The 124740-nt window shown below is 42.6% G+C and overlaps 9 protein-coding genes and 4 non-coding genes across 20 annotated transcripts in view; 5 read left to right on the top strand and 8 right to left on the bottom strand.

Moving 5' to 3' along the window:
- Nucleotides 1-6757: 6757 nt before the first annotated feature.
- On the bottom strand, nt 6758-10979 carry kncn (kinocilin). The gene is made up of 5 exons (XM_041948993.1): nt 10832-10979; nt 8726-8857; nt 8545-8616; nt 7710-7803; nt 6758-6857 (listed from the first exon to the last, which is right to left on the bottom strand). Exons 1-5 carry the CDS (start codon nt 10977-10979, stop codon nt 6782-6784), a joined length of 522 nt encoding a protein of 173 aa, XP_041804927.1. The 3' UTR covers nt 6758-6781.
- Nucleotides 10980-12542: 1563 nt separating this feature from the next.
- Nucleotides 12543-12614, bottom strand: trnag-ucc. The gene has a single exon. It is a non-coding gene; the product is annotated as a tRNA-Gly (tRNA).
- Nucleotides 12615-12750: 136 nt separating this feature from the next.
- On the bottom strand, nt 12751-12824 carry trnai-aau. Its single transcript has one exon. It is a non-coding gene; the product is annotated as a tRNA-Ile (tRNA).
- A 197-nt stretch (nt 12825-13021) lies between these two features.
- Nucleotides 13022-13093, top strand: trnaw-cca. The gene has a single exon. It is a non-coding gene; the product is annotated as a tRNA-Trp (tRNA).
- Nucleotides 13094-13725: 632 nt separating this feature from the next.
- trnap-agg lies at nt 13726-13797 on the bottom strand. The gene has a single exon. It is a non-coding gene; the product is annotated as a tRNA-Pro (tRNA).
- A 1664-nt stretch (nt 13798-15461) lies between these two features.
- Nucleotides 15462-34538, top strand: gigyf2 (GRB10 interacting GYF protein 2). Of its 2 annotated transcripts, none has more exons than XM_041949510.1 (29): nt 15462-15541; nt 18141-18192; nt 18375-18531; nt 18712-18807; nt 19000-19108; nt 20191-20296; nt 20409-20449; nt 20545-20580; nt 20767-20868; nt 21832-22043; nt 22178-22325; nt 23037-23288; nt 23389-23561; nt 24904-25060; nt 25174-25340; nt 26100-26194; nt 26499-26627; nt 26781-26911; nt 27034-27134; nt 28848-28988; nt 29103-29261; nt 29351-29602; nt 29696-29818; nt 30011-30250; nt 30946-31148; nt 31294-31445; nt 31552-31745; nt 33505-33646; nt 33755-34538. In XM_041949510.1, the coding sequence occupies exons 2-29, from the start codon at nt 18155-18157 to the stop codon at nt 33820-33822; spliced, it is 3924 nt and encodes a 1307-aa protein (XP_041805444.1). In that variant the 5' UTR covers nt 15462-15541; nt 18141-18154; the 3' UTR covers nt 33823-34538. The 2 variants fall into 2 exon arrangements, with proteins under 2 accessions (XP_041805444.1, XP_041805443.1); XM_041949509.1 differs by having other exon boundaries at nt 20767-20943.
- A 3154-nt stretch (nt 34539-37692) lies between these two features.
- snorc (secondary ossification center associated regulator of chondrocyte maturation) lies at nt 37693-43080 on the top strand. Its single transcript, XM_041949893.1, has 3 exons — nt 37693-37872; nt 42066-42233; nt 42334-43080. Exons 1-3 carry the CDS (start codon nt 37797-37799, stop codon nt 42441-42443), a joined length of 354 nt encoding a protein of 117 aa, XP_041805827.1. The 5' UTR covers nt 37693-37796; the 3' UTR covers nt 42444-43080.
- A 2437-nt stretch (nt 43081-45517) lies between these two features.
- Nucleotides 45518-50481, top strand: LOC121615161 (G-protein coupled receptor 55). Of its 3 annotated transcripts, none has more exons than XM_041949388.1 (3): nt 45518-45578; nt 46663-47246; nt 48253-50481. In XM_041949388.1, exons 2-3 carry the CDS (start codon nt 46677-46679, stop codon nt 48457-48459), a joined length of 777 nt encoding a protein of 258 aa, XP_041805322.1. In that variant the 5' UTR covers nt 45518-45578; nt 46663-46676; the 3' UTR covers nt 48460-50481. The 3 variants fall into 3 exon arrangements, with proteins under 3 accessions (XP_041805322.1, XP_041805320.1, XP_041805319.1); XM_041949386.1 differs by having other exon boundaries at nt 45519-45578; nt 46502-47246; XM_041949385.1 differs by having other exon boundaries at nt 45519-45578; nt 46499-47246.
- A 342-nt stretch (nt 50482-50823) lies between these two features.
- itm2cb (integral membrane protein 2Cb) lies at nt 50824-56345 on the bottom strand. 2 transcript variants are annotated; one of them, XM_041948830.1, is made up of 6 exons: nt 56044-56345; nt 53584-53721; nt 53257-53445; nt 53039-53149; nt 52714-52864; nt 50824-52026 (listed from the first exon to the last, which is right to left on the bottom strand). In XM_041948830.1, exons 1-6 carry the CDS (start codon nt 56128-56130, stop codon nt 51935-51937), a joined length of 768 nt encoding a protein of 255 aa, XP_041804764.1. In that variant the 5' UTR covers nt 56131-56345; the 3' UTR covers nt 50824-51934. The 2 variants fall into 2 exon arrangements, with proteins under 2 accessions (XP_041804764.1, XP_041804763.1); XM_041948829.1 differs by having other exon boundaries at nt 53257-53448; nt 56044-56341.
- A 1625-nt stretch (nt 56346-57970) lies between these two features.
- hes6 (hes family bHLH transcription factor 6) lies at nt 57971-59941 on the top strand. Its single transcript, XM_041949716.1, has 4 exons — nt 57971-58292; nt 58391-58477; nt 58614-58695; nt 59013-59941. The coding sequence occupies exons 1-4, from the start codon at nt 58218-58220 to the stop codon at nt 59432-59434; spliced, it is 666 nt and encodes a 221-aa protein (XP_041805650.1). The 5' UTR covers nt 57971-58217; the 3' UTR covers nt 59435-59941.
- A 2065-nt stretch (nt 59942-62006) lies between these two features.
- Nucleotides 62007-89295, bottom strand: per2 (period circadian clock 2). 4 transcript variants are annotated; one of them, XM_041950002.1, is made up of 24 exons: nt 89151-89295; nt 82387-82952; nt 76466-76558; nt 76142-76296; nt 75448-75569; nt 75096-75297; nt 74305-74356; nt 73643-73785; nt 73248-73326; nt 73032-73138; nt 72777-72930; nt 72519-72633; nt 72045-72194; nt 71620-71710; nt 71360-71540; nt 70830-70954; nt 70462-70668; nt 68881-69147; nt 67341-68233; nt 66806-66922; nt 65745-65982; nt 65399-65606; nt 64143-64293; nt 62007-63947 (listed from the first exon to the last, which is right to left on the bottom strand). In XM_041950002.1, the coding sequence occupies exons 2-24, from the start codon at nt 82833-82835 to the stop codon at nt 63747-63749; spliced, it is 4500 nt and encodes a 1499-aa protein (XP_041805936.1). In that variant the 5' UTR covers nt 82836-82952; nt 89151-89295; the 3' UTR covers nt 62007-63746. The 4 variants fall into 4 exon arrangements, with proteins under 4 accessions (XP_041805936.1, XP_041805938.1, XP_041805937.1 ...); XM_041950004.1 differs by having other exon boundaries at nt 65480-65606; XM_041950003.1 differs by having other exon boundaries at nt 71360-71537.
- Nucleotides 89296-113347: 24052 nt separating this feature from the next.
- LOC121615353 (solute carrier family 12 member 9-like) lies at nt 113348-122105 on the bottom strand. Its single transcript, XM_041949682.1, has 14 exons — nt 121907-122105; nt 120907-121041; nt 120467-120622; nt 120294-120379; nt 119549-119750; nt 118998-119105; nt 118205-118316; nt 117891-118048; nt 117247-117329; nt 115618-115742; nt 115331-115523; nt 115042-115216; nt 114414-114560; nt 113348-114291 (listed from the first exon to the last, which is right to left on the bottom strand). The coding sequence occupies exons 1-14, from the start codon at nt 122103-122105 to the stop codon at nt 113348-113350; spliced, it is 2823 nt and encodes a 940-aa protein (XP_041805616.1).
- A 1598-nt stretch (nt 122106-123703) lies between these two features.
- thpo (thrombopoietin) overlaps nt 123704-124740 on the bottom strand; it is a 2436-nt gene continuing 1399 nt past the window's right edge. The window contains exon 5 of the mRNA XM_041948988.1: nt 123704-123850. Coding sequence (XP_041804922.1) covers nt 123704-123850 — 147 coding nt within the window. The remainder of the gene's footprint in view (nt 123851-124740) is intronic.

The raw sequence follows: 124740 nt of genomic DNA, 5'->3' as shown, positions 1-124740 counted from the left end.
CTGAACAATAGCCAAGGGGCTTGTTATGATCTACTGACATCTATTGGCTTAATATGAAACGCCACATTTTATGTAACCTCTCTGGAACATATAGATGGGGCTCTGGCGCCCTCCTGTGGCAACAACTTTAAACACACATGAGCATGTTGGGGTCTGAACTCAAGGCCGTCGTGATGTGATGTGTTAAAGGATGGGAGAGCATTTCTTAAATTAACAGAAAATTAATTAGTAACGATATTGATTGATGATTTTTGTAAAGCAAAACTGCAGAAACTCTGCTGGTTCTGGTTGACATGAGAGGATTTTGTGCTTCTTTTTCTGTTTTATGCTGATGCAAATTGAATCTATGGCTTCTGGATTGTTTTCTAGCGTTTTATAAATCAAAGGATGATCAATTATTTGAGAGAATTCAGCAGATCAATCAATAATTAGTTGTATGAATAGATGTAGCCGTGGAAGGAGCCTTGCCTCAGGTGTACAGGAGGCTGGTTTAGCATGGACAAATATACTGAAGCATAAAGTCAACAGCTGTTTTCAGGTTACACCTTCTTCCTGACACACCTGTGGGGAAACAGTTATGCTTTGCTGTTTTAAAAGTTTCTTTACAGACTTCCTATAGGAATAAACAATGCTTGTGAAGATGGTCAAGAAATGACTGTCATCCTTCAAGATCACACTGAACTTATTTGACATTTTAATATGTGACAAATCCAGTTGGCCATATTTATTAATTTCACTTCACAATGACACAAAATGCAATGAAGCAAGAACATGGTGTCACACAATGAGCAAGCTCACCATCTACTGAAAGAACCTTTTTATTCATATCTTTTGAAGGATTCACATCAGAATCAGTTGCCTTTAAAATAAATAAATTATAATCTTCACAAAAATATTCTATCTTTTTTCAGATTTTCAAGTGCTGCACAAATTAAAATACACAGATAACACCGATACTTCACAACAGGGTGTTTGCATTTCCATGAGTCAGCACTCTGAACATGCATAAATTAGCTCTGCACTCTGATTTGGCACAGGAGAGAGAGAGAGCTCTGACAGAAAAACTGGTCCCTTTGAGGAGCTGTATCACAAATAACAAAGGTTAACACTGTATAAGGGAATGTTCTGCTCACCAGACTGTGTGTGACTGAGTCCACTCTCCTGCCACACCTTAAAAACTTCTGAGAAGAAACATTTAAGCAATTTGCATGCATTTGTTACATCCACAAATAAACAAGGTCACACCTTATATCGAGGTTCGCATATTCAACATTAAGCAGCTTATTTGCATGCATATTAGTAGCATGTTGGCTGTTTATTACTAATTATAAAACACTTGTTGATGCATTATTACGGGGGTTAGGGTTATTAAGGGTTAAGTTATTAAGATGATTTGTTGAAAACTTCCTTACTCACGGTCAATAAGCCGTAATTAGGTGGTTATTGAAGGACAACTCTTTAGTTAATGGTCCAGTAGTAGCACAATACTGTCATGCAGAATAGGGCATTAATAAGTCCTTTACAGTGACTAGTAAAGAGCCAATATGTGACTAATATGCATGCAAATAAGCTGCTAGTTAACGGTGAATATGTGCAAAGCATTACCAAAAACTTGGTGAAGCTTTCCTAACAATATGGACAAAAAAAATCCAGAGCCAAACAAAGGCTTTCTGAGGAAAAATGCTATTGTGCACTTCTGTTTTAGCCCTCATTAGTTTGATCCTGATATCTCAGTCTAAGGCAACTTTCCTTTCAAAGGAAATCGGGGTTCGAATGTCTCGTTCAACCAGTCAAGTTCATAACTGACAAGAAGACATCACAGTGATGGGGAACGGACAGGTTTTATGCAATCTGAATGTCCAAACTCTGTCAGACTTCTTGGCTTGTCTGTATTTGTGTATGCTGGGTCCAGCGGAGGTTAACTTCTGCTGAATATGAAGTTAAGCTTTGTCACATCATTCAAAAACGAGAATTCAATACTGTGAATTCACATTTGCAAAACATTAAATCAGATTCAATAAATTTCGAGATGACAAAATCATCATTAGGAAACATTTTTACTGCTTATAGTGAGGTAAGTCTCTGTTCCACCTGGATCATGACCTAAACTGCATTACACTGTACATAAATCACTGAACGTGATCTCAAAACTGTGACTTGCGTTGCAACTACAGTATTTTCAGCAAATGTGGTGAGAAACATAATATTCACAGTGTTAATGTTGGTGTGATGAAAAAGTTTGCCAAACTACACTAATAATGCTTCCACAATCAAACACTTTTCACAGTTGCATGTAAACGTACTGTAACACACTGTTCTATATGCACCGTTGTTCAGAGGAAATGTATTGGCTGTAGACAAGTAAAGTGGAATCACTTACTTGTGAAAAGAACTACAAATGCCAAGAACTGGACCTCAGGTGAGAGAATATTGCTTCGGGACCCCTGTGACATATAATATTTTATGCCCCCAAAACAAGTTCAGCACTGAGAATGGCACGCAAAATGCCAAATGTCACTACAAATGCACCTGTACAGCTCACTAACGACCTCTCACATCTAATCTTTAGGTTTTCAGAACAAATCAACAATCACATTCTTTAGGCGAGCCCTCTCGAATCACTGCTACTGGCTCAGGTTTCCACAAACCCGAGGAACAGTGAAAGATAAATCCACGTGGTTTGAGACACTTTGTACACGAACACTCGTCATAATGCCCTACGTTAAGAATGGAGAACTATAGAAAAACAGCACGAGAGAGGTAGGAATTTGAATTCCAAACCTATGATCCACAAATACTTGGATGTTTCATCAACTTTGCATGCTAACTACCAGTTGGCTGCACGGCGAGAAAATCAAAAGCATATTGTCGACGACTTGTCACAACCAGAAATATGGCACTACAAAAACTAGAGGACACGATCACGCTCGGCAAGCCCTCAGCCCAAAAGGATATTTACACTGCTAGCAGTCCGGCCTTGAGACAGTCTCTGCGCTGCTAGGTGACCACCTCTTCACGTGGCAGGGTGAGCTTAACCTCCCCTCCTGCTGCTGTGGAGGCTGAGTAGACTGCGGTGGCGGAGACAGAAGAGGGGCCGTTGCTCTCCATGGTGAAGAGCTTGCAGGGCCCCGGCAGGGCCACATCGGGAGCCTCCTTTTCAGGGCTGGATGCCTGGGATGATCCGGGGGAGGATGTGGGGCTGAGCTGCACGGCTGTGGTATCCTGCAGCGTGTGCTCGCTGGTCTCTATCTCGAACGTAGCCCCGCCGGCCAGCCCGCCGTGTCCCATCAGCCCCGCGCCCCTGCCGCCCACCTTAGACCTCCGAGAGCTGTGGGGAGGGGGGAGGCGGCTGCACACGCAACAGGCCCCAAAAAAGGAAAAGGCCACCAGCAGGAGGATAGGTCCAATGATGATCGGGGGGTTGGCAGAAGGCACCAGTGTGCTGAAGGCGAACGCCCCCACCAGGGTGATGTTAAGTCCAGCCAGCATGATGCATAGGCCACAGGCACAGCAGAGTGCCGGAGAGGGCAGGCCGTGAGGGCGGGACTTCCTCCTCGTCTTCTTCTGCGCATCCTTTTTAGGCAAAGAGGTGCCGGTGTTTCTATCAGTGATGACCATGACCACTTCACCTCTGGGCTCTCTCTTCCACTGTGTTATCAAATCCCCCTGTGTCTCAGCCCAGACTCTTCGCCATGGCAACGGTCAGATAAATTCACAGCCAGCAAACTTCTTTGTCTGTAAATGACAAAACATGACAGTTGTAAAAGTTTTGATCATAGAGACAGACAGTCAAGGAAAATAAACTCTGCCTCTCTCAAGTGCATTCATTCAAATGTCCTCCCTGAGACGCTCTGTGTAATCCATCACCGGGCTCTGAGCATTCATCATTCTGCCTCGCTGCTCCTATAAATTACAAATATCCGGAGAGGTTGTGGACTAACATATTATGATAAACATCTGATAACCTACAAGTAGAACAGGCTGAGCAACAGTGCATCCAGAAGCTTGTTCCACATGTGTGGAAGGAATAGAATCCTGTCCAAGTGTTTTTTGTATATATAGATTGTGCTTGATTTGCTCAAAATGGAACACTGAACACAAGATCTAACTCAGGTAGATAGAAACTATTTCAAAAAATAAAGATTGAAGAAAATACTGGAATAAACAATATGAGTGCAACAGTTGAGAGGTATTTGCTGCACCATTAATGGGGAATTTGACTGTTCAGTTACATGATAACTAAGCCTCAGTGCAGATCAGATGCATGCACCCTGTGACTCCTGCATCGCCATTCCTCCTAAGCTGCTACTTCATCAGAATCGCAGTTTTTGTTATATATTGTTTTGTGAATTAAAATGTGTGCAATCGCACTGCAGCTGCTTCATCCTTGCCAGCTAGGCCACTGGGGGGGAAAAGCATTTAAAGTGTTTAGTTGCAATAAAATGAGTCAAGAGTCAAGAGCACACGGCGCAGACGAGGAGAGGGGAAATGATCTTTTTCTTGTAAATGTGCACATCGGGAAATCTGAGCCTGAACATGCATGCAGCAGCACGTTTAAGCATTAAGCAGGCTTTGCTAAGAGCGCATCTAAATGCACGCTGGCTGCAGTGATGTGCTGCATCCGTGTGAAACTAAAACAATCTCACCCTTGATGTCGAAACACTGTAGGTCCTTCCATTGTTTCATCAGCAGATTCCCACCGTGTGTCCCTGTCTAATTACCGGTTGCAGCTACTGAGAGGTTGAAAGGACGCGTCAACGCCGAACGAGGGGTTTTCATCCTGTCGCGGGCAGCCGCACGTTCCTGAGGGCACAAGTCATGACAGCCGCTCAATCACGGAGCAAAGGCGATCCGGTCCGCTGAGGACCATCAGAATTGCGGGGAGAGGGAAGATCACTTCGGTGAGATGGCATTTCCTCCGAGTTGACACGCGGACGCGACACCGCGCGCCGCTCCTGATGTGGACCGAGACGCGCGCGCGGCACCTGAGAGGTCGTCCTGCGACGGAAGCGGAGGGAAACCGCTAACATACGCGGTGCACCTCCCCGGTAGTCGCCGTGGAGTTGTCATATCTCATGTCTGATCCGGCGGGCTGAGCCTCGTCCCTCCTCTGTGGACCCCTGGATGCGACTGTCCTGCGTCCTCCTCACCGGTCCGTCCTGTGCCAGCGTTCAGCCTGGCGTGTGTGTGTGAGTGTGTGTTGCACCTTGCCTTAGCGGCTCACCTTTACTTACTTGTTGCTGAATTTTCAAGAGGATGGCTGCAAGCTCACTTAAGTTTCCTCTTTATCAGCCCTTAAATATCATGTATAAAACAGTCTTTATAAAAGGCTCATGATTTGTAACTAATGGCTTAATTAATGGTTAATAAATCAATTATAAGTCATTAATTAGCGGTTATACAAACCCTCTCCGGTTGTTGAGGCATTCATAACTCATTAATGAACGGTCAAGAGTCATCAAATGAGCCAACAGCAGAAGTTAGTCTGTAACTAAATATTAATCAATCAAGGTCAGAGGTCAAACAGTCTTTTAAAGGGGTGTTTCTGGTGATTTAAAGTCAGTAAATGTCCTGCTGCAGGACAATAAACACCATCGGCAACTCAGCAGCTGATTTAGGGCTGATAACTTTTTATAAAGCATCAGTAAATGATGTGTTAGCCATTAATAAGATAAGATTAGTTAAACTGATAAATCTTTTAGCTGTAGGCGCTGATACTGAGAGAAAAAGATGATTCTTCACTTTGGAAATAGCTGAAAAAATAATTGTAGCTCAAGGTCCACTTAACTCTCTCACTCTGTAAGACCATAAACATCTGTGGCAACATCCCAACTATTATTTCTGGGCATATTTAAGAGTATGTTTTCCCCACTTACCGCCACTGGTATCTTGGCTATTTATTCGACAGAGTTTAGATCCAAAGAAAGTCTGCAGATTATCCAGAGTGAGCAGGAAAGATACAGGAAAATCTCTTAAATTCTGGTTTTTAAGATGAGGTCCAGGGTCTCTCACTGCCTTTTGACAAATGCATGCTGGCATAGGTGGTGAGGGCTGTACCTTTTCTGAGCGTCCATTGTTGCCCTCCATGCGTACACAGAGGGATTGTGGGATTGTGGCATTGTGATTTGAGGCCTGACAATCAAACTGCTCGGGCTCCTGTCGCCTGTACTGTTCATCCTCACAGCACGTCACAGGTTCTGTCAGAGCACAGCGTTCTTCCCCATGCAGCAGCCATCCTGCCCGCGCTGTCCTGAATATCAATGTATTATGTTTCACTGCGGGGGTGCCGCTCACTGTATGCAGGCAAAGGAAGTAGCTATTTGTCTGTGTGCGTGTGCGTGTTTCTGTACACATGCATGTATTCCAATTTGTTTCGCTCATGACAAATACAGGCAGGGGAACTTGAGCCGAACAGCGCACGAGCCCCTTCATCACGTAACGACCGTAATAATTTCTTAATTGCCGGCTGAGAACATTGTGCGATGATGAGATGAGCTGCACACAAGTGGGACTACTGGGTTTAATTTGTTTTACTCGGGGAGAGGAGGTATGAAAATATTGTACCTACAATCACAAATGCATCTTCGGAGACCTTTATTAGACCACATAACTACACCATCACGAAGCAATCTCAACAAGCAGGACACGTTCAGCAGGTTCAACAATTACACTGAAGAAATAATGAATCAAAGATTCAAATCAGCATCTTTTGTCCCGCATTTGAAAGAAACCTAATGAAGATTGGTTGAATGATTTTGGTCAGTTAGGTCATGTGACGACGTCATGGCAGGTCTTGATCGGAGGGCGACTGCTTAAGTTTCCGTCGAGATAAGACGTCCGGCATGTCTGAAGACGTCCTGCAACACACCACAGCATGAGTCATGCAAGCAAAGGATGTAGTATTGTGTCTGTTGGTCTGATAAAGCTGAACTAAAACATCTGGAGGAAAAAAATAATAATTTAGAAAATAGCTTGGAGGCATCTGTTTATAATGCCTTTCTTCCATTTGTGACAACCTATACTACTTTATTCCCCTACGTCATCCAAATTTAAAATAGAGCAAAACATACAATAGAGAAACTGATGCATAATTAATGTATTTGTATTTGTTTAATGCTTTAAAATGAAGCTCAGTGCACGAATGCATGATTTGTTCTTTATTATTTAAACAGTGAGGTCAACAATGGACTTTTCCAGTATTCCTCAATTAACCTGCTATTTTCCTCAAAAGACAGAAATCAGTCCTAAATACTCAGAAAAGCCTTTTACATGATGGTCCCATCAAATTTGACCTTAAATAAAAGAATATCAAGCACAAAAAAAAAAAATTCACATCTCGCTCACAGATTTGTAAAAAAAAAAAAAAAAAAAGCTTAGTTTTAAAGGACGTTGCATTTATGTATATTCTTGGTGTCACACACAGGCAAATGATCTCATCTGACATAACTGAAATATAATGAACAGCAGTCTCCTCTTACGTTACGTCTGCCTGCGCCCCTGACAGACAACACTCACATTTAACATGGTCGCCAGAGGGTAAACATTAAACAAACGGGATGTGAGGTCTCTGGTGTTGAGGTCAGTTCCACATCCTGCTCATCCTTACATTCCACGAACATCACACCACTTCTTGCTCTAGTGTGTAAATCACTAATCTACATTAAACACACATGAAGGACAATTGGCAGGATATAATACTGGTCTCATACCCCTCATCTGGGTTGGTCTCAGCCATTGGTCCGCCCTCCACAAAGGTTCCCATTCGACTCTTAGAACGTTCCAGGTTTAGTTGACTCTGAGTCCCTGCGAAGGGCACAAGAGAGCAGATAAACACACTGCAGCGTTCAGCATTGAGTAGTCACCTGCATTCACCTACCGTCTACCACTTTAAACTAGATAAAAAAGTCACGTTGCTAGCTGCATGCATAAGCAACTTCACCTTTTAAAAGAGTGTATGGGTGCAGTTCAATAACCGTAACAGAGGGAACTGACTATCTCAGCCACAGTCACGTCTCTCAATTATCTAACTCTAAATGAGAGGAGAAATTGCCATCTCATAGTGCTGCTTGCTGCTTTAATACTAACACAATAGCTTAAAGGCATTCCTGGTGTCATGGTAATATATACATATATATATATGCCATGGATTTTTTGATGAACTAAAATTTACAGTATATGAAAATGCTTACATGTTTACGTCACTTTATCTGATTCTCTCAGCACAGTGTCTCTTTTCTCTCTTACATCTTTCCTTGATCTCATGATGTTTTCCATCTTGGCAAGAAAACAGCGTTCCATTTTTTACTATTCAACCGCACCTGTGAGGTATTAAAGAGATGAACAACCACCTAGACACAACACCTCTCTCACTGGTGTTAACTATGAGCTCTCCAGGTGTCACATTTGATTTGAACAAATAACAGACATGGACTTGATGGCTCAATATCAAGTAGCAAACCGAACACGTTATCTCTGAGTGTTACATGACAGCTGCTTGGCTGCCATCCTGTCGAAACATAAAGGACAGCTCACACACTCGCTCACCTTCTCTTCTTGGGGCATCTGCGGGTTGATCAGGAGCGGGATTGGCAGGTGTGGGGTGCACTCTGAAGTTTCCTGGGACATTTTCACCGTGGTACCATGTGATGAAACAACATGATTTTAAAGCGTAGTTAAATTCAAATGCAATTTTCTAATAATGAATAAAAACTATTGAACCACTTACCGAAGGATGGAAGAATATGGTTGATGTTCAGCCAGGCTTTTATAAAGGGGTAGATCGATATGAGCAGGCCTGAAAGGCAGATAGCATAATGACTTTGATGAAGGATATAAAAACACTGCTTTAAATAATGCCCTAATCACTATTGGTTGAATGGATAAGATGTAATAATAGATTAATTGCAGTGTCAGTGTGAATATTTGTCACAGGGTTCAAAAGAAATGAATGAAGGAAAGCGAGTAGAAGAGGAAAATACTGCGTACAGCAGAGAGAAAAAGAGAAAAATCTCATTATGAAGTCAAATCAAATTTCACTTTGGTATAGAAGCATAAATCTAATCACTTGCATATTCTCATTCATTGCAATCTGCTAATTTCATTTGCTCACAGTGACACAGACTGCCAGAGCAGCAGCAGCAGGTGGAAAAACTCTTCTTCACAGAAGTTCCCGTACTTGCAGACATCACGACAAACAATTGTATCGGACTGTTTGATGGAATCGCCTTCAGATTATTTCTAATATACCAGATACAGTGTGATGTTTTTCCTTTTTTCGAGTCGAGGTATAAAGTAATATCTGAGCCGCGGGGCTTGTGTGCCTCTCAGTGGCACTCTGCTCCAATTCAACACAGTTATTGATTTCCCTTACAAGCCACAAGAGCTGGCATTAAGCCCTGGCAGGTCCTGGGGGTGGCTGTGATGCATGTATGTGCTTAAAATGTCATGAAACTGCAGAAGGAGTGAAAGGAATCTGCCAAGAACGCTCTGTTCATACTCATTAGTCAGCCGATGTGTTGGTGGAGGCATTAAGGCGCACAAGCCCCAAAACTCATAATTAGATGCTGCTTAGCTGCACAAGTGCTGCCAGAGTGAGTGTCCCTGTCAAGCTGCTGTACACAGTTTTGATTTGCCAAATTCCCGTGTACGTTCGGAAGGCAAATTAATTATTGAAAGCTGATCAAATCATCGGTGAGAATATGTTTCACATTAACGATGCACTGGCCTTTGCTCTTTCTCTCCAGGAAAGCGGTTTATCGCGGCGGTGCAACTCGTCAGGCTGCCGGCTGGTTCCAGTTACACCGTTGTATCATATGATCACATGGTGTGTTTTTCAAGCACGATGGGTGGAAAATGTCACAGGCCGCAGATCTTCTAAGGTCCATCTCCTTGTGTGCAAAGCCCTTAATAGGCTAGGACCAAAACACATTGCTAAATCCCTTGTTCACTATGTGCCTTTAAGAGCACTGTGATCATCTGCTGCTGGTCTATAGGAGGCTTCCGACAACAGAAAATTGGGGATTCAGGCTTTGTCAATTACCCAAAGCTCTGGAACACACTGCCTGTAGATATCAGGGAAGCAGCTCACTAAATCTTTAAGAGAAATATAAAAACATATCTTTTCACTTTAGCCTTTAACTAGCAACGACTTCCTGATACAGGTCTGAAACTTCTGTGCTTTGTGTTGCGCTTATGCACTGCTGTACTTCTTTTAAAATGTTGAATATCACTTGATTTCACTTTATTTTATTGCTAGTATTCAATGGGTTTTCTGTCTGTCGAGTATCTCTGTCTGTCCTCCTCAAACCAGACAAAGCTCTTTCAACCCTTGTGTTTTGCTGACATAAGCTTTATTTTCTCATCGTTTGGGGTCTCAGATGATCCCCAAGAAGGTCTCCCTTAAAACAGAAACTCAGCTGTACTAATTTCGGAGTGCTAGTGCAGCATACTTGCAACACCAATCACAGGTCTAGAGCATACAAAAATCCTGCATTTAACCACGAAAAGTGATGTGACATTTTCTGCAGCAGCCTCCAGGAAGATCACTGGGTCAAAATCATGATAACAATCAATTCTCGCAAAATTAGGAGAAGACGTCAAGAATCGAGGTAATAAAACAATGGTAAGTGTGTTTTTTAAGATGTTACAGAGGAACAGGCCTCCAGACAGAAAATCCACATTTACAGTAATTAATCTTCCATCAATACTCATTGACACTACAAAAATAGACTGATGTGAGGGTTTAGGGGCCCAACTAATTGCTTTTGACAATTACTAAAAATCTTTACTACAACTAAGTCAGCAGTTCCCAAAAAGTTTCACACACACTCACCGAGGCCCCCCGCTCCCAGGAAGATACCACCTACAGCATCAGCATCACACTCCCTGGACACCCCAATGATGATGCAGCCCGCCACAATGCTGAGCAGGGCTGAGCCCACCCGTAGCCCATGGTACTCCCCGACACTGACGGGGTTCATTCAGCAGGTGGAGGCCCCCCACCTGCCCTTCACATACACAGCCTCCTGACACCGTACTATGTTCCCACCAGGGCCTTCACTGCCACTGGCAACTTCCCTGTCATCTGCACGAGCGTTGCCCCTCCCTTTCTTTCACTCTCTCTGACACAGAAACACTTTCTCTGGCAGAGCCTCCGTCTCTGTTCTCCATTGCTCAAGACATCTCATGCATCTTTAAAGATGGAGCTCTGGTTTCCATTGCCAAGGAAAATTAGAAAGCTTGGGGCACTGACTCTTATGACAGCGATACGCTGTACAAATCTGATCACGGTGCTCGTCCAAGCAGCACTGGCATCTTGCGTACAGTATAATTTAAGAAAACTGTACACTAGGACGACAAAGGGCTGTGTCGCTGTCTTGGACACATGCAGTCTATCAGTGACTTAAAAGTGAGACACAGCAGTATGACTACAGGGGCAGAGCAGCACACTGAGACAAAGAGAGAAAGGGCGGCAGTTAGAGAGACAGAGGTGGAGTATGTGCAACTTGTGTGATATGTCTGTGAGCTTGAAGGGAATGTGAAATGAAAGGTTCACAGAGTCCTCTATGGTGGGGGCCCGAGGCCATCCATAAAGGCCTGCAGTTGCCATAGGAATAGCATATCCATGGCAACAGAGGGAAAAGGAGGGTAAGCAGGATAAACACCAGTGAATAGGATAACAAATGAACTTACCGGATCGAGATGAAACAGTGACACATTTCCTGTTCAGCAGGTAAACTTCTTCTATCTCTCTCTAGAGACACATGTCTGCATCTATTATTAATCAGTGCAGGTGATAGGGAGCTCGCGCACATGTGTGTATGTGTTTATGTGACTTATGCAGCGCATACCTGTTGAGTTATTGTAATCTTTGTGGTTTCAAAACAAGGCATAGTCTCTAGTGTTCACATAATGGTTGGTTTCCTTCAAGCACCACACCATGAGCTCTCAGAATAGGATGCTGAGCAGAACTCATTACATGTGAAGCAAGAAACACATCTAACTCATCTATCCAACATCTCTGAGGTCATTAGCACTGTGCTGATGTGGTCTCGGGGTATTTTTCATTGCTCAACAACAAATGACTTAGATAATCAAATAACTTTTGAGTGTAATTACTTATTTCTATTTCACTCTATTCTTATTTTTCACATTTTTAACCATTTAATTTCTGTAACCTTCTCAGTTTATCTGTACTTATTCTGTCTTTGTGCTGCTCAACCACCCAAATTTCCCCTCTGTTTTTATTTTATCTCATATTCATTAAATCACAGACATGACGACATTGCTGCATAATTTTACCCCCATTGATGCAATCTCTGTGTAATACTTTAATTAAATTAAAGTCTCACATGTCTCCCCACATTTAATTGTTCTTGCATAAAGAAAAACATTGATTAATTTGAAAGATTGAAAACAGACAACAACAATGTGTACTACCAAATATTAAATTGTGTAAAAAATAAAAGAGAATTCTGTCATTTACTAGTGCATTATAATGTATGCACACCAGACGTGCAGCTGTAACGAACACAAAAATATATTGCGTTGGCCGGGAATCGAACCCGGGTCAACTGCTTGGAAGGCAGCTATGCTAACCACTATACCACCAACGCCATGTGTTTCTGCCCCTGAAAGATACCTGACAGTCCATATTGAGTGTTACGGATAATAGCAGTTACGTAACTGCAGTACAGCACTTTAACAAGAAAATATAGAATATACTTAAGGAGTGAATGACCCAAAAGCAATTGGCCCGTACGGGGATCGAACCCGCGACCTTGGCGTTATTAGCACCACGCTCTAACCAACTGAGCTAACCGGCCATGTGCAACCTATCGCTTGCTTGATAATATCCCAGTACACATGAATGTTAGTCTTATCTATAGTAGTCTATTGTTAGATTATCAATTATGCATAAATCTGTGATATGACTTCACATTTTGGTCGGTTTGTACATTTCTCTTTAAACAACACCACTACACCCCTGTTCAAATACTCTTTGTACTACAGTTGTGCTCCAGACCTCGTGGCGCAACGGTAGCGCGTCTGACTCCAGATCAGAAGGTTGCGTGTTCAAATCACGTCGGGGTCATCCTTTTGTTCCGTCTCCTATTGTCTTCTTAAATTTCTTTCTCCAGTCTCGACTGTCTCAAAACACAATATCGTCCCACAAAATAGTAAAACTGAATGCATTTCTATGACGGATTTTTTTTTTTTAAAGATTGTCATCCAGTGACATAAAAAAAAATATGTAGTAGTTATGCATAGAGTGAGATTAGCTGTTATGCTTAAAAAAACACCTTCAAAAATCGGTTTTATTTTATTCATTTTCAGATTCAGATTCATACATAATCCTTTACTGATAGTGAAATTATTATAATCCATCAGATGGCAGTAAAGCAACACTTACTGATGCAAAGTAGAAGTCTTCACCTGTACGAAACCGGAAAGAACTACCTGGACTACTACCTCGTGTCTTACCTTCTCCTTGGCCTTCTCTCCTGTGCCTGCTCGTGTAGCATAATCCGTCCACCTTGCCAAGAAAGTTGGCATACCACATCTTGGTTTTCTCTTAGTCCTCTCTTACTGATTGAAAGGTCGAATCTTATCAGTCGTTTCATCTTGGAAGTCCACTTGCTGTCAAGAGGACATTTCACTTGGTGGGAGCCAACCAGCGAGAAGTTTTTTTTGCTTTGGTTTTGTTTAAAAAAGTAAAAGGCTTTAGGGCTCGTCCGGGATTTGAACCCGGGACCTCTCGCACCCTAAGCGAGAATCATACCCCTAGACCAACGAGCCAACTCCTATAGCTGAAGAGAAAGGCCAATAACACGACAGGGGGAAAAAAAGAAGGGGCGGCCATACCTGCCATCTCCTTTGCAGTTCCTCCAACTGGGAAATCCAAAGCTTCTGACAGAAATAATCCTATGTCAATTTTTCTTGGAAGCAAATCTTTTTCAATACAAAACATCGAAGTTTGTATTCATTACCAGAGAGAGGACTTGAATTCAGCACAGGGTTACACACACATTTTACTGCACCCCTCATCAGGGTCTACAGCTTCCTGACAAATGGTGTGTTGGCCTATGCTTTCGTGTGTTCAGTTCTGGGAGGTGATCAGCGACGGGCACGACTCCGACCCAACAGGAACCGACCGTAGCAGGTGGAGTCGTGTGAAGTGCGTCTGCACTGAGGGTCAAAAAGTGCATATCAGGCTGCAGTAACATACGTTTGTTTGTCTGATGAACAGACCAAAACCCAAATTCATTCAGTTTATAATGAGAGAAAACAGATAAAAACGACGCCGAGACCGAATGAGACCGATGACGACTGAACTGCCAATGACTCTGCCAATATACTCTTAACACTTAATTCCTAAAAGCGTATTTCATGTCTTTATGTCGGTGGATGAAACATGAGAGCAGCATAAGTGGACTGTCGGTCTTGAAGCGACTTCAGCCGTAAACACTGCGGCCGGCTCCCGTTGCCGGGTTGATTTTCGTACGGGAGCGGAAGCCGGCAGTAATTTGCTGTGAGGGGAATGGCGAGCCGCGATTGGGCGAGGGAAATGATGGAAATGAGGCTCCGCGATTGGCCGGGGCGAAAGATGGAAATGGGGCTCCGCGATTGGCCGGGGCGAAAGATGGAAATGGCGATGCGCGATTGGCTTGGGAAAGATGGAAATGGGGAGAGGCGATTGGAGGAGAGGAGCCAGTCTATATATATATATATACATATATATAAACACTTTTTTAAATTTTTTTACGTAACCCTTAATTCGACATTTCCCAATTGGTCTTCAACTAGACAACATAAATAAGCTAATAATGTTACCATTAAATTGTCGGTCCCAAAAATAGCTAGCAAAAGCAAAATTTGCATAGTGCTAGCTAATTATTAATAATTATTAGCACTAGCTGTATTAATAGTAGTTAGCTATACCAGTATATTGTGTAAAGATATAATGGGAGGCATTCATACTCAAACAAGTGAACACAGAAAAATAACCCAAAAAAGAGGTACAATTATTTGCTTGAGATTTAACCATTACTGCAAGTGATTGTTAATTTAATGACAAATTGTGTGTCTCATTTATGGTAGTATTCTATAGTTATAATTCTGTGGCATACATTTCAATACTAATCGTACATTAAGGAGGTATACTGAATATGAGAAGCTTACATTACCTTGTGCTTGAGAGGTGGGGGTAAGGCCCATGATTTATCCCCTCCTTAATAATTCGGATGTGCAAACAAAGAATACACGCTTCATGTAAATGTTATTTCATGCGACATGGTTGATGTGCCTGGAAGTACTGTGTACTGTGCATCTGACATGGCAGTGATAAATACAGTGGTGACATTCACCTTGTTGTTTGTGAATAGTACTAGTCAGCAAATCTTTGTACGGCATACGGGTTTTATCTGTTGTCATGTGACCCATACTCAGCCATCTTGTGGAAAACGAAGAGAGAGAGAGAGAGAGATCCCAGAGAGAGCCACACAACTCGCATACAAACCTTGTGCTGTCAGAACAAGCAGAGGTAAGACAGCCAAAGTTTAATACACTAGCAAAGAAAATCGTACATTTAAGTAAAGTGCCATGTCAGAGAGTCATATTCTGACGAGCTGGGGTGCTTGGAACTGTTGTTAAACCATCATGTTTACTTGGCCTTGCAGCACCGGGCTCCAGTTGCTCTATGTGCGCGTCCGGGCCGTGTGTAGTGCGGGACGCTTTGACAAGGAAATTTTGTTGTGGATCCTGGCTACCCGAAGGCCGCGTGTAGCTAGTTAGCCAACCTGTTAGCGTGCTAGCTACAAGTGCTGAGAATAGTGGTTCTTTTATGACAGAGCATTTGTCGTGTAGAATATATGACAGTACGTATTCTCCTATGGTAAACTAAATCGGCGTCAGTACATTGGTAGCTGTATCTTCTCGCATGACAGGTATTCACTGCCTAACGTTACGTTGGAATACAACGCTGCTAGCTAGCTATCTAGTTGGCCAACTGCAGTTAGCTAACGTGCTAACTTAACCACCGTTCGCTGTCGTTGGTAGCGAAAATACCATGGTGGGGCACCAGCATGTAGCAAGTGGGACTTTTAACAAGCTGCAACTCTGCTGCCACCTTTCAACATAACTATAACTCTTTTGTCAACCTTTAACCATTAGAAAATTGGTTAGCTAACGTCAAGTCCTGGTGTCCTGTGATTACCTCAGTTATCCACGTTGGTTGTTTGACTGATTAGCTCGCTACGTTAGCCAACGTAATGTTGGTGACCGAGGATGATTAACCTTCCAGAGAGACCATCACTGCTCGAAGTGCGCACTGCAAGCCAACTTTTAACATTATTCAGCAACACGACAAACGTTAGCTTTAGTATGTGATATAGAAACGGAGTGGGTCCGTATACCCTGCCTTCCTGTTAGATTAGCCTTAACGTTACTCGATGGACTCAACGCTTTACGCAAGGTTGCTGACAACTTTGCAAGAACATAATCGTCAGTATTTTTTTCCACTGACTTAAGCCTTTACCCCTTATCAAAGCTCTAAGTTTGACATGATTAAACTGATGAAAGTTGTGTTGTTGTGAGTAGATTTGGCAGTTGCAAATCGTTGGCTCGTATATGATTTCAGACGAGTCATAATGTCATGTAAACCCAGCCAGCCGTTCAGTTTTCACTTTTTGTGAAGATTGGCATTTGTCCGAAACGTTCAGACGAATTGCCACAAATGTCGCTAACTTTGTTCATTTGCTGTAGTTGTTGCGGTTTACTACCAACTTACACGTGGCTTGTCCTCGCTCCCATATGGTCAGTGGTGTTGTCAGTCTACTGTCGACTTTTGTGCCCGATATTTGAGGAAGCCACGGTACTTTACAAATCCTTGCTTTCCAAACCCGAGTTTAAGGCAAAGTTTTGCAAGTAGAGACATCCACGTAAACAACCAACTTTATCGGCAAAATATGATTATTTTTATTTACTGAAGTAAAGGCACCCTCCAAGTTGTCAATTACAGGTGTCTGACATACCCTCCTTGCAGCCTGGGAGACTTCCTAAAATAGCTTTAGCAGATTGAAATTGAACACTGCTTCTGTGCTAGTGGGATGGGCTGTATATCCTCAGGAGTTGAAATATGTTAAAGTGGGTGACAAAACTTAAGGATTTTTCCAAATTCTGTAGAATCAAGCTGAAATATGCAATGGTAAAATGAATTGCTTCAGTGAAATAAAACATTCACTTTAAACTGTAATGGTAAAATGACATAGGTTAGGAAATGCTATTTGTGTAGATATGAATTAATGAATTTTGGATGGGAAAATTATTTAATTTTGGTTATCCTGATTCCATCATATAGCAATGATAATGATTCAACGGTGCTGACTAGAAAAGTGCTGAATCCCCAAAAGCAGAAATGTCAAGCAGGACAACACTGCAATTAAATTGTTTCTTCATCTGACATATATACATATATAGCAATGCAATAGCCTAATTAAATTTTCCTACTCAAAACATACCTGTTGCATCACAAGTATATTAATAAAACTAAAGTCACAGATAGGGCTTTTTTTTCTTGATTAATCAAGTAGTTGTTTGGCCTTTAAAATATCATTTAATGGTGAAAATTGTTTATCAGTGTTTCCCAAAGGCCAATATGACATCCTCAAATGGTTTGTTGAACCACAACCCAAAGATATTTGGTTTGTTGTCATAGAGGAGTAAAGAAACCAGCAAATATCCATATTCGAGTGAGAGAATTTTTACTTTTTTTCTTTGAAATTACTAGTTGCCAACTAATCGATCAATTGTTGCAGCTGTAACCATGGACCACTAAACTAATAGTAAATGTGTGTTGTATGTTTTTATTATACCTTTTATTATACCTCTCCTTTTTATTCTTGCTGTTGTAACGAGTGAATCTCCCTGGCGTGGGATCAATAAAGTCTTAAGTAAAACAGACTGTATAAGTATATAGGATTTTTCTTTACTTTGAAAGTTGCATGAAAGAGAAACTACAACACAGCTTTGATGCATACTTTATTTTGTTGCATTTCATTTGTTTTTTTAACAGTACTACTGTTATAGTATAACAGTATATACTGAGTTGTAATAATTATTTTTCTTCCTTTTCATATTTGTAGAACTTCAAGGAAGAATGGCCGAAACCCAGACACTCAACTTTGGACCAGAATGGTAAATGAACTGACATAAATTCATCATTAGTCTGAGGGAAATGATTTGGAGGTTGTGAAACTGGTTTTCTGCTAGGGCCCAGTGCAGCTTTTCCTTACATGTTAAGACATGCCAGTTGCCACCTAGACTAGTCTCCTCTTCATCTGTCCCTTCTGCTTTTACTATCCTTTGTCTCTCTGCAGGCTCCGTGCCCTGTCTGGAGGTGGCGGCAGCGGTGGTGGTGGAAGCGGCTGTGCAGTTGCCTCTCCACCCCTCTCACCTGCATTGCCAAAGTATAAACTTGCAGACTATCGCTACGGGAGAGAAGAAATGTTAGCACTTTATGTAAAGGATAACAAGGTTGGTAGGCCTATAATGTCTGTTTCTCAGCTTTTGAATCTGGCTCGCAGTCAGTTTGATTTGCATGCAAATTATGTTACTGCTGAGATTAGATTTACGTCTTCCTCACTTTGCGTGATTCTTTCAAGACCTTATGGATCTTAACAGTGAAGCTTATGATTGTTTATTTCTCTCCGTCAGATCCCTATAGACCTTCATGATAAGGAGTTCCTGCCCATATTGCAAGAGGAGCCCTTGCTGCCTCTGGCACTCGTGTCTTTCACAGAGGAGGAACAGGTAGGAGTAGTTAGAGCAAACAGTGTGTGACTTATTAACTTGACCAAAATAAATGTCATATTGGCCTCACGCCAGTTTTTTTGTCATTTCTTGGATTATACTATACTACCAAATACAGAGCAAGTGCAAATAAGAAAGCTGAGAGCCTGCTGTTCATCCCTCTTGTTCCCCTCCCCCTGTTTGTATTTGCAGAGAAATTTTTCCATGTCTGTAAACAGTGCAGCTGTACTTCGGCTGACTGGGCGAGGAGGCGGGCCAATAGTAGGGGCACCAAGAGGCCGAAGTACCTCAAGGGGTAGAGGTAAGAATTAATCTAAGATCATACGTGAATGTGTTGAATTTCATCTCTCTTTTCAAGGATAAATAGCTGCAGGTGGAGTTTATGCCGTGAAACACGATGAAGGATTAGATTTTTTTTTTAAATGAGCCTTTGTTGTAGCTATTTATCTATGCACTTTCAGAAGTCTTAACAACTGCAGACAGTTAAGATGCATTTCAAGAATCCTACTGATTTAGCCATAGCTTGAGACAAGGGGTGTAGTATCAGCACTCTGTTGGTGTTGTGCTTACTCAGCATACTCTTTCCCAGCTGTTTCAACTCAAAACTGATGTGCTCCAAACATGGAAAACCCTGTTTGAAATTGGATCTCTAGTAGCATGCACACACTCAGACACTTGTACACCCTTACTTGTCAGTTAAATCTGCATACTGTATTTCACTGTTTCAGTTACCGTTGGTTAGCAAGCATTTACAGAAGTTCGGTATATAGCAGCAAAGGCTTCTGTGTGCTTCCAATGAACTGCGTGTGATTTTTTTTTTTTGAATGAACAAGCTAAATTTAAGGTTGAGAAGCCATGTCATATAGAGGATTTTATTATAAACAGGATGCAGTCATGGGTACAGAAATCAAACATTGGCAGTCGTGCACAAATTGGAAGCATACTTCAGGCAAACTACATTGTCACTGCTAAAGGCTATTGTCTATAAATTATGAAGATGACAGATTAATTTTAAAACCACAAGAGCTGGTTTATTGTATGTCTTCTCGATGAGAAAGAAAGAGAAAGTACAGCAACATGATTCAGCAGATTTATGCAATGGATGATAGTTCAGGTTTGTGTGTAAAAATATATATGAACCTTTGAAAATTCATCCAATCTATTCACCCGAGCACCTGTGAATAATAGCTGCAGAAGGTAGGTATAGACTTCCTGATCTGTCGTGGGAAGTATTTTGTGCAACCCTCTGCTGATGTTTGAACCGCCTTTGGTCCTTTGTTCACTATGATAAATATCCTGCCTAATGTGTTACACAAAGTATTAGCAACTAGACCTCTTTAGGTCATAGTTGGTATTAGGTTGTCAACCTGTGATTGTTTTTAGGTCGGGGAAGAGGAGATGGAGGGTTTTACCAAAGAAGTTTCGATGATGTGGAAGGTTTTGGTCGTGGAGGGAGGGAGATGCACCGCTCCCAAAGCTGGGAAGAAAGGTATTATAATACTTGTCCATGATGTAAAGTTTTGTTGTTGTTTTTTTTTTTCAGTAATTTAACATCTTTTTGCTATGACTGTACATAATGTGTGTTTTTGTTTTCTCAACAGGGGAGACAGAAGGTTTGAAAAGCCAGGTCGAAAAGACCCAGGTTGGTTTTAAATTTTGTTGCTCAAATAATCAATACGTTATGTACTCACTGGAAAATACACAGGCTTATCTACTTGTTGCTCTCTGTCCACCTAGTCGATGCTGCTCCAGGACACTTTCAGATGAATCACAGTAAGTGTGCCTTTTGCACAAGTGTAAAAATTGATTGAGAAGTTCAGATATCTTTAGTTGGTGTAAAAGACAGACTTGTTTTTTTTTTTTTTTGATTGACAGCATTGAGTGAGTTTTTAATGCTAACTATTGATATAATGATCATAGCGTCACCTTTAATCATCCCTCACCCTCTGCTCTTCGCAGTCCGAGGCAACTATGAGGATGGTGTAACAGGCCTACCGAGGAAGCACGATTTCACGCGTGCAGAGAGTGAGAATTGGCGTTCTTCTCGTGATGATCAGAACGGTGAGGATGATGAGGGGGGCTGGCGCCTAGCAGGTTCTCGACGGGACGGTGACCGGTGGTGCCCCCCAAGCCCAGGTGGGCACTGCACTGACCATACTTACAATACATCTATCTTTGATTTCATGTTCTGGCAGGTTTTTTTTATGGACTGTTTCAGAATAATGTACATTTATGTGTTACAGCATGTAAACAAGTGCTGAACAATTAATCAAAATATTATTAAAGTCACAGTATGGCCAAGTGCATTATCCAAATCATAGCGCTGCAAATTTTTGGTAAGGGTAAAATGTGTCACAATATACCTTTCATAAATGTAGCATTGAGGTGCTACAGAGGTTCCCTAGGCTATAAATCATATTCTTCAGACATAAGGAAACATGGTTGTTTGCATACAGACCCCTGCAAAAATCACATAATTTTTTATATCTTTCCCACCAAAACTTTGACCCATATCACATTATCTGCCAAAGTAATGGCAATTTGATTTTTTTTTTTTGGCATATTGTTCAGCCCCAGTGCAAACTGCTGCCTCTGTCTCTGCTCTGTCATTCATTATACTGGAATATAGGAATGGGAATATATTTTATATACATTTTTACTGTACAACCAGCTTGAATTAGTGGGTATTCTCCAGCTCCCCTTTTTCCCTCTGTATAGTGGCTGTTTTTTTTAGCTTGGCTATCAGAATGATATTACATTTAACAGGTACCAATTAAGGACATATGTTTTATGTAAGAGAGACAATTCACAATACATTGATTTCTTCTTTCTTCACTTCCTTGTGCTTTTGAACTGCACATCTTGATGCACATGCTAAAAATCATGCTGTTATTGTATGTGTCTCCACTGTTTGTTCAGTGGTGATGGTGTCCTTAAAGTTCGCTGTCCAGCTTGATGAAGTTCAGGTACATCATAAGATTAAAATGGGTTGTACAAAGCTCACTATTTTCCCATTTTCCCCAGATGGGCCTCGGTCAGCAGGGTGGCGGGAACACCCAGATCAACGTCGTCGATTCCCATTTGATGCAAGAGAAGACGAGCGTGGCTACAGGAGGCCACGGTCAGGCAGTGGCAGCCTGGAGGACGAGAGGGACAGCCTTCCAGAATGGTGCCTGGAGGACGCGGACGAGGAGGCAGGCACCTTTGACTCATCAGGGGCCTTTCTCTCACTCAAGGTAAGACGAGGCCTGAGTGGAGTTTTGAATACATTAATGAATTATAATGGGCTTTCAAATAAAGTATTGAGGTGTCGTTTGTGTATATATATACATTTATGTTAGTGTAATTGGGTTCTTTGTTGTGTATTCAGAAGGCCTCCAAGGAGCCAATCCTGGAAGAGGCAGAGCTTGACTTCAAACCCTTGGAAGAGTGTGAAGAGGGCCTGGAGGACGAGGACAGTCAGCCCAAGGAGACCAAAGAAACGGAAACAGAGGCCAAGAGAGAGGCTGAACGAAATGGTCAGTCACTTTGACCAAACATGCAAGCTGTGACTGGCAACAAGAGAAAATGTTAACTAATAAAAAGAAACACCACACTTGCAATGCATGTATGATCCTGCAGGAGGACTGTAGTATTTAGAGATGTATCCACAATTTGCAATTGACTTATCATTTGTGAAATGGGATGCTGACACCATTTCCTCACAAATTGCTTTGTGAAACAAACTCCTGGGTGTTGCAGTGGAATGCCAGTCTCTTAGTGGACTATGAGAACTTTTCTGTTGCCTTAACGTCAGAAATTTGCCCAAATTATCTTGATGTATAGTAACATCTCATGAAGTAAGATTTAAAAAGTGTCACAGCATTAAAATATACTTTCAGACCAAATTGGAAAAGTCTTATTGTCAGTTTTTGCGTCTTTGACCTCAAGGACACAAAATGACACAAAAGATCACTTAGACAGATGGTGGTTGATTTGTTCACCAACCACCATAATAATAAAGGAATTTACTGGTGGCAATTTCAAAGCAATTAAAGCCACAAGATGCGAATAGGACCAAAGAAAAGCAAAGTGATTGTGATGTTAAAGAAGTTCTCTAATGTTAATTTTACTGCATCATCAACCATAATGAAAACTTTTTTTTTTAAATTATGCATCATGTTTTATATTTGTTGTGAACCCATCTCAAGTTTGTTTGTCGTCGTTGTTGTTGTTGTTTTTTTTCAAAGAGTTGGCAAGAACATCAGAAGAGGCTCCACCTGTTGCTTCACCTGTTGCTCCCCCAGTCTCAGAGCCCCAGGCTCCCGCCCAGTCTCTGTCCCATAGCCAGCCCAGTAGAACAGAAGAGTCTGAGAGGCCAGCAGAACGACAGCCGCCCCTGGAGCTCCCACCAGAGCCCTGCAAAGTCCCCCTGCACATCCCTATGTCTAACAGCATGCTCGAGTCCATACCCAGAACTCACATTTCTTCCACTCTTGCAGGTAGGATTCAGGTCTTCAGATTCACTGTAAATAGGACTTTTTAGCCTGTTGGTTCCACCTGCCTGGAAAACCTCCTAATATCTGTTATTGTTCTATGCAGAAGTATCTACTACATCGCCCACTGTCCAGCTACTGCAGCAAAAGCCCGTGGAGGTTCCTGTGGCAATGAACAATCCTTTGCCCTTCCCGTCAAGTATATTGGCACCTATTGGCAGGCCCACCACTTTGCCACACGACACAGATGAAGATGAGGGACTGAAACACTTTGAGCAGGTAAGTTAGTGGGCTTTTAACATGAAAGTCTGTCTTAGGATAACGGAAAAGGATTTTCCATGAAAGACCATAAAACAAGTTGTAACTCAGTTAACTCCGTTTCTATCTACACTCAACGGCCACTTTATTAGGTACACCTGTCCAACTGCTAGGTAACACAAATTTCTAATCTGCCAATCACATGGCAGCAACTCAATGCATTTAGGCATGTAGACATGGTTAAGAAAATCTGCTGCAGTTCAAACCGAGCATCAGAATGTGGAAGAAAGGTGATTTAAGTGGTATGGTTGTTGGTGCCAGACGGGCTGGTCTGAGTATTTCAGAAACTGCTGATCTACTGGGATTTTCACGCACAACCATCTCTAGGGTTTACAGAGAATGGTCCGAAAAGGGAAAATATCTAGTGAGCGGCAGTTCTGTGGGCAAAAATGCCTTGTTGATGCCAGAGGTCAGAGGAGAATGGCCAGACTGGTTCGAGCTGACAGAAAGGCAACAGTAACTGAAATAGCCACTCGTTACAACCGAGGTATGCAGAAGAGGATCTCTGAATGCACAACACGTCGAACCTTGAGGCAAATGGGCTACAGCAACAGAAGATCACACCGCGTGCCACTCCTGTCAGCTAAGAACAGGAAACTGAGGCTACAATTCGCACAGGCTCACCAAAATTGGACAATAGAAGATTGGAAAAACGTTGCGTGGTCTGATGAGTCACGATTTTTGCTGCGACATTCAGATGGTAGGGTCAGAATTTGGCCTTAGTACCAATTGAGCAACGTTTCAATGCCACAGCCTACCTGAGTATTGTTGCTGACCATGTCCATCCCTTTATGACCACAGTGTACCCATATTCTGATGGCTACGTCCAGCAGGATAATGCACCATGTCATAAAGCTTGAATCATCTCAGATTGGTTTCTTGAACATGACAATGAGTCCACTGTACTCAAATGGCCTCCACAGTCACCAGATATCAATCCAATAGAGCACCTTTGGGATGTGGTGGAACGGGAGATTCGCATCATGGATGTGCAGCCGACAAATCTGCCGCAACTGCGTGATGCTATCATGTCAATATGGACCAAACTCTCTGAGGAATGTTTACAGTACCTTGTTGAATCTATGCCACGAAGGATTAAGGCAGCTCTGAAGGCAAAATGGGGTCCAACCTGGTACTAGCAAAGTGTACCTAATAAAGTGGCTGGTGAGTGTAGTAAAACTACAAGAAACCATTTAGTTGAGTAATCAGGGAAGAGGAGGCGCTCTGTTATGTTAGGTTGTAGTACTTTTAATGGGATGATGAATTATTTTTTTTTTTAATTCTCTGTATCTTTGTTCCCCAGGAGGCAGAAAAGATGGTAGCATACCTACAGGATGGCGTGGTGGATGATGACAGACTTGCAGCAAAGACTTCAGAGAAGCCCAAACCTGCAGGTCTGCCGCTCACCCATGAGGCTGCTCTCAAATGGTTCTACAAAGACCCCCAAGGGGAGATACAGGGTGAGATTGGAAGAAGTTTTTAAGTCTCAGAATGTCACTTAAATACTGTAAACTTCAAAACTGTTCCAGTGTTGGCCCTGAATTTCCTCTGCTCTCTTCTTGTGCTCTCTTAGGTCCATTTAGTAACCAGGAGATGACTGAATGGTTCCAGGCTGGTTACTTCACAATGTCTCTCCTTGTCAAAAGAGGATGTGATGAAGTATTTCAGCCGCTTGGAGAGATCATAAAGATATGGGGGAGGGTACCGTTCACTCCAGGCCCTGCACCTCCACCTCTACAGGTATGTATTAGCTAAATGTGGCCTTATGTCTGGAGGTTTGCATTGTAAGCACTAGTTGCCAGTACTAGCCATGACCTGTAGGTGGTGCTTTATTCCACTCTTTTTACCAGTAATATGTGTTAGAGGAATCCCTCATGTATCAGTAAGTGTTTGAAGACATGTCTTTTCTCTGATTCAATCAAATACAAGGCGTACTGAGGCTTATCTCATCCCTGATCAGTTCAACCACTGAATGATCTGTATGTGTGAGGGAGTGGTATGTGTTCAAACCCATAGTTCATGATACAATACAATCTATTTGTGTGTTCTGGATACTTATTAGTCAACACTAGCTAAATTGTTAATTCTGTAAATAAACTGCTGACGTGTAAAAGTTATTCTTCTTCTGGCAATCTGGCAGTTTCCAAACCACTCATTTGCATTACCACTGTTCTCTGGGCTGGAGGAGGGCTGACCCTCATTGGCATGTAGTAGTATTGAGTCCCTATTTTTATTTTTTAGTAAAAGTTGATTTCACAGTGAAAATAAGTCTTTACTGATTGATCTGTGTCAAGCACAAGTGAAAAAAAACAAAACAATCAGCTGCATAAAGTTTGAAAGTGATCAACATTTTTGAGGTCCAGACTCTTCAAGTTTCTTGCTAACCCTCCATCAGGATTTCGGCCCAGGAGTCCTCTTAACTCATTGTCCTGTTTGAAGCCACCTTGCGCTTTTTTGACTGCTATGATTTATTTGACTGTGTCTTCTTATGTAATGCAGGGGGATGGTGACCAAGAGAGGTTGAAGAGGCAGCAAGAGCTGACTGCTCTCAACCTTTACCAATTACAGCAGCTCCAATATCAATACCTCCTCAGGTACAACCGGCTCAGATCCAACACTTTTCTTTATGTGTGATGATAAAAAACATCCAAATACACACATTTATAAAATGCCCCACTACTTTGGTATAATACAGGAATAAGTTGTTCCTCACAATTAAATTACCCTACACCACACCTAAAAAAAAAAAAAAAATTAAAGACATGTACAAACATTAGTGCACACAGGAAATATGCATTAATTCATTGGACATAATTCATCCACTAATATTCATTCAAATGTTAACAGCATTTTCCTTTTTTCTCTTATTTCTCCATCCATTTGTCCTCCACCATTCAGGCAGCAGTATGCTCAGGCTCTGGCCCAGCAGAAAGCTGCAGCTCTTAGCTCAGCTCCTCTTCAACAGCAACAACAACACCAACAGCAGATCAACCTGCTTCTACAGCAATACCAGGCTCTCAAGATAAGGTTGACAAAACACTCCCACAATATTGTACTGTCATACCTCTGTAACTCTAAAAACCTCTGTACCCGTGCTTCAGTTTTTAGATCTCTTGTCTTGCATTGACATCACAGGAGCATGGCATTTATTCATATGTTTATTTTCATGTGTTTTTGTAGAGCATCTGAGAGCCTCCTACCTCCTGTCACAAGGTCCCTGTCTGTACCAGATTCTGGTTCTGTGTGGGAAATGCAGAACCCATCCTCTCAGGCTTCCTGCACACCAAACCTCCAACAAGCTGCTCAAAGCAGTGAGTTTCTCTCTTAAATATTGTGCAGAGTTGGTTTCCTTTTTAAAAAAACACAAGAGCAAAAGAAAGTCTGTATCATGTTATAGTAGGTGTATAGCATCATGATTTATCCCTCTCAATAGCGTGGGATGGCAGCAGCGTGTGGGATTTACCTATAGACTCCATGGCACAGGCTCCAACCATCGAGCAGATGCAGCAGTTAGAGAAGTCCAAGTCTGCAAAGGTAAACAGTATTTCTGCTCACTTTTCTTTTTTGTGGTCATCAAGGATTTTGGAAAAGGTAACATTTTTTTCCCTGAATTCTCATCTTAAGTCAAAGCCTCAAATAGTCTTAGCATTTTATGTCTCAGTGTTTTTAAAAGCTGAAAATGTACTTTCTTACTGTGCAGTCTGTCTGTCATATAGAAAGTCTTCTGAAGGGTCGACAAATATGTATAGGTTGAAACTGATTACATTAAAATAGTTTGAAATATTAAACCTAAAATTATGAATCTATGATTTTATCAGTGATTATACCGCACTGTTCAAATGTTTGGGCTCACCTATTGATGTTTTTCTTCTTTCCTTCAGTAATGTTTATTTTCTTTTAAACACACCAAATGTATTATTTCCATTTGAAATAGTTTTGGCCCCCTAAGAAGAAGAATTAAAGGAATATAACTTTCATTTAGTCGATGTCCCTACAGTGTTGCATGACAGGGGAGAATGTTGTAAATGACCTGAGATCATTATTAAAAATCCTCATTATGAAACACTGATTCGTCAATCCATAGTATGTTCAGCTGATTTTCCATGATCCAATTCAATTAAGGCAAACGCTACCCTATTTCTATTTTAAACCATTAAGAATAGCATTGCTAAAGTCAATGTTAATTCCAGCTCATTATCAGCATTATTGTGCATTTAACTCTGAAACAGGATCCTGTTCCTATTTAAATGTGCAGATTTTGATGGTAACCTTCCAATTTCTTTTACTAATGACGACTGATTTCTTATATTCTTAGACCAGGCTCAGACTACTAGAATTGTAAACTGATTTTGAGATTGGATTAAATGACGCACATGAGGAGAAATTTAACAGATGTTCTCTCTAATCACATAATTATTTCGAGATTATCGTGCCTGAGGGAGCAATGCAGGGAGAAGCAGTCAACACAGGTTGTCTCTTCTTCAGTGAGAACTCGAAGTGACATTTTAATTGTCAATTTTAATATCTGTCAACAGTAGCATGCTAGCCAACATTTAGCCTCAAGGGCTAGAATGTTTCCCAATGCTTGGCAACATCTCCTTGTCGAATTGTCTGTTTCATTAGCATTTGCGGTCCCACTCAAAAAATACTGAGGAAATATCCAGATTTGAACTCGTAAATATCAAACAAGTTTGAAATTATCGAGTCGGGCCTGAGAGTCTTTGAGCAGATCGGGAGGTTTAGGACTGGATCTGTAAACCCCCCACTTTACCAGATATTCTGGGCCAAATATCGGTATTAACCAAGGTCCTAGACCAGATTTCTCCTGCAATTGTCAGGAGAGGTGAATCGGCAATAAATCAGCCCAAAACTCCTATAGTCTGAGCCCAGCTTTATTTAACTGCAGAGGAATCTTCGTTTCTTTCCGCCCTGTCATTTGGCAGTCTGGTTGAACTACTGTGCAGCATTTTGTTCTCCATGCACAAACATTACTTTTTTTTTTTGCAAACCCTGCAACATGCTTTACAAAATGACATTTATTCATTAAGAGGACTTTCTACGACCTACACATAAAAGACCATTCAAAAATGGAGTGGTCCTCTCAGCCTGATTGTACTAAATCGAGTTTTTGTGGCAGACGACAGTAGTACATGACACACAGTGGTTGAAGATTAGTCAGAAATATGCTCAACTCTCACAACTCTGCGAATAATACCATGAGTGTATTTTTATTTTCTCATCTGATAGTTGGAGCTGGAAAGGCGTGAGGCAGAAATGAGAGCCAAAAGGGAGGAAGAGGAGAGGAAACGGCTGGAGGAGGCACTGAGGGCTCGGCAGGAGGAGGAATGCAAACGCTTGGAAGAAGAGGAGCTGGCACGGCAAAAACAGGTGGCGCATGGGAACAATATGGAACGGAAGCACTTAAGGCGTTTGAACTATTGTTTCATTGTGAGTCACTTTTCTCTAATGGCGTTGAAACTGACCCACTGCTGTAAATCCTAGGAGGAGGCATTAAGAAGGCAACGAGAGCAAGAAGAGGCACAGCGTAGGCAAAAAGAGGAAGAGGAGAGACTGGCACAAGAGGAAGCTCTCCGTAGATTAGAGGAGAGGCGGAGGGAAGAGGAGGAGAGAAAGAAACGGGAAGAGTTCCTTCGCAAACAGGTAAGCTAAGGAAAACACATCATATACTTTACCTCCTTCCTGAACTTGTGAAATGTGGCCCTAAACTGCAGTATTTTCTACCTCGCCAGGAAGAGGAGCGCCGAAAGCAGGAGGAACTTGAAGCATTGAGGAGGCGTGAGGAGGAGAAGCGGGCGGAGGAAGAAGCCGCAGCTGCTGCAGCGGCAGCTGCTCTGGCCCAACAACAGGAGGAGGAGCAGAAGAGGAGAGAGCAGGAGGCCCAAAGACAGCAGGAGCTGCAGAGACAGAGGCAGCAGCAACAGGAGGCCCTCAGGAGACTTCAACAACAGCAGCAGCAGCAGCAGCAGCTCGCCCAAATGAAGGTAAGAGCGCAGAGGATGAGTCAGCAAAAATAATCCTAAAAAACAGTACAAAATATATTTGAAGTTGACAAAACACCTTGTCCTGCTCCTCAGCTTCCATCCTCTTCAAAGTGGGGCCAGCAGTCAGCCAACGCTCTGAACCAGACTCAGAACGCCCTGTCACTGGCTGAGATCCAGAAACTGGAAGAGGAGAGAGAACGACAGGCACGGGAGGAGGTAAGGAGAGCGAGCAGAAGTCCTCCTCTTTAAAGTCAGGCTGCGTGTGTTTGGCGGCTCTATCAACAGCAATATATTCGTGCCTTTCTTGAGTGAAAAGTAAAGCTTTTTGATGACCTCTTGTCATTAATCAAATGCTGTTTTTATGCACATGAACTTATGTCATCCTTTTTTGCATTCCTACCTCCACAGCATCGACGTCAGCAGCAAGAGCTCCTGAAGCTACAGCAGCAGCAGGCTTTGCAACTGGCTCAGCAGCCCCAGGCTAAGCTGTCTGGTTGGGGTAGTGTGGCCAAACAGCCAGCTATTACCAAATCTTTGCTGGAGATTCAAAGGGAAGAAGCCCAGCAGATGAAACAGCGAAAGGATCAGCAGCAGCAACCACAACAACATCCCATTGTCACCCAACAGATCCGCACTCAAACCAGAACTGTACGTGACCTATATGATACTGTGTTTTATTTGCTAAAAGGGGATGAAAACTACATAGAGCTGCGGATTTGGGTGTGGATCTTAAGTGGATTCAGCACGACAGCAACATTTTGACAATGGAAACGTTACAACATTGATTTACAAAAGATTGTTTGACGCAGTTTTTTTAATTTGAAACTGAAAGCTCAGTTCCTTCGAGCAGTCAACAAACCTCAGTAACACCTGCTTGAAAATATGACCGGATGTGAACGGTTTCACTTCACAAATCTTTCAGAAGTTTAAAAGTCAAAAGGCAATATTGTTGTTCATGTTACCTCTTTAAATTCTAATAACCTCACATGGTATTTTAAGAAAAAAGGAAGAAGGGCTGAAACGTTTAGTAGATCAACCAGTTAATCAACCAGCAAAAAATGAATCAGCAACTATTGTCATCATCATTTTATCCTTTTCTGTGTACTTTGTGATAGAAAACCGAAATTATGTGCTTGTTTTGTTTAGCTATCAATTCAAAACCCAAACTGCAGACATCCATTACTAGTACTACCACTGTTTTTCAAGGTTTTCTGACATTGGCTCAACAGGCCGCTGATTCATGGAGAAAACCATTGGCCAATTAAACAGTTATGAATTTAATTCCGACTTGCATCAATAGAAACAAGTGTTGTGTCTTTAACAATGTCTCACTCTCGTCACAGACGCCTCTGAGTAACTCAGTGTGGGGATCTGTGAACACCAGCTCCTGCACTAGTTGGGGCTCAGACTCCAGCAGTATTTGGGGTGACACCCACAACTCCAACATGGGCTTCTGGGATGAAGCTGTGAAAGAGGCTGTCCAGCAACCTCCGCAACCCAGGAAAGGAAGCACGCAGAAGAACAACAAAGGCAACGCCAACCTCAGGTATTTATTAATGTGCCAAATAGAAAAACATCTTAGTCACAACGTTTGATGGAAAGCCTGATTTATCGTATGAAGGATATGAGTAATACACAGAGCTAAATGACCTCCTTTTGTCTTCGTCCTTTATTTGTACGTACTTATGAAGTAACTCTTTGAGTGGACGGGCCAATAAGAAGGTAGAAGAGGAGGAGAAGCTGCTAAAGTTGTTTCAAGGGGTCAGTAAGAGCCAACAGGACACCTTCATGCAATGGTGTGAACAAACTCTGCACACTCTCAACACAGCCAACAACCTGGATGGTAAGACTTTAAAAATACGTTCTGCAAACGCACTCCACCCACAACTATTGATGGACCGTTTCTGGAAGCCAAACTCACAAATATTCTCTGTGTGTCTCCCTGCCAGTTCCAACGTTTGCATCCTTCCTGAAAGAAGTGGACTCTCCATATGAGGTGCACGACTATGTCAGGGCCTATCTGGGGGACACTCCCGAGGCCAAGGACTTTGCCAAGCAGTTCCTGGAACGCCGTGCCAAACAGAACGCTAACCAACAGAAACAGGCACCGCAGAACCAACAGCAAGCCCTCAAGCAGCAGCAGGTGAGCGAGACTGAAAAAGCACCAGTGAGGTAAAGGGTGCTTTCACACCAAACCTGTTTGTTTTGGTTGAAACTGACCATGGTGCTGATTATTAGAGCAAAAGTTGTCAAAAATGCTACTTTGCCTATTTTCCTACTTCGTCCTTTAAAAGGTGTGTGACTGTGACCCCACAGTATTAAGCCCTGTTTTCATTATTCATAACATGCAGTTTATTTGCAGTCTAATAATACTTATGATGCTTATTATCAGTTATTTCTTCATGAGCGTGTGGCATCAAAGACCATAAATATGCACATTAGAAGCATTAAAGTGCTGCTTAAGCTTGAAATTTGATTTTCCCAAGCGTGTCCTGATGATGCAGGATGACAATCACATGTTCAATCAATGACTTACCTGTCAGCCAGGTGTGTAACACCCTGTACCATTTTCCCCCCCTTGGTCTGGACCAAATGAACTAAACTACAAGTGTGAACGCACCCGGAGTCCAGCATATGGGTACTAAAGTTTTGGTTTCCTGCAGAAACCGTGTGAATCTTGTTATGTGATCAAGAAGATATCTGTCCCTTTTGTGCCCCAAAAATAGTTTTCACTCTGGGACATGTCTGCCTGGTATGTTCAGACCAATCAGAGCAAGTCATCTGACATAGCCAGTGTCGTCAGACTCGGTGGCCACTATTTACATTTCTGGTGTGAATCTCTCTGGCGTCACCCCTTTGGCTCAGCCCCAAACGACGTCAATGCGCAACTTATTCCTCGTTTCCTAAAGGGGATGAAGACCAAATGTGTCCTTGTTGACAAAGCGTTCTGTCTTGTTAAAGCTACATATCAAATACTTTTTTCCTATTTGAAAAATTGAAATCAGGTTTGTGTTAGGGTTGGTTGATATGATGATGATGATGATGATGATGATGATTGTGTGTGTGTGTGTGTGTGTGTGTGTGTGTGTGTGTGTGTGTGTGTGTGTGTGTGTGTGTGTGTGTGTGTGTGTGTGTGTGTGGTCTGTGTGTCGCTCTGCTGTCTGTCTTCCTTGAATATTTCTGGGTGTGTTAGGCTATTGTTAGTGGTCCTGAACATCACTGAGCAGTGTTTAAACCTTTTTTTGCACCAATGTAAATATGCTTTATCTATGAGGTATTTTGATTGTCACTCTGTGTATCGAGGATTATGGAGGATTGTACACAGAGTGCCCACACATACTGTGTCTACTGCAACTTCTGAAGGCAGCATTGTCTTCATCTTCAGTATTCTGACTTGAGGCAGCTACTTTACGTCTTCTTCTACCATTAACACTTTGTATTGATTATCTTAAGTGATTCGTTGAACTTAGAGCATTTTCTTCCTGCTGGAAAAATGTTTAAGTTTCTTACTTGTTACTGCAAATGAACCCTTCACTTATTGTGAAAATAATTGCCAGTTCCTATGAGTTGGAACAAAGATTACATCTGCTTCTGCTGTTGATGACTATCTGGTTAAAGTACTTACAACAATACATGAGAAACTCAACTCATTCTAGTACTGTTTGTCATCAGGTTACATGAAAGTAATGTTTGCATGTAATTCCACTAGGAAATCACTCATCATGATTGTAATAATAATGATTTAAACTGGCATCGGTAATTAAACAACCATTTACCGAGAACACATTATGTCAGGTGGTAACATTTTGACTCTTCTAGTGCCATAGACCAGAACTTCACAGAATAGCTTTTTCTCCAACAGTTGAATCAGTCTTTCAAATCCACATTTCTCTCTTGCCCAGGATTCTGTATGGGGTGGAACAGGATCTTCGTCGGTCTACCAGTCCAACCATACAAGTGGCCAGCAGCAGCGCTTTGAGACCGTCACCTCAGGGAAGAAGAAAAAGAAGCAGAAGATGGTCCGCGCAGACCCCAGCCTTCTAGGTGAGGACGCACAGCCATCTGCTAAATCTGAAAAATCTCCATTGATGTGTCACTGCTTTTTGTATCTCATCTGCTAATTGGATCTTTTCATTTTTTTCAATCTTTCAGGTTTTTCTGTGAATGCATCATCTGAGAGATTGAATATGGGAGAGATTGAGACTTTGGAGGACTTTTAAGGGACTGCAGCCAAGCAAACCCCACTGACTGTATCCAATTTGAACAGCAGCTGTTTTACCCAAACCCCTGCTGCGGCCCCTCAACTGCCTCCACAACTTTCACCTTTATTTTCAGTTCCCCATTTATCAGACACACTCCCTCCTAAATTCCTTATTGTGAACAAACGGTGATCTCTGAGGCAGGCTGTGTGTTCCTGTTGCGTACGGACCTATAATCCGCTGAAAACCCTCCATAGAAATGGACTGCAGCAAACAGGCCAGTGAAACAACCGACCAGCCAAGAGACTCGAGTTTCTGGAGAGCGTCTGCAGAGGTGTTGATGTCTGTTCGGCATCAGCTGCTCGGTCCCGAATCCTGTAATGTAATGTAATTCAACGACAAATTTCAAATTTGGCCTCCATTATATGGGATTTTAAAAAAATGTGGATATATGGGTGGGGTGGGCTTTTATGGGAAAGGTTAGAGATGATATCCATTGTTTTTGTTTTATTTATTGAAAGTTTTCCCCCTCACACTTTAATCCCCCCTTCTCTTTTCCCTCCCTGTTTTCTGCTGGGTGTTCATGGATAATGACGGCAAAGTAGAGCCCAAGGATTCGTGCCCACTTATGTCCTGTTTTAAGGACATGTTCAAAAGTTCCAAGTAGTTATCTATTTCTTGTAAAATACTAGGCTGTTTAAAGAATAAACTTTCAATTCTGCATCTGTATTATAATATATGAAAATGATCTGCTGGAGTCATACTTTTTTATTGCAGTATGAAATAATAAAACAGTCTGATGTGTGGGCTGTTCACACCTGTGTCTGAGCTATTCAGAAAACCCACAAACGAGCAGAACTCATTTGATTCACACACATTCACCCTGTCACACAACAATAGATCACGTTTTACAGAGTCCTGTTAAGAGCTGGAAGTGTAGAAGTGAATATTAATCATTGCCAGGTGTTTAAGAGAACATGAGAATGAGGCCAGGTATCAGCATAAGCAGTGCGAATGAACTAACCATTTTAAATCCTTCTAAACTGAGAATTGAGATACGAAATTGAAAATGAGTAATCGTAGCACGAGCCTTTTTCCCTGGTAGTCTGCTACTTGTGTACTGCTGACTTAATGCTTTGTAGGAGGTGAGACTGATCTAATAAGAAACTAACAAACTTTTATGTGCACCCTCTCAGAAAGCACGACTGACCACTTTTCAGGAAGTAAAAGCTCATCCTCTCTTAAATCTACAAAGAGGAAGTGAAACTGACAAATTCTGTCTAATCAAAAGCAAAAGCAGATCTCCAAGCACGCACACAGACTGTCCCCATACTGAACCGCAAACCTTTTTGAAAGGCCTCCACAGACGTGTGGAGGCTACCCAAAAGACATGGTCATGGACAAAAATGACGCTCTGCCGAAAAGACCCGTCAGTGATACAGCAAACCCTTATTTTGTCAAGCTGGCTGCATTATAGCTGACATGACTTTGTTATCTTGATTCTCAGATCAACATATCAAATAGTTCCTGTTCCTCTCCTGTTAAAGTCAGTACAGTAACTACTAATGTACTGTACTGAAGAGCTGACAACATTAATTTTGTTGTTTTTTTTATTCTTTACATAGGTAAATGTGTTATTTACTCCACTGGGGAAAAAAATCTGACCCTCAAAACTGATCAGGCCTTCCTCTGGTTTCATGCAAGGGTCGGTTTACTAATGATGGAGCGTGACACTTCAAAACAGTAATGTCTGCCGTTGCTCAGGAGGATATTAGTCACTCTGACAATATAAACCTGATGATGTGGGATTGAAGATGACGATGTAATGAAAAAAAAAAAAACCCTGGTTGCGTTATAGCCTGGCTCCAGATATCTGAGTCACCACTCACATCTGAGATTTGTTCAGCGACTTATGTAGGTCTGACATCGTGCCCATTTACAGCTGTTTCTCTCAGCTAGAGAAACAATCGGCCAATTAGGCTTAGCTGACAGGATTTAGAACGAGGACATCATCGTCCTACGTAGAGGTAGCTACATCCGTGAAAAATAGCAACAGAAAGATACCGACGAGTGTGGGTGTTGTAAGTTGCCTTACAGAAACAACAACTCTTAAACTGGCATATTTCTTTAATCACAGTGAAAACCGTTCCAAGCAACTTCCTGGTCGACTGAAAGAGACGTCTGTGGGATGGATACGCCACTTGCTGCTGACATCTTAGAGTAAAACAAAAGGACTCCCAACAAGAAACATGAAAACAATGCCAGGCTGAATGAATGAATGAAGTGGAACACCATGCCAATCCAGTGTGACCACCAGGCTAGTTGCGTTATGGGAAGTGTAGGACCCACACAGGGAATTAAAACCAGGAAATCACAGCACCCACAACTTTGATTGTGGCCACTCTTAATCCGTCTTTTGCGAGTCCTCCATCTTTTAGAACAGGGGTGGGCAAACTTTTTCACTTGTGGGCCACAAAGGGTTCTAAAATTTGACTGGGCGGCCGGACCAGGAGCAGATGGATGGAGTGTTTTGGTAATCCACCTCATAAGAGAAAATAAAATATCATGAGATATGTAGAACACATGTGCTTTAATTTCAATTGAAAATGAACAAAAGCATTACAACTAAATATCTGTCTTTGAAGTCCCACAGAACTGAGCTATTTATTGAAATGACTCTTTTTATTATTTTAAAGCACTGAAAGTTGTGTTATCCTTAAGGATATTATCATCATCAGTCTCCTCCTGACTGTCTTCATTTAAAAAACGGTAGGAGATGCAGGTCTACTTGTCCTCTCCTTCTATTCAATCATCCCTAATGCCAAAACTCAAAAACGAGCAGCGCGAGGACGGAACAGTGACAACGCGCCAGTATGTGGAGCGCGTTATATTTGATCGCGCTGCATTTGCGCACTTGGTTTTGAGAACGTACGTGCACCTGAGCACCACATATGTGCATCCCTTAACAGACAGAACAAATTAGTTTCAAATGCATTTTTTACATAACACAACGGAGAAACGTACTTTTAATTTCAGTGGGAACAGTGTTGTTGGTCTCCCTTTTTATCCAGCGCATCAAAGTCTGGAGTCAGTTTTCTTGCTGTATCATCGTCTTTAAACACCGCCTGATCGGTGTTCAGTCAAAAATATTTAGTTGTCCACTCCTTATTAAAAACTGGACATTCTTAGCTCCGCTCATCTTTACAGAAGGGCTGAGGGTCGAAGAGTAAAGCGCAAACGTGGAGTAATACGCTTCACCTCAACAAAGCTCAATGTATCTAGAGTGCGCCATCTATTGGGAAAAAGCCAGAATTGCAGGGAAAATAAAACATTAACAAGGTTTATTGATATAATTTGTTCAAGTTCGGCGGGCCGGATTAAATTTTGTAACGGGCCGCATATGGCCCTCGGGCCGTAGTTTGCCCATGCCTGTTTTAGAAAGTGCCATGCTAAATTGCTGGAGTATCCCTTTAAAATGCTGTTTATGTACTGATGTATCAGTAACAATGATCCAGTAATTGAATATAACAGGTCATTCTACTTCAGAAGGCAGGATTTTTGGATTATTTTTACATGGAGATATTCATACTTTTACATCTTAATACTCCCTCCTCTCCTTCCATCTTTAGATTTCTTTGCTGTCAGACATTTCCTTTAAGAGTAAAGGCATAATAAATGTCCGGCAGAGACCCTCATGATGTGACCCGGCCAAGGTCAGCGGCCCTCGAATGTTTACCCCTCACAGCCGGCTATGTGGCCGGAGGAGTTTGGAGTGGGTGTGCCCCTGCGATGATGTGCTCACAAAGTCCACACTGTCCAGACAGTCCTGTGCACACCTAGTCCCACCCCTGCTCTCACCCCCTCAGTCGCCTACCTTGCTCCCTCCTGCACTCTCCTCCTGCTCCTCTCCCGGGGTCAGTTACTCATTTGACGTTGCCACTCGAGGAGTTTTAGAGACGCTTCGCACAGTCTGACGCTCATCCTTCACAGCCGCCATGGTCCACAGCAGCAGTATCTGCAGATTCCTCCTCCTGGTGCTCCTTGGCCTCATGGTAGCCTTTGTACACACAGGTAAATCTCCTCTTGAGTGTGATTGATGTTTTTCAGTTCATTTCTGTGGATTGGATGAAATCCACAGAAGTGAAGTGTGCAACCTTGCCGCTGTGTGCTGCAACTAATTATGGTAGAGATGATAAAGTTTGATTTTTACAGAAAACAACATCTGGCTGTCTGGCTTCCTGTGATGTGAGGAAAAATAAGGTTACAGCCAATTATATAATATTTATATTATATATGATGCCTCTTGTTATAGAAAAATTGGATGGATGGATGGATAATTCAAAATCATTCCAGATCTCTTTTTGCACACATGCTTTTTTTGCTACCTGGTTGGATATGAGGTTTTATATTTTTTTGCATTAATAGTTGTTTGCTTACCTTGTATGTGATTCATGGGCTAATGTTTGGTCCTCTGTAGGTATTAAATCAAAGATGTGTGCATACGTGTCATTTTACCCCTCTTTTCCACACACACACACACACATTCACAGGTCAGTATGTGTGAGTGTGCAGCCTGATGTAAATGATGCAGTTGTTGAGGCTCTGAGAGCTGTGAAAGCTGCTCTTTGACAAACAGGATGACTCAGTTGCTTTCATGATGCCTGATGTTCACATGAAACTGAATACCTGCAGCCCTCGAGCTCTGAAGCTGAAGCGATTCTGTGTCGTTTGAGTGGAAACGACCACAGGTGTGGAGGTTATTTCATGCATGTAGGGAAAAGTTGGAGCAGGTACAGATTCAATGACGCTGTCTACATCTGTGGACATTTTCCGACATGGGAAAATTTGACACTTTAGCACAGTCACTGGTCTTTCTTTCACTTTCATTTAGGTCTGTGTTCTTTGTTCCTCTTTTACTTGCAAGCCAACTTGAAACAAGCTCTGGACACATAGCAGGGCAGCTCTCAGGCCCCGAGGTCACAGTAGAGGTCATGGGGGCAATGGGACGATGGGGATATAGCAAGCCGACAATGTCCTCACTTTCCTGCGGAGAAAAAAAACCATCTGTCACCTTTTACATGGGACACAAAACCTACTGGGATTGTAAAAAAAAAAAAACAGTCAGGGTTCCTACTATTGAGCTGCTTTCTAACAATATGTCACAGCCTCCTCTTGATCTGGACTATAGGATTTTAAGGTGGAAGCATAATTTTAATGCCTCGCAACACTCATGCACCTCAGAGGAGGTTTAAACACTGACAAGACAAATGTTATTGAGGACAGCTGTTTTCTGCATGGCTGCACACTGAGTCTCCACTTTGCAGCTGCTTACTATCTCTCCGTTGTGAGCGTGTGGTTGTCATGGACAGTATGCGATGTTTTCAGCTAGTGCCACCAGTCTCGACCACAACGCCAACCAGCCCAGTGACTGAAACAGCGTGACAGGCAGCCCCAACGGTTGACTCAGCATGGGAAACAAACTGTGAAATAAGAAGTTTAAGCAACACAGTGTGATAATTACTCACTCAATCTCTCCTTGAACTTCCTCAAAATTTCTGACTTGCTAAATCGTGAAAGACGCAGCTGTCCCTTTTCCTACAGCGGCGAGAAGACTTCATCATTAGTGTTGTAGCTGGGCACGGAGACCAGTTCTAGCAACATAACCCCATTCCTACTCTCCTCGTTTCAGAGTAATGTCAAATATTTTACTGTGGAACATATGCGGCCACCACCTGTGGAAGTTAAAGAGGGTGAAGCAAGGACACACGACACCACCGATGTCGTGTTTGGGCTGCGTCGCTGGCAGTTTCGTTGCTTGGCCCGGTTGCTTTTCACACACGCCCGTCTGCGCGCTTTGTCATCTCTCTGGCTGGTGTGAAATCCTGACCGAAGAGGCCTGAGGTACCAACAAATGGCCTTCTGTGTTTTTAGTGTCTGAAATCAGCCTTCCCTGCTCTCTGCCAGGCTTTTATGAGTCTGGACTTGTGTAAAGAGAAGGAGGGTCCCTGATCATGTCTTTAAAAAGTGCAACTCGGTGCAGTGATTCCCGACTAGCGGTAGCCTACTTGTACTCAAAGGGGTACTTCTGTAGCTAGCAGCTAAACTAATTAAAACTAATGAATTCAACCTCAACTAAAAAACATGAGAAAGAGGAATTCAAACAACCAAATAGGATTATAAATTTGGTGTGTTTCTAATGTTTAGTAAATTCACAATAACCAAACTACCACACCTGAGTCAGTTTCAACATATCGTTAGATTGCAGTTGAGCGTGGATAAAAAGTAGCTAGAGAAGGACAAGTTGAAATAGTAAGCTAAAAGTAATGAATAAACAGTTGAACTAATTAGCTCAAAGAAATGGACAAACAGTTGGAATAGTTCACGAAAAGTAATGAATAGATTGCAGACATAGTTAGCTAAAGATAATGGACAAACAGTTGTAATTCCTGGCTAAATGTAATGCATAAATAGTTGAAATAGTTGGCTAAAAGCATAGGCAAAATAACTAGTTGAGATAATTAGTTAAAAGTGATGGACGAGCAGTCAAAACAGTTAGCTAATAGTAATGGATAAACAGCTAAAATAGCTAGAAGTAATGATGAACAGTTGAAATAGTTAGCTAAAAGTAATGGAAACTGTTAAAATAGCTAAAAGTAAAGTATAAACAGTTGGAACAATTAGTTAAAATTCATGAATAAAGACTTGAAATAGTTAGCTAAAATGAGCAAATAGGACTGATGGCGTTGATGAAGGGGTACTTGGGCTTATCTGGGGTTTAGGGGTTAGCCTCCATCACACAACAAACGTTGGGAACCTCCGCTGTCAGCAGAGGAGTTTTTCCTCGAGGCTTCAGTTATGTTAATTCCATTAAACAGAAATTTCTAGCTCGAGTAAACCCCTCCTTGTGGAAACAAACACCAACGGAAAACATCACGTTATTATTTTTTGCCTTCTTATTAAATCAAGCTGTCCAGAAGGCACAGCCTTTTACACACACGGGCTATTTAATAAACAAGTTTGTTTGACATCCAGTACCCAGTCAGTGCCTGCTTTGGGCCTGGCCGGTTGTTACTGGTTGCAGCTCGCCGCCCTCCGTGACCGCACAAGCTGCCTTTTGTGCCCTCGGCTGAAGGCCTCATTGATGGCTAAGCTGGCCGGAGGCCCGGGCCTCCAACCTCCAGCCAGCTACAGGACAGGAAGTTCCACACGACTCAGAGTCAACACAGCAGCATCAAAATACTCACATCAGAAGTGCATATCGGAATTTACAGGACACTGCAGCTAACATGCTGACGTTGAAGACCTGGGATTGTATCCTATGTCTCTGACAATGATGCAGAGAAAAGATGTAAAACAGGGTGAAGGAGTTCACTGAGGGCGTCGGGGGCTACAAAGTAAATACGTAGCGTTAAATAAGATGACTGTAAATATGTTTGGATTACGGTTTTGTTGGTATGTGCGGAGTTAAGGATAGGATAAGTGAATCAGTGAGTGGGTGGGCTTGTGTGTGAAGAGTTTGTTTTGTCAGGGGGCGATGGAGATAAAATTTTCCTCTTTTTCCTTTGGATTTCAAAAGAAAAGCCACTCAGTTACCGCCAAAAAGGCAGCAGCCACGGTCACAGAGTCGTATTGGTGGCTTAGCTGCAGTCGGGCCTTTCCGGAGGCTCTGAAAAGTCGTGTTAGGAAGCAGAAATGTGGGCTGGAAAGAGACTTTGCCTCTCTGGCTGCTGCAGAGGTGTGAAAAGTCTCAGGGCAACTTCGTGCTCAGATGGGAGGAATGTCAGAGGACAATTTGGGATGGAAAGAGAACAGACCATTGATTGGGAGAGGATGAGACAGCACATCACCGCCTCTCCCACAAGCATAGAATATTCACTCCTCCACTGTAATAATGAACCAAAACTTGGCTGATGGAGGTTTTTAGACGGGCTTGGTTGAACCCTTGGTCTAAAGAGAAGCGTGTGGAGAGGCCTGCCTGCAGCTCAAACGGACAAAATGTTCATCCCCTACAAAGACATCCTTATGCCCTGGCCTGAGCCGTTTACCTGGCGAGACAGAGAGAGGCTGTTGCAGTCGTTACAGACGGGGCCACGTTTGCCGCCCTGCGTACCTGAGGCCTCGGCGTCCAGAGAGAAGTCAAACAGGACCATGAGCAGAGCCCGGAGCCTCGTCAGTGAAACGAGTGCTGTAAATCATTACCGCGCAGCAGGCGGCCTTCGGCACCATCAGGGATTATGAGTGACTTTTTTTTTCTCGGCCTGCAGAGACGGTCGCAGACCCTGCCTCGACGACCAGGGACAACCAGGACACCATGTCCGGAGAGCCCCCCAGTGACGTCACCACCAAAGACCCTTTCCAGGACATGACGGAGCAGCCCTTCACCTTCGACTACGAGGACACCACGCACTCCCAGGCCATGGACGAGGAGGAAGGTAAGAGTGATCAAGCGTTCAGAGCCACCAAATTTGTTTCGATCTTGTGTGTTCAAACGATTAAGACTGCATCTTCTTCTGTGTGTGTGTGTGTGCGCAGGGGTGCTGGGGCCAGGCGCCATCACAGCCATTGTCATAGCAGTCTTCCTGGGAGCGTCTGTCCTCCTCGCCCTCATCGTCATCACGCTCAGGAAGTTCACCGCCTCCTAGAGCGAATGCATCCCATTTTGCCTGTGTATGCGTGCGTGCGTTTTTGTGTGTGTGTTGTTTTTTACGCCATGAGTGTGTCAGCGTTTCTCTTTTGCCTCTTATACCCCTCGAATCGCTCCCCGTCTTTCTTTGACTTTGTACCTTTTGCTTCGCTGTAGATGCAGAGACACTGTGGCGGGTCCCTCCACTGACTCTTTCCTCCTGTAATCGCGCTAATTGTTGCTCATCCTGTCCGCCTGTTGCTTGAGGCGTCATGTTGGAAACTGGCTGGCTCTTCCAGTGGAAACCGCAGCACGTCCGTGTCATTTTAACGTTGTTCGGGAACGATATTTGAGATTTATGCGCCTGCACCTGAGGTCTCTCACTGTGATTTTAACTTGTGCCAAAAATAGGTTCTACAAAACTCCCTCGGTGTCGCCCATGTACAAGTTTTGAAGTTTGTGTTGCGCCATTCACAAACATTTGTAGAGTCAAAATAAGAAGACAGTATTTTAAAAAGGCGTCCTCGATGAATGTAAACAGGGTCGCTGGGGCTGTTTGTTGTACCTGCAGAGCAAATATGAAGTTAGAGCGTGGACGAATGTGTGTTTGCACTCAAGTGAGTGTTTGTAGTTTTTGTGTTGCTGTTTTATTTGCGGGGGGCTGCGGGAGGTGGGGGGGTTATTTTAGTCCGATTTTTTTGTCCTCAGCTGGACGCTGCCACGGTGATGTCACTGCCCGGTTATTTTGGTCGAGATTGAAGTCGAATAAATAAATACAATAAATCACATGCCAGATGTCTGTGACTGCCGTGTGGGTTTTTTTAAACACATGACCTCTGAGTCAACACAGTCAACACAGTGATATTTATGGGTTGTTGGGGTTTTTTTTGTTTTTTTTTGCTTTTTTTGCTCAATTATAAGGGAGTTTATTGTATGAAATACACTATATAGCGCCAGGATTCTTTTGATAAAAAATAGAATAGAAAATAAACAAGGCATGTTTCACAAACGATAACAACATGCAGCAACATTAATTTTTCTGTTTGGAATTTTTCATAACAACAAACCACAGCCACATTATTATTATTATTATTACATGATTTTAATCCCTTTGTTCTATTTCTGCGTGTGTTCTGTTAACACTGACTCAGTTAAATCAATGTAACAACATGCAGCTGCGCATGTTATTTGCACAGAGCATGGAGAACGTAAGTTAAAGTGAGAGGAGCTCTGTGTTTACCTGCAGAGACCACTGACCCCACTTCAGTCACAACAGTAGGAGGCAGTGTGGCTGGCAGCTGCGTTTCATTTCAAGAGAAAAGGATTTGACGTTTTAAAATCTTTCTGATTCATTCAAATTCAGAAACATTTCTCTGCTGCCTGATTAAGAAGTAAGTTCAAATAAGTTCAGAGTACCCAACACAAACATCATTAACAAGTCACTGTGCCGCTGGTGAAAAGGGCAAAAACTTTCTCACACATAAAATACAGTGAAGTCATCTCAGCACATGAAACCAGGAAACCCTCACACATAATCACAGTCTAAATCTGTCTCTGCTGCTTCTCACAGACTTGAAAGAAGGCTTTAGCTTTCAGTCTGTCTCATCGAGATAGGAGGACCCACTCAGACTGATGCCAGTACTAATAACAGTCTGGGTATTAAAATCACAGAATAGCACACCGGAAACTGACTAAAAACAAGCTAGCTTTTGACTATGTCAGTATGTTCAGATTTTTTCTTCATACATGTTTCAGCATCCATGTTCATCCCCACATTCAGGGTAGATGGTTAAAAAAACAGCTCAATATACCAACAAGTAGATGGCTTCATTCACGAGATTCAATCACAACCGATTTAACTTTAATCTGGAATCTTTTTCAGGTTTAATTTACAATTTTCTATCTTAGTGGGGACGGATGCATGCAAGCACACACATATACTGCACACACACACATACTGAGTCCCAACTGAGAAACAGGAGTTCATACTGGGCGCTCTGGTGGAGGCTGGAATTTCAAAATAAAAGCCCACATATGGTAACAAGAGTTTACTGGGAAGCTACAGACCGGGCTGGATTTTCAAAATACAAGACAACCGATGGTCACATCTAGGGGGCTTGTCTGTGAACATCCAGCCACAACGAAGGCTGGATTTTCAAAATAAAAGCCCACCATATGGTAACAGGAGTTTACTGGGGGGACGGCAGACAATGTTGGAATTTCAAAATAAGTACTTCATTTCAGATTTCAGATTTAGTACTTCTGCTGTATGTTCTGCATACCATTCAAATGTTGACCTGCTCTTTAATTACATTAATGTTTCTATTCAAATTATTTCTAGCTTTTATATTTTGTAAAATATTACAGCTTATTTTTAACAGTTCATAACCGCAGTGAAAGACTTACAGTTTAGCTTCCAGCTTTTTAAGGTGTGCATCCAGCTCATGGTACCCTTGGATAATTTCTAGCAATTCATTTTACATTTCTGCATGATGATTTCTGCTTTGCTCAGCAATGCTCCGCCACTCTCACCTCTTTATACCAATGTTTAGCAATTCAGTTGATGTGTGTGATATCAATACTTTGCATTTGTGACACAGGGTGACGCAGTTCAGCTTTAAATTGGGTTCACACGTCAGCTTCCAGTTGTTTTTAGCAGTGCAGGGTGGTGCATTTCAGCTTCAAGATTTTTCAGGCAGTGTATTTTAATTGTCGGCATTCACACTGCATATATATACATATATGTATATATATATATATACTGTATAGAGAGAGAGAGTCTCTCAGCACTTAAAAAAGCACAACACAAATAATATATTTACCACTATGAGAATTACTTACATCCTGTTCATTTCCTCCAATACAAATAAATCTTCTGTTTGTTCTAGCATTTTGCAGTGACCGTGCATGCCTGCATCTTTTAAAATTTTTTAAAAGCTCATGAGAGTAAGACCTGCTGGACGAGTGCGCCTCTGCTTTGATTTTCAACGGCAGTAATGCAGATCTGAACGTGTGTGTGGCATTACTCAGGAAGTGGTGATGAAACAAAGGCAGAGAAAGCAGAAGTGCGTCTGGCACAGTGCAGACAGTCAGACACACACACACACACACGCACACACACACACGCTGAACGTTTGAGACTGGTATCCGTGAGGTAAGAGCACAACGACGTTTCACATTTTCCACTGTTCAAGACATCTAATACTAAAACATTGTCAGGTTAGACTTCTTAACTGTTGCGGTTAAATGTTAATGATGTCAATAAGAATGTATCAAGCAATGTCTAAAAAAGGTGTGTGTAGCACTTTTGTTTAAATGTTTGAATTACCAGCCAGACTTTTATTGCAAATCTTCTAAAATTAGAAGACAAACATAAAGAAAGAGCATAAAAGAATTACAAAATATTTTATACTATTAATTTAATTGTATCTAACTGGAAAGAGCTCCAATTTTGATACAACATGCTGTTTATATGGCTGCCAACATTATCTACTTGAGTTTTAACATCTGGGAGGTCTAGTGGATTATTTTTTATTTTCTTCTAGATAACAGAGATTAGAGATATGTTTTTGGTCTTTCTCTAAAAAACATTTTTCACTTCTTAGATGAGTAATAGTGTGAACTTTCTCTGCTACAAGCCGACATTTTCCTGTAGTGACGACTGTAGAGTAACTCCAGGTTCCAAAAAAGACCTAACTCTTTGTTTTTTGTTGCGTTACTACACCCTCTGATCCTTATGGGACCCTTTATTAGAATTTAATTGAAGACAGGTGCACTAAAAAGGGAAGACAGCCAAGGGTGTGAAAAAGTGCAGACAGCGATTTCAGAGCATGTGATTTAAACTGATATGGTAGATGTTCTCTTTTTTGTGTTTTTGGCCCTTACATCAGAAAGCTGATACAACAACAAGTTCACAGCTAGTGCACCCACACAACTGAGAGGTTTCAAGTGGCTTGGTGCAGTGGCATATCTTACAGTTGTTTCTCTGTGGGAACAAAGACTAATGACAGGAAAAACATTCATTTTGAAATTGTGACAGAGCTGTTGAAATTAAATCTAACTATTCTCTTGCAGCAGCAACAGCAGTGACACCATGACAAGCAACTGTTCATTCGATCATGTGGACCACCTGATGACATACTTGCAGCTGGTTATCTACATCCCCATATTCGTCTTTGGTTTGATTCTCAATGCTGTGGCACTGTTTGTGTTCTGTGTCTTTCTGCCGAAATGGACAGAGTCAACCATCTACATGTCCAGCCTGGCTTTGATGGATCTGCTCCTCCTCTTCCCTCTTCCCTTCAAAATGCACGCCACCAGCCACCGCTGGTCTGCCAGCCTGCAACCTCTCTGTTCGGTCTTGGAAAGCCTGTATTTTGTTGGGATATATGGCAGCGTATACACCATCATGTGTATAGCTGTGGATCGCTGGGTGGCTATCTGTCACCCGTTCAAAGCCAAGCAGCTGCGTTCACCCAAGGCGGCCCTGGGGACCTGCGTGGGGGTCTGGGTGCTGGTGATGGCAGCGATCTTTCCAACCACCTATCACTTCAGGGAGGCGGGGCAGAAAGACTTCCACTGCTTCCATGGGTTTTCGGAGAAAGGCTGGAGCCCTTCGGTGATCATCTGTCTGCAGGTGTTTGGGTTCCTGGCGCCTGCGCTGGTGCTGATTTGCTGTTCGGTGCAGACCATCTTGGCGCTTCAGGAGTCTGGCCAGCACAGCCCGAAAAGCAGGGCCTGTGTGAAGATCATCTATAGCAGTCTGAGTGCCTTCCTGTTGCCTTTCACCCCGAGCCATCTGGGCATCCTCCTGCAGTTCCTGGTGAGATCAGCTGCGAGTTCATTTTCAGTGAACTGAACTGAAGTGAAAAGTGTGATGAAAGTAGATAAGACAAAACGTAAAGAAACAGGAAGTTTGACAAAACAATCTCACCTCAAGCTCCATTTAGCAGCCTTTCTGGAGCTTTTGATCACATCACATAATCTTCATGAGCAGATAGGGTTCAGCCCTGTTGTCATTTAATTGTGAATGTTTAAATTTCCATTTTTTTATGACCCAAGTTCCAAAATACAATATGTCAATAAGAATGTATCAAGCAATGTCTAAAAATCCTACATTTACAATTAACAAACACTCTAAATGACAGAAGATGACCTGATTCTATGTTATATAGAATCAGGTCATTAAGAAAGGGAATAAATTCACAAATCATTTCACTGAGCTGGGAAAACAATTTCTTATGGGTTGTATTTACCAACTCATGCATCAGGAGTACCTACTTCATGTCACATCGCTGTCAGAAGTAATGCTTCCTGCCTTGATTTTTATACCAAATCAAACAAACATTTATAGCAACAGGCATTCAGGGCACGGCCGTCACAGGACTTTAGAAATACTGGCGTTTTTTTTGGATAATAAGCCTGGTTTGGTTTGAAAAATGTCAAACCAGTAGGCCTACAGTTATACTATTTGATCATTTTCAAACACATTTCTTACGTGGTCTTATTTTTTTAATGTAAATGTTTTTTTAGAAAATGGCGAAGCGTATTGTGCACTGTTAATCTTATTTTCACTTTAATATCAAACATGGCATCTTCTTTTTTCAGCCACAAAAAAGGCTGTGAAGGATTATAAAAGCTCACAACATCCTGAAGCCGAGACATACGTTAAAAAAAAAACAAACCTCAAACTTGGAACAAAAAGCCTGATAAGAACATGCAAAAATAAGCAGAGTTCACACTGCTGGATCTGGATATCTGTAGCGTTGCAATGCATTTAAACAGGAGCATTAAACGGCAGACTAAAGTTTCTCTGTCCCCCATTCCAGGTGCACCAAGGGGTGATTCAGGACTGCGCCACCAAGACCGGCATCAGTCTGTTCATACAGATATCGATGTGCCTGTCCAACATCACCTGCTGCCTGGACGCTCTGTGCTACTACTTCATCGCTCATGAGGTGAGGAGCACAAAAAACACCTTCAGGCTGTCAGTGATCAGCCAAAGAAGAGCAACCTTCAGCACCTCGGAGGTATGAACAAGGGACAAAGATAAGTAAAAGAAATATAATTTTAAGCACAGTTCTGCTGGAAGTGAATATGAGATCTGGCTTCTTGAGCTTCAGGGCCGAGCAGTAAAACTGAAAAGGTAGTGTTTCCAGTAGCTGACATGCGTTTAGAGTAATGGGTGGAAATTAAGTAGGTCAGGGTGCAATTTCAATTGACCACAGTGCTGAAAGTAAAGCTAAAATGCAGTATATGGAGACGATCCGACAAGCACTGATTCGCAATTGGTCCAGTGGCAGGAAGTCAGTAGGCTCCTATGTAACCACAAAGAGCGCTAAAAGCCAAAATGTAGCTTGCAAAAAGAAAATCTACCAGCGAGCCACAGAATGACTGATTTCTAGAATGGTTTAAGGACAGACAGCAGGTGAAAAACTGATGTGGGATGCCAATCACTTGAAAACAGTAAAAGCAGACGCTCAGCACAGAGGTGTACGTGCTCAAGAAGTCCGGTCAAAGACCACCAAACATTAAAGATGGCGGCCAGCACATTTCCAACCAATTCATTTGGCTCAGCAGATAGTTAGCAAAGTGTGGGAATTAAATAATTAAAACCGAAGCAAATTGCAATCACATATTCATTCAAATCTTAGTTTCCATATTTATCTAGTATATAAATAAATCATGATCTGCAAATCTGACAAAGACACCAAAAAGTTGTGATCTTGAATCACATGAATGTAATTAATTATTATAAATTAAAATGTAGGTTTATTTATCTTAATGGCAACATTTTTTTTTGTAAACTTTAAATGACATTTCATTACTATCTAAATTTCTGACAGTTTCTTAGTTTGGTTTTCACTTATTATAGGATACTACTTAATTTTAATACAAGTAACTGCACTGATTAATAAGTAACTATAAATATAGCATCATTAGTATTCTGATGTTTATTTTTTTTTAGATATTGTTGCAGAAAGAATTTACATTTACATGTATTTACATGGGATTTTGTATTATCTCTGACCTTATCAATGCAACCTCAGATAGTATGCAGGGGGAATTTACATTTAACACATTTGCCCTGATATGAATCGTGAACAAGGTCGGCTGAAGGTTTTATAAATGCAAGCCGGCTGACTGTGTGTGTGTTTTTAATCAGCCTCCTTAAACTCATCACAACCTATGTCCGTTTGTGTGTGCGTGTGTGTGTGTGTGTATATATATATATAGATAGATATATATAGATATAGATAGATAGATAGATAGATAGATAGATAGATAGATAGATAGATAGATAGATATAGATATATGTGCCTGCTGTTGGTCATGACATGTGTACAGATAATTTTTATATGTACTTTTTATTTTTATATTTTATTTTATTTTTACAATGTATCCTTTAACATGTGCAATACCTGTGTACTATATGACTGTTTTGATATTAGTATTTTGTTTACAAGAGGACATTTGATTTATGCGAATGCAGTCAAAGCTAAACCCGCGGTACGTTAAACTGCTCTCTGTCTTATTTTGCTCATGCTGAAAAGTCATCCTGCCGTGAAAGCGGACGGTGTTCATAAAGCACTCTGTTGGGGGATTTACTGTATATTAATAGTTTTTAATATCTAAAAAAGTCAGTGTAAAGGTCCATAAAACCAGAAGCAAGACATGAAACCGCCCATGCTTTGGTTTACTTGCATTACTTGCGTCTCGATACTTTCATTTTGCACAAGCCTCCTCTTCGCTGGCTTTCAGTGTTATTTGTTTTGTGCTCACATTACGTTTTCTGCTTTCTGTCGTTGTTCCTGAAATGAGATTTGTTTTTTGAAGCCGTGGAGCTTCTTGATCTGACCGACCCGGTTTGTAGGTCTGGTATTTTTTTTGTTGTTCTGTGCAAACTGGTCTGTAAAATAAAGTCAAGCCAAAAACACAACAAGGCTTAATGTTCGTTCTGAAACTCAAAAGCTTTTCTCAACAATTTGCATGTCAACAATTTAGAAACCAAATGTCATTCCTCCTTTTTAAAGTGAAATACAGCCAACCACAAGAGATTCATCCTGTGATGTTTGTCATGTTCACCACAATGAGGCTGCAGTTTTGTGTTCACCCGCAGATCCGAAGCAGCACATTACAATATGAAGAACCTGAACAGATCAGGGCTCTGTGTTTGTCCCAGCTACATTATGTCTGTACTGGCTGTGAGGAAGTTCACTCAGGAAAAACCGAGTCTTTGTTTGCCTTCATAAAGACTAGCTGCCTTTTTACAATGGTGACACGTTGTTATTAGTGCAATCTCCAATTATCCTAACCCATAATTTGCAGATTTGTGTATATTTCACTGAAACTGATAATGACAAACATTCAAAAGACAAAAAAAAGTTTGATCATTTATTCTTAAAGCAGCAAGATATTACAAGAAAAATCGACTGTACAGCGAAATAAGGTGTCCAAGACAGTGAAATATGAGCACATTTCATGGGTCTCTCTCAACAGAGATTTCTTAGCTGCAGGTTGTACATTAGAAAGACACCCCAAATCTTACTCTTTTTATTCTAGTTGGGACAAATCAATGTTGTAGAGATAATAATGCCGAGATAGGAACGACTAGAAACTGGCAAGAGCTGAAGACGACAAGCAAATCCAAGTGAAGAGGAGGAAGAGCAAGACAAAATGTTAGCCTTTGATCATCTACAGTAAAAAGCATTCTTTCTAAATATTCCACATACCCTGAACACTAAGCATAGCATCGCTGACTGCAGACTTTGGTTCCTTCTGTCCTTCTTAAGTACTGCTACTAATTACAGTCTAAAGCCATTCTATCCAAGGAGTAGGAAAAGTGTGATACCAAAGGAAATAAAGAGACAAACGATAAAGAAATGACCATTCACAAAAACAAGTCGATTTCAGATAAAAATCTATGCAAGTAACAGTATGTTCAAAATCAATTTACAGTAATATATTGCTTAGGAACAATCAAAGTTATGTACACCATTCATTAATGATATAAACCAGCAAAGAAACTACATGAGGTATGTTTTGCCATTTTCTGACATTCAAAACTAAATAAATTAACGACAGAGAAAACGACTTGAGTGCATGGTGCAAGCAGCTTCCAGGTACCCTCACCACCAGCCACGGCACACTGGCTTACTAAATAACAATAAGGACAAGTCTGAAATAAAATTAAATCAAGTCTTCTGATGAACATGTCACAAACTAACACACATAGACATCTTATGCACAACTTGACAAGCTACAGATATATCCAAACACATGTATAACATCATCCAAATATACAGACTATCTGGATAAAAAAGACATGAACAATAAAAGAGCATTTCCAACTTGAGACAAAAAAAAAAACAATAAAAACACATTCAAACTGAAACTGAAACTGTTGGACAAACACTTGCTCTTAAAGTGCAGTTAAAAGCCTAAAGGATTCCAGAGGTATGGTTTGAAGTTGGCTTCAGTGTTGGATGGCTGTGATTTCCCCCCTCAGATTTAGATCCTGTCGCAGATCACGGTCTCCACCACAAACGTGTTCTCGAAGTGGCGAATGCTGTGGCACTTCTTTGTCTCGCGCCTCTCAATACCTGGAAGAGGAAAGAAGACGCGCTTAGAAAATGTGCTCAGCACTAAAAGTGGCGCTTTGCTGTGTTCGAAACACATCTACTTCTAGCCTGCCTATGAGCATCCGTTTTCAATCAGCAGTGGTGATCCCCGCAAGTCACATCCATATATGTACTCGGGGGAAGTTTGTTGCATCATTTCTAAAGCTGTCACTCCAATCAAAGGCAGCGACGACGAAGATATCACTCATGTGCATCACTGCCTCCTCCATAGTGTGTGGATGTGTCCGCTGCACTACGGGTGACTCACATAGCAGGAAGTTCCCAGGCTGTGCCCACACACACACACACACACACACACACTGACATGATGATCAGGCTATTAGGAGGATTTTACACTGCAGACACACTGTCCTAAGTGTTCACGAGGAAGCCCCTATTTGGTTCCGGTTGTATTTGTTTTCTGCATGGTCACTCGCTCTCTGTCCGCTCCTACACGGCAAAACCGAACGCCGGATTTCCCTGTGACTCACTCGAGGAACACTTTTCTTCTTGAGTGCAGAGAGATCACAGTGACCCAGCACACGTCACATGACTCAACATCTCACAGGAGTTGGTGTGATGGAGGGTGATAAATCAGCGGAAGTGACCCATTGGCTCACTGTTTAGCTTCTCATATTGAGTAGGTTGGAAGAGGAAGTGTGCACTCACGTCTACGCTGGTTGCGGCGTCTGAGGCGGTAGGTTTCTTTGCCGTAGCAGAGCCTGTGGATGAATGGGCCCAGCTGCCTCATGTTCCTCACCCTCCCCGTCACCATCATCTCCTCCTGGATGATGTAAGTCTGGGGAAGGTACGTCCCTCTCTGTGACAAGGAGACACAAATGAATCACTTAGTCGATCTGTCTGTGGGAGGAACACTGCAGACAGGAAGATGGGAACGCGGCGTCCTTCACTCTCTCTCAGCCATTCACCTCCGACAATGCTTTCACAACAGCTTCACCAGCGACGTCATTAGCAAATGTAGCGAGTGTCTCACCTTGACATTGACGAGCAGCTCCCACAGGTTCCTCGGAGGCATCACCAAGGTTGTGTTCAGCTCAGTGATGTAGCATTTGTCCAGAGCAATGTCATGATAAGCTGTGAGGCCCTGGAATAAGAAGAAAAAAAAAAAAAAAAAGGGTCAGCCATAATAAACACATGAACAAGAAAATGAAATGAGAGCAAACCAGTGAACACATGGACAACCTGACCTACCCTCTGAAAGTCGTGGATGATATCAGCGGGGTCGCTGCCTCCGAAGTGTGGCACAGGTACACTGATCTGCTCGTAGTTGTCGTCAAGGTAGATGCCGACATTTTCCTCGAGCTCTTGCCGGCCCCTCAGAGGAGCGTACACAGAGTCCTCGTAGATAACCCGGCAGTGGAACAAGCTGTCTTCTGGGATCTGCTAATGGGACGCAACAGTGCCGAGTTAGCACGTGACGGTGACTTTATGTTGTGTCTTTCTTAACATTTTTGTTCGTTAACATTCTGTACCACAGGGTTCAGGATATAATGTAAAGGAGAGGTAGAGTGAACTGACCTGAGGTATAAAGTAGTAGCGATAGATGTAGATAGAGGCCAGCACCAGTCCTGACATGAAGATCACCAGGCCAAAGGTGAGGCAGCAGAGGCCCGTTGGGAAAGGCTTCTTGGGCCTGACAGGAAGAACCAGCTGCTCCTGTGAAGAGAAAAGCAGTTTGGTTAGAGGATGAGTCAGCTCAGCAAGGAGACTGTGGTGTGAAGTGGATCTTTTAGCGGGGTATTTTGTTAAAAAGTGCAAACTTTTATTTTCAATTCTACTAAATACAACTTTTTAGAATAATACAAAACATGTGCAAAATGAAGCAAATGGTGTGCAAGGTTTTCCATTTGATTTAATGCTAGGGCCAAAAAAACGTCTTAGATTTTAGTCTGATGTCTTAGTATGATGCAGTTTTAATAAGGCGCGGCAACAGAATACTGTTAAAATGTGATGTTGTCAACAGTGCAAACATTTTTAATCTAACTTTGAAGCTACTTAAGAGAAATTTTGGGAGGAATATTGGTAATGTGTCTTAGCAGTTGACTTGAAAGTAATCATGTCCCGTTCTATGATGGAATGTCAGAGGAAGAAACATCCACACTGCCATGCTGTAAAGTAAGAAGTACAAATTGTAATGGAGTTAATTCTGATAAGAGATGGCTGCCAAGCTATTAGTCAGGCAAGGAGATCTGGTAGATGTAGGACTGGAATGAGACATGCCACATGCCCACCCACAGTCTCTCATTCAATCTGCTGCCTCTCTCTACTACTGTTGCTATGGAGAGCGGAAGCAGGGAGAACAGATTGTGCCAGGCTCTGACGAAGATGCTGGCACGTGGCCGTCTGGGTCTATTCTTGGAGGCCTACTTCCACGCTCCATATTTGTAGTTAGCGAGCGCCCTCAGTGGGAGTCAAAACGAGAACAATTGCATGGAACAGGGGTCCCTCGGCAGAGGCGGACATATTAATAGATCTACACACATTGGCTCTGACGCCTTGCCTGCTGTCGCAGCCAATCTGAATACACGCAGCCTTTGACATCATGTCTTATTCTTCTCTTGACGTAGCAAACAGGTGAAAGGTGTTTGCAGAAGCGATGGATGCGTCATCAAGGGGCATTCATTGTGTACAACGTGCTGGGAGAAAAAGATGAGGCGTGGACATTGTGCCTCTATTGTGTGCCAGACATCTAATTATGTCTAACTCCTGGGAGGTAGTCCAGAAAAGAAGGTGATGAAAGCTGGTACATTGTGACAAGCCTGACTGCCTAGACATTTGATTCAGGTTTAAGATATTCTACAATCCCGAACTCAAAGAAAACTGAAATGATCAGGCTACTTAACAACTTCAACAATCATGACACTGTCATGTGCAATGAACAATGAGCTCTATCCATCTACTTTAAAGCAGTTTCAACTCAACTCAGGACCTGAGATCTGCCATGTTGCAAATTAGTTTCAGGGTTCCTTTCTTAACCCTCTGGTGGTTCAAATTAACTCAAATTTACTCTGAACCTGATTCACAGGATACAGGAAAAGCTCAAACTAAACTGGGGTATTTGTCCACATTTTGGTCATTTGAATCCTGACTTTTTATACTGCCGATTTTGAGAAAGATTAAAATGACAAACAGCCTTCAGATCACGACCATGTTTGCATGCAACACACAGTAATCCTGGATTACCACTCTCACCCACAGGCTCATGCTCTCTCGGGCGCTACCTGCAGGGTTCACGTGACATAACACCTCGCGACGTCACTGACTGGTGCAGTGACCGCTTCTGACACCCCTGTTGGTTCTTTTTTCTTTCGACAAAAACGGGGAAAAAAAGACTGAGGGTATTTGCACGCCTCACACCTTTTTTCCCGAGAAGTGGAGTGTTTCTTTTATAAATACGGACTTTACTTTTCATATTCTGCTGAAGGCGCGTGCACACACAGAGCAGCCATCTGCAGTCTGTCCTCGAGGTGGCCAAACAAGGTGACGTAATGTCAACATCCCCAGGCTGGGATGGCCTGCAATGTTGCGTCTATACCCTTGCTATTATAAGATTATTGCACAATAAGCTTTTTTTGCTGCAAGAAATAGTGTCCTCTAGTAAGTGCACCAGAAAAAGCAATATTAAGTGCCTTACGCGGAGTGATTTTGAACTACTCAGTTGCATTCAGGTTATAGTTAAAAAAAAACAACATATATGCAATATATTATTTTAAGCATATACTGTTTTTCTTGTTTATATATAAAGGTTGTTTGCATAATGTAATAGATGACAGATGATCAGTATAAATCCCATCAGGTAACATGATGATGCAGGGACAGACAAATCAAACGTTACAGCTAAGAATAAACAGGCTAACGTTAATCTCCTTACCTATAGCATAAACAAAAGGAGTGTATCATACTCATGCTGCAGTACACTGAGACACGAGTGAAATGCCACAACACGAAACAAAGAGAAACAAAAGTGTGCAAACTCACGTGAACCTGAGGTATAATGATCTTGTCTCCATCGCACTCTTTTTCAGGCTTCTGCGCCGACACAGGCTGGAAAGTGATCTTCACCATGTTTGATTGTTCAGTGTGTATTTGCTTTATCTCGTATCTGATTTCAGTGAGCTGGCTTCATCCACCGAACAGGGGAGATTATATAGCGACGGACCACACTCGCCCCCGGGGCTCAGTGACATCAGAAGAGCGTCTTCTCTGACGAACAAGCACTGTGTGGGTCTCAAGGAAAAGCCGCCTCGCCGCTGTCAAAGTAAGAGTCTGGGTGCGGCTAAAACGTTTCAGTTCAACGTAAAATACACAGTTTGAGCGATTTTTGGTATGCGCATGAATATAACTGAATATTTAAATTGGTTCAGGATAAAAAAAAAATGTTTTATCTCCTGTTTGTTGATTTTACACAACGCCTTGCCCTTATTTTGAAGGCAAGTGCCCGATATGGTAATGCTTTCCGTATTTTATTTAAAGCTGCATCTCCTTTTCTCAACCGTGTTCCCAACACTATCATCCGGAAATCCAGGGATGTTTTAAACTCTGAGCCAGCTACTAGACTAATGACTGGTTTGCTCTCACAATAAATACATAACTATTATAAATAATAATAATAATAATAATACGTTTTTGCACTGATGTATGGGCTCATCAAGGCATGTAATACATACAGTAGTACAGTATATTTGCCTTGCTTTGAGAATATATGGTGTAATGTATAACATAATGTAATGCAATGTAATCTGAGCATGTGGTATAATATATACCTGTGAACTGACTTTAAACCAGACCTTACATTTCTAAAATAGGTCATTGCATACGGTTACAAAGTATGGTATTAGTGCTGCAGATTATTTTACTAATCAAGAATTGTTCTACAAATTCTAATTGTCATATCATGAATAAAACTTTTAAATCTCATGGTCAAATGATCAATTTTTTTTTTTTCCTTAACTTGACTTACTAAAACTTTAAGGTCACCGTCATGCCCCAACACTCAGCAGCCAGACTATCAGCAGTGTGCTGAAACTGTACAGCTGTAACACCAAAGCTAACTACCAAATCCCCACCAAATGCAAATTACACAACACATGCAAATTTGCACAGACATGCACACAGCTCTCGTCACCATATGTGACTACTCCTGGCAGTGTGTCTGTATGACTCACTGCAGACATAAGCAGCACAGTGTGTGCAATGTGAACAATATAGGAAATTCGAGTTTCTTTTATAATAATAAAAGTTTATATAAAGCCCTACTTGAAAATGATACTAGAAAAGCCTATGTAAATATGTCATTAAACCATCTAAACATGGGGATGATGCGCAATTGAGCCAGCGCTGTTTCAGGCTGCTTGTTCATCAAGCTGAAGGCTCTTTACACGTGAGAGTAATGTTCTTGACAAATGGCTCATATTTTCCAATTCAGATTATTTTGTTTTTTTTTAAGCAGGAGTGGAGCACTATAGCCTAGTAAATGGACTGATGGCTCACAATCAAGCCTGAAACAGGCTCCGCTACTAATGATGCAATGTGAGAATTGGCAGATACTTTGCCTATAGTGGTGACACACATTAAAACAGAGTGCTTAGGAAGACATTAAAAGGATGAATGTTGATGTGTTGTTGAAGAGCTTGATATGCTGAAATAACCTACATGTGAATGACTGACCACATTTTTTTTAGAGTAGTCTACTGTTTCTTGTCATGCATTTCTCCCCAAGATAAATGTTTTATTTCCACTGATTTAACTGGCGCTATGCTGTCTTCTTGGGTTGTGGCTACAGAACTTGATGACCATTTTGGAATCCAATTCTGGTGGAATTAATCTGATAATTCGTGTTTTTTATCTGCATGAAAGTTCAGACTGAAGTTGGGAACAAAAGCTAACATGATCACTAATTATCGGCGGGTACGAGCATTGCGCGCCCTCGATGTGTCTCAGTTCACCCATTCACATGTAAATGAACCGTCATATATACCAAGTACATGCCCCCTCGGAGCAGCACTAAGGAGCCCAGTCTCTCTGCAAGCTTTGTTGGCCGCTGGGATCGCCCGGCCATCTGTCCCATTGACGAGCTGTAACGGCTCTTTGGATTACGCAGCAACCTCCAGCCCAGTGGGCTTCTGGCAGCGCCTGGGTTAAACTTAAACAACATGGCCCCCATCCGTAACAACACAAACGGAATGGACAGAGGTGATGACTGCGGCGGAATCAAATCTGACAGAAAGGTAAGCGCCTGCGCGAGCACTTATTGCCAGTATTCCTGTGCGAACTTGGCTAATAACTGACAAAGTAGCTAACTCCATTGTCCTGACCGCTTTGGCAGATGAGGAAACCTCTGGTCGAGAAGAAAAGAAGGGCTCGCATCAATGAAAGTTTACAAGAACTCAGAGTTCTCATCGCGGATACAGACGTAAGATAACACGGACACATTTGTGGCCCCTGTTTTGTGAACTGTTGTTTCTCAGGGTGAACTAAATTGACGCCGTGCTTTAACTAGCTAGTATTGCTAGTGCTTGTTGCTTATGCTTCTTTCTCGCCCGCTGCAGTTGCAATCAAAGATGGAGAATGCCGAAGTGCTGGAGATGACAGTGAAACGCGTGGAGAGCATCTTGCAAAGCCGGGCTCAAGGTAAACATATATTTACGTTAACTTGTGTGGACGCCATTGAGCAAAAGTTAGTTACATAGTTTAAATTTCTCCAAAAATTGTTCACGTAAACTATCTTATTTCTTACGTGACATTCTTCCACTGAACAATATCGTTCTTTAAAGCTAACAAGAATTTAATTTATAACGGTTGGCGCATTAATACTTTACTCAACTGTACTGCGGCCACAGGTGTACGTCTTCGTCCGCGGCTCAGCCAATCAGAGCAGAGAGTCTAAAAGCATCCGTTTAAGTTGCTAACATCTAAGCTAACGAGTGTGTTATTTTGTCTTTCCGTAGAAGTGGACGCTGTGAACCGGGAGGCCTGTGAGCGCTTTGCGGCGGGCTACATCCAGTGTATGCATGACGTGCACACTTTCGTGTCCAGCTGTCCGGGAATTGACCCGACTGTAGCCGCGGAGCTGTTGAACCACCTACTGGAGAGCATGCCCCTGAGCGACGAAGACCGCCTCCGAGTGATGCTGCCGGACACGGTGTCAGAGTGCCCCGGTGGCAACAGCACTTGGTCCCTGTCTGAGAGCATGTACACGTCCCTGGTGTCCCCAGCCCCCTCCACCACCTCCACCGACGACCTCTGCTCCGACCTGGATGACACAGACTCGGAGCAAAGTCACGTTTCTTCTTCAGAGGAGGCTGACTGCCAGGATGTGTTGAGCTGGTCTTCCATGACTTACTCAAAGTCAGTGTGGAGACCATGGTAGATAATTTAAAACCAAAAAAAAAAAAGGAATAGGATGTTTAAACTACAGTAGATGATTAAATGCTTCGGTTAGGATGTTTAATGGGGTAGGCCCTGGTACATGACAGAAACACTGCTGAGATGACAACTTTGGAAAGTGTTGAAATACAGCGGAGAAGCTCTTTGTGTAATTATTGGGGAACTACAATTAAACTAAAATGTATTTAATAAATAACGTATGTAATTAAATCTGTTTTGCAGAAGTCAGAGACCTGTAGGGTCTTCATTCGGAAGTGTATTGGCCTGAGAGGGGCCTGCTCTCAGTGAAGGGGTATATGCATATGTAAATATTTACTTGTTGAATATGACTGGGCTGTATAGACGATAGGTGTCCCACTAGAGATGCATTGTTAGCTGTTTGTAAATTATTTTTTATTTAGGACGTCCTTAACTTTGTATTTATAAGTGTCAAATGACTGTTGGTAGGCTACCTCAACTTATAAGTTTCAATAAATACCGTTTTGCTTGTTTTAAATTCTGTCTGTGCAGCAGCTTCTTCAAAAAAGGCCACATTTCACACACAAGGATCCCACTATCCACCCACCCACGTCTGTTTTCGAGATATTACTTATTACTCTGCATTTGTGGACCATTTGTGTGCACTCTCTCTCCAAGATCCCTTAGCACATCGTAGGCATTCGTGAGGTGTGAAATGAGTAATCCACTCACTCCTTATATAGGCCTAGCTGAGGACTTGGCAAATGGGTTTTATAACTCTGCTTGACTTCAGCTTTTCTGATGGTGCAGTTTTAAAATAACATGGGAACAAATAACTTGCTCAGCCATTGAATTGTTCTCTTGACTAACAAAGCCACGGCTGTCGAGCAGTCCTCCATCAACCGATCAGTTTGAGACTGTATGTTTTTTCATTGTAATGTAATGTATTACACTGCATGTGAGGGTTATAAAATATGTGGTCTTTTGCTAAATAGTTCAGTGCATATGACAAAATACATTTTCTTATAAAAATCTAGCTATACCAGCTGGAGAAGGGGGCAAAGAGTCCCATGCTAATTCACAGACAGCTTTTTTGAACTGTGTGGTCCTGGTGAGAGCCACAGACACTGTTCTGCCTCTGCACCATCAGCCCCAGCAACGACAAATGAATAAGAAAAGACGGCAATCCCAGGCCGCTCTTAATCCATCTCCAGTCAGATGCCCCCTCTGGTGTTCCTGTGATGTCCACACCAAGTGTCATTTCTTACACCATCCACGGCCTTTACACGCCCATTCTGAGAGGGTGAAATGACGAGAAAAGGATTAACAGACAGAGCCTGGGATTACAGCCGAGCATTTATTCTGTTCAGCATTACATATCTCCAGTGTTGGAAATTAACTTAGTACTCAAGTGCTGTAATGAAGTACAATTCCACTGTGCTTGTACTTTGTGTGTGTATTTTATGGCGCCCCACTAAACCTCAGGGGGAAATATAGAACTTTTTCATTCACTATTTATCTGACAGTACTATACTTAAACAAAACATATGATCAACTCTGATGATCGCAGATTAAACTACAACAATCTATACAGCAGTTCAGATTTGCTCCACCTGGACACAACATACTTCACCTGAGTACTTCCATTTTGTGCTGCTTCATGCTTCCACTCCAGTACATGTCAGAGGGAAATCTTATACTTTTTACTCCACTGCACTCATCTGACAGCTATTGTTAATAGTTACTTTGAAGATTGAAGCTTTTGAAGGTACAAAATGCTGCTTATGTCAATGCACCAATGATAAAAAATAATGCACTAACATCATCTCTGGTCATCTCTGGGGACTTTATGCATAATGCAGCACATTGTAGTATTACTGTTACTTTTACTTTTTACTACTTCACACCAAATGCCAACATTATAGGACTGCATACTATTAACCGTTTACCCCCCAGAAGGATAAGAAAGAAAGTGCTGACTGATGACGAACTTGACACAGGCGGCTTAGATCTGTATGCGTCTGCGTGCTGACTAGACCGGATTTGCGGGTCTCCAGAGGTGCAAATGACCGCTGCAGGAGGGCAGTTTGTGAATTTCGTGAAGGTGTGAACGGCGGGGGTGGAGGGAAGAGGGTCGCTTTGATCAGGCCTGCTCAGCCGTGGACCGGAGGATCCGACTGTCACCAGCCTGAATCTCAGCTATTGTTTCAGGGGTCGGGGCCAGACATCCGTTTGCATCGGGAAGGTGAATGTCATGACTTTAGGATAACGAGTCATTGATACATTTTTTCATTTTTGAGATTTCAAAGTTAACATTTCTTGAGGTGTATTTTCATTGAATTCGTGCTGAAAATCAATCAATCAATTGCCCACTCCTTAACTTGCCAAACATCGATCTGCTGCAAACATGCATTAATGTCCCGAGTCGTTTATACTCATTAACTGGCCCATTAACAGCTGCAATCTTCACCGAGTCTAGTGTTTGTCCAATTTAACCTAATATGTGCTGCTTGTGCGCTGAATTAATAAACGTCAATTAAGGCCTGCACGCAAGGGAGAAACCGCTTCATGAAAACATTTCACAACACACTCAATGGTAAATTAGGCATCGTTTTAATTAGAGAAAATTTAACAAATATAACAGATTGTCCGTCATTAAAAAGAAGCAAAGAAAATAAATGAAGGTGCATTGTTGTCAATGTCTGTTCAAATAACAGAAAGACAAAAGACAAATTCAGGAAATGTTCAAGTTGCCAAGAAGAGCACTGCCAAATCACAGCTAAGCTTCAAAGTGAAGGAAAGCTCCACACACAGCCACTCGGCATCTGTCGGAGCTGCTTTATACCCGTGCAATAACCCTAAACCTTGACTTCTGAAGTGGCCACATGTTTGTTCTGAACAGTGATGAGCTTCGGTCACTTCCACAGGATGCTCTGCTCCATATTTATGAGGGCCAGCATCAGTTTAAGTGTCATGTGGCACACTTTTAAACTGGGGAAAACATCAATATTCTCCTCACTTTATTTTTATCACCCACCATAAACAACATGCTGGTGCAACTCAAGTACCTTCCAGTCCATGGTGGGAATCGTCCAAATGTTGGCTACACAACTCACATTTTTAAAATTGTATTTACAATAAATATAATAATCTTGGTCCTGCTTTAACTGGCTTTTCCATTATAACTTAAAAACACATATACATGATCTCTCTTTTCTGCAGAAACAATTATTGTATGTAAAAATATATTTATGTATATATATATATGCTCAGAGTCAGAGAGATAAACATTCACACAAGCATTGAGATGTGATACATTTTCCTTAAACGAAAGGCATCTGTGAAGTCAGAAAAAGTTTCACAGCTGACAAAAATGTGGTAAGTTAGAAGCTGATGATAGGACACACACAAAGAATGAACTCTAAAAGCTGCATTACTGACACCTGCAGCTCCAAATGAGAAAGAAAATTTAAATTCTCAGATGTAATTTAACACGATGGGCCAGTGAGGAACACAGTACGTGTTGCACCTTCTTCTCAGTGCAGTCTCAAATGTTTTCACAACCAGCCACCGTGCCCGTGTGTGGATTTCAGAATTTCCATTTCCTGCTACTTTACGCTTCCAAAAGTCTATAGTACTTCATCCATTGCAGTTTAGTTTCAGAAACTAACTCAGGCAAATACAGCAGATCTACAGGAGTCTTGTGCATGTTGCTCTTCCAGTGCAGCCCACAAAGTGCACTTGTGCTTGATAGGCAGTACAGGAGAGACTGAAACCAAGTTGCCTTAACCCCACCTGTTCTCACCACATGCTGACGTAGCTGTTGTCGTCATTCCTCAGTTCTTGCGAATGAAGAAGCTGCGTCGCAAAATACTAAATTTATTCAGTAGCTGTAACAGAACACCACTGAGCCACATCCTGGCATGTGAATCATGTAGCTTCCAGTTGGTTCATGTTTGTTTGACCTCTACTGTGCTGCCTGCTGTTTGAGCACTATTGTATTTCCCTTATTGGGCTCTGCGTCTCCTAATGCATGAAAGGCTTTCCTTAGGTGCCTTAAGCTTATCAAAATAAAATAAAATGTCATTTGATGTCCATTACGTATATTCACATTTTACACAAGTTTAGACTGTTTGAGCCAGTTTTTGTCTGGCGTATAAACAGGTTTGACTCAGAAAAACACAGCAAGACGGAGACAGTAATGAAGAGTTTTGTGTGAACAGCAAAGGGCCTGTAAATGCTCCATGTTAAAGGAGGTTCCTCTTCACAGTCGTGCAGAACAAGAGGCTGACGGGAACTCAGTGTCACTCACAGCCTTAAGCAGTTTATTGTCTTGCTCATTGCGTCTGTGAGCTGGGGCCAGGAGAAGGGCCGTGGCAGGAAATGACAACAGTGTTCGTGGGTTCTTCTCTGGGCCTCTGCTGACAGCCGACCACCCCTGTCTCTGCGTCACTGATGTCCAGGTCTGGCTGATCCTCCTCCGCCGGCGCCACTACTGCTGCTGCCGCCTCTGAGGCGCTGTCACAGCAGGAGCAGGCCTGGACGAGACATGAACATGAGAAGGTGAGATGTAAAGCTATAAAACCACCTTGACTAAAACCTTCATTTTCAGCAATGCAAATAAAAAAAAAGTGCACTAAAACCTTTTCAGCATTTTTTTCATGCAGCACATATACCATTTCAAAGTCTAATTATAATGAAATGATGTGGCCTCAAAGAAAATGTCGCTATACCTTGATGTCTATCACCTTGGGCAGACCTCCCTTCTTAATCCAGGGGTGGACCTCGATCAGCTCCTTCTTCTGCTCCTCTGAGAAGCGAGGCTGACTTTTTTGGAACAGCCTCAGCTTCTCTCTGTCCTCTCTGAGCACCCTCTGGATGTCACTGCAGACACAGCAAACACACAAACAGCCACATTCATTACTCAACCCGACAGCCCAATGTAAAAACACTTTATGAGGGCTGGGTTTGCAACTAAGCGGGTTGGATTACATATCATCAACGTTAGGAAAACAACCAGCTTTGATTTTGTAATTATCTAAGTTATCAAAGTCTGTAACCCACAGTGCTGATAACCATCTACAGTCTCATTCTGTGTCAGGCATCTCTTATCCAAAGGGTGCCATCTAGTGGTCACTCCAAACAGTGTCAGTGTGAGACATGCACACCGCCTCTTGTTTTTATTTAGAGAAGAAAAACACACCACAATAGAAAAAAGTGCTATATCAAATGCACAAATGAGGCAAGAATGCAAAGCAGTACACACCATGCTGTATGACAGTATGGCCATTTTTTGGGTGTGCACACAGGACAGCAGGGGCAAGCAGTGGAAGTTAAGACTTCTTGAGTAAAAAGGGCTGATTGCTATGTTTAGCACTGCTGCCTGAAGACAGCGAAACAGTACAAACTGGAGTGCGAATGGAGTAACAGTACTGTCATCACACTTCAGCAGCCCACAGACAGGTTTCCTAGCGACTCCACTTAGACGTGTGTGTGTGTGTGTGTGTGTGTGTGTGTGTGTGAGTGTGTGTGTGTGTGTGTGTGCGTGTGTGCAGCCAGGAGGCAGAAAACTCATGACAGCATCGAGGAGAGCGACAGTGAGAGACGTTGGGAATGACATTGCTGAAAACTCAGCTGCTCATGCTGATAAATTCTACAACCGGAAGGATTTCACTGGCTCCAATCCCTGCCTACTCTGTCAGAATTAAATCAGACCTGGTCAGAGCACTAGATTTTTTTTTGTTTGAAGAGTGTCACGTACCAATCTGTTTCTAAGCGATAACTTATCTAAATTAAATAAGCTATAACGACACCTTTCTGATGCTCCTGCCTTCTGGCTGCACGCACATCGTCCACTGTTCAATAGGACAGTCTGCCTGAATGTGTGCTTACCCTTCGCCTTCTATTACAAACAGAAGGCTGCTAAACTATCAGTCTACAGGGCCACTCTCCGACTCCTCACTGGTTACGCCCCCGTCCTCCTACTCACCGCGAGGGTAGCTGATAGCTCATCATGACCTTGTCATCTGTGTTGGCCGCGAGCAGCCACAGCGGGTCCTGCAGTACATACTTGATGAAGTGTTCGCTCTGGTCCATCTCCATCGGCCTTCCCTCGTTGCTGCTCAAGTGACTGTTGACCTTCTGGCTGTTTTGGGATGAGTCCACGCTGCCAAAGTAATTGCTACTGTTGTTGCTTCCTGAGAACATCCAATGAGCACAGTATTAAATGTCTGAAAAGTTTTTTTTTACAGAATAGTAAAGGACCTAATAACGACAAACAATTTTTCTTGCACATGTTGCACATTTCACCTCATCTCAAAACCTCAATAAGATACCTGTTCCACTGCCGGAGGTCCCGCTGGCTGAGGCTGCACTGCCCGACGTCCTGCTCTTAGATGTCCCGCTGTTAGACGTCCCGCTGGCTGAAGTCCCACAGCCATTGGACCCTGAGCCCATGGACCCTGAGGTGGCTGAGCCAGTGCCTGAGCAGGAGTCCTCATGGAGAATTATGTCCAACATGTCGCTGGATAAAGAGTTGATGTCACTGTTGTTCCCGTCGCCACGTGAACTTGCCTGCGAAAAAACATAAACATGAAAGTGGCACCGTTAAAGAGGAGCTTGACATCATGGCTCTGGCCAACTACCCGTAGTGCTTACTCCATCGCCTGCATCTTTACAACACAGGTGCAGTGTCAACGGCTGTGCTGCATCATGCCTAGCATTTTTAGACTCAACTGGAAGTATGTGTCTGCAGTGAGATGGAAAACTGTTCATCTCACCAATCATTTGGTGCACAACACCACATGATTACCAGTTAGTTAGAAAAGGACAGTGATCCTGATCTGCATCTGATTTGTCATTACAATAATTACCATAAGGACCATAAATTTTGTGAGTTTGGGGGGAAATCCTTGCTTTAATGTGTAACAGAAGAGAGTAGTGGCTGTTCCTGGTCACATGTCAGTATAATACAGAGGAAACAATAACATTTTTCTACCGTTTTTATGCTAAATTTAGCTCCTGCTGCTAACACTGTTGATTGTATGGCTTCAGCTTTGGTATGGTTCTTGCATGCAAAATCAAAGCGTGTATGTGCATACAGTCATCCATACAGTACAAGTGTAATAACAGTAATAAGGTTTGTCTTAATTATCTTTAAGCAACTCAATAAATCAATAGTTTTTCACATCATGCTATGTATTTTTTAAATTTCTTTACTTAAAATCAATGTTACACAATATGTTTTACTGGATAGACAAGAACACTGCAAGATTAAAAATGCTAATCACAGGTCACATAAGGAAAATAAGAGAGACTGTTACAGTTACAACTGACATATGGAATTGGGGAGGAATGGGATTGGAGAAGTGTGGAGGTTTTCTGATGATTTGCCTACCTCTTTGCTGTAAGCCCTCAGCCTAGAGCACACTTTATCCCAAGACAAACGCTCACAGACACAGGACGTGCCCTCGCAATACAAGGGTCCAGGTGGACCAAGGAGACTGAGAGATGGCTAAAGGGTGTAAGGGATAATAACATTATTTATTAACACCCCTGGGCCACATTTCATCTGAGGAGTCTAGACTGACTTGACTTTACACATGGCATAGCAATACAATAGCAAAAGGTGCTGCACTTTAATACAGTGAATAATGTGGAGGAATCGCCGTGACGATGACATTAAATCCTCAAAGGCTGAGAGATGTATGAATGGATGTCTCGGGGGAACATGTCACAGCCTACCCACCGGAGTTCAAACAACCCACAATGATGAGGTTCAGCGAGGCACTGACATTTTTATCCTGCCGATTTAAGAATGTTACAGGTGAAGGACATCAGTCAAAGACATTGGGAGGCTTATGGGAGGAAAAGGGAAGAAAAAGAAAAGGACAGACGAAATCAAACAAAAAGAAATTTGTTTCCTTGTTTACCTGCTTCAGCTCCCTCTCCTTGGCCTGGCTTCCGTTTGCTCCTTTCTCCCTCTCCGCCGTATTATTCCCTTGTCCTCCAGAGGAGACCACTGTGCTGTCCTGCCTGTCCACGGACAGCTCCAGCTCCAGCAGGTTGAGAGGTGAGCTGCAGCGAGACTGAAACAGGGGCGGGGAAGCCGGGCCTCCTCCAGACTGCGGGGTAGAGGAGCGAGACTGGCCCTCCGCGGGGGCCTTTGGGGTTTCCGCGGATGGGGGGAAGTAGTTCGACGGGGTCAGGTACGTTGCTTGAGGCGCGAAGTGGTTCTGGGAGTTGAACTGGGTCTGAATAGCAAAGGAAGGTGGAGCTGTGAAGAGGACTTGGCCTGGAAAGGCAGCCTGACAAAAAGGCTGCGTTGGGGTGGGGAAGCCACCAGTCTCTGCGTGGAACACTGGCTGTTGGGGTGGCAGCCCAGCGGCCATTGGAGGGTACACATAGTTGGGCAGCACGAGAGCCATGATGGGGGTAACCATGGGAGCGGTGTAGGAAGCGGGATGGATGGATGACGGACAGGAAGGGGCCTGGGTGCCCTGGCTGTCTCTAGAGCCTTGCAGAGTGGCATCTGTGCGGGGAGCTTCAGAGCTGGCTCTGGGGTAAACCTGCAGGGGGTAGCCTGGCATCACGGAGGGGTAGGCTATGGGAAAAGTTGACTGCGAGGTTTCAGAGGGAGACCAAGAGGTGGGGTTAAGGCCTTGGTTTAGACGAGGAGGCCGCAGCTGTTGCTGTCTGGGATGGGAAGATGTGCTGTCCGAGGACTCGATTTGCTTCGCTCTCTTTGACTTGGTCTTCTTAATCCGCGTGCCCCGCCGCGTAGCTGGCTCTGCACTGGGCTTGCGGGATCGAGCAGGAGGTGCAGCTACAGGATAAAAAAAGAATTTGTGGAGTAATTTGTGAATCTGACAATTTGATTTTCATACTGAAAACGTTACAATTTGGCAGTAAGAGGCAAGTATGGGTTAACAAACAGCGAGTAAGAGGGAAAATTCCATGTGGTTAAAACATGAGTCTTACTTTTGGCCATCGCTGCTATTGTTTATGAAAACATTGTACTCGACAAAGTAATGGCAGAGATCTGAGACCACAGTGACGTACATACATCAAACCACAGTCAGAAAAAAACATGAGCAGGTAAGAAGATCACACACAGGATGTAAACAAGCCAATGGTTTGACTAAATTACCTCAACGTCTTTATTTGAAGTCAAACTCAAAGCAGACACATGTGAAATGTCAGTACTTACATAAAACAATGTTCACAACTGACAGTCTGGGGAATAATTGTAGCATTTCCTTACGTTTCCTCTTCCAATTGACTCTGGCTAACCTCTGGCTTTGTTTGAAACCTGTGTGATTATCTGACATCTTGCGTTTCTGGATCTCTGCAATGAACTCGGTGTGTACAATCTTACATTTACAGATGGAAACTACAAAAAGAATTTCCAAGCTGTCATAAACCTGCGTTGCACTTTTTGAAATGACGTTTCGGTGCGGTGGACAGACGTACCATCGCTGGCGATCTGCTCTTTTTGGCGCTCCAGGTACTGAGAGCAGTTTGCTTTGAGCGCTGTGAGTCCGCGAAGCTCCCTGAAGCGATACAGAAAGGCCTGCTCCTCCTTCTGCGTATGAGCTGCCAAAACCTGCTTAGTCAACCCCAGTTTCTTGTAGGACTCCCTCTCCTGACTGGGAGGTGAAACAGCACAGGGAGGAGGCGCCCCGAGGTTCTGACTGGTTTCTACCGTCTCTCCTGTTCCCGGTACGTCCTCTATGATCTCTGAATGGATGACAGTGGAGAAAGCACTTGAATATACTGAAGATCAGTGGCAGGTGGAGTTTTATGCACGACCACTGTTTGATATTAACAGTGACAACAAAAGTAATGTTGATCAAGCGCTGCAGTGGCTTGAATTGGAACATAAATGGAGGCCGTTCTTAATAAAATAAATATGTAGAAACTGTCAAAAGATCACAGAAGTGGCAAGCCCCTTTCAGAGCTATCAGAGGCCTGTGATCAACTGCACAGTCGTGTAGCATAACAGTTATTATTCACTTACAGTATGTTCACGTGGTTCGTGTGGTTGATTTGGCCTGGAGTCTGGAGTCTCACTCCCTGCAATGATTACTGCAGTGCCTATTGATTCATGTTTTAGATCTACTGGATTTTACATTTTACTTTTCTACGACAATTTGTACATATTTGTTCTACCTTTCTGTTCATCGCTGAGAAGTTTGAAAAAATACAATGTGGTTCAAAGTCCTCAAACCATCTATTCCACCATCTAAACGATATATTACGAGGTGGTGAATTGCTGTTTATAGAAGCCATAAATCAGAGTGGCCTTTGACCAGGCTGCCCTGAAAGCGACTTTCCCTGACGCTCACTAATTTGCTGATGCTCGCAGCATCATGTGAGCCCTGGAGTACTGTGGGTCTGTGGTACTGCCATTAAGTATTATATAACAAACGTGATTTAACTACATGAGACTTGGATTGTAATCGCTATCGCCAATTCTGTCCAACTTCATTACGTGCATACATAATGCTGTATTTTTGCGTTAATTTTATCGCAATTGATAAAACTATTTTTGCTTTTGCTATGGATTGAAAACATTTTGAAATGAGAAGCAGAGCTGCCTCTCATGTATCGGGCAAACGTCTGCACATATGAATACAACTAAAAACATTGCATTTACAGGGCTGTGAAAAACCAATTGCCACTTTCCTGATTTCATCTGTTCCTGCACATTTGACAAACTGAGCAGTTTCAGAACTTCAAAATATAACATCGCAAACAAAATACCAAAATATGCAACTGATGCTTAAAATCTACAACTGTGTCTGAGCTGAAGAATGTCTGCAAACTTTAAAAATTATTCAACAATGAATGCAGATCATGCTGCTCTTTAGGTGTAGCCTGTCATTATGTTTTAAGTGGCCAGTGCCTTCTCAAACAGGTGATATGGTCCTTGGATAACTGTGTTGCTCAAATAAAGCTTAAGACTCTTACTCATCTCACATCTCTGTGTAACTAATATGCAACAAAAGAGGAAATCAGGCTGGAAGGATATACTTTTCCACTATATTGTACCTGACTCTGGTTGAAGTTTCTTGTCTCCAACATGCACTATGGTGCTACTGTAGCTACACTGGCTGGTTATGGACACCACGCTTTCTGGTTTGTTAGGTACAGGTAGGGGCAGCGAAGTGCCCACTACCGCTGTGGCCGTGTCACTGGACTTTTTGTCTTGAGCATCCAAAGCGGAGAGACCAGATTGATCCTTCAACAAGGCTGGTTCTGCCAAAGAGAACAGAGAACAAGAGATACTGACAAGGAACTGCATTCTGAGAGAGAAGTTTAAAGGGCAGAAAGCCGTGAGAGGCCGTAGCTTTGTATGATGAGGTGACAATAAGTGTCTGTTATCCTTTCACCGTAGGAACTGAAGTGGTGAAACATACCTTCAGACACCTGCATGCTGTTAGATCCTGTCTGTTTGCCGTCATCTGAGTTAGAGGACGTGGTGTTAGAGGAAGACTGGCACTTCCTCTTCATGGTGACGGGAACATTGCAGGTCTCCAGGTACCTACAGCACAAAACACTGATCAGTTTCTGAATTTTCTCCATCAATTATTGTCAACTAGTTATTAGCAAGAAGCATCACAAAACGGAGTTGAGATGAAAATCAAAAGATTCTGGTGCACTTATTCCACCTCGTGACACACACAATATCACAGAAAGTATGGTAATTTTGTCAGAACCTCCATGAGGTTCAATTTTGTGAAGATCTCGGCTGGAGATCCCATCTTTGGGTCAAATTTTTGTGGCTCCTTTGATGGAAACTTTACTTTTGCAGCATTTCAGATGGTTTCTATGGCTTTTATTTACTGTACTATTACCAAGTGCATAACCTATAAAATTTAAGTGTACAAGGTCCTACACAGAATAACCCAGGATCAGGCGACCATTCTTCAAAATCACGTGTCCGTACCTGACAACACTGTCCAGACAGCTGATTTGCTGGTAGGAGTAGACGGTCTGATCATTGAAGGTCATCTCCTCCTGGAAAGAGGACCTACTCTCCTCCATAGTGGCCCCAGTTTCCTTAAAGGTGAGAGGAGCTGCTGAGTCTTTGGGCCGCACCACCGCCGGGCTCTTCTGTGCAGACTCTACTGGAGGGAAGCCAGGAGTTAGACACACTTTCTCAGCTGTTTACACACGAATATGCAGGTACTGATCAGCTGGACTTACTACCACTGCTTCTCTTGTGGTCTGGTTTGGTTGTCTGCTGCTCCTGGCTCTTCTGAAGATGAATCCCCTTACAGATTTCCTGAAAAGTTCGCTGTGAAATAGAGACAAGACTCAAGAGTCAGTGCAACATCTGTTAAAGAAATAGAGACTCCCCAGGCTGTATCTAATTTCGAATATGTTGGTAGAACATTTCATTGAGGCTTTTCAATCCAAAATATACAGTAATATACAACAAACTTGGAACAAATTCAACATGGTTACATACATTTTAATAAAAATCTAACTCTTATTCTGCTTTTCATTCTAAGAACAAGTTAATGTTATTGTGTACCGACAGCCCAGTAAATGCTATTTTCATATCATCCTGTAGGACCACGTGGGCTGGGACACACTGTGCTAATCTGTAAGTCTTAGGGTTCACTCACAGGTCTGGCTTTGCTGCTCACTTCCTCCTCCGTTTGTCGCATCTTGCTCTCGCTGCCTTTGTCAAGGCTGTCGCTAGAGGAGGTCATGCCTAAAAGGTGGTCGTTTCTGTTGAGGCTACCATAGCCACTGGATCCACTGCTATGGACCGGCTGATCACAGACATAGAGAGGGAGAGAGATGAAAGAAGAAGTGTTAAAAAGCCAGAGGCGATGTAGCACTGCCTCAAGTTTCCATCCTGTTGTGTTCATTTACTGAAATGTTTTTATTTGAATTTTGTCCTTTTTCAGGGAAGTAAGATTGTTGCTCTAATCTCTCCTCTATGTACATATCAGCATTTGCATCTCTTCTTTGATTCATTTCATCGCAGCTAGCTTCCATGATTTTTCATGGTTTAATAAACTGACACTTCTTCCATAATCAATACCATGTTGAGCTTGATTTCTACGCCCCCTCCCCTACTTATCCTGTCTCACCTGTAGCAGGAGCCGATGGATCTGCTCAGTGACCTCCTGGATGTCAGAGTCTACGGACTTCATCTCAGCTGCAGTGGACACCGGGGGCATGAAAACATCTTCATTCACTGGGCCCCTAATAAACAAAAAAACACATCAGCAGATCAGATGCTGGTTCACAAATATCTTTCTATGAAACACAGAGTTATTCCTATCTATTCAAAGAGAGGCTATGACAGGCCGTCATCAGCTTTGATATCACAACACAGCAACACTCACGTGCGCACTTTGTGTCTCCCGATAATGAAGGAGACCTTGCGGCTCCAGGGGTTAACGAAACTGGACCAGCTGGTGTCAAGAATGATGTATTCTCCATTTCGCGCACAGAACCGGATGGACGAGTGGTCAAATGGTTGCCCTGCGTATTGAAGAACTGCAGAGGAAGCCAAAATAATGTAGTCAGATCATGATGGGGACAGATTTCACTCACAGACACAAGGAAATGCAGTCGTCTACTTAATTCTGTGGACTTACTCTTTCTGTGAATGGCCAACATAATCTGCCGGTCATTGGGATGCAGGTGGAGGAGGACTGGTGTGCCAATCAAGTCTTGGGGGAGGTACCCGAGTAGAGGAACCGCCCTGATGCAGACAAAACACAGATCACTCGTTACTTATCTGCCGATAGTAGCGTGATTGGTGTGCAAATTCCCCAAATTGATAAAAGTAAAAACATGCCGCCATGGCTTACCTCTCGTCCACATCCTGAAACACACAACTTGGAGTGTGTGTGGTGGTGAAGATGCGTTTGTCTGTTGGAATTCTGGGTGCTTTAAGGAAGAGAGAGGATTTTAGGTATTGAAGGTCTCTGCTCTCTCAAATGTATGTGTACAGAGGGTCTCTGGTATGGTTTATAAAACTGTGAGGCCCTGTCAAGCAAACTTTTTATTTGTGATTTTGGGGTATATAACTCGACCACGTATTATTTACCACAAAGTAAAAATGCCAAATCTGGCAATGTTGGTAAAGGTCTTTAGCACAGTAAGACAAGTTGTACGATACTGAACAATACATTTTTTCTCATGTATTTCTGTGATTTTTTGGAGTGATCAAAATGGCTTCTGACACCTGCAGTCAGGTTCTTACCGTCATAGCCAGAGTGAACTCTCTCAGCCAACAGGAGGCAGCAGAACTGGTCCTCAGCATGTACGGTGTCTTGGACCTTCATCAGGTAGGGTGTCATGCGGAAGGGATAGTACTGCAGATTACCCTCACACTCCTTACCACCGCTGGAAATTAGCAAAAAGAAAAGTTAAATCAAATTGTCTGTTCCATTTAAGTACAACTTTCCACAAATAATCTGCATCCCGGCTTGTGCATTTTAGATTTCAACTTATTGAACACAAGGGGGCAGTATTTAGCTATTTTTCCATTGATATTAGTGCACAATTAATGAGAGTGAGTAAATGTAGATATGTGTGATGACATTTCTGCAAAGCACGGTCGTTTTTACATCTGGTGATTTAAAATAAGATTAGAATGAGAATTAGATTCATTAGTTTGGCAAGGGTTTGGAAGTCAACGGAAACTCCAAACAGTACAGTAGGGTAAGATGTGGGTGTTTTAAATGTGAGTGTGTCTGCCTATATGTATAACACTGACCTGGAAAAAGCATCTGATTACAGTTTACAAGCATATGATGTCACAAACTAATTGAAAAACATCTAGAGTGGAATAAAAGTATGAATAAAGATTACAAGCAGGTAGGAGCAGCAGATGGCCGACACCATGTTTGAACCAACACCCACCTGATACGACAAAAGAAGGACTTTTCCTGCATGCAGTCAGACGGGGATGACTCTGAAACGGGGAAAAGAAATGTTTAAATTCAAAAGCAACACGATCCGGCCGAATGCTAGCTGGGGTTGCGACCCCCGTAGGCGATCAAACTTTGATTAATTCAAAATCAAAGTTTGATCAAAAAACATCATCCAGGGGCGCAGCTCTGCACTTAAATGGAATGAATTTAAACAGAGTCAAATCGTATTTAGCCAAAATATTTCCAACACATGGGGCACAAATCACAACAAAGAAAGTGCAGATCAGGGTCTGATGTGTAGAAGTGATTTAAAGTAACAGGCCAGGCTGTCAATCTGGGCATTGTCACTTAAACTGAAGAGGATATAATGAGAGTTGCTGAAAAAATTAAATAAATTTTATCATCTGCATCGTTTATCTGGATTTTCCTATTTTGCCTTTGCATCTGCGAGAGCTCAGCCTGTTCTATCCAGCTAAATTGAAACAGGCAAACATATTCAATCTCATGAATGACTGAGGTCATGACAGCTTGATCATTCATCCTGCTGACAGTAGCCTGTGCTTCACTTACTTGTTGCCCAGCAAACTTGCTATCCAGAGATCTTATTCACAGTCATTTCTTTCTTTAATACATTTTCTTTCATGTATGCAAAGCACTTTGAAGAACACTTTCAGAGAGTATGAATGATCTTTCCACATCACATCATCCTCCTTAATGACTACAACTAATGACTAAAGCCTACTGTGTCTGCAGAGAGCCATGTGGCTGTTATATATGTACCTGCTCCAGTGCACATGCTCCAGGAGGGGAGGCGGTAAGGCGTTGTGAAGCTGTAGAACACACTAACATCCTGCGGTGTCAAGAACTCCACAAACTTGGTGTTCTTGAACACATCTCTTTTGCAGTTGAGGATGGAGGCAGCCTGATCAGAAATGTAGACTATCCTTCCTGTGTTGAGAGAAACTGCTACTGCGAAAATGTCCTGTTGAAGAGGCAAAATCCAGATTGTGTGATAAATGAGAAAATCGACTGCTCAGAATCAAAACTCTTTTTGTTCACAGCACAACGCCAGTACATGCAGCTAAAAAGATAAAAACATGTCCATTATTTCAAAGCTAATTCAATGACTTACGTTGTTTTTGAGGGTGTACTCGGATGTAATGCTGTCTATCTCCTCTATCGTATAAGAGGACACATCCAGGCCTGAAGGCTGGCTGTCATTGATCATCAGCAGCTGGTAATACTCCTCATTGGCTGCAAGACACACAATGATTTTATCAAAGTCTGGTCACAACAGGATATATAATACAGAATAGACTGTATGTGGAAGCTGACATTTTAAAGGAAAACAACTATGACGAATCTGGGTAAAAAGTCCAACAAAAAGATGATGTATTCATTCTGAAGTCATAGACATTTTTTAATGATGAATAATGTCTCAGCGCTACGCTAAAATGCGTCATACTCTGCAGTAATAGACTGTAATGTACAGCCTGTTTAACCTCGAACCGCCCATTTCCATCTGTAAACATTTAGCCAGGGTAGAATTAAGCCTCTGCATTACCCATAAAACTGCCTACAAAATGTTCCCTGCTGCACAAAGTCAAGTCTTCATGTCTTCTGTGGATCTCATCGAGCTGCAAATTACAGCTAAATTCATGAACTTACTCATGTGGAGATAATCACGGAAGTACAGACAGCTAAACAAAAAAATATCAACTTCAGAGCTATGACCAAATGACAGGAAAGCAGTGTGTAGAGGTTGGCAGTAACACACAAGACAGCAGCGGAGAGAAGACAGACAGAGCGAGGAGAGAGCATTTTACCTTCAACTTGTCTGACACAACGCAGCGCGTACTTGAGGGTGTTCAACGTGCTGGACTTGTTATTGTGTCTCTTCTCAGCGGGCAGGTGAAGCTTCAGCTCTTTCAGAGTTTTAATCACCTCCTTCTGGTTCTTGGCTTTGGCAGACTCCTGACTACTGCAAATTGCACAAAATGACACGTGCACAACGGCAAGTCAGATGTTGCAACAAGAAAAACAGGAAATAACAGACAACTTTTATGAAAAGCAAATATTTTGTAAGTAGTACGGTTGCAAACTAAAAGAGAGTGTCCAATGAGTTTCACGGTGGTGGTCTGTGCACTAACCTGCAGCCGCTAGTTGATGGGTTGTCCTGCTCTGAGCTCAGCAGACTGAATGCATTTGAACTGCTCGGAGGAGATGGACTGTGGGAGTTCGAGCTGTGGGGGAGAGAAGGATAACTGAATGTTTCACAGCTAAATAAAGCCAAAAAAAACCAAACAAAACTTACTATTATTAAAGAGACTTGGAACTGATTCTTATTCAGTCAGACTGATTTTAACTCCATCACTAAATGAAAGTTCAATAATAAGTTACAGTCAAACACTAGACTGACCGGGACGTTGCCATAATCGCCTGATATTTCTGAAGCATGGATTCCACTCAAACATCTCCTTCTCAACCAGCTGAGACACCTGATGTTGCTGAGGTGCTCAAGTTACCTAATAATAAAAAACATAAGTATACTCCATCTCACAACATGTGATGTGAGCCTAAAAAAGATCTGCTGATTTCTGCCTTTGTGGAACTCAATGGGGAACGGTGCACATACGGCCTCAGCTCTCATTTAGGAGTCATGCTACAAAAGAAACCACTCTCCAAGCCTGAGGTCAGTCTCACCTCCTTGAGGACTCTGTAGCTGAAAGGGTGCACAGCAGGAGAGCATCAGTACAGCAAGAATTAGGGTCCTAAATACAACTAGGAGCAGGGGCACAGCTAGAAATTCTGGAGCTGCAGAAAACAGCACATAAGCACAGACGCCTACGCCAATATGTTGCCAATTGCTGTTTGTTGGGCTGACTTGGACGGGCTGGTTGGAAAATTAAAACAAATCATCAAACCCTACTATGCATATCCTGCTTACCTCGCTAAGAATAGAAATCTCTATGTGAAGTTTAATTGACATTCCAAATTGACGAATGTCAGCGCACATACCTAATAATTTCCTATTAGTACAAAACAGCGAAATACATTGATTGCAGGGAATTAGTAGTACTACACTTTAGTATGTTGCATTGGGAATTAGACACAACACAGGTGTAACTAAAAAGAGCAATAAAGAATGTTTAATTTAATTGTTCCATCATAGGCAAAATTACTGTGCCTGCTGGATCTCAGACACACTAAACAAAGCCATCACGTATGTTACGTATGTTTATCAGAAATGTTACAGTCACAAGCTGTATGAATACAGGGGATCTGCTCTCGTTCGATCCCTGGCCTGCTGCGGTGTACATGTGAAAGTATCCTTGGGCAAGGTACTGAAGCCCAAATTGCTCATAATGCTGTGCCTGTGTGTGCGTGTGTGTGTGTGTGCGCGTGTGTGTGTGTGTGTGTGTGTGTGTGAATGGTTATTGTTCATAATGAGCAGGTGGCACCTTGCTGCAAAGGTGTGAATGCTAGTTTTTGTTGTAAAGTGCGGTTTGAGTGGTCGGTGAGACTAAAAATGTGCTGCATGAATGACATCCATTCAGTGGCTGCAAAGAAGAGCAATTAAAAGTATCAGTAAGAAAAATAGTAGATGCACAGAAAGCCACCTGTGGTTTTAGCCAATTTAATTCAAGGGCAGGAACAGTGTACCTACGCAGCAAAAAAACAAAGTTAGATTAAAACAGAGGATAGGCAGTTCACCTAGCTGTGTGTGTATGTAGTCCACTGTATTAGCTCGCGTGCTTATCCTAAGACTATAAACAGCTGTGAGATACTGACTCACCAGAGCTACATCTCAGGTTACTATGTATAACCTGCTTACCTGGCTTAGAATAGAAAACACCTTTACAAATAGCCCCTCCAAGCACAAGGAGGTATCTAATTCTATCAAATATAGCCTTCAGTGCTCAGGAATGCACCAGCTGTTCTTAGACTGGGCAGTCTGAACACCTATAAGTGTTCAGTAGGCCAATTTGCACTGTGATAGTAAGTCCGTTAGACATGGAAATTCCCAAAAGAGAGATCTCAAAGAGGCAGAGGAGTTTCTAGTCGTTTCTCTGGTCAAGGTGGCCCTGTTTAGAAACCTTCCACCGACTGACCTCATCATCAGGCGCACATGCCGATATCTCATTACATTCAAAACACCTCAAACCTGGTGTGTTTTTCCTTTCTGGATGCGGAACAAATTATAGGACCACAAATGAAAACTAAAATTGTGCGACAGATTGTTCACTCTGGCTGAAAGAGAAAAAGAGAAAGAGTTTTAATATGAAGCTAGTCCTATTTCTCATTTGACTAGAACAGAAACTGCTACACTGAGCTTGGCAAGCAGGGGTAAACACTAGTCTTAGAATTCATAATAGTGCAGCTCAGGTGTGTGTGTGTGTGTGTGTGTGTGTGTCCCACTGTATTAGCCTACAAGCTTATCAGTGCACCAATACACTAACATCAGCAGCTCTGAAGACACTGACTCATCTTTCAGATACAACATGTTGCTACAAATAACAAGCTTAAACGACTTAGTATAGACACAACATCCACAAATATCCCCTCCGAGTACAACCAGAGACCTGATTCTACCAAGTAGTCATCACTTTATAAGGTACACGTGGATAACGTAACGGTCAGATTCAGCGTTTTAAATGGCTCAAGCTCTAAAAAGCTGTATGGGGACTGTGAGTGAGCAGCACCTTTCAAGTCTGGCTACAACACCTGGACTAAATTGAGGTCTGAACTCTGACTTGGCTTCTCCAGGACATTGCTACTTTACAGTCCTGCCTGTGTAGAATTAGCTTTTTCTTTGGGATCACAGGAAAATGAGTCATTTCTCTAGCATTCCCTCAGACTGATTCTACATCCACCCTGCTCCACGTTGGTGATGTTGAGTTTCTGGCATCGCACAGAGTTTGGCTGACAGCAAATATAGCATCTAGAATGACAGACAAAAAGCTCAGTTCTGGTCTCACCAGAGCACAAAACCTTCTTCTCTCCCACATGCCTTCTGTTCTGGCGAATGCCAGCCCAGATGTCAAGTCAGCAGTGGCTTTCTGCCTGTCACTCGCCATCAAGTTTTTTATATTTGTACTCAATTTGGATGCATTATCAGGACGATACTAAAGTCCTGCTTCTGTTAACCAGTGTCATAAACACCTTGCTGCATCCACTGTGATTCAATGTTGTAAAAGTTAAAATTTTCTATGGAGCCATTGTCTCTTAAAAATGAGGAAAATGACTGATAAATCTTCTCATGTGACTGTGGATGTGATAGTAATCAACCACATTTTCCAAAATGAGGTACATTAGCCTACATGGTTCAAACACTAATACAACCACTTTTTTCTCTGTCTATCTCGTACATCATGCACAGCTGGGGGCCACAGATGGGTGAAGTGGGATCTTTGTAACAAGAGCAAATGATACTTATTGCAGATGATATGACTTTTGGCCACAGGAGGCACCAAAGTCAACAAAACTCCATACTGCAGCTTAATTAACAGAAATGTGTTAATCTCTTGAAAAATTGCCAATTTATGAATCAAAAATAGTGAAGATCTCTGCACAAATTTCAAATAATTTGGCTGTCAACTGGAAGTATCATGTCTTCCATTCCAACCTGTATAATTTGCCTTTTATGGCAAGCTGTTTCGGGTGAATGAGAAGGAGCGAGAGAGACAGAAAGCAGAGGGAAGGAGTGGGAGAAGTAGAAAAAAGTTAGAGAGAGATACAGAGGGAGTGGTTTGCAAAAAAATGGGAACAGAAGGTTAGAAGTTCAACTGAAGCGAGGGAGGGGGGTGAGAGAGACAAATTGAAATAAAGAGAGAAATGGGAGAAGAAGTCGCCCCATGAGAAGAAGAGGGAGGGAGCTGGTCTGTGTGAGATCGATGTACGATACAGGCAGGAAGAGGGAGTGGTTTCAGAAACATAATGCAGTGGATTCATGAGGTAAGACAGGCAGGGCTGAAAGTGAGAGAGAAAGAATGTGAAGGCACGCAAATCTGTTTGCTCCGCCCACTGATACATAGACACAAACACTGCGTTGCCATGGCTATAACAAGGAGTTGGGGAGTGTGACCCAACCCATGTGGCATTAAGCAAGAGCCAGCCTCCTGGATGACATCAATCCAATCTTCCTACTGGGAGCGACATTTTTTCCACCCGCCCTGGCTGTCTCCCGTGCAGACTGTATTGTGTCTGAACCCATTTTTGGTCACGCTATGGCCCCCGTCCAGGCAGGAGAATTTTGGAAATGCTCTATCATTATGATTCAAGCAAAGCTCTCTTCAGCAGGAGTTTGTCCCTTCTGCCAAAGCAGTTTCTGGGTGTATATCTATATGTTTCTGTGTTGTCCTGGATGTGAAAGCGTATGTCTTTCTGGGACATTAAAATCTAAATCTAATCAAAAGCCTACCTCTGTAGTAGAGCTCATATGCTGTACACCAAAAGACTGAGAGCAAAGTAGCTGGCTGACTTGTGTTCAGGCTCCAAAAGGTTTATTCAAAGTTCAGTAAAGAAAAACTGGTGTGTTAACATCTAAACCACCAGATGTATTGAGATCCATATGTTGCCCACTGGGCGAGGGATTCAAAGAGCTAGTTTGATATCTAGAGGTTTTCTGGAGAATTGGGTGAATTAAGGGTTTATTTCGACCAAACTGGATGATTGGTTGGAACAGTGTAAGGATGAAATAAGAAGCTTTTGCTTCACAGACAAAAAAGAGTGTGATACCAAATGGTGATATGATGGATGAAAGATGCAGCAGACTTTTCTAAAGATGAAGACAGATGCAGAATTTTGTACTTAGCACACTACAAACTGCCAAAAAACACCACCAACTGCATCAGCCAGAAGTAAAATGTGAGCAAGTTGCATGCAACATGAGATACGGTTAATGGAGTGATAACATATGCGGTAAAACAGAATAATCAATTAGTTCACATTTGGCCTGAGTCCCAGTCATGGTCAGAGAAAACCGAAGGAGTGGGGTCACTTGTGTTTCAGACTGTATGGCCATCGCTGCAGCCTTGGCTCACTCATCTACTGACGTTAGTCGACACTGACAAACGCATCCTATGCTGACGGCTGCATCCGTTATGACCAGACTGCGGTGGTGGAAGGCAAAGCGGGCATGATTTTTCATCTTTTATGCCTAGAGATGTCAGTATACATGTCAAGGCTGCATAGTCATTTAAATTGCAAAAACACCGGTATTTATTTTCACATTTATCAGCTATGACCCATTTCTGTGAGCCACGACTGCTGTGATTTGAACTTATTTGTTGTATTTATCTTTTCTGCTGATCTACTGGTGGATGCCTTCAGATATGTATTGGTGCTGGCACTGCAAAACAATCGGTGCAAATATCCCTGCATATTTAATGCTTTATGTTCCTTGTGTGCTTAAGGTTGTTCTATGATTGTGTGGCTGAATCAGCAAACTTCGTTTTATACGCGGCTGTTTGACCAGATTGAGCACAGTACTCGGCTTATAAAACAGCTTTTCTTGTCAGCATAAACTGTGTGAGCCTCTCCTGTTCGAAAGCCTAATCTTTGGTCTTCACACCATTGAATATCTCCTGCTGCTGACTTGTCGTTGATTCTCCTTCTCATCAGAGTTTTGGCATTGCTTAGTTCAGGAGAGTTTTATCTGGAAAAATGAATCAACACTTTGATTTCCAAGCCAGGTTCCCAAAAAGGTTTGGGCGCTGAGTAAAACATAAATAAAACAGAGTTTTGCAAAGTTAAAAATGCAAATGATTGCTCTCTGTTTTTAGTTATGTTTTACGCAGCGTCCCAACCTTTCTGGAATTGGGGTTGTATTGCTACCAAAGACGGTCAGAGAGTGCAGACCAGGTCAAACATCACTGTCAGCCTGCACCATGCAATGGCATAAAATCATAGGGAACTTATTTAAAGAGGCAGAAACATTTGGGAGTAAACAATTGTATTGGAGAACAGTGGCTCCCAACTCTCCTCCTCCCCTACACTCACAATTACAGTAAACATGCCAGAAAAAAAAAGGCTCACTAATGGCTTCATCATTCCCACAATCACCACTGACCTCTTGTTGCTCTCAGAGGATTCTAGCAGTGCTGAGTCTTTACTGTTGCCATTAGAGCTGCCCGTTGACTCATGGCCGTGGCTCTCGTTGCCATGACTCTCGTTGCCGTGGCTTTCGTTGCTGTGGGATTCGGTTCCACTCCCGCTGGACCCGCTGCTCTTCATCTCCACGTCCTCCTCAGGGCGCGATCTGGAGCGGCAGTTCTTGCGATGGTTGTGCGCTGAGGCGGGAGGGTCCTGACCGCTGCTGTCGCTGCCCTCCGATGGGAGGCCTAGGTCGGGCCCACCTTGGCTGTAGCCACCCATCCGGTGCAGCTGTGCCATGGAGCTGCACCCTGAGGCCCCCCTTGGCATGGAGCTGCATGAGGTGGACCCTCCGCACCCTGAGTTTCCGTCCTCATCCTCTAGCACTGGAAAGCGATAGGGCTTGGAATCTGAATCTTCTGACATCAGGAGAAGTGCTGGCCTGGGCTTGTTCCAGGTTAGTTAAATGGGTGATGAAAGAACACAATTACCCCATTTTCACCAGGGTGTTGCCACAGGGAATCAAAGAGGACGCAGACTGATCTGTTGAGAGAAGGGGAGTATTGTTAGTAATGAAGTAATGCTTATCCATTGCAAATTATTGCATATTTAGAAAACACAATTCAGTAGACAGTAGAAATGTCCTCACTTTGTTGGTTAAAAACATTTTCCTCGGTTCTCACTATGTAGCAAGTATAAATGCACACACATAAACATGCACACAGGTGAGAAATCTTTGAGTGATCTAAATCAATGCTTCACCATTCCTCCTTTGAAAAGGTGTCTTTTTCATCTGATATCAGAGCACATAGCAGGGTTTAACCCCTCACCACTGAAGAGCTCTGCAGGTGCTTCTCTGATGTACAGTCGAAATGGTCTCTTGCACAGTGTGGCCTTTAAGAACAGTGGGTCTGACCCATCTGAACCCAACTCCAGCCCTTTCAAAGGATCATTCACCCTGGGACACATAAAACTCTGGACTATCTGAATGCCACTATAGGTTAATAGTCACAGTGTGGAACTTGGCCCTGTGTCATAAACCAGTGTCATCTTAGATAATGATGCTGTACGAATGCCAGATTTCAGCACAATGAGAAAGAGGAACACACAATGGTCTGTTCAAACCAACCATTGTTGGGTAGATCTTTCCAAGTATCTGGTTACAGGAGGAGACACGTGATTACATTTTTGGGAGCAGCAACAGTGGCGTGTTCGGAATAAACAAGGAAAACTGGGAAGTGACCACGGACGGAGGCAGAAACTCAAACATTTTCAACAGCTCTTCTATGGCAAAAGACATTACAGCAGTGACAGAACTGTATGTCAGGTGACCACAAACGAACGAACAAACAAACGAACAGAAGAAGAAATCGTGAGAATTTGTAAAGTTAAATCTGTCAAGAACCATATTGAGAGTTATACGTACTAAACTACAAGACATCTTATTCAGATTAAATAGTAGGAGGCCCTGCATCAGCATAATGATACAGAATTATGCTAAATACACCAGTGTGTTGTAAGGTAACCCATGGTTCCTATGATTGTCTCTGCAGTGCTTTTGTATTTAGCCTAAAGATATTCGCAGTAAAGTCACCAAAGTGAATTCAGCATCTCCATTTGATCTTAACGATACAACTATTTGTCTGACCTCTTAATTGTGGTCAAATTTGCGATTTAGAGCACAGGAAAAAAAAGCGTTCTCTCACATAATCCTATTTCTGGGCAACATGTTAAGGTCACACGAATGCCACAGGCTCAGGTCTCTGTGGATAACCTCCAGCTTGGCTGTTTTCCAGGGATAACCTCATTAAGCAGTGACATGCCTTCTTCTCTGACCTGCAATGGAAAACTTCCTATTTTCTACTCTGAGGACACACAGCTTTATGCTCTCCTGGATTCAACTGATCTCTATGGGGACACACATGTTTATTTTGTCTAATCAAGTTAGTCTAAGAGTCAAGCCCATACAAGCACAAGCATATCTTTACGTAGGCTCTTCTTAGTGTGACGCTCACGTTGTGCTGATCTGTTAATGGTCTGTTGAAAGCTTTCCTGTACAGTGTGTGTGCATATAAAGTCAGAAAAGTGGCTTCACAATGAACAAATGTGGCTGATTGTGGAGAAAAACCTTGAAGAACACGAACCAAAGCACAAACAATGTACTCACAAGCAATGAACAAGCATCACCAGATCTGATATTTCACAATTTGGCCGTTTAACAGGATATATAGAAAAAGCTGAACAAGAACTGAGTATCACAGATGCAAAAATTACTCATATTGGCAACTGGCAAATACTAGGTGAGGAATGGTAGAAGTAAAATGTTCCCATTAATAATTAATTAATCTGTTGGCCCTTTCACAGACCTGTGAGTTCACAATCACCATTCTGCTTATCTGGGTCAACATACAGCGAAATGACAGAGACAAGAAGAAACCAGGCTTCTACAGTTTGGAGACCGTCAGATAATTGGAGAAATGAGTGTGTCATTGATTTGTCTTCAGCGCAAAATGCAGCACTGTGGTAAAGCCATTTTCTGCAGAATAAGATAAGAAACACACGAGAGCCGCTGTTACAAATAATGGACCATCCAACTGAGAGATATTACTCAGCAGACATTTCGTATACTGAACCATCAGCACTAAGTGCGAGCCGGGGATTTTGGTGCACAGAGTTTTTTTGGCAGCTACAAAGTCTGGTCCAAAGTTAAGAGCTGACTGCCAGTGTGGCTGATATTTATAAAGTCCAAGAGTTCACGAGTTACCAGCCACTACCTGCCAGACATTCATCTCATTAGCTCGTTATCATGCCAAATCTGCTGGCTTGATGCCAGCAGACAGGTCAGAGAGATAGACTGTTTAAAACATGGATCCTACAGTGAGGCTGCAGCTCCACCAACACCACCTGGCCCTCAGGAGGGAGCATCAGGTGAGGGTATGCACTCTTAAATAAAATTTAGCCAGGTTTTTTTTTTTTTTTTTTTAATGGAGGGTTTTCTACATTAATTTCTTTTTCATCCTGCTGAGCTGCAGCAGGGTGTGAAGCGGAAGAAAGAGTATCATGGATTTCCTGTGTCCCCGCTAGTAAACCAATCACCATTTTAAACTGAAACCATCTCACAGGGAGCTTGATGTGGACTCTTCTCTAGCGTGTGATATTGCTGCAGTGTCACTTTTCCAGTCATCCACTATCACTAGTTTTGCACAATCAGAGTTATGATGCTATTCCTGACCGGTAGCAGGTCGATGGAGCAGTCACATCCGACACTGAGGTAGGCACCGAACAGAACAGGTGGCTAACAAGGTAAAATGAGGAACATAACACAATTACAGGTTGTAGATTATTCTTCTTGTGCTCCTCCAGTCATTTTAATGCAATCAAAAAAACATTCTGGGGTTTCGAGGGATGAAACAGAATCTTAGCCTGTTGGGGACATGTTGCTCACTTGGCCTTTGTGAATCTTAGGGGGGGTTTTAAGAGAGATAATTTAAAATAAATCACTTTTCCAGTATAAAAGGGATGGAACACTCCATGCAGACATGGCTTAAAACCATTGAAGTTAAGGTTGTAATTGGGGAGGGAAATTAAAATTTGATTATGTTTGGTCAAATTGTTTGGTCTAGCCACCACTAAAGTGGTGAACACAGTTTTCCTAAACTGGTAGAAAGACATCCTGTGAGAGATTTTCTAATAATCTTTTTTTGTCTGGTTCTTGTTTTCCAACTTGTTGCTGTTTTCAATCAGTGCTACAAAACACACCAGACACACATCTGTCAAAACCGAACATCTAAAATTATTTTTATCTAATTTCACAACACTTGACTTTATTATCCCCGTTACCCAATTACACAACTTCACTGAATGCAAGAGACTGTATGAAATTCCACATCATAAAATATTCCCAGTTTCACATTCATGTCACGGTGCTCTGATCAGATTATCTAATGCGTCAGCTCAAACCATCTTATACAACCACACAAGAGTAACTGCATGTTTTATAACTGCATATCACGCTGGAGGCATTCATTGTATGAATTACAGTGTGCAGTCCCCATCTTGTACAATTTACTCACTTTGCACAAGGACTTACATAAATTTACTATGAGAGCATTTCTATCAAAGTGTCCTTAAAAAAAAAAGGTTGTCATCCAATTAAATACCTAAATATTTATACGATGACACTTTTTCAGTTGAGAGAGTCGAGATTTGTGTTAAGTGCAGATTGGGAACGAGCCCTAGAATAACTCAAGGATTTGGTTGTCTTAGCATTAAGAATAAACTTGAGCAACTGCACTGAGACTTGAAGCTGTTGAAATGCTTAAATGATATTTGTCTTTGATCTGTCAATGATGCACTTTTACTTTCCTAAGGCATCACATAAATGGCAAAAAACATGTTTCCTGCTGGCAACACAAGACTCCTGCCAAAGAAATCTTGTTACCATATTACTATTGATTGCCTGAAGATTGCAAATCTGTTAACCGGCCGTCAGCATGTAATCAGTCTATTGCAGCACTCTTTGACATGTTATTTTAATGTGATTTCTCACAGAAATCTGGATTCTTGTCTGTGCAAACAGTGAATATCCAACCTTAAGAGCAACAAGTTCTGTGAGTTCTTCATTCACTGACCTACATCTATCTTCAATAATAGCTTAAACATCTGTAATGGATCAGATGCACACACTGTGCTGCACCTCCCAAGACCACCCAAGGCTTTATCCATTTTCCCGGTGGCTAAAAAAAAGGACAGAGGTCTTCATGTTCAGACCGAGAAAGAACTGTTCCATTACAGAGGGAAGATCAACTTTGCCTTTTTGTCTTCAATTCCTAGACCACCAGAGTTCAGACAGTGAACAGGAAGAAATATTCAATGTCCACACAATGTCATTTAACGTGATCTGCTCTGAGATCATTCATCCAATCTTTGAATATAGCTTGCCTGACAATATGTAGGGGAAAAAAAGCAACTGGAAGGCGTCTACTCTCGTGCTGCAGCTGTAGGCGGGGAAGTTTGTACCCGGCACGATGCCAAACTTTCCACTGGTTGCAGCAGTAAGATAAACTGAAATAAATTACTTCTCCCTTGCCAGCCTTACATGCGTCACTCATCTTTTCTCCTCCCACCACAGTCAGGAGGCTTGCTGCTGGCATATACTGCATGGCACTGGACCACTTACTGGCCGTTCACACACAGAATTACTGTTGAAGCTCCATGTTTCAATGCTTCATACTGAATGTTTTTAACAGTAGGATTAAAGGCAAAATGCTATTTCACTGTGTCTGAAACACATCCCAGCAACACTTGCCTCTTCCTTGACTTTATGATCCTTTAATGTGTAACCCTGGACAAATATGGCATGACTTTTAATTCATCTGTGCATCCCCTCTTTTCAGACATGCATCAGCTCTATTGATAAGAACACCACCGCGAAGGAGGGACACGCTGGTGTGCTATTTATGTATTTATTTTAGTTTATTTTAAATTGTAAAAATACAGTGAAAACACACTCCAACGCAACTCCTCCATTCAAACTTTCACTTGAAGTAAAAGCAAACAAGCAGGATCACTCAAATGCAATGAGCTAGCAGAAGTAACAGCACTCCATTGAGAGAGTTTAATAATGTGTACACTGGCCAGTTAGGAGTATTCTATTGTTTGGCTTAAACTCCAGCAATTCATGTCACTGTCAGGTAAAAACCACGTATCTCCAGTTTTGAGGGGATTTTCATGCTGTCACGTTATGATCTGCTGCACATGTCTTAACCTCCATTTAAAGGTCTTTACATAATGTCAAAACTGCATTGTGTCATCAGGTTAAAAATAGGCCGTTTTCATTCAGCTGACAGCATGAGGAATGTGAGCATTTATCGTCTGTTAATTATCTCAACTGCCATCAAACAAGTGCATCAAATGCCCACTTTCTCAAAAAGGACATTATTAAGTTCCAGTATCACAAAACTGAACTGTAGTGCTGAATGAAAGTCGCCACCTGTGCCACAGACAGCTTCAGCGTAATAAAACAAGTTATATCGCATGATTGCGTCACGGAAGCGACGGATCCTTTATGTAAGGATTTTCTCCCCCATGGCCATGTATGCAAACCGCCTGACTCGAGCAGCACAGCGCGCTGACTGTCTCTCAGGGAAATCCTGAGCTCACATCGCGCACATTCTCCTGCCGGTGCTGCGTATGAACTTCTGCCATGTGCCGCTGCAGCGGACTCTTTATGTAAGGCGTCGGGTCGGAGTTTTCATGTGACACTGACACAAGAAAGCGCGTCTACGACGCACCATCTGGGACTGTGACTCCGACAGCTCCACCACAGGTATTTGTGTCAACTCCACACTTTTAACGACTCCGCAGTACCGTCATGCGGTTTCACTTTTGCAGCATATGATGTGTCCGCTCTCCTTATGTAAAGGCAGACCCTTTTACGCGCAGCTCAGCGGCGGTATTTCCGCGTACGGCACGGATAGGTGACCGATGGAGTCACGTCCCCGCTGTCATGTGGGCAGGGCTGCTAGCCTGCTGTAGTCTACTGACCGGGTTTGACCCTCAAACTGACACAGTTACGCAACTTTGAGCTTCACGTTCATAGAGTTTCTCACATATTCCGCGTACAGCTCCTAAACGGTGCTGTCTTCACCTGTCACATTTAAAACGTCTTTTTCACACAACAACAGCGCAACAGCAACATGCACGTAACTGCTCGCGCACATGAGTAAAGCTTCCACCAACCTCACAAAGCGCAAATCCTCTCCTGGTCCTAGAGAGAAATATAGCCCCGTTGTTTTGGGGGGTCTCGGTGGTGAAGTCCAGCTACAGGGCGCCGGGCTGGTCTGACACACTGCTCTCTCCTCCGCTCAGCTTTCCAGACACACCGGTTCTGTGCCCTGCATCCCCTACTCAGGCAGTGACCTCATTTTCAAGCTCGTTCCGAGACTCCTCCTGCTCTTCGCCTATTGGTTCAGAGAGCCGTCCGTCTCGTCCTCGAGGCGCTCTGGACCAATCGGCGCCGCACGCCTCCACGGTAGCGATTGCAGCAACTGCCGCTCCGCGCTGCGATTGGTCTCTAGAGCTGTCAGTCCTTTTACATAAGGGAGTCACCGCGTTCACGTGCAAACCCACGGCTACCTCCGGCATGAGAGAAGCGAGAGCAAATCACTACGAGGCAGCTGCCGGTGAATGAAGCCGTGCCGATGGTTGGCTCACAGCGGCTCAGTACGAGCGACTGTTATCTAAACGGTTATACAAGTGTGTGTAAACCAATGTGGGTGAACCGGTTGCTGCGCAGTCATTCGCGCAAGCACAAAAGTTGCCTGACCGTGATACAAGGTGTCTTTGATCGTGGCCGTTTCCTAATTTAAAGTAATTGTTACATAAAAACCAGAGCAACGTTGAAGTGATGTTGCAGTATTGTTTTTGCAGTTACATTGCGAATAATTTGACAGAAACGCTTGTTGTTGTTATTATTGTCTAGTTTTACTCCCAAAGCACTGAGATACAGTATGCTGCAGAGTTGTGTTCTGTCACATGCCAGATCTGTATGCAACATATTATGGGTCCAATCTACAAATAAAAAAGACAAATAGAACATTTAACCTCAAAACTCATTTTTTTCCACCTGCATTTGTCTGGTAGTTTATTTATTTATAATACTGTTCTGTTAATGTTGAAAAGCCTGTCCAAAATAAATAAACGTGCAAAAACGACCAATAAACGATAAAGACTGCACATAAATGCATAAAACGTTTATATCGTCCAATTCCGACTTTTTCATTATGACATTCACAGCTGAATGTTTGGGATATTTTGAATGCTGTTCTTCTGGGGAGTCAGTCAAAAGGCAAACTGTCCCCCTAGTGGCTGGGTTTGGGCTCACGTCAGCTGTTGGTCAGACCAGTTGTCAGAGTTGAAGTTATGACCTGGCACTGGCACCAAAGGTTTGGTGACAGACGCCAACACTCACTGGCCCAATTATACAGTATAATAATTACATGATGGAAATTATAAGTTTGACATCCACCCCATCTATAATTATTTCTCCCTGCCCACCGTTTGTAGTAACATGCATCAAATGCTTCCTGAAGAACAGTGCCAGTGTCTTACTATGGAGTCCCAAAGCCAATTTTTCTTCTTGTTTCTAAGTGGCTGTGTGTTCACTCAACAACAACAACAACAACAACAACAACAAAAAAAACTCATTTGATGGCTTTTTACATTTTTCTTTCTTTCTTTGGCCGTATCCTCAACATACAATGAATAACTATAGATGGTTTTACATTATGTGGAATTAATACTGGTAAAATCTAAATGGCCAGAGATATCAATCTATTTCTTTGCCTCTTTTGTCCAAAATATCGAGACATACACATGTCACAATCTCCAAAACAACACTATGCTGCACAATCTGCTTCATTCACTGCAATTACAACAAACTAAAAATGGAAATTAAAAGGTCAATAGTTACCAGTACACGCAATTGTAAACACAGACAGTTTTTTGTGTGTATAGCAGTACACATCAACAGGTTGACAGTCTATTATGTGAAGACATACAACCACATTTACACTCACACCTACAGGCAATTTGCACTCTCCACTTAACCTACATTTCCGGACTGTGTGAGGAAACAGGAGCACCTGGGGGACACCCACAGAGACACAAACCACCTTTCCACACAGAAAGGTCCATCTGGCTGGCTGGATTCAAATCAATGAGACATTTCTATCCACCGAGCAATTGTGCAGCTCTCCTTCGTAATACAAATAACAACTTGTGCCGCACTTTAGTAAACAGGAGATTCATTCACTGCACTACTGTAGGAGGTATAAAGCATGACCCAAAAATAAAAGTGCATCTTACCTGTAACCATACTTCTGTCCAGCCTCACACACTGGTGAGAAATTAACAAATCTCTCACACTATACTGACCTCCGTTCACACATTTAGAGAGCTGCTGTGACAGTGTCTTGCCATCTGCTCTAGGCAGAGACACCTTGCATCAACTGAACGTCAAGACAAGACTGTGATTAATGGAATCAAATGAGGTGTGAGAAATAATCGCTTCAAAATGATAACAAAATGCAAATTTTTGTTTCACTGGCATTGATCTGCAAATGTGAAGATTTGTCATGCCAATATGGGAGGGAAATGCATGTAAATATATACAAAAATGCATACAACTGATTTTTTTAGTGATCAAAAATCCTAATTAGGCATTCTTTGCCATAAGAATACTGTGTTTCTCAACCACTGAAGCAAAGTTGTATTCACAATAAATAAGCAAGAACAAATAAATAAATAATCCAAATGGTTGTTGCCTCGATTCCTTTATTGTTATCTGGGCCCACAGATGGAACACAGTCTGTCATGTGAGCGATACTTGTACAGAAAAACAAGTCTCCACATAAGGATCAGAGAACCAGATGGTAGAAGGAACTAGCCAGACTTGACTGGTGCTGGTCGCCTTGTGCTCTGTGTCAGGCTGAGCCAATGCAAAGAGAAAAGGTGGGAAAGTGGGCAAGCATGCCAAGCATGTGCAGCCCCGAACACAAGTAGGATGCACATATGTTTAGACTCCCGTACTCTCACATCCTCTCCTACACACATATTCATGAGACGAATAGATGCAAGTATAGAGAAACAGGTGTATAGACGCGTGGTTATCTTGTATTGTAAAGTGACACAGCTCTTAGGTTGGGCTATGAACTCAAAGTGTTGCCATTTAATATAAACTACTAGTGCGGCACCTCATTTGGATGTTGTTCATTTCTTGACAAATTCAGCTAAATGAAAAGTTTGTATCAATAGCACAGAGAATGGACATACAGTATGTCTGGGAATTGTGTTTTTCTGAGGCTTAGCTTACTTGTGAGTTTTATTTAGTGACATTCATTAAAAGTGACTAATAGATGCTGACTTTATGAGTAACAATCTGTCTTCAGCAGACACAGAATACATTGCAAAACTGTCTCGTTGCTTTAACTTTTACACCATTTCCACATTTTACTAGATGTCATGAAATCTTAAAGAAATACAATACGCACATACTGAAAAGGGCTCCTTTTGTTGATTGCACCATCAGACTGAAATGAACAATACGATACTGAAACAAACAGCACAAATTCAAAACAAATGGAAAGTCGCGTATAATATCAGTACTCTGAAACATGACAGAGAGAATAGGGGCCTACCTTTCGTCAAACTCATTTTTGACAGCTCTGACCTTTTGACCGCCAATGAGATGTTGCCACGTCATAAGGGGCGGTCCCTGGGACCACTCCCCTTTTTTTGCCCCACGGTTTCCCCGCCCCACCCCCCTTTTTCCCCACCCAATGAGGTGTTGCCACGTCACGATAGGCGGCCTTTCGTATTTTCCGGCGGTTTACCGCGGTTTCCCACGGTCATCCCGTCCTTTTTTCCCACGGTCATCCCGCCTCTCTCTAGCTAATTGACGGTTCGAACCAATGAGAAGCACGATAGGAACGAGGGGTGAGAGGGGGGAGGGTTTGGTTAAATGGATAAAAATGAGGTCTTTCTCTGGGCTTTTACACCCAACATGGCTCAGCTGCAAGCGGTTCGTATGGATAACGCGGTTTCTAAACCATTGGGTGGAGAAGATTCCTCCTTCTTTTCTTTTGCTTCTGCTGCTACAAGCTGTGGCGTATGGCCATCATCGCTGTTCAGTCAGATGTCTGTAACAATCTACGAAGATGGTACGGACGTGCCGGGCGCTCCTGAAAAAAAGACCAACCGCACGGGGTATCTGTGTCGTGTCCAGATACCTCCGCCGGTGAACCTGCACGAAGAATGGCTCCTACGTCCGTGGGGGAGTGGATCCTGGGGTTATGAATTCAAGTACGAGGAGGGTGAGCTGTGGCTGTATCAGTTGGGTGATGGAGAAAGTCTGAATCTTTCGAGCAGCATTGCGGTGTTGAACGCAGAGGATTGGGCTGCGATGAAGCTGATGGTGAAGATGTTAAAGGCACGGGATGAGAACAACATGATTGAAGAGAATGATGATGATGAAGAGTACGCATCGGATGCAGACTCGGGGTACCATTCGGAGGAGAAAGAGGAGGAGGTGAAAAAGGAGGAAGAGAAAGAGGAGGAGAGGGTGCAGAGTGAGAATGAGAGTCCTTGTCCTGAGAAGTGTCTGAGGGAGGAGAAAGAGGAAGAGAAAGAGAACGGTAAAAGAACGCGCAGTGAGAATCCCTGTCCTGAACAGCCTCAGAGGAGGGGTGTGCAATTTGATGAAACTGAGCTGGCTAAGACGAGAATTATCTTAGCTGCAATGTGGTCATCCAGATCCACAGTTTCAGGCAGATGGATGTATCGGGCCAGTCTGCGTTCGTTTAGGTCTTGGGAGAGATCAATAGACATTTTTGTTTTGGAGAGATTTAATCCTGACTGCGGTTTGTTCCGCACCATGCTAGTCATACCTGCTGCAGAATGGTTTGCTAGGATGCTACGGATAAGGAAGAGGATTACGACCCTTTTCCAACGCTGCCGCAGCTGGAGAGATGTGGCAGTATTAAGCAACATTTAGTTGTTTTTTTTTTCTTCTCTGTGAGAAATACAGAAAATAATTCCCACGGATCCATAACCACGCCTCTTTGAACCACCCACCTTCAAACCACACCTCCCTTCTGATCTTATAAAGAACGGGATCGTTGCGGTTGCCTGACACTGCGTTTCATCAACACGAGAAGCCTGATCTACAGTATTTTAGAGATGGATTCTACATTTCACAAGGAGGACGATGTCTCGGAGGAGCGGGAGATGCCTGAGACGCCTCCTTGTTCGGAGGAGGAGGAGGAGGATCATACTAAAGATGATTCTGCCGACGAGGACGTGGTTGACGGATGGAAGTCTTCAATTCTCATCGATACCGTCAAATCGGCCGTTTATCACCTCCTCAACATAGTCATCCACAAATATCGTATCGACCAGTGCAACGGGTGTAAGACTCATCACCCCAGCCAGAGACGGCACGAGTGTCTGAATGTCTTGGAGGATGACTTTTACGAGGATCATTATTACCGTCTGATTAAAATACTCCTCAGCCCTCGGTTTATTCCAGCCATTCAGCGTCTGCTGATCGCCCGCAACATCAGAACGGAGGATTTCAAAGTTCGCACTGTGGCGGAGACTCTCCTGCATGAACTAAGATCGGTCAAGAACACCTTTGACGCTATCAGCGATGCTTATGAAAATCTGGTAGGACAGGATGTGGTGAAAATCGGACAACTTCGACTGGTCACTGAGTATTATACAGATTGTTAAGCTTTTCCAGATAATCATATAGTTGATGAAAACACAAAAGTTTTGTACCCAGTTGTATGAGTCTGTAACTTTGTGTATCTAGCTTGTTTTTATAAACCGTGTATCCTGCTTTGAGTTTGTAACTTGCTTTTTAAAAATCATGTACCCAGTTGTATGAGTTTGTAACTTGTTTTTTTAAAATCATGTATCCTGCTTTGAGTTTGTAACTTGTCAGCAAATTAAAAAACAAGCGTAGAGAAAAAAGGAAAACGTGTCTGTTCTTTTTTTTTTTTTGAAAGGTTTAAAAGCTAGCTCACACAGATCAGTAATGCAGATGGTGTTTGAAGCTTTTAGAAGACAGGATGGCCGAGAAAGGGATGATGAAAAAAGTGTATTACAACCCGCTTCACCCCGCTAGCTTTGGAGGAGTAGAGCGACTCCGTCAGGGTGTAGAAGACGAAACAGGTAAAAAAGTCAGAGTTCAGGATGTTGAAGATTTCTTATCGGAGCAGGATGCGTATACGCTGCATAAACCCGCACGAACACATTTTAAGAGAAACATAGTCTTTGTGACGAAACCGCTCAAACAATTTCAAGCCGATCTGTGCGACATGCAAGCTTTATCCGAACATAATGACGGTTTCAAATATTTACTGACCGTTATAGATGTATTTTCAAAAAAAGCCTACGCACGTGTCATGAAAAAGAAGACAGCTTCCGAAGTGGTGAAAGCTTTCGAGTCGGTGTTACTAGAGAGTCAAATACCTGAAAAAATACAAACGGATGAGGGGAAAGAATTTTTCAACAAGAGTTTTCAGACTCTGATGAAGAAACACGGTATTGTACATTTTGCCACAGCGAGCGATTTAAAGGCCTCGGTGGTGGAGAGGTTTAATCGTACGTTAAAGACGAGAATGTGGAGATATTTTACGGCCCATAACACCAGACGTTACCTCGAGGTCTTACCCGATCTGATAAACAGCTACAACCACAGTTACCATAAGAGTATAAAAATGACACCTATGGAGGTGACCTCAGAGAACACCGATCAAGTGTTTCGTAACCTGTACGGGACAATTTCCTCACGTCCTAAAACAAAGATGAAATTTAAGAAAGGGGATCTGGTGAGAATATCCAAGCTGAGAGGAGTGTTTGATAAAAAATATGAACAAAGTTTTACGGACGAAGTGTTTACAGTGACGCGTAGCATTCCGCGCGCACCTCCTGTATACAAACTACAAGATTACGACGGTGAACCTATCGAGGGCTCATTTTATGAAGCCGAGCTGCAGAAAGTAAAAATGACCGGCGACAGAATGTTTCACGTGGAGAAAATCTTAAAACGCCGCGTCGTCAAAGGCGAAAAACAGGTTTTCGTCAAGTGGAAAAACTGGCCGGAGAAGTTCAACAGCTGGGTTAAAGCCTCGGAGGTAGTAAACACATAAAAAAACCTGGTACAAAGCTTGTAGGGGTCATTCGAACGAGGAATCATGGAACGCACAGAGTCTGATGGGTTTTATGTGACCCTCCCTTCCAACGCCAGCAAGGAATTATTTAAAGCAAATACCAGTAGTTGTTACACCGTGGATTTAGCTAAACCCATTGAACTGAGCGGAGAATGGACGGTGGGGCTGTGCGAATTTATCTATCCTCGCACCTGGTATAATTTACACCGAGACGCCTCCTACGTGGAACTGAAACGGACGATCGAGGAACCTCAGCCCCTGACAATTTTAAAATTCGGTCGAGGCGGGTATTACGCTCGTCCTAAAGATCTGCTGGATCAGCTGGTTCCGGCCGTCAAAAAGTACGACCCCTCCTTCGAAGCTTCTTTCAACAACACGACCAAAGGCCTCGATGTCAAAGGTGAGGGAAAATACAAAATCAAGGCCTATCCCCCTCTGGCTTATATGTTAGGAATAAAAGTCAACGAATGGTGGACTCTATCGAAGCGCTCTACCCCCTATCCCTGTGATTTAAACGCGGGGATATATAACCTGTTTGTATACACGGATATCGTTCAGTATCAACCGGTCGGTGACAGCTACTCACCTCTGCTGTGTGTAGTGAACGTGAAAGGCGACTACGGAGACGTCGTGAGTCTCAGGTATAACACAGTACACTACCTACCGGTATCGAAAAATTACATCAAAACCATCCACATTGAAATTAAAACAGACCGCGACAGGTTTGTGGACTTTGTGTACGGGAAAACGATAGTCAAGCTGCACTTTAAACCCGTTCGACATTCTCAGCCGCTAAGATAAGGATGGCTATGCTACATCTCAACCAAGATCCTCATCGTTTCGTCAGCTATTATGAAAATCAAGTAGGAGGCGCTCTACCCGGGTTTTATGGAACTCCGATGATGTACGGTAGAGGGATAGGATCTATCTTCTCCAAATTGTTTCGTTTCGTAGCTCCTCTATTGAAGACAGGTTTTGCCGCGGCGAAACCTCATCTTAAAACAGCCGCCACTAACATCGCCACCGACGCGGTCAGTCATGTGATGGGAAAACTGAAGGAACGAGGGAAACAGGAGGGTGCCGGAGGTATTATGGTATTATCCCGCAGGACTAGGAAACGCCCACCGGGCGACCGGGTTTCTTCCTATAAAAAACGCAGGGTGTCTAAGAGGAGCAGATCAGTCCAGGGTGACGGTGTGAAGAGAAGGAAGTCTGCACAGAGTTCCGATATATTTTAATTTTTTATTCCTCATCAGCCGTGAATAGAAAAATGGCTCTTTTACATCAGAAATCGGCTGAATGCACCTTGGCGGAACTGGATCTATTTTCTGCTCCTATGACACAATTATCCATAGAGGATAAAAAATATCAAGAATGTCAACCCCTCTCAGCGCTGAGCGACAACTCTCCCATCGAATTCTTCATTCCCGGAGACGGTGAAAAGTATCTCGATCTGAATGACACCATGCTCCATCTCCGGGTGAAAATTACGGAGAGGGACGGAACCGCCATCCCCGCCGACACGGCCGTATCACTCATCAATTATCCTCTCAATACGATTTTCAGCCAATGCGATGTTATTCTAGGGGATAGATTGATTTCGCAGTCCAGCGCCACACATCCGTACAGAGCCATGATTGAGACTCTGCTCAACTATTCTGAAGATACGCTAAAGAGTCAGTTTTGCGCTGGCCTGTTTTACAAAGACACAGCGGGTGCTATGGACTCTATCGTTATCACTAACGGTCCGAATAAAGGATTAACGCAGAGAGCCGTATTCACGGAAGAGTCGAAGGAAGTGGACCTGCTGGGCCCTCTTCACGCCGACATATTTTTCTGCGAGAGGCTTTTGTTGAACTCGGTAGATTTGAGAATTAAACTGATGCGCAGCAACGACGCCTTCTGTTTGATGGAGACGAGAGACTCAAATTTTACCCTGAAGATAACGGCTGCCTCCCTGTATGTCAAAAAGGTCACCGTTTCCCCGGCTGTCAGACTGGGTCACGCGGCGGCTCTGATGAAAGGAAATGCCCTCTATCCCCTCTCACGCGTTACTGTGAAAACCTACTCCATCCCTGAGAATACCAGAATATGTAACCAGGAGAATCTCTTTCTGGGCGCTATACCTAAATATGTGATTCTAGGCATGGTTCACCACGATGCCTTTACAGGCAGGAGGGACCTGTCACCCTTTAATTTCAGACACAACGACGTAGAGTACTTAGCACTCTGTCAGGACGGCCGACAGGTTCCCGCTAAAGCCTTTCAGCCCCAGTTTGATCGAGGGAATTCGGTCAGAGAGTTTTACAACGTGTTTACCGCCACAGGGAGACATCTCAAAGATCTACCTCTGAGTATCGATCGCAGGGAATTTAACGCGGGGTACGCTCTGTTTGCTTTTAATCTCAAGCCGACGGAGGATGCAGATACCCTGTCCCCCGTTTCCAACGGAAATTTGAGGCTGGAGATGAGATTCAGGGTCCCCCTACCTCAGACCACCACACTCATCGTCTACGCCTGTTACGATTCCATTCTGGAGATCAACAGTAAAAGACAGGTGCTGGTGGATTATTATTAAAAAATGAGGTAAATGGATAATCGTCAGCTAGATCATCTTTTACATCGCCTGCTGGGAGATATATTCTGCGGAGTGCGGGCCTCTGACCAGCTACCCTTACTGAATGAGTTTCGAGCACCCGCCTACTTCATCGTTAACACTCACCCCTCGCACTTGCCTGGAGAACACTGGTTATCTCTGACTCTGGAACAGGATGGCTCTGCGACCTTTTTTGACTCTTACGGATTCCCGCCCGATTTTCCGCACTACCCCTCCAGCATCTTGGAGTTTATGGAAAGCCGCGCAGAGAAAATACTGTACCACAACCGTCAGCTTCAACACCCTCTGTCGGTCGTTTGCGGACAGCACTGCGTTTTTTACCTCTGCCACAGGGCCTGGGGTTTATCTTATAAAGAAATACTGGCTCTTTACCACGACGATGTTTTTAAAAATGATCGTATGGTATCTGATTTTGTGAATCATTACCGACGCCGTCTCGCTCACCATCAACGCGGTCATCATTTTCATCACGGGGCATGCTCTTTACAAATGTTCAACGATGTGTGTAAAACGCTTATAAAACGCATGTAAGGAAATAAAAAAAAATATCCGATAAACATTTTTTGTTTGAAAAATTTATTTATTTTTTCATCCATTCATCCGCGCCTTTCTGTGTGTGTGTGTGTGTGTGTGTGTGTGTGTGTGTGTGTAAATAAAAGTCATTTTATAGCCAACCATGAGGAGGATTGGATCTTTTTCTTTTCTTAAAGGGTTTTAAATAAGTCAAAGTTGACCCTGCTCACCCTCCATCTCCGCAGGAATCTGACTTTGTTGAATTTGACGATACAGCCGGTGAAGTATTAAAATCCCTACCCGCGCGGGACCGTAAAAATGCGCGGTACATCATGCAGAAATTGGTCGACGGTGACGGAGGGTGGACGAGGAGGGGTGAATTTATTTATCGGGGGAATGTGGTGAAAGGATCTCATGTGATCGACTTATTTAAAACCCTCTCCCTCTCTTATAAGAAAAAAGCCAAAACTCGTCCGAAAGGTTGGATGACTTTCTTAAATACGCTGGCAGAACTAAACATTCCCTTATCTTTGGTGAATAATCGTCAAGCTCGCGAACAGTACCGACGTCTTAAATCGGACGCCGATGGTTGGGGAGGAGCGGGAGAAGAAGAAGAAGAAGAAGAAGACGAAGACGACGAAGACGACGAAGACGGATATAAAACACCTATGTGGATGGATATGGGTTTAGACGGTCTGGAAAAAGATGAAACATCTATACCTCGAGGAGGTGAAGAAAAGAAAAAGATCCAATCCTCCTCATGGTTGGCTATAAAATGACTTTTATTTACACACACACACACACACACACACACACAGAAAGGCGCGGATGAATGGATGAAAAAATAAATAAATTTTTCAAACAAAAAATGTTTATCGGATATTTTTTTTTATTTCCTTACATGCGTTTTATAAGCGTTTTACACACATCGTTGAACATTTGTAAAGAGCATGCCCCGTGATGAAAATGATGACCGCGTTGATGGTGAGCGAGACGGCGTCGGTAATGATTCACAAAATCAGATACCATACGATCATTTTTAAAAACATCGTCGTGGTAAAGAGCCAGTATTTCTTTATAAGATAAACCCCAGGCCCTGTGGCAGAGGTAAAAAACGCAGTGCTGTCCGCAAACGACCGACAGAGGGTGTTGAAGCTGACGGTTGTGGTACAGTATTTTCTCTGCGCGGCTTTCCATAAACTCCAAGATGCTGGAGGGGTAGTGCGGAAAATCGGGCGGGAATCCGTAAGAGTCAAAAAAGGTCGCAGAGCCATCCTGTTCCAGAGTCAGAGATAACCAGTGTTCTCCAGGCAAGTGCGAGGGGTGAGTGTTAACGATGAAGTAGGCGGGTGCTCGAAACTCATTCAGTAAGGGTAGCTGGTCAGAGGCCCGCACTCCGCAGAATATATCTCCCAGCAGGCGATGTAAAAGATGATCTAGCTGACGATTATCCATTTACCTCATTTTTTAATAATAATCCACCAGCACCTGTCTTTTACTGTTGATCTCCAGAATGGAATCGTAACAGGCGTAGACGATGAGTGTGGTGGTCTGAGGTAGGGGGACCCTGAATCTCATCTCCAGCCTCAAATTTCCGTTGGAAACGGGGGACAGGGTATCTGCGTCCTCCGTCGGCTTGAGATTAAAAGCAAACAGAGCGTACCCCGCGTTAAATTCCCTGCGATCGATACTCAGAGGTAGATCTTTGAGATGTCTCCCTGTGGCGGTAAACACGTTGTAAAACTCTCTGACCGAATTCCCTCGATCAAACTGGGGCTGAAAGGCTTTAGCGGGAACCTGTCGGCCGTCCTGACAGAGTGCTAAGTACTCTACGTCGTTGTGTCTGAAATTAAAGGGTGACAGGTCCCTCCTGCCTGTAAAGGCATCGTGGTGAACCATGCCTAGAATCACATATTTAGGTATAGCGCCCAGAAAGAGATTCTCCTGGTTACATATTCTGGTATTCTCAGGGATGGAGTAGGTTTTCACAGTAACGCGTGAGAGGGGATAGAGGGCATTTCCTTTCATCAGAGCCGCCGCGTGACCCAGTCTGACAGCCGGGGAAACGGTGACCTTTTTGACATACAGGGAGGCAGCCGTTATCTTCAGGGTAAAATTTGAGTCTCTCGTCCCCATCAAACAGAAGGCGTCGTTGCTGCGCATCAGTTTAATTCTCAAATCTACCGAGTTCAACAAAAGCCTCTCGCAGAAAAATATGTCGGCGTGAAGAGGGCCCAGCAGGTCCACTTCCTTCGACTCTTCCGTGAATACGGCTCTCTGCGTTAATCCTTTATTCGGACCGTTAGTGATAACGATAGAGTCCATAGCACCCGCTGTGTCTTTGTAAAACAGGCCAGCGCAAAACTGACTCTTTAGCGTATCTTCAGAATAGTTGAGCAGAGTCTCAATCATGGCTCTGTACGGATGTGTGGCGCTGGACTGCGAAATCAATCTATCCCCTAGAATAACATCGCATTGGCTGAAAATCGTATTGAGAGGATAATTGATGAGTGATACGGCCGTGTCGGCGGGGATGGCGGTTCCGTCCCTCTCCGTAATTTTCACCCGGAGATGGAGCATGGTGTCATTCAGATCGAGATACTTTTCACCGTCTCCGGGAATGAAGAATTCGATGGGAGAGTTGTCGCTCAGCGCTGAGAGGGGTTGACATTCTTGATATTTTTTATCCTCTATGGATAATTGTGTCATAGGAGCAGAAAATAGATCCAGTTCCGCCAAGGTGCATTCAGCCGATTTCTGATGTAAAAGAGCCATTTTTCTATTCACGGCTGATGAGGAATAAAAAATTAAAATATATCGGAACTCTGTGCAGACTTCCTTCTCTTCACACCGTCACCCTGGACTGATCTGCTCCTCTTAGACACCCTGCGTTTTTTATAGGAAGAAACCCGGTCGCCCGGTGGGCGTTTCCTAGTCCTGCGGGATAATACCATAATACCTCCGGCACCCTCCTGTTTCCCTCGTTCCTTCAGTTTTCCCATCACATGACTGACCGCGTCGGTGGCGATGTTAGTGGCGGCTGTTTTAAGATGAGGTTTCGCCGCGGCAAAACCTGTCTTCAATAGAGGAGCTACGAAACGAAACAATTTGGAGAAGATAGATCCTATCCCTCTACCGTACATCATCGGAGTTCCATAAAACCCGGGTAGAGCGCCTCCTACTTGATTTTCATAATAGCTGACGAAACGATGAGGATCTTGGTTGAGATGTAGCATAGCCATCCTTATCTTAGCGGCTGAGAATGTCGAACGGGTTTAAAGTGCAGCTTGACTATCGTTTTCCCGTACACAAAGTCCACAAACCTGTCGCGGTCTGTTTTAATTTCAATGTGGATGGTTTTGATGTAATTTTTCGATACCGGTAGGTAGTGTACTGTGTTATACCTGAGACTCACGACGTCTCCGTAGTCGCCTTTCACGTTCACTACACACAGCAGAGGTGAGTAGCTGTCACCGACCGGTTGATACTGAACGATATCCGTGTATACAAACAGGTTATATATCCCCGCGTTTAAATCACAGGGATAGGGGGTAGAGCGCTTCGATAGAGTCCACCATTCGTTGACTTTTATTCCTAACATATAAGCCAGAGGGGGATAGGCCTTGATTTTGTATTTTCCCTCACCTTTGACATCGAGGCCTTTGGTCGTGTTGTTGAAAGAAGCTTCGAAGGAGGGGTCGTACTTTTTGACGGCCGGAACCAGCTGATCCAGCAGATCTTTAGGACGAGCGTAATACCCGCCTCGACCGAATTTTAAAATTGTCAGGGGCTGAGGTTCCTCGATCGTCCGTTTCAGTTCCACGTAGGAGGCGTCTCGGTGTAAATTATACCAGGTGCGAGGATAGATAAATTCGCACAGCCCCACCGTCCATTCTCCGCTCAGTTCAATGGGTTTAGCTAAATCCACGGTGTAACAACTACTGGTATTTGCTTTAAATAATTCCTTGCTGGCGTTGGAAGGGAGGGTCACATAAAACCCATCAGACTCTGTGCGTTCCATGATTCCTCGTTCGAATGACCCCTACAAGCTTTGTACCAGGTTTTTTTATGTGTTTACTACCTCCGAGGCTTTAACCCAGCTGTTGAACTTCTCCGGCCAGTTTTTCCACTTGACGAAAACCTGTTTTTCGCCTTTGACGACGCGGCGTTTTAAGATTTTCTCCACGTGAAACATTCTGTCGCCGGTCATTTTTACTTTCTGCAGCTCGGCTTCATAAAATGAGCCCTCGATAGGTTCACCGTCGTAATCTTGTAGTTTGTATACAGGAGGTGCGCGCGGAATGCTACGCGTCACTGTAAACACTTCGTCCGTAAAACTTTGTTCATATTTTTTATCAAACACTCCTCTCAGCTTGGATATTCTCACCAGATCCCCTTTCTTAAATTTCATCTTTGTTTTAGGACGTGAGGAAATTGTCCCGTACAGGTTACGAAACACTTGATCGGTGTTCTCTGAGGTCACCTCCATAGGTGTCATTTTTATACTCTTATGGTAACTGTGGTTGTAGCTGTTTATCAGATCGGGTAAGACCTCGAGGTAACGTCTGGTGTTATGGGCCGTAAAATATCTCCACATTCTCGTCTTTAACGTACGATTAAACCTCTCCACCACCGAGGCCTTTAAATCGCTCGCTGTGGCAAAATGTACAATACTGTGTTTCTTCATCAGAGTCTGAAAACTCTTGTTGAAAAATTCTTTCCCCTCATCCGTTTGTATTTTTTCAGGTATTTGACTCTCTAGTAACACCGACTCGAAAGCTTTCACCACTTCGGAAGCTGTCTTCTTTTTCATGACACGTGCGTAGGCTTTTTTTGAAAATACATCTATAACGGTCAGTAAATATTTGAAACCGTCATTATGTTCGGATAAAGCTTGCATGTCGCACAGATCGGCTTGAAATTGTTTGAGCGGTTTCGTCACAAAGACTATGTTTCTCTTAAAATGTGTTCGTGCGGGTTTATGCAGCGTATACGCATCCTGCTCCGATAAGAAATCTTCAACATCCTGAACTCTGACTTTTTTACCTGTTTCGTCTTCTACACCCTGACGGAGTCGCTCTACTCCTCCAAAGCTAGCGGGGTGAAGCGGGTTGTAATACACTTTTTTCATCATCCCTTTCTCGGCCATCCTGTCTTCTAAAAGCTTCAAACACCATCTGCATTACTGATCTGTGTGAGCTAGCTTTTAAACCTTTCAAAAAACAAAAAAGAACAGACACGTTTTCCTTTTTTCTCTACGCATGTTTTTTAATTTGCTGACAAGTTACAAACTCAAAGCAGGATACATGATTTTAAAAAAACAAGTTACAAACTCATACAACTGGGTACATGATTTTTAAAAAGCAAGTTACAAACTCAAAGCAGGATACATGATTTTTTAAAAACAAGTTACAAACTCATACAACTGGGTACATGATTTTTAAAAAGCAAGTTACAAACTCAAAGCAGGATACACGGTTTATAAAAACAAGCTAGATACACAAAGTTACAGACTCATACAACTGGGTACAAAACTTTTGTGTTTTCATCAACTATATGATTATCTGGAAAAGCTTAACAATCTGTATAATACTCAGTGACCAGTCGAAGTTGTCCGATTTTCACCACATCCTGTCCTACCAGATTTTCATAAGCATCGCTGATAGCGTCAAAGGTGTTCTTGACCGATCTTAGTTCATGCAGGAGAGTCTCCGCCACAGTGCGAACTTTGAAATCCTCCGTTCTGATGTTGCGGGCGATCAGCAGACGCTGAATGGCTGGAATAAACCGAGGGCTGAGGAGTATTTTAATCAGACGGTAATAATGATCCTCGTAAAAGTCATCCTCCAAGACATTCAGACACTCGTGCCGTCTCTGGCTGGGGTGATGAGTCTTACACCCGTTGCACTGGTCGATACGATATTTGTGGATGACTATGTTGAGGAGGTGATAAACGGCCGATTTGACGGTATCGATGAGAATTGAAGACTTCCATCCGTCAACCACGTCCTCGTCGGCAGAATCATCTTTAGTATGATCCTCCTCCTCCTCCTCCGAACAAGGAGGCGTCTCAGGCATCTCCCGCTCCTCCGAGACATCGTCCTCCTTGTGAAATGTAGAATCCATCTCTAAAATACTGTAGATCCGTCTTCTCGTGTTGATGAAACGCAGTGTCAGGCAACCGCAACGATCCCGTTCTTTATAAGATCAGAAGGGAGGTGTGGTTTGAAGGTGGGTGGTTCAAAGAGGCGTGGTTATGGATCCGTGGGAATTATTTTCTGTATTTCTCACAGAGAAGAAAAAAAAAAACAACTAAATGTTGCTTAATACTGCCACATCTCTCCAGCTGCGGCAGCGTTGGAAAAGGGTCGTAATCCTCTTCCTTATCCGTAGCATCCTAGCAAACCATTCTGCAGCAGGTATGACTAGCATGGTGCGGAACAAACCGCAGTCAGGATTAAATCTCTCCAAAACAAAAATGTCTATTGATCTCTCCCAAGACCTAAACGAACGCAGACTGGCCCGATACATCCATCTGCCTGAAACTGTGGATCTGGATGACCACATTGCAGCTAAGATAATTCTCGTCTTAGCCAGCTCAGTTTCATCAAATTGCACACCCCTCCTCTGAGGCTGTTCAGGACAGGGATTCTCACTGCGCGTTCTTTTACCGTTCTCTTTCTCTTCCTCTTTCTCCTCCCTCAGACACTTCTCAGGACAAGGACTCTCATTCTCACTCTGCACCCTCTCCTCCTCTTTCTCTTCCTCCTTTTTCACCTCCTCCTCTTTCTCCTCCGAATGGTACCCCGAGTCTGCATCCGATGCGTACTCTTCATCATCATCATTCTCTTCAATCATGTTGTTCTCATCCCGTGCCTTTAACATCTTCACCATCAGCTTCATCGCAGCCCAATCCTCTGCGTTCAACACCGCAATGCTGCTCGAAAGATTCAGACTTTCTCCATCACCCAACTGATACAGCCACAGCTCACCCTCCTCGTACTTGAATTCATAACCCCAGGATCCACTCCCCCACGGACGTAGGAGCCATTCTTCGCGCAGGTTCACCGGCGGAGGTATCTGGACACGACACAGATACCCCGTGCGGTTGGTCTTTTTTTCAGGAGCGCCCGGCACGTCCGTACCATCTTCGTAGATTGTTACAGACGTCTGACTGAACAGCGATGATGGCCATACGCCACAGCTTGTAGCAGCAGAAGCAAAAGAAAAGAAGGAGGAATCTTCTCCACCCAATGGTTTAGAAACCGCGTTATCCATACGAACCGCTTGCAGCTGAGCCATGTTGGGTGTAAAAGCCCAGAGAAAGACCTCATTTTTATCCATTTAACCAAACCCTCCCCCCTCTCACCCCTCGTTCCTATCGTGCTTCTCATTGGTTCGAACCGTCAATTAGCTAGAGGGAGGCGGGATGACCGTGGGAAAAAAGGACGGGATGACCGTGGGAAACCGCGGTAAACCGCCGGAAAATACGAAAGGCCGCCTATCGTGACGTGGCAACACCTCATTGGGTGGGGAAAAAGGGGGGCGGGGCGGGGAAACCGTGGGGCAAAAAAAGGGGAGTGGTCCCAGGGACCGCCCCTTATGACGTGGCAACATCTCATTGGCGGTCAAAAGGTCAGAGCTGTCAAAAATGAGTTTGACGAAAGGTAGGCCCCTATTCTCTCTCATGACATCTGGATGGAGTCACTTTTATGCCTGAATTAAAACTGGTCCTAAGCATTTAATAAAAATCCATCAGCTATGCATAAAAAGGTATGAATCAGTCAAAAATCTGGAGTGTCTCTGGAAACGAGCCTCAGATTGCTGCAGCTACTCCACTGTTACGTAGTCAGTGACGCAGATGTCCCACTATGTCACTGAACTAGGATTAATAATACCCATGGTAACCACTAATGGCTCAAAAATACGATGAGACATGATGATGCATCTCATGTGTTTCCCTTGCTTGGTGTCTGAAAGTAAAATTGTGAGAGTGACGCAAGTCAGCCCAGCAGTCTTTAAAGGCCTCTGTGAAAAGAAGGGCATCCCCTGTGTGAGGGGGTGGAGAGAGGCAGCTACCGTACAGTATATGATCATCATCACATTAGTATCACTCAAACTGCAGGCTGAAGACAACAGAAAGTTGAGCAGGATCATCTCGCAAGTCAGTTGCACTGAATGCTGATATGATCATGAGATCAAACAAACAAAGCTGATTTAAAAGGCGTAGAAATCTGGAAAACAATTTTACACACTGAGGCCAGTGAGGTTGGTGTCTTGTTTAAAAAGAATCATGTTCAGAAAGCTCAATTATCATATGGTAAAGATATTTATGTGGTAATCCACGTGTGAACAAATTAAAGCAACATTATTTGGAATATCATAGTCAATAAAAGTACAAGTTATCTAGAGAGCCATCTAAAAGGGCAAAAATACACCAATGTTTTAAGCTTTAAGTGCTTAATAAATGGCAATATGGTGACACTATATGCATAAAAAACTTATCAGTTCTTCTGCTTTCATTAAAATCTGCCATTTTTTCAAGATGGACTGAAAAATGGACCAAAACCATGACCTTCTTGCAGGCAGTTCTGTTACTTACTAGAGATATTTTTGAAACACTTAAAACCTTCTCGCTTATTTAGAAGACCAAACCTCTCTGACGCCCACAGTCTCAATAAATTAAGAGGATGCGAGCTAAAGCGTGTTTCTTTTTCCAGGCAGAATACCACAAAACGGGAATCCTGATTCCCAACAATACAAGTTATATTTTGGGCTCTGAGATCTTGACGAAAAAGTACTTAATTATAGGGTTAGTGGTAAAATCTGTGTTATCACTGGTCCACAAATAACTCAATATATGGAGATTGTGGGCGCAGTAGGACGGGATAAAAAAAGTCTGCAGTCTTCCTGCCACTCTGACATCAAGTGGTGCTATTTCCACAGTGACAGCAGTTTGAACTACGTCATGAGCGGAGATCCAGAGACTGCTGCCAGATGATGTGGGATACTCGCACATAAGGCTACAGGCCACAAAAAATAGAAGCACTATGGGATGGGCTGGTTCCAGCGCCCACTTTTTCTATTTCACATCTCAGTGCTTCTCATACTTGAGGAAAAAAATGTAGCTGGCAGTCAATCAAAAACTGTAAATGTCTCTTTTCAGAGCCTTAATGATGTCAAAACGAAACAAAAGGTGGCAACATTAGTGATTCACAGGCGATACCAGCAGACACATGAGGACAGCAGTGACGAAAACACAAACATCAACCCAGGTCTGACCGTTACGGTGACACTCGAACCTGGATGAGAGAGAGAAAGAGAGTTTGTGTCTACGCTGCCTGCCTAATTAGTTATTTGAGGGTATGACAGCATGAGAAACACAGATAGAAGCAAAGGTTTCCAAAGAATTATCAGCACATGAATAACAGATGGCAAATTCAGCATTTTGATCTCTCTCGAATGAGTGCATTTAGTTTGAACCACAAAGTGCTGTTCAGTGAAAAAAAACACCATAATGGCATATGACCGTGTGACTTAAACCCAGCAAACAATATTTCTCCCACAGCAATACTGAAAAATGTCACGATCATTATTAGAGTGCTAGAGGCAGGGTATCCAGAATGCTCACTTTATTTTCACTCAGTAATCATACAGAAAGTATAACACGGCTATGGCACATGACTTCCAGCTATATAAGCAGAGCAGAAAGCTTTTGAATGTTGAAAAACTCAGCAAATTAAGCCAACGGGGAGATGAGGGGACTGACTTGACTAAAACTGATTTTAAATTGTCAAACGATCTAACGAGCCCAGCAGCTCACAAATGAGCGTTTGGGTTTCAATGTAGTTTCCATAAGTGTCCACTTTTTTATGACAGGCCGCCCTACTTGTACTGAGGTACTTTTATTTTGTAGCATTCTTGCTGTCATGTTTACAGTTTGGCTGTGATGTATCAGCGTTTCTGTAACTCTTTAAGTCAGGTCATTAATCTGTGCAGTTTTATTTGCATAGTTAAAAACACTTTTTTATCTTATTTATCTACTTTTTAATGCAGATGGGTGCATGTGCAATGGTGTTAGACTGAAAACCAAAAACATATTTTGCCAAATCATTGAATAAATTATCATTAAATACTATATCTGGGTTTATTATGGGCTTGAAGTGTGTGACCTAACAGATATGGAAGCCACAATACTCTGATATCTACTCGGATATTCTGATATAAATTTAGTCCACCAGAGCTGCTGATGTGTCACTACAGTTGCCTTTGATTGAGAATTTTCATAGACACATAGTCAATTTTATTGAAGATGAAACACTTGCACTAGTGCCCACTCTCTGTCAAGTGGGCACTAATGCATCACTCATTTAAGCAAAAATAACTGTCAATACTGTTTTGTGCAACTCAACACATGTATAAATAAATATTTATAAATAAAGGTCCACAGTCTGTTCCTTATTAACAGTTTTTTTTTTACGCTTTTCATACATCAGCGACTCTCCACCCCACAGCCATCAGTCGGAAGTGATTCAGTTCCTTCATCTCGTGCGCATGGAGGGATCACCGTCAGACGGACTCCCAGGGCTGGAGACAAAACATGGACAGACTTGTTTTAAGAGCAACAAAATTGTGCTTCTTGTAGGAAGTGTGTAGGACTGCTTTCTGCCATATTCAGTCCTTTATATTTTAGCAGGAGTTGAGCTCACTTGCATGACTGTAAACGTGATATCCCTGAATAGAATTTGGAGCCCAGGCTGCCTCCACCCGTGAACACACTCCCTCCCACACGCAGTTTGTCAGTGACGCGTAGGTGGGTGCCAGTACTCCTCTATGAATGTCGCCCACCACCGCCGAACCCGACTGCCGAAGATAAAGTGGAATTTTCATGCCAAACTAAACCAGCTGATACATCAGACTGTAGAAAGTGGACTGTGGAAGTATGCAGCCTGGTATTAAGTTAACTGCTTGCCGACGCTGTTTGTCAGGGAGCCAGAAAATCCAAACCTGGCAACGTGAGGGTGTCTCGGTGGCTGGATGGTGCTGGGATGGGACGAGCAAGAGGCACTTGGGCTAATCTGACACCACTGTCAATTGAGCATATGTTCCCATTTTTTTATATATCTCAAAACTGGAACAACAATATTCAGCAGTAACACTGTGACAAATATTAAGGCGTGATAAATCAAATACCAAGCATTAGAACAGAGTTTTGGCATTTATCACCCTAGGTCAAGGCTAAAATCTATTGGTTATTAGAGAAGCTCCATCTTAAGACGTCGCCATAGTTTGCCCTGGTGGCTGCTGGTTGGTTTCATCAAATGTCCCAACATACTCGAATTCTGTGGCTAAATTTGGAGAGATCTTTATGGCCACAGTGTGCTGAAGCTGCTCAATCATCCAACTCTGATTGGTAAAACAGTTAAGATAGCAGAAAAGCTCAGCAGTTCAGAGGGTTGTTTCATTATTCCTCTAAATCAGAGTGACGTCTGGTTGATCTTCATTGTCCACAATTTATTTTTCTCAACTAATGCTGAGTTATTACTTTTTGCAATACTACTCTACTCTTGTATTCTGGCACTCTGATCAGCTTCTCAAAAGGTTACATTTCCTGTACGACCCCAATTCACATGCAGTTGCAAGATCCTAGGGGCAGACAACATGACATCCATTGCCCTTTTATGGCTCAGTTCCTCCTACTGATCAGTGGATGTTTTCTCATAACATGTAGATCACAATTATTTCCATGTCTCGATTCTGTGAGGATCCCACTCCCAACATGGTAGCCGGAAACTAAAGGTATTACTCAGACGGCTACAAGCACCACTTCACACCTCAAACTGCACTCCTGTTCAGCTCCCCTTCCGTTAAAGAGGATGACGCATCTATACTATTTCAATGTGCTTTTGAATGAAACAGGTAGTGTGGATTAATGTCATCGATGGTGAAAAACAAACATAAGGTTAGTTTTGGATTAAGTGCTTTTGATCATCTCAACAGCTGTTCAAAGGTTATAGATATAAATGGATAAACAGACAGTACTTTTCTCAATGTATTTGAAGGGACAGCAGTCTCTGCCCCTTGAAAATGAGAGGGGGAATTAATGCTTTTGGCACACGGAAAAGTCCTTTTATCCTTTTATATCCAGTATCTTATATTGCTCATTTAAACAAAAACACTTGATGGCTTTTTCTAAAGGGGCACTAACACAACCCACAAGTACCTGTAACAATGATTCCTCTTTCACAAACACAAGTGCCAACCTAGCCGAGGGCCGCAGTGACTTTAATATTCATAGTTCATGACGCTTTTCCTACATCAGCAACTCTCTCTCTCCCAACCAATCACTGGCCGGAAGTGATTCAGTCTCTCCATCCTTCAATTTGTTGGCTTCGGCGGAAGAGATGGATAACCATCAGTCAGACAGCAGAACCTGCTCTGACTGTTTCAGGTGCACTGGTGCACAAGTCTGTCTCACGTGTGGATGACAAAAAAGATTTGGTCCGTTAAATCTAAAATGCCTGCGTTTCTTGCTTGACTATGAACGTAGAATCTCTTAATAGTACTTGGAGCCCAATCTGCCTCCATCTGTGAACATACTACCTCCCACATGCAGTTTGTCAGTGATGTGTAGGCGGGTGTCAATACCCCTCTGTAGAAACTCATGGAATATTCTCTAACCAAACGTGACATATCCCACAGATGGTGTTGTGTCTCCGTCAGTAGGTGCCCACCACACTTCCTGTGCCAAATTTTATACTGCGTCATTCAGGTAATTTGCATTATAATTAATTCTCTAATATTTTCCAATAATACAACAGCATAGATGAAAAGTTGCTTTATTTGGTCAAATGACAAACCAGATTGTGTGGAAGACGTAAATAACTACAAGTACACAGACCTAGGTATTCATCTCTACACAACCGAGATGTAAAACTACCTGGGATGTAATTCAAGATATCCCATTCATGAGAATATTCAATTTGCGGAATATGTTCCCTTTTTGGAGGGTGCACGCACACACCACATACTGGCCTAATCCCCAATGTCACTCAAAGTGCTGGACCATTGGAAAAAAGTGTGCTCGGTGAAAATGTTGAATGCTTATATTGACATAAAAATCTTTCTGAAGAAAAAGACAGTACTGGGAGAGTAGTCTTATATATAAAACATGAGCTTTGCACTTTACTAAGTCTTTGTCAACCAGTACTGGTCTGTGCTGAGTCAGTGATGGTGAGGCTGCTAGTTGAGACACAGAAGTCCTGCGACACATCTGATTAGCCTACATGTGCTCAGAGTACCAGCACCGTGATTACAGTACACCAACCTAGTAGAGCCAAACTTGGTACTGCAACCATGAGCACGGCCATGTTACTGGCCATATATCGCCCCCTGCAGGCATTCAACAAGCATGACTCAGGTGTACCTCACTGCTGCTCTAAACAGCCCAAATTGGATGAATGGATTTAAGAACTGCTTTGCAAAACACAAGTGACTAATGCAGAGTTACTTACTAGCAGTATGCATTCTGCTCAATTCAAAATAAAATTGTAGGAAACACATCTGAGATAACACAACAATTCATTTATTTTTCAATTAACACGTACAAAAAGTCACAGCTCACAATGAGAAGAAGAGAAATCCCTGTGTGGTAATGGTAGTTCAACAAATGCATGAAAACTTCTGACATATGGTGACTAAGAAGGAACTGCAAGGACCTTTCCCCCTTTCCACTCCACAAAATATGCAAATTAAGCATTTGTATGTCACTATATCCATGGTGATAACTAAACAGCCTAAAATATAATCTCAACATTATCAAACTCAGAATTTTCAATATCTATGGGAAGTTAACTTCATCAAATCCATTTTCCTAAGTGTCCTGTATGAATGTATAAATGCAAAATTTGGATGCGACTAAGGTGTAAAACTGTTTTTTTATGGTGTCAGTGTCAAGTCTGATACTGGTTGCCAGTTTAAATATCAGGTGAAAATACTGGTTGTGACAGGCACAGTCCCATGAACAATGCCAGATGGGGATGGCTGATGAATTAAGAGTTGATGGTAAAATTTTAGAGGTCAGTTGTGACCACCGGAGTGACCCCGTGAATGAGCAATGTTGGGCCCAGGTCTCGACTCAACAGGTCCACATGGTGCAGGTAGGCACGGTAACGGCTTGTGTCGGCCGGTGGACGTGGCAAATACAGGAAACGTACAGCAGGCTGAGGGGCACCATGTCTGCGAATCAAACTGTTGACAGCACAGATATATTCATCGGTCAGCTGAGCAGCATTATTGGGGAAGTGTTGGATATCATCTTCCTTCTCAGCTCCCTCTTCCTCGTTTCCATCCCTCCTGTCCTCATTCTGGGCAGATTCTACCGGATTCTCTCTCTCCCTTCCTCCTTGCCTCTGCCAGTGCAGAGAGACCACCTCGTCCCATGTCACCATTTGCACCTGAGCTGAGATCCTGAGCTCCTTAAGCATCACTTGGAGCTTTGTCTCCTCCTCTACCTTCAGACTGCAACCGGCCTCCACACACAGGAAGAGGCGGAGTCTTGCCTGGCTCCAGGCCCGGGTCTCACAAAGCACACCGGCCAGCTGCAACAGGAACAGTGAGCAGATGTCCACATAACCACTGCAGTCTGGTCGAAGTAGATTCAGAGGCCACACGTCAACGAAGGGACCCGTCATGCTGCGGTGGCCCCTGACCTTTCTTCCTGACCCCAACACCTCCTCCCGGTTGAACTGATTGAAGTAACGAGCCAGCGTCACATTCTTACCCATTTTTAAAGCGTCAGCAATCACTGACACATATTCCTCCTCCTGAAGATCTTTGGGTTCCTCAGCACCACGCACACTGGGGAAGCAGGGAGACCGCTGCTCTCGGGGGTCTATGGATGGACTTACTGCATCCAAGCCATAGCCTGTAGATAGGAGAATTTTACCTTGGAGGTGGTCTTGAGGGGTGCAGTCATCATAGAAACCCAAGACCAGGGTGTTTGGCCTCATTCCCCCTAAATGCAAACAAACATCAAATGCACATTTTGGGTAAGGACTGTTAAGGCTTGTAAAGTAATACAAAATCAATGATGGAAAAAACAACATCACTGTACAGCAATTCTGTAAACTTGCCTACCAAAGCCTGTGATGAAAAGCAGGTTTTGAACTCCGTGTCTTACAGAGTCAGACAGGGTAAGGTTGACAAATGCCTTGATGTTTAGATGGTCCACGAGAGACAGCCAGGAGTCATAACTGCTCTGCAGAGGATCAGAGGGCAACACATCTGCAGAATCACACACAAAGACACACAAAATGTCAGAAGCGTGGGAGAGAGAGACATGTCATTCCTTCAAGGGCAGCATGTGTTTGTTTGTTGTTTGTCACAGTGTATCTGGCTGTATTCTGGTGAAAGTGTGACTGATTGGAGCATACAAAGAACACTGCTCCAAAGCAAATATCTGGCTTACACTGCATGAGGGGTTTAAGAAGTCTTTATGTACATTTTGAGACTTTTTTCCTCACTGTGAAAACCTGTCAACATTAGATTTCACTGTAACTGATGAACTGATGAATCAAAGCTTACCACAGCCTCTTCCTTACAGCCTCTGACAGCAAAGCCTATAACTACCAACTTTTAAACAGCCAACTTTGAAGCCTTTAATAGCTGAATAATAATAAAATAATAATAATAAAAACTTAGCTTTGGGTTTAGTATGATAGATCAAAAATATACATTATCTGTCTCCGACCTACACAATTCTTACCCAGTACACCCAGCTTTACATGTCCCAGGACATAGAGGCCACTCTTCTTCAGGTCATTAATGAAAGTCATGAGACCTGTACAACTGCGAGGGTTTGCCACCACCAGCAGTACCTGAGGCCTCCAGAACTTCACATGATCCTTGCGCACATCCAACATCAATAGGTATTTGCGCACCTGAGTGAAGAAAAATGGGATGAAAAACAGAGATGTGAAGATGTAGTAGTTCATGTCAACCTGCATCATATTGTTGCTTCATGTAACAAAGATGGCTTCTTTAAGCCTGTGCACCTGGTGGAAGATGAGAGCCTGGCTGATGTAGCCCCAGTTGCTGATTGGCCCAAGGTAGTGGATAAGCATTATGAGCAGCAGCATAAAGGCTATGCTGGCAAATGCATAAATGGCATTGATCAGGAACATCATGACCAGGCAGCCAAGAATGCCCAGTGTGCAGGTATGCCACGTAAAACAACGAAATGAGGGTCTGAATTAAGAAACAATGACAGAATATGGTATGAATATCACGATTGGATGAAATCAAAGAAGAGGTTTACTTATTGCAAAATCCGGCACTGTACCTGAAGTTTGGTGCAGAAGCCCATTCAAGAGCCAAACAGGCCAGGCTCACAGCAGCATAGACCAACAAGAAGAAGATAGTGACAATACCAGCAATGGTGTTCAATTTACCAGCAAACAGCACCACCTAGTGGGAAAAATAAAACATTAATTTGGTTGACACAAGGTTCAAAACACTTCTTGAGGAATAGCTGCACAATAATGCAGAAGGTCTCAATCATCAGGCTGCAGGAGAATTGCCAAAATGACCATCTAGTAATTTTTTGTTGTTAATGATGCAATTCCAACATTGCGGATTATAAAATAAGGCAAAGAATGTTCAATCTTAGTCCACTTCATCTTCCTAATTACCGAAATGTTCGCCTCCTGTTAATATTACACAATGGAAACAGAAAGAAAAATGGAAACTACAAGTGACAACAATCAATGTAGGTGTATATGGCTACAATCTTTCATCTTCTTCTGTCGTTCTGTCAATTTCATGTTGCATTGCGCAATGGAAAAAAAACATATTTGGAGAGAGGCAAAGCAGCCAATTTACTGGGCAAGTTTTCAACTAGGTCACTAATCTATAACTCCTGCTTCCAAAAAGTTGGGACATGTGTAGAATGTAGATAAAGACAGAATGCAATTATTTGCAAATCCTCCAACCTATATTCAGTTGAATACAGTACAAAGACGAGGTACTTAATATTCAAACTGATACTTTGTGCTTTTTGTAAATATACACTCATTCTGAATTTGATGCCTGCAACGTGTTCCAAAAAAGTTCGGGACTCGGGCATGTTTACCACTGTGTTACATCACCTTTTCTTTTAACACCACTCAGTAACCATTTCAAAACTGAGGACACTAATTGTTGAAGTTTTGGAACTGAAATTCTTTCCCAGTCTTGCTTGATGTACGACTTCAGTTGCTCAACAGTCCAGGATCTCCGATCTTGTATTTTCTGCTTCATAATGTGCCAGACATTATCAATGGGAGACAAGTCTGGACTGCAGACAGGCCAGTCTAGTACCCACACTCTAACTACAAAGCCACGCTGCTGTAACATGTACAAAATGTGGCTTGGCATTGTCTTGCTGGAATAAGCAGTGATGTCTGTGAAAAATATGCCGTCTGGATGGCAGCATATGTTGCTTCAAAACCTGTATGTACTTTTCATACCACCATTAAATGGTGCCTTCACTGATGAACCTCGCCTCATCTTTGCTTGTGGACGCTGAGCCTTTTGAGGATGCCACTTTCATACCCAATCATGATACCACCACCTGTTACCAATGAACCTGTTTACCTGTGGAATGTTCCAAACAGGTGTTTTTTGAGCATTCCACAACTTTCCCAGTCTTTTGTTGCTCCTGTCTCAACTGGTTTGAAATGTGTTGCTGGCATCAATAAAAAGGATTAGCAAATTATCATATTCTGTTTTATTTAGGTTTTACACAGCACCCAACTTTGTTGGAATCTGGGTTGTAACGTGAGAGCAATATGTACAGAAGACGTTGAGGGTTAGTGCAAGGGAAGTGACTGAGCTCAAGCAGAGGCTTCAAACTTAATGTACTGTAAAGTACAAGTGAGGAGGAATTTGAGAAAAGTGTTAACAACTCCTTGTATACAGTGTACTATCCTACCTGTACAAGCAACCAGGAGACAAGCACTGAGGCCCAGGGGTTCCCGCTCCGAGATGTTTTCCTCACCAGAGCCAGGACACCACCTGTAGAGATTTAAAACATATACAAAAGTAAAGTCACTGTCTGTTATTGCTCATGGCCCTGAATCAGATAAACAACTGAGTCATCCTGCACTTGTCTTTAAGCCAAATGCACAATGAGAGGATTTTTTTTCTTCTGAAAGTCAACACTGCAAGCCATCTGTTGTCAAACGATGCTTTCCAAATTAACATGCCTCCACTGGGAAAACGAGACATGATGAAATTAATAACAAGTGTCAATTTCTCACATTTGAGATGGAGGCCTCTTTCAACAGATGGCTGATTATTAAGAAGCTGACTCAGCTTTACAGAAGCCTAGCTGGAGTTGGATATGCTTTCATATACTCTGGACCGTCTATTTAGGCCTGATCATAACCTAAACAAGCAAGATTAGTAATTAAATCCTTCTCACTACAGTAATGGTAAGAGGCCATGTCAGCTAAAACTCCACTCTGCCAATAAATGAATAACATGATGCGCTCTATGTAATTCTTAATGTTAGGGACAACAGGGAAAACAAATTGCAAACACTGGTCAGCAGAACACACTTTTTAAGAATCTCACCAAACAGGTTGTCTTTGGACAGGGCGTACAGGATCCTGGAAGCTCCTATAAGGTTACTCATAGCAGCGGACACAGTGGAAGAGTAAACCCCAATTGTCACTAGGGGCGGCCAAATATTGATGTCTCCCAGGAAACTGTAGTCTTTTTGGAGAAGGTGACTAAGGATAATGGATAAAACGTCCTTTACTACATTACATCTAGAGACATTCTCTTTGAAAAAAAATACACAAACGCAAAAGTGCTTAAATTCAAAAAATTTTTAACTTATTTGTACTACTTCGGTGTTTGATTGTGTCTGTGTTTGTGTGTCTAACCGGTCACAGGACCACGCAGCCAGCAGACTAAGCACATTGTATGTGATGAAAGTTATGAGAACAGCTGTAAGCGTTCCTCTTGGGATGGAATAGCTGGGGTTTTTCAGGTCCCCTGGGAAAAAAAAACATGACAAAACAAATCTATCAATACGTAATTGAAGTTCTGTCAAAGTCTGCCCCAGATGTGCTCACATGTACCGTGTCTTAAATCAGGGGCTGGATCCACTAAAGTCACCATTTCTAGACCTGTCTTAATTAGCTGTTAAAAGGCTCCTCTCGAAATGTTGCTAAGAAATAAAGCTTTCTTTGGCCCAGGTTTGAAGAATACAACTGTTGTAGCCTTTGCATCCTTCAGTATCTTATAATCCATTATGTATGCTGGGTCATTTGTCTCATGGTGCAATCAGGTGATCCGCTTCCATTTGTGATTCTCTTCAACTCAGGCCATGTTTTATCATTTTTCAAGTGGTTACTTGTCACTGGTAAGTACATCACAGTAAGTCTAAAAAAGATAAATAAATAAATAAAAAACTTGTATTTTGCAAACAGCTTCAAGGGCAACTTCTTGGTGACGAACTTGGAAACGTTGTACTTTGCATGTTGATTAGGACCCCTGAGTGCACCCTTACTTTTGGACTATGAGGCGAGACCATCTGATTTGGGGAGGAGGTTAAGATTCAGCTTGTCCTCCATGGGTTTCAGGTTTTGTTACTGTTGCAGGATCCAGCCACTGAATTGGAACAAAGCTATGGGTTCCTTCAAATTTATTCAAGCTACTCTAACACCATCTTACCTGACATGTTGGAGCCTGCCATGATTCCAGTGCAGCCGTTGAACATGACAGCGAACACTGAGGCAAAACTCATCATGGCACCAGTGGTGTAGTCTACTGTGTAACTGGCTAAGAGGAGTGACAGAAGATTAGATCATTCATACTTTTCAGGGATCACTTTCAATATGTTAGGTCAATTACTCATTTACTGTTATCGCAGGGCTCTAACTTAAGGGCCTCCCGCCATCACAGACACCGAAATTGATGAGGGACAAAAACTGTGACACTGCTGTCACACATTGATAAGCGCACACACAGCAAGACGATGAACCACGACAGTGACATCTCAAAGCACTGTCACTGTCAGGCAGGTACAACTGGTGCTCTTAAGTGGTATTCAGATTTCAGGGCGGTTTGGGACAGTGGTGAGTCTCACCTCCTTCTGCATTAACAATCAACTTTCAGAGCTAATAACACAGTTTTTCCATTCAGGCACAACATTGTTGGGTTTAAGATAAACAAATTCTACAAAATGTCCAGCCATGACATCAGACAACTTATCCAATACTTACACAACAGGTTGTCCTTCAGGGTTTGGAGCTGGAAGCCAGAATAATTGGCAGTGCTCAGGCTGGTGCTGTTTAAAACAGAACTATCTGGCAAAATCACTGCAGTGGGCCCCACAATGAAGAAACTGATGAAGATAGAAGCCAGGACTGTTGTGACTATGATGAAGATAATAAAGGTGGCTTTGGCATAGATGTGGGCTCCCACCTGTAACGACAAGCCAGTTAAATTCAGGTACTACTGACATATATATATATATATACACATACATACATATATACACATACATACATATATATATATATACACATACATACATATATACACATACATACATATATATATACACACACATACATATATATATACACATACATACATATATACATACATATATATACACACATACATACATACATACATATATATATATATATATATATATATATATATATACACACATACATACATACATATATATATACACATACATACATACATATATATATACACATACATACATATATATACACATACATACATACATACATACATATACACATACATACATACATATACACATACATACATACATATACACATACATACATACATACATACATATATATATATATATATATATATATATATATATATATATAAAATATTTGCTCTTGACATGAAATGACCAATATGAGCCAGAGATCTTAAATTAAAAAATGAAGTTAAAGGAAAACAATGATGTCTCACCAAGCAGACAATGAAACACAGGAAGAGCAGGACAGTGCCATAAAGCAGAGACCACCAGTAACCTGAAGGCAACACCTGATGGAGACCTGGAACAGCTGAAACATCCTCTGATGCACAGTAAAACAGGGTTAACTGACATAGCAATACACTGACATGACCAGATGTCCCACCACTGTCGCATTGGACCTTACCTTCTGGGATGCCAAAGGAAGACATGACGGCCTCGACCAGACCCAAAACATAGAGAGCACTGCCGCATACATTGGCGAAGAAAAACATGATCCCAATGCTGCCACCAAACTCTGGACCCAGGGCTCGGCTGATCATGTCTGGGGGTCCAAATTGAGGAATTTCTGACTTAAGTTTCAAAAATGTAAACGAACTAAGTCTGGACACAATATATCACCTTAATAAAAATGGATAAAGATCAGCCACTGGTCAGATTTAGAACAAGATGGAAACTGTGCCTTTGTGGATAAAGCAAATCATGGGAGGGAGAAATTATGAGTAAGGATTTTTTTGTCGATCCATTAGTCAAGCTTAATCACAGACAGACACCCAAGAGAGACTTTTAAGCTACAGCACAAGTCTCTCTCTCAGCAGTAAAGGATACAATAGGCACCTCCAGCGTCTAAGGCCCCATTCGTGGAGATGGCACAGACAGAAAGCACGGTCATTGTGATGATAACATAAGCCACCAAGAACATGGCAATGGACTGGTAGAGCCCTGCTTGACCCACGACAAATCCTGCAAGTGGTAGGAAGAAATCTTATTAGAATGTAGCCTAATGCTGATCTTGATCTCTTGTTGTGATTTGGTATGTTTTTGCAAAGTTATGTCCTTTTTTGGTACTTTATAGAAACCTTTTTATTTTTGTCTTGATGAGGACTCCCTAGCAGAGGAAAATTGAGCCTTACTGGTTAAATAAAGGATAAATAAGAACAAATAAAAATGTTTGCCTCAGGCCTGCAGCATTGCTTGCAAAGTAATATTCAGGACAATTTTCTACTGATCTATTCCAATATTTACATTGTGAAGACAACAGATGGAATAAAGCAGTGCAAGAACGATTATCTGATATAATGGATTAGCTACATAATAAACAAGTCAATAATCTGAAAAATCTATTCAACTTAAACTGTCAAACATTTGCTGCATCCAGCTTCTTAATTTTTTTTTTAACTTGCAGCTTTTCTCTGCTTTATAATCACTGTAAACTGAATTTTAGTTACACCATTTTAAGATATTTTATTGACTAAAAATTTAGATGAAAAATAACTAAAATTAATGACAGATTTATCTGTATGGTAACTGAAAAAAAGCATGCCATTCAATAATTAGATAGTGACAATTACTCATAATATAATGACATTTTTTAAAGTGGTAAGATTTGAGACACTATTTGCATTTTAACGAGACTCAACTGAATGATTCCCAGGTTCAAAGTTTCACCCACTTGATAGCTTCGACCTAATTGCTAACCTGGTCCAAACTGAACCGAAGGACATTTTGTTTGTGATTTGTGATTTAGTTCAGTCTAATTTGTTCCTTTTAGAACAAGACTTTCAGATTTCGTTTATAACATGAACGATTTTGGGCCACCTTCACTCACCAATTCGCAGGAACACAACGACGCTGAACATGGACAGTAAAGTTGGTATGACCACGCCAAACACCACTCCCAGCTTCCGGGCGGTTTTGTCCCGAGACCGGTGGCCGTCTCTGCCCGACTTTGTCCCACTGTGTCGCGAAACATTTTTCGGCTCCGTGGTGGTGAGCCGGTAATGTAGAAGAGGAGCCTTTTCGGACATGGTGGTGAAGTTACCTATAAATGCAGCTTGCTTGCGTCAACTGAAAAGTTCGGTTGAAACCGCCCGTACTCAATTTGCTTCTGACGTCTTGTCAGTAACCTAGCTCAAATGAAACGTGCTAACAGCGCATTTAGCTAACGGAGTGGCCGCCATTTACCTCCCTACACGGACCCACTTCACCGTCTTCTTCTTCTGTGGAGCTTTATGGCGGTTGGCACCCATCACTTCACCTTCTGCAGGTAATGACCAATAACCGTTTGTTAATGAGAAAAATGACGTTACTTCCGGTTACTGGCTCATCCAATCAGTTACGGCTTCTCCTTGCTTAACCCACTGGCTAATTTGTTTAACTCTTATACTTGAATTAATATTAGCTATACCTAATTAGCCTAAAGAATAAAATAACTATTTACCTACCCGCACAACTAACTAATGAAATAGATAAATTAGTCATTTAATTTTAATTTATTAAATAAATGTCTGCCTGAAATCAGAGTTTATTGCATATAATATTACAGATCAGAAACAGTGTTTTTATCAATATAGTGTCCCAAAAATGTCCTCTTAAATGCAAAATCTTGGTATTTACACACACCGATTTACAAAGACACCTAAGACAGAGTTCTTGAAATTGAAAAAGCAAAACACAGAAGCACGCACACATCTACAGCAAAGCAACAACTTTTAAAATAAAAAATGTAAACAGAAATAAGATATAAAAGTGCAATGAGAATAAAATCCACTTTCTAAATTCATACCAGAAAGGTACAACAGCAGTTTTCTAGTCAAATTATTATTTAGTAAGTGTCTTTGATAAGTATATATTATATTTTTTTTGTTCAGCCAATAACTCTCTAGAAGTATTTGCATAATAACCAAAATAACATTTTAAATAAAGCAATTTTGGGACTGGACGTGGGCTGTGAGTTCCCATCCACTTTGCAGGACCTCTGTACCACTGATAAAGGAGCAAAACAAATCATGAAAACATAAACCCAAACCATCAAGTTCATCAAGTTGGCAGTTTCGTTCTGGCCACGTGATCAAGCTGAATGGCAACCTCTGATGTGAAACAATCATTTGGATTATGACCGTTTTGCATCAGTGGAGACTTGGCGAAGCTGCCTGTAGTCTACATACAAAAAAGACAAGATACTTGCCCTCTGGCAGATTGTAGGCTTGCATTTGTTCTATAGGCCTACAACCAAATTTAAAGCATCCTTAGTTTTATGTAGAGCGATATTTAAAAAAAATGCCTTCCTATCAGACATTCATTTGTCCATGATGCTCATCATTGCAGTCATTTTGTTGTCTTTCCTTGTCCTTTACTTTTCTAGATGTAGTTCCTCTTCATGACCAGCAGAGAAGGGTGTATTTCTACTTTTCACTCTTAAAGAATGTGAGTCCACGCATCATACTATACAAAAGTGAACATTCCACAAATTAGACATTTTTCAAAGCAACAAGGTGAGGAAAAAATCCAGATACCTCCAGCTGTTTTGTTCTGGTGGATTTTCATTCTTCTTTTATTGACCTGAGGCTTCACTTGAACTCATCTCCCTGTCAGTGAAGAACAATCCTCTGAAGTTGTTCTTGTGTCACTGGGAAGTGCATCTGTCTTCCAGGTCAACCATGAACCGCTCCAGTTTGCCTGAGATCAGATGATTGTAGTTCAGCAGGACTGTGCTCAGACTCTGGGTGCTTCGAGGAACACAAGTCAGTGCTGGGCTCACCACTGGCCCCTGCTGGTCCGAACAGAAAACACAACAATGAGGATGGACTAGACACCTCCGCCGAGGCCAATAGTCCACTCTACTATGAAGTGCAACCACTATACATGTCTAGATATGTTTTCGAAACTATTAGAATTATGTCAAAATGTAGTTGTGCGTAACTGAAGCCTCATCACATCAGCTCTGCATTTGTTATGTACTTCTATACTGGAAATATTTGACATACTTAACATATATTTGTGAAATCCATTTCCATAGCCACAACTTGTTGTTAAAATTGTGATGATGATACAGTTGTTTTGGATCGCCCATGACACCACTTTCCCTAAGTGCTCCATATTGACTTTCTGTGTGAAGTCTGAGCAGCTGACTTCACACAGTGAAGTCAGCTGCGGTGTAGGTTACCCCAGATGATTACTGGTACCTGTGAATGTGGATTGTGATGTGGAGTTATCATATTTCTAAGTGGCTATGGTTTGTCACTATTGAACTTTATTATCAGGCGCTACATTTTAAGTTGTGTCACATTTATTTCACCAAGACCAAAGGCCTTATCTTGCAATGTCAGTAAAAGTGAAAAATAATTCATGTATCTGCCCCAGTTCTAATGTTAGGAGCTCTTCCTTGGCCCATGCTACGCCCTTCCACCAAGTTTCCGTACTCCTGCTGACAAACAGACAACCCGAACTGAAAACGTGTCTTCTTTGGCGGAGGTAATAATAGACAGACCAAAACAAAAAAACACCATGGTTTTAAAAAAATGGCACTATTTACTCATAGAAACAGTTATAAAATGTGGTCCTCGACAAGAGAAATCCACAAATTTGAGGATATTATGTAAAGTCAGATCACAGGACATTCATGTTGCACTCTGCCTCACTGGTAAAGTATGCACTGCTATC

Source organism: Chelmon rostratus, chromosome 12 (assembly GCF_017976325.1).
Source record: "Chelmon rostratus isolate fCheRos1 chromosome 12, fCheRos1.pri, whole genome shotgun sequence".
NCBI lineage: Eukaryota > Metazoa > Chordata > Actinopteri > Chaetodontiformes > Chaetodontidae > Chelmon > Chelmon rostratus.
Note: the sequence above shows the minus strand (reverse complement) of the source record. Positions and strands in the feature narration are given on the sequence as shown.

Excerpts from the sequence above, each read along its gene's own strand:
- per2 (XM_041950002.1), bottom strand. The coding sequence starts at position 82,835 with ATGTCAGAAGATTCAGATTCCAAGCCCTATCGCTTTCCAGTGCTAGAG. Across the intron at positions 68,234-68,880 it reads AGAGCAGATCGCCAGCGATG|CTGCACCTCCTGCTCGATCC; the intron begins GTACGTCTGTCC and ends TTTATCCTGTAG. Across the intron at positions 64,294-65,398 it reads AGCTATCAGCTACCCTCGCG|TGACATCCAGAGGGTGCTCA; the intron begins GTGAGTAGGAGG and ends CTGTGTCTGCAG.
- hes6 (XM_041949716.1), top strand. The coding sequence starts at position 58,218 with ATGGCCCCCATCCGTAACAACACAAACGGAATGGACAGAGGTGATGAC. Across the intron at positions 58,478-58,613 it reads TTCTCATCGCGGATACAGAC|TTGCAATCAAAGATGGAGAA; the intron begins GTAAGATAACAC and ends CGCCCGCTGCAG. Across the intron at positions 58,696-59,012 it reads CTTGCAAAGCCGGGCTCAAG|AAGTGGACGCTGTGAACCGG; the intron begins GTAAACATATAT and ends GTCTTTCCGTAG.
- LOC121615161 (XM_041949386.1), top strand. The coding sequence starts at position 46,518 with ATGACAAGCAACTGTTCATTCGATCATGTGGACCACCTGATGACATAC. Across the intron at positions 47,247-48,252 it reads GCATCCTCCTGCAGTTCCTG|GTGCACCAAGGGGTGATTCA; the intron begins GTGAGATCAGCT and ends CCCCCATTCCAG.
- LOC121615353 (XM_041949682.1), bottom strand. The coding sequence starts at position 122,105 with ATGTCCGAAAAGGCTCCTCTTCTACATTACCGGCTCACCACCACGGAG. Across the intron at positions 121,042-121,906 it reads CGTTGTGTTCCTGCGAATTG|GATTTGTCGTGGGTCAAGCA; the intron begins GTGAGTGAAGGT and ends TACCACTTGCAG. Across the intron at positions 119,106-119,548 it reads CCTGAAGGACAACCTGTTGT|CCAGTTACACAGTAGACTAC; the intron begins GTAAGTATTGGA and ends CACTCCTCTTAG.
- itm2cb (XM_041948829.1), bottom strand. The coding sequence starts at position 56,130 with ATGGTGAAGATCACTTTCCAGCCTGTGTCGGCGCAGAAGCCTGAAAAA. Across the intron at positions 53,722-56,043 it reads TCATTATACCTCAGGTTCAC|GAGCAGCTGGTTCTTCCTGT; the intron begins GTGAGTTTGCAC and ends TTCTCTTCACAG. Across the intron at positions 53,449-53,583 it reads GCTACTACTTTATACCTCAG|CAGATCCCAGAAGACAGCTT; the intron begins GTCAGTTCACTC and ends GCGTCCCATTAG.
- gigyf2 (XM_041949509.1), top strand. The coding sequence starts at position 18,155 with ATGGCCGAAACCCAGACACTCAACTTTGGACCAGAATG. Across the intron at positions 29,262-29,350 it reads AAGAGTTCCTTCGCAAACAG|GAAGAGGAGCGCCGAAAGCA; the intron begins GTAAGCTAAGGA and ends CTACCTCGCCAG. Across the intron at positions 30,251-30,945 it reads TCCGCACTCAAACCAGAACT|ACGCCTCTGAGTAACTCAGT; the intron begins GTACGTGACCTA and ends CTCTCGTCACAG.
- kncn (XM_041948993.1), bottom strand. The coding sequence starts at position 10,979 with ATGAACCCCGTCAGTGTCGGGGAGTACCATGGGCTACGGGTGGGCTCA. Across the intron at positions 8,858-10,831 it reads CCTGGGAGCGGGGGGCCTCG|GGCATTATTTAAAGCAGTGT; the intron begins GTGAGTGTGTGT and ends AATAGTGATTAG. Across the intron at positions 6,858-7,709 it reads GAGACCAACCCAGATGAGGG|GACGTCTTCAGACATGCCGG; the intron begins GTATGAGACCAG and ends GGTGTGTTGCAG.
- snorc (XM_041949893.1), top strand. The coding sequence starts at position 37,797 with ATGGTCCACAGCAGCAGTATCTGCAGATTCCTCCTCCTGGTGCTCCTT. Across the intron at positions 37,873-42,065 it reads GGTAGCCTTTGTACACACAG|AGACGGTCGCAGACCCTGCC; the intron begins GTAAATCTCCTC and ends CTCGGCCTGCAG. Across the intron at positions 42,234-42,333 it reads GGCCATGGACGAGGAGGAAG|GGGTGCTGGGGCCAGGCGCC; the intron begins GTAAGAGTGATC and ends GTGTGTGCGCAG.